Source organism: Labrus bergylta, chromosome 8 (assembly GCF_963930695.1).
Source record: "Labrus bergylta chromosome 8, fLabBer1.1, whole genome shotgun sequence".
Classification (NCBI taxonomy): domain Eukaryota; kingdom Metazoa; phylum Chordata; class Actinopteri; order Labriformes; family Labridae; genus Labrus; species Labrus bergylta.
Genome location: NC_089202.1, coordinates 18508214 through 18652392, shown reverse-complemented (window position 1 = coordinate 18652392; position 144179 = coordinate 18508214). Strand labels below are relative to the sequence as shown.

Below are 144179 nucleotides of genomic sequence, written 5' to 3'. Positions count from 1 at the left end.
ATGAATGCTATTAGGTCAGACATCCTAATGTACGCTGATGATACTATCATTTTTGAACATGCAACAACAAACCAGCAAGCTGCACGTAAGCTAACAGCAGTGATGACTAATGTCACACAGTGGTTTAATAACTCCTGTCAATACTTAAACATAAAGAAAACAATCTGCATGTTTTTCACAAAGAGGTCAACAGATCATTTCACACTCAGTGTTTTCATCACAGGGTTAAAGGTCACAGTTGTATCTGATTATAAATGAATGTAACACTGGACTTTAATCTCCCATTTCAAAAACAAATTAAGATGGTGACAACCATAAGTTTATATTTTCATATTTCCACCAACTGTTTATCCGCTGAGGAAGCAACACTGTACTGTAGACGTAATAGACTTACATTGGTATTAGAGGTGGGAATCACCAGAGGCCCCAAGCTACGATATTATAACGATGCTTGAGTCACGATACGATATTATTGCGATTTTAAACATTTTGCGACAGGCTGAGAATTGTGATATTTTATATTAACTGCATATTATGTACACAAAATTAAACTAAATCAAGAACTGTTTTGTCAAATAAGGAAAAATTCTCAGTCTCACTTCTGTCTGTTCATTTCTACACAATGGGAGTCGAGCCCACAGACTGACCAACACTGTGATAAAAGAAAAAGGCTGCATGCACCTCACAATCTGAACTGATGGTGTTTCAGTCTGATCAAACTTTACTGAACACAAACATGTACGGACGACGAAACAACTGCAGTCATTTTTGACAATGCAACTTGTTCAAAATGAATTGTGCAACCCCCTCAGCAATTAAAAAAACAAAACACACATATTTGCATATTTACAGTGCTACTAGCTGTTTCTGCTGATGTTTAGCAGGGCTTGTTCAGAATAAAGGCATAACTCTCTTCTCTATCCCTCATCACAAATAAACTACTTATTCTAAACAGTCAGACAGTTTGGTGGAAGCAAACTTAACTTAACTTGTGAAATTTTGCTGAGAAAGCTTATATTTTATTCGTCGAGATAAGAAGTTTATTCACTGTTCTCTTTTCACCACAGTGTCAGTCAGTCCCTCTGGTCCAGTGCAAGAAGACAAAAGTGTGACACTGACTTGCAGTGCTAATGCAAACCCAGCTGTAAAGAACTACACCTGGTACAGAGCTGATGGAGGCCAGGAGACTTTCATGGGGTGATACAAAACAGTACTCACACAGAGCAATGATGAACTTTCCCACATCATGGTCTTTCTCTCAAACACAGACTTGCCCCTTCCTACATCACAGATTTACTAATACCCTATGAGCCTAGCTGCTGCTTACGTTCCTTAGGTAGTAGCGTCCTCACATTTCCCACAGCCAACCTTGTCACTAAAGTTGGCAGGGCATTTTCTTCATATTCTTGCTGCTGTTGTCTCTCCCCTCTGTGTGCTTTGTATGTATGTGTATGCTTTGTCTATGACTACTTTTGAACACACTACTCCAGACTAGTTTATGTTTGTGTAGCATGTTCATTAGACAGAGTGCAAAACTGAATTTCCCCTCATGGGATTAATAAAGGATAAATGTATTTAATTTAAATTAATTTAATTTAATTAATTTAATATGATCCATAAGCATTTCACACTAAGGTGTTTAATTTATTAAATTGATGTCATTAAATGATGTCATTAAATGTCAACACTGAAACACATGAAAAGCCTGTACTTCCTTATCATGAAGCAATGAAATAAGCAGACTACTCTATAGAATACATTTCTAATAACACAATTATTAATATCTTATCAATTACCATAAAAACCTGAGGTATAAGACGCACACCCTTTTTCTAGATCCAAAAAGTTGGTTGCATCTATACACTGGTGCAACCAATATACCAGTATAAAATGCTGACACACGCGGTGTCATTACTGCGGTTGCAGCAGCCATCATCACACACTGCGCGCGACCTGACGATTAAAAATACATCCCCATTCTTTCTGTATCCAGATGTGATTGCATGCTGTGCTGGGTGAGAAGGTGACACAAACCACAGCTTTTCTCCCTCACGAGGTCATAATCCTGCATGCACAGAAAACAGTGGTATATTGTTTCATAAATAAACCTTGTTGAGTGCTCTTTTGATTGAAATAATTCTATATTAAAGTCAAAAAGTGACCAGCGGAGTCGTGCAGAGAGCTTGCAATTTCAACTACCGTACTGTAACTAGTAGGAGTGCAAACTCCAAAAAGTGAAAACAGACTGAACTAAAAGAGCGACACAGCTGAACACAAACTGCACGTTGTAGACTTCACTGAACACAATAGAAATGATCAGGCCGGAAAACTTTTTTTCTCTCTCAGAGACCTTCAAAAACATGCCACTTATATTCTGGATTTTATAGTATGACAAAAAGTACTCATTCATTCATTCTTACTCAATGTCAGCAATTTTTTTCACTTTTTGAGTTCACTTTTTCACTTGCTGTATTTGTTGCTTTTGAGCTTTTAGAGATGAAATGATCTGGGAAATACATCAGCTCCTGAAGCTAATTTCAAACATGCCAATTGTAGTGATCGATAGAACTCAACAGTGATCCCTCACTTTTATGGCGGCTCTGGTTCTGAAAGTAAATTTCTCCATTCAAATCGTTGATTGACATTTGAGAAATTCCTTTTGTAAAAAATGTTTTAGTCCTGGAACCAAACCAACTGTTGTTCCACTGTAGGAGGATATCTGTCATACACCACAGGATAATACATCTTATTGTATTGATACCAGGTGACCCAGACATGAGCTTTTGTCTGACATGGTACCACAGCACAGCTCCCCTCCACTGCAGTCACTGTTTTAGGTACAGTGATGTTCCAGCTTCTCACCTGCTGCAGCACAGAGAAGCCTTTGTGTGGGGGAGAGGAGGAAGAGGAAGGGAGGGTGAATGTGTTAGCAAAGTTGACAACAAATGTTTATTGTTCAGTGAAGTAAGGCTGATGACAAAGAAAAGTATGTGTCATGCAACAGGAAATGAACAACAGTGAAAGCTGCTTTTGAAAGCAGAGTTTAATGTACAGCCATTTGTCATACAAAGTAACATTATGAGAGCGGTCACTCACACTCGTTTCCTTTGATGAGGTTATGGTTCAGAATAAAAACATCTAAAAACACTCTTATTATTCGGGACAATGACCAATTCGAAGTCTGGCTAGCAAGCCAGTCTTTCTGTTAAACATACTGTCTGATCATATTAACCGTTTGGTAGCCATAGGTAAAGATGTTGAGAGAAATGTGTGCTAGCTGAAGGTAACTTCATACAGCTTTCTGGTTCATTATTATCTCAGGCAACATTAAAGTGACAGCACATGTGACAGTGTCAACACATGTAATAAGGTAGGCCAGAGGGAATATAAACTTAATGAGAATCAGCAGGAGCAAAACATCAGGTTCATATATTGATATGTTACATATTTTATGATAGAAGATATTTGACAATATTGTCATACTTGATGACTGCATTATGTTCTCTCAGACTCTGCTCTGAGAGCTACTTGCATATTGACTGCCCTTCACATCACCCCTTAGTAGAACATGGTAAGCCCTGTTCTGCAAATTCATCCCATTTATAAAAAGGGACTCAAGGTTGGGAGCACAGGTTTTTCATGTTTCACTGAAGCTTTATCAAAAAGGTAAAACAGAACATAGATATCGACAAGCAATTGTGTTTTTCTTATTGTTTGCACTGCTTCTTTAGAAGGTCTGAATGCTGAAATCTTCTGTAAATTCACAATTTAAAGCTGATATTTAAAAAAAAAAAAGAGTTTGCACCCCTGTCAACAGTCAGGTGACAGAGACATAGAAACAGCAAAATCCCCCAAAAACTCGAACTGAAAAAGTATGACGGAGGATTATGGCCACGTTAAAGAAAATAAAGAATCTCAATTTACGAGAATAATGACGTTATTTCAGTCTATATCAGAAGAGCAGCAGCCTGTTAAAATTACAAACGTTGAGCATCTTGTTATACTTTAGTAAAGGTTTCACTTGTTTCACAGGTTTCAAGGAAATAGGCTACTTCCTTGTGTAGTCAGTAAAAAACAATTAGTTCAAGAGAAGTTTTCACTTCAACTTGCAAGGACTTTATTCATCTGCAAAATGATCAGTGAACAGGACACAAACTGGCTCTGCCCATGAGACACTTTAACAAGGCAGACAAGTGCAGATAACAGACACAAATATAAAATAGTTGTGTTGGGGCTTTACTTATGCAGATATGAAACTACACATGCTTTTGGCACATCATCATTATCACACTGTCATAAAATATCAGGACCCTGAAAAGATACTGAAAGAAACTGTGGCTTTTCTGAAGAAAGAACCACACTGACTTGGAGGAAGTTGTGTCTGCAGAGGAGCAGACTTTAACAGTTCTCCTTTCATCATTTTCACGCAGGCTGGTCTCGAATTCGTAAATTAAGGTTATACTTTCCATCCGCAGAGCACTTTGTTGGACGCAACAGTGGAAACTCGTAAATTTCCTACTTTATTCTTGTAAATTTGGCCCTAATCGTGGCCCTAATCCTCCGTTGTTAAAGAGAAAGTTGTTAGGCTGAACAATTATATGAAGTCTCAAGATCTGTAGTAAATAGGCGACCTCCAAACCCACAACCTTATTTTGTTAAAATGTATTTTCCCATTTGAACTTTTTGTCTTGGTTATTATCTGTTCTTCTGAGGTTAAGTTGAGTGTCTTGCCTTTTTAGCTGTGAGATTTATTTAAAGAATGACTTAATATATATAATATGCACATGGTCTGTAGATGGATGGAAAATGTATAAATATGGTGTATCAACTACCGCTGAATCCCTGTGCAGAGTCTCAGTGAAAAGTAGGAAGCATTTAAGTTGTACCTGCTGCACAAATAGGAAGATATTACAGACTTTTATGATATATTTTAATAGAATTTTGGCTGAGTTTCACACAGAAAGAGCTCATAAAGTGTTGCTGTTTAATTGTGTATCATTTCGTTGTTTCAAACACTGCTTCGTCCTTTCTCCGTTCCCTCCACCCCGTCTGCTCTCATGCAGAGATCAGCTGGTGGCTGTGTGTGACAACAATCAGTAGCTTCACTAGGTAACGTTACAGCCTGCTGTAGTCTGTTGCTGTAAACTGAGCCAAACTATGATAGCGAGTAGGCCTGCGTGACAAGATTAAAAGTATTATCACGATAAAAAATGTCATACAGTCGATATCGATAATTGTCAATCATTATTTCTTTCAAATTTAAAGGCTGATTTTGGCTCCTGAGTTAAAGTTGAAAAAACAAGGTGGTTAATTATGGTTTAATTATTCAGAACATGACAAACTATGATTAAATATTTCACCATTATAAGCACAGTGCATGGTGTTGGTGGTGTAATTACACGATTAAATCTGTCAAACTTTTATCGAACATTTTTCATATTTATTGAGAAAAATTATATCGCAATAATTATCATTTAGTTTTATCGCCCAGGCCCAGTCCGGACTGAACTGTAATCTATGTCTGCATCTCACTCTAGTCTCTAAATTTAACCTGGGCATATTCACATTCAGAGTCCTTTTTCATATTTCTAGGCTTCACTTCGTCATATAGATTTACCATCTCTACTGCATTGCTCACAAAATTCAATCCTCCCTCCAAGCTCTTCTCCTCCAGATAGGAGCGACCTGACTGATTTGTGTCCCCAGAGCTTCCTCCCTCCTTCTTCCCTTTGCTCCTCCAAGTCACACTAGTGTAAATCACATCTTTGCTTTCCTCGTTTTTCTTCTCTGAACTTGTGCTGGCATCTCCCGTGTTGTTTTGGCTTGAGCTTGATAAGTTGGTGCTGATTGGCTCAGAGGTAGTTGCAGGTTGGGTGACACCTGGTTTCTTCAGCTGAGTGGTGTTAGCATAAATGCCCTCATTTGTTTTGTTGGGTTCCTACAATCAAAAGGAAATGTCGGTGGTAAGGTTATTCTGCTTATTTAAGTGACACTAAGCAGAAAACTGTTGGATTCCAGGATAAAGTACCTCATCTCCTTCTCCACTTGGTAGATGTTGGCTCATAGCAACTGTGCTGGCGTTACCTGACCCCTGACTCTTAAGCAGGTTGTGTTGAGTCCTCTGAGCCCTGAAAAAAACAGCATAGTTTTAAACTTACAAGAATATACTGAAAACATCCTTGTTTTTCCCCCTGCTAGTTTAAAGTTGAGAAAAAACTCAGACAACCAAACTGAGTTGTTTTAACATGGCTCACAGCTCTCGAAACACAGGATCACATCGTCTGCTGGAAAAAAGTTGTCTAACTATTGTGCTGAGTGTGGCTAGCATTAGCAGTACTAGCACTGCCAGCCTTTGGTCCTCGTTGCAGGTTTACTTCCACATGCCTGTGCTTTTTACGCATTGCTCTGGTCAAAATACGCCACTTTAACACGAGACAGCCTACATACAACTTTTCCTCCATTTTCTAGATCAAAATACAGTCAAACCTCTTTGTGCTATGACATGCCACTTGTCTGGATGGAGAGTTCCAAGATGGCGGCGCCCTGCTCGGCTACGACTGCAGTGGCTCGTGATAGCAACAGGAATATAATGGCAAATAACCCAGTCAGTTCTGATAATTTCACAGTGAACCTGCAGTGTAGTTACTCTAAAGTAATATACGACTGCCAGGCAATTTTAGTTTTAGGTAAATCAAACAGTTTCAGACTGGTAGATGCGACTACTCTGGACCTTCTACGTAGCCTCGGAATACTACGCCGGCTACATCCAGCGGCCATTGAAGCAGCGGAGCCTCGTACCAGCGGTGTCTGCCAGCAGAGGAGACGGAAGCGGTGTGACCGGAAGCAAAAACGGGGATGCCGAGCGGGGCTAACAACCAAGCTAAAAGCTAACCCGCACAGAACACCGCTTCCTTCCATCCTGATTTCTAATGTCCACTCCCTGGAGAACAAACTGGACTACCTGAAGCTGGATTTAACTGCAAAACGGGAGATGAGAGACTGCTGCGCCATATTTCTCACAGAAACGTGGCTGAAACCATCCGTTCCAGATGAGGCAGTTAACATAGAGGGGCTAACATTATTTCGGTCGGATAGGAGCAGCTCTCTCACTGGTAAATCCCGAGGCGGCGGTGTTTGCATATACACCAACAACAACTGGTGCAACAACGGTGAGATAGTCTCATGTCACTGCTCTCCTGATGTAGAACTATACTGACTATAACATGCAGGCCTTTTAATTTACCCCAGGAATTCACTGTTATGATCTTCACAGCAGTGTACATTCCTCCCAGTGCAAACACCAGAGAATCCCTGAATTTTTTATACTGCTCCATCAGTGAACTGCAATCTACACATCCAGAGGGAGTTTTCATTGTGGCAGGGGACTTTAATCAGGCCAACGTGAAAACTGTGTTTCCTCATTTCCATCAATATGTGGATTTTGCAACCAGGGGTGGGAGCACGCTGGACCTGGCCTACAGCAACATCAAGAAGGCATTCAAGGCTGCACCCCGCCCCCACCTTGGTTCCTCAGACCATCTCTCTGTGATGCTAATTCCAGCATACAAGCCCCTGCTGATCAGGAAAAAACCCACAGTGAAGCAGGTGAGGGCCTGGCCTGAGGGAGCTATGGAAGCATTACAGGACTGCTTTGAATGCACGGACTGGGACATGTTCAAGGCGGCTGCTATGGACAATCATCAGACGTGTGTGGAGGAGTAGGCCGAGTACAGTGCATCAACGACCTCAACAACCTCAACAACTACTTTGCAAAGTTTGAGGCACTCAACACCACATACCGGGACGGGTGCTTAAGGAATGTGCTGACAGGCTGGCTGGGGTTCTCACAGACATCTTCAACACCTCGCTGATCCAGGCTGTGGTACCATCATGTTTAAAGACTGCTACAATTATACCAGTGCTCCTCGCTCAATGATTACCGCCCTGTAGCACTAACCCCCATTATGATGAAGTGCTTTGAGAGGCTGGTGAAGGACCACAATGTCTCCAGACTTCCCCCCACATTTGACCCGTACCAGTTTGCTCCCCTCAGGGCTGCATCCTGAGTCTGCTGCTGTTTACCCTGATGACCCATGACTGCTGCGCCAGGACCACTACTAACCACATTGTGAAGTTTGCAGACAACACAACAGTAGTGGGCCTCATCCGTGATAACAACGATATGGACTACAGAAAGGAGGTGAAACATCTGGTTGACTGGTGCAAAACCAACAACCTGGCCCTGAACGTCGTCAAAACCAAAGAGATCATCGTCGACTTCAGGAGGCGCCAGCCCGGCCACACACCACTCCTCATCAACGGCACAGCAGTGGAGAGAGTTAGCAGCACAAAGTTCCTGGGGGTGCAGATAACAGACGATCTGACCTGGTCCCTTCACACCGGAGCTCTTGTAAAAAGAGCTCTTCTGCGTCGGATGAAGAGAGCAGACCTCCCTCCTCTTATTCTCACCACCTTTTACAGAGGCACTATAGAGAGCATCATAACAAACTGCATCTCTGTCTGGTCCGGAGCCTGCAGTGCCTCCGACTGGAAGTCCCTGCAGAGAGTGGTGAGAACGGCGGAAAAGATCATTAAGACTCCACTTTCTCCCATCCAGGAGATCGCAAAGATCCGCTGTCTGACCAGGGCTCAGAAATTCAGCAGAGACACCTCCCACTCCCACCAAGGACTATTTTCGCTGCTGGACTCTGGAAAGAGGTTCCGCAGCCTCCGAAGCAGAACTTCCAGGTTCTGTAACAGCTTCTTCCCACAGGCCATAAGACTTTTGAACACAAAAAAAGAATCCCTCCATTCCCCCTCAAACCCCCACACAGGACTACCTCACTGGACTGTAAAATATAATATAACATACATCACAAACGTGCAATATATTTATCTGTATAGTAATTTTACTCATAGCTTTTCTTTTTATATCTATTTATATCTGCACCTTATGTTTCTATGTAAATACATGCTGCTGTTTTTTATCCTGCACTACAACGAGCCAAATGCAACAACATTTTGTTCTTATCTGCACTGAAAGTACAAGTTTGAATGACAATAAAGAAAGTCTAAGTCTAAGTCTAAGTCTAAGTCTACTATGCTGGTTTACATCTAGGTAGTAGAGCATTCGTGCCCGCCTATAGCTTTGGCTGGTGGCGGGCAGCATTTCAGCATCAACATTCTTCTGTGTACATGTGCAACGGTCACAGTACAGGACAAACTCTGTCAAGTAGAGGAAATATTCATGATTACTTAATGCCATAACTTTTTTGTTGCAACATACTGGAGCAAAACTCGTAGGTTTTCCACTCGGACTTCGCTACACCTGCCTGCAAACATAGGGCTTATTGAGAAGCTGCAAACTGTATCACAGCACACCAATCAGTAAAGAACAGTAAAACACCACATAATGAACCTCCTGTGGGCATCCTCTCTTCAGAGTAAGGTTATCACGTTTTTTTTTCATAATTTGATACTTTCGACCTGTTTTAAAACAATACTCTTCCAAATCTCCTTTATTCTAATGATCAATAGTACCCAAAAGTACACAAAGCTTTAAATAACTACATATCTTCAGTCATATTTAATCCCAAAGTTGCTTTGAGCAAAAAAGAGAACAAGATCAGTGGTACATCTGAAATTCACGTCAGCAAATACTGATGTTTGTCCAGTCCTTTAGGTAAGCGGTCCCCAACCCCCGGGCTGCGGACCGGTACCGGTCCGTGGGTCATTTGGTACCGGTCCGCAGAGAAAGAATAAATAACTTACATTATTTCTGTTTTATTTATTAAACGATGAACGATGTTTTATTTTGAAAAATGACCGGATTCCCTCTGTTACATCCGTCTATGACGCACTCTTGTCGCTTGTCTTGGTTGCGCGATACGTTGCCGCTCAAATTAAACCCACAAGCTAGCAAAATGAGTAAAAAACAAACGTCTTTGGAAAGTTTCTTTGCGAAGGGGAAAAGGCCCAGTGAGGAGACGGAAGAAGAGCCTACGACTTCCAAGACAAAGAAAGCTGCATTTAACAGACAATACCAGGAGTCCTACTTAAAATATGGATTTATCGCGACAGGTGATTCCCGCGCACCAAGCCCACTCTGCATAATATGCGGCAAACGGCTCTCTGATGAGGCAATGAAGCCTTCAAAACTGCTTCGCCACTTGGAGACCAAGCACCCTGCATTAAAAGACAAGCCTTTGGAGAAAAAAGCATGAACAAGAAGGACAGAAGCAATTACTGAGGGCCACCACATCAACAAATGCGAGTGCACTGAGAGCATCATACTTGGTGGCTAATCGTATTGCTAAGGTTAAGAAGCCATTTACCATTGGTGAAGAATTGATCCTGCCCGCCACTAAAGACATTTGCCGTGAACTTCTAGGAGAGGCTGCGGTTAAAAAGATAGCACAGGTGCCTCTTTCGGCTAGCACCGTCACTCAGCGCATTGAGGAAATAGCAGATGACATTGAGACACAATTGTTGGAGAGGATTAATACATCACCGTGGTACGCACTCCAGGTTGACGAGTCTACAGATATTGACAACAAGGCAATACTACTTGTTTATGTGCGATATCTTTATCAGGAGGATGTGCATGAGGATATGTTATGTGCACTATCGTTGCCAACCAAAACCACAGCCGCAGAACTATTCAAGTCGCTGGATGATTATATATCAGAAAAACTGAAATGGTCCTTTTGTGTCGGCATATGCACAGACGGAGCTGCTGCCATGACCGGACGGCTGTCTGGTTTAACTACTGGGATTAAGGAGGCTGCACCTGAATGTGAGTCTACGCATTGTGTCATTCACAGGGAAATGCTGGCTAGCCGAAAAATACCACCGGAACTTAACAGTGTATTGAATGATGTCATTAAAGTTATTAACCACATCAAAGCACACACCCTTAACTCGCGCCTGTTCGAGCAGCTTTGTGAGGAGATGGACGCGGAGTACAGACACCTTCTCTTACACACAGAAATAAGATGGTTATCCCGAGGGAGATCGCTGGCCAGAGTGTTTGAATTACGAGAGCCGCTGCAGAGATTTCTCTCAGAAAAAAAAGTCACCGCTGGCAGCACATTTCAGTGACGAGGAATGGGTCGCAAAACTCGCTTACTTGTGCGACATATTCAACCTGCTCAATGAACTCAATCGGTCACTTCAGGAGAAAATGACAACTGTCTTCAAGTTGGCAGATAAAGTAGCTGCATTTAAAGCCAAACTGGATTTGTGGGGACGGCGCGTGAACAGAGGTATATTTGACATGTTTCAAACATTCGCGGGGATTTTGGAAGAGACTGAGCCCGCGCCTTCAATCACCCAGCTGGTGCACGATCACCTGTCTTTGCTTTTAAACAAGTTTGAGCGCTACTTCCCAACCACAAAAGACCCACGAACTGCCAAGGAATGGATCCGCGACCCATTTGTCAACAAACCAGGGGAATCCAGCATGTCTATGCAAGAAGAAGATCAACTGCTGGAGATCGCAAATGACGGCGGCCTTAAAAGTATGTTCGAAACAACAACTCTGCCGGTGTTCTGGATTAAAGTCACAGCAGAATACCCTGAGATCGCCACAACAGCACTGAAAACCCTGTTGCCATTTCCGACATCCTATTTGTGTGAAGTGGGATTTTCTGCAGTGACAGCAAACAAAACAAAATTACGGAGTAGACTGGACATAAGCAACACACTTCCGGTGTCATTGTCTCCCATTACTCCTAGATGGGACCGTCTCGTTGCAGAGAAACAAGCTCAGGGCTCCTACTGATTTAGCGATATGGTGAGTTGTATTTTTCATGCACTTTATATTTGTTTTTGTGTTGTGTCTTATTTTGAAGGCATGTTTAAACGTTACCATAGCGACCACAGAGTGTTAGGGGGCAGAGAGGATGTTACTTATGTTATGTTGTTGGCGCGATGTTACGAGGGCGCTGCTAATAAAGTTGTGTAAGAGTACACAGTGGATTCACGTTTATTATTATATTTAGAAAATACCACAGTTTTTATGCTGATTGTATCATTTTATTTTGTGTATTTATCCGCCACACCTTAAAGGCCGGTCCGTGAAAATATTGTCTAACATTAAACTGGTCCGTGGCGCAAAAAAGGTTGGGGACCGCTGCTTTAGGTGTCTCATAAAGCTGCATATTCATGTTTATGTCTCACAAACAGACACAGAGCAGAGGACACTATAAATAACACAAATACATTGGCAACATTTTCGATCCACAACATTTGATTGAAACTGTGGGCCTCATTTGAAAAATATTGATTACCTGGATAAGACTTGGTCTGCTCATAATACCAAAAAATATTAAACATTTCAAAGATTTTAAATTGAAGACCAGAGGAACACCATATAGAATCTGTATCTTCACTCAAGTAAAGAATATAAAATTCCAAGTTGGAGGTTTTTAAATATTTTGCATAGTGGTATTCTGTACGGTTTGGTTTGATTTGCTGTTACCCTACCTGATAACAAAGAGTAGAGCACATACTAGCACCAGGAAGACGACAATGGTGGCGATGAAGATTGGCAAAATCACTGAAAAATACAAAGGACAATATGGGATTATGGTTCAAGCTCTTATTCAGACGAGATTATTATTTGAATAAATTCGGACATAACGTATTAATTATTCATTTTTGTAAATTGTTAAATCAGGACATATTAAAGCTTTCAAGAGGAATATTTCATCACCACTTACCCATTCATAAAGCTTTCTTGTTAATACTTAGTAATTATGAGAACAAATTGTGAAATGTGCCGCTTACCAATAAAAGTTATACTCAGTTCAGAGACAAACCTTGACTTTCTGCAGATGTTGGAAGGCTGTAGAAAATAAATCGCTGAGCAACAGATCCCAGAGAGTTTGAGCTGCGACAAAGCACAGTGAAGTGATCCTTCCATTGGGCTTGACTCATGGTGATGAAGCTCACGCCTGTATCATTTCGATGCTCATAACTGACTGCAAACTCTTCTGAGTGATTGACAGCTAACCCACCCAAACTCCATTGTAAAGTGGGAGGAGGATTTCCCGTAGACTCACAGGAACAGTTGACCTGGTTAGCAGTTTTGGTGCAATCAGATGAGGACATGATCTGTGGAGCATCTGTAATGGATGTAGGGAAGAGAGACAAGTAGAGAGTCAAGTAAAGCCATGCTGTATCAAATTTGCAAAAGTAAAAGATAAGGCTTATGCCTCTAAAAAAAGTTGACCAGCTGTGAGTGTCCAAGTGAATGAGGCAAAGAAAAATTATATTTCCTCCATGTCAATCGGTTTTCATTCTGGGCCTGTGTCCACAGAGGGCGCTTTTAACGCTGGCAGCGCCTATTTTCAATACAAAACCAATGTAGTTCAGTGTTTTCAGCACTCATCGTCATACGTTTCTTGAGGCCGCATACAACAAAGGTAATCCTCTAAAAATGTTCTTATGGATATGAAGTTTCCAATCAAAGGAAATTAAAGATAAACAAAGAGATTTTCATACATTTTGAAAAATGTAACTGATGAATGACACCTACAATGTACATCTATTTGTCTTGTGTATGATTGAAAACTTCCCAGTTTATTTTCAGCCTTGCAGAAAAACGGGCCTCTCTTTCTCGAAGCTTATTAACAAAGATTATTTACATTCCTCATTTGTAAAACGCTGCACAAAAGAAGCCTGACCTACCTGCATTTATGCAAATGTTTCAAACGATACCTACACTGAACATCCATCTGTGTGTTGTTCGATTGTCCACTTCCCTCTTCATTTGCTGCACGGCAGAAAAAAGGTCCTCTCTCCCGAGAAGCTTTGATGTTTAAAACACGTCCAGTCCCCATGAAAGTCTCCTGGCCTCCATCAGCTCTGTACCAGGTGTAGTTCTTTACAGCTGGGTTTGCATTAGCACTGCAAGTCAGTGTCACATTTGTGTCTTCTTGCACTGGACCAGAGGGACTGACTGACACTGTGGTCCCTTTGGGTGAATCTGAAAAGAGAAAAAATAAAGTTGTATTTTTTGAATACGTAGTTTATTTGTGATGAGGGATAGAGAATGTTATGCCTTTATCTTGAACAAGCCCTGCTAAACATCAATAGAAACAGCTAGTAGGACCAATGTTGGGCTGTAACGTATCACTAGTAACGCGTTACAGTAATGATATTACTTTTACAAGTAACGAGAAGTGTAACGAATTACTAATGAAATTCCAGTAATAATATTACAGTTACCCACACAAAAAATAACTTGTTACTACATTACTGTTGTTGTTATTACCCCACTTCAGATTTATGCAACAAACCCCAGATTAATTTTGTTGCGCACCTCAGACAAGCAGGAAGGTAGCGAGCTTCATGGTTGCCAGATATGCGGATTAGGGCTTCTTTTTAGGTGCCGCCGAGGGTAGTTTTTTTTGGCCATTGGGCTTGTTTTGTCATTTGTTGTCACACATACCTGGCAACCCTGGCTAGCTTGAAAGATGGAAGTTTACATTCAGTGGCTGGAAATATTCCCATTACCGTACTTAAGTTTTGTCGACAGGAAAGATTACAAGAACATCATTGTCATATGTAAATTGTGTCCCAGTACCAGGACTCTTTATACTGCAAAAAACAGGACTTCAAAACTCCTTAAGCACTTACAACATCTGACGACAGCACAACAACATGAAGCTCGTGTAAATAAACCCCACCAATGAGCTGTGGAGGACAGCTGTAGCCCTACAATGTCTACAAATCAACCAAGACTGGATTTTAATCGAGCACAGCTAAAAGCGAAAAAGAACAAATGAAAGTTGTGGCTTATTACGAAAAGTAATATAACAAGTAGTGTAACATATTACTGATGGCAGGGAGTAATAAGTAAAGTAATTAAAGTACTTAAAGAGTAATGAGTAATATATTCCTTTTTTTTTAATAACGAGCCCAACACTGAGTAGGACTATAACAGTATGTGTACTCGTGCAGAGCCATCACGGTTTGGTCTTCACCGTTCAGTGCATTCATTTTTATTAATTTTTATCAATAAAATGTAAAGTTATAAAGACAATGCACATTCATAACATTTCTGTAATGCACAAGTTTAGCCATCATAGACAGCAGCAATATGTAAAACAGACTAAAGTGGGACAACAAAATTGTAAATCTAGAAGCATATGAAACACTTAAAAGAGTGATGTGCATTAAAACAGGACAGTAATACTGTTCTCCTGGTAAAACAAACAAGATACCTAAAAGCAGGACATCAAAGCAGGAAACATAGGCCTACATGAGACAGCATACCAATTAGAGGTAGGGGAAAATAGATACAGCATAGAATCACAATATTCTACTGGCGATATGTTTTTATTTGTAATTGCTGAGGGGTTGCACAATTCATTTTGAGCAAATTGCATTGTTAAAAATGGCTGCAGTTGTTTAGTCATCCGTACATGTTTGTATTCAGTAAAGTTTGATCAGACTGAAACACCATCAGTTCAGATTGTGAGGTGCATGCAGGCTTTTTCTTTTATCACAGTGTTGGTCAGTCTGTGGGCTCGACTCCCATTGTGTAGAAATGAACAGACAGAAGTGAGACAAAAAGACTGAGAATTTTTCCTTATTTGACAAAACAGTTCTTGATTTAGTTTAATTTTGTGTATATAATATGCAGTTAAAAAAATGAAATTCAATATATCATATCACAATTCTCAGCTTGTCGTAAAATGTTAAAAATCACAATAATATCGTATCGTGACTCAAGCATCGTTATAATATCGTATCGAAGGACCTCTGGTGATTCCCACCTCTCATTACAGTGTAGACCTACAGTACAGTGTTGCTTCCTCAGCGGATAAACAGTTGGTGGAAATATGTAAATATGAACTTTACTATGTTTGTCACCATCTTAATTTGTTTTTGAAATGGGAGATTAAAGTCCAGTGTTACATTCATTTATAATCAGATACAACTGTGACCTTTAACCCTGTGATGAAAACACTGAGTGTGAAATGATCTGTTGACCTCTTTGTGAAAAACATGCAGATTGTTTTCTTTATGTTTAAGTATTGACAGGAGTTATTAAACCACTGTGTGACATTAGTCATCACTGCTGTTAGCTTACGTGCAGCTTGCTGGTTTGTTGTTGCATGTTCAAAAATGATAGTATCATCAGCGTACATTAGGATGTCTGACCTAATAGCATTCATTTATTAGATCATTTATGTAGAGGCTAAACAACAAACCCTGTTCATACAATGAATACATCTACAATCAAACATCTGAGTGGAGAGAAAAAAAGGTAATCACACATGGCAGTATGCACACCCCAGGTGACGGCCATGCTCGTAACTGTTTGCTAAATGATTACAAAACAACAAACAAAGAAGAAGAAGCATGTATTTTATGTAATCAATTTATCACAAGACACACATACTCACATGTAATGTCAGCTGTTAAACTGGTTTTCACAGATGACTCAGTGCTGCCATCTTGTTTTCTGTAGACAGCAGTACAGGAGATTTCCTGTCTGTGATGGAGGTGTGATGCTTTGAAGTTCAGCACAGAGATCTTGACTTTAGTTTTGTCCTGATTCTCCTGCAGGGTCTCCTGACCTTCACCCAGGCCGGGGCTCCATGTCAGATTTGGAGGAAGAGACAGACAGGGAGCTGGAGCAGAGCAGTTCAAACTCACTGAGGTTCCCTCTTTCACCTTCAGTGTGGGCGGAGTCAGAGTCGGTCTGGGTGGATCATCTGTTCAGAAGATACATAAACATGTATAAGCAGTCATTTCTCTCTACTATCAAAGGTTTGATTTATCTTTATTTTAAAGTAATCAACGATAAGGTCAGAGAACTACTACATGACTGAACTGTTAATAAGTTTAATTTGAAACCTACCTTTGACTGAAATTTTCACGCCATCAAAAAAGTATTTCAGATCATTGTCACATTGCAATCTAAAATTATGCACTTTGTTGTTTTGAGGTTGCATGTCATTCAGGGTTGTGGTGCAGTCTTTTTTTTTCAGGTCACCGATCAATTGTCCCTTTTGTTTGTGTTGTGGATTACTGCTATCAAACACAACAGGTCCCCTATAGTAATCTTTCCATAATGCTTTACAAGTGTTATCTAAGTTTCCATTAAATTGATCCTCTACGTCAAAGGAGCAGGGGATTGTCACACAGGATCCCTTCAGAACCTCTATAGTCTGTGGTATAATGATCTCAAACTGTCCACACAGGGCACCTGAAACACAAGAAACAAATCCTTATTACAATTATACATTTACAATACAATCCTTATTCATGTTGAGTTTATAATGTCTATATTGATAAAATCAGCAATGTTCATTGCATGTGTCTCTGTTAAATAAACAAACAAAAAAATAAAGTCATGATACATTTTATTGTTGGCTCTATTTCTAAAAATCTTATCAGTATGCTTTCAAAGATAAAATAGTCTTCACATAAAACTCAGGATTCATCATTTTCACACAGCTTTTTTACATTAAAATTGTGAATTTGACACCAAATCTCTACATTATGATTTTGTTAAAAGAAAGCAGAACACATTAGTAGCTAATTTCTTTGACAAATATAAGTGAGCATCTCACCTTGCAGCAGACAGCCAATGAGGAGGAGAGTCAGAGCTGCAGCCATCTTTGTGTTTCAGAAGAGGCAGAAAGTCTGGAGAGAATACATGTAGATTTACAGTTTAGTGTATTTCGCTCCAAATAAACTTAGATTTCATTTTGAGGCTGTTGTTGAATGTGATCTTTGCAGAAGTTGCAGATGGAGAAATATCTTGAAATGTTTAAATCTTCATCAATGTGGAAAAGGTTGGATCCAGAGTTTAGTTAACTAAACTGATCCCAATAAAACTAAAAGACTTCAAGGTGTGCAGCTTCTCATTTTAAGGTTTAAATTGAAATCTTTCTGCATTTCAATCAATTCAAGTAAAGTAGCTCATTATTAAAACAGAGATGAAATTATAATAAAATAAAAAAACAGGAAGTTTGACTGCCTGCCTCAAAGAGAAGAAACAAGTGTTTTATGTTTTTTACTTGAGTTCAGTTTGTTTACAACCTCTTTAAGGAAACTATTTAATAATTAATAATCAGTAATAATGCCCAAAAGAAAAACTGCATGAGAGCTTTAAAATGTTCAAAACTTGATCAGAGTGAATGCTTTTTTTCTTTCCCCTGTAACAAAGTTTGTTTGATCAACCTGCAAGTGCAAAAAAGATGCACTTGTTAAAAAGTAGCTTTATGACATCAAACATGTTGATTTGTTTTATTTCCCGAAAAAGGATAAAGTTATTTAAAAGCTACTTAAAAGTTATATAAAAGTTTTATAAACTTACGTTTTTGTCAGGTCTTTTTGAGCAGAGAGGTGAAGGATGTTTAGAGAAGTGAAGTTCCTCATCATTTGGCCACCTTTCCAAACAGCATGCAATAATTGACTTAAAAATGAGGAAGTAAAAAAAACAGCAACATTCATGTTAGCACAGAATGTTCTGTACTTTTTATGAGTTATTTTCAATGCAATAACATCTTATATTTACAACCCATCAGTTTGACTAGAAAGTTACTATTTGAGATCCACATACAGGAGGTGACAACTCAAACTTTTCTGTCAAAGCGTCCTGCCTAATCATGAAGCATGAAATAAGCAGGCGACTCTATAAATTACATTTTTAATCATAACACAATTGTGAAAAAAGCACTTTAATTCTTACTCAAAGTCAGCAATTGTATTTTTTTTCAAGTGAAACTGAAGGACAGTAAATATAAAATGATTTAAAGGTGTTTTCACATTAGGTACAATTGTTTTCTTACATTGTACAAATGTATTTCATAAGTGACATATTCAAATGTGTGGTGTTTATAGGATCAGCATCTTTGTAGCCTTTAGTTGTAGTCAGCAACATTAGGAATATTATTTGTAAGAACAAACAAACAACAATGGCAACTGTGTTCCACATAAACCATGGCAGTAAAAACTGCAAGGTTGCCAAGCCAATCCCCATCTTCTTTTGCTTAAGGTTTCAGAGTCAAGTGCTCTATTCATTGATCGTAACAGTTCGATCAAAGAATGTCTGACTTGTTATTGAGTCTGGATTGATCCACACATAGACTTTAAGGTTGTTGTCTGTTCTTCTTAAAGTTTTAATCTTCAGGGTGCAGCTACCCTCTGTGGCTGCTCCCTTTACTGAGGTGCGTCCTCTGAACTGTTGTTCCACTGTAGGAGGATATCTGTCATACACCACAGGATAATACATCTTACTGTATTGATACCAGGTGACCTGGACATGAGCTTTTGTCTGACATGGTACCACAGCACAGCTCCCCTCCACTGCAGTCACTGTTTTAGGTACAGTGATGTTCCAGCTTCTCACCTGCTGCAGCACAGAGAAGCCTTTGTGTGGGGGATAGGAGGAAGAGGAAGGGAGGGTGAATGGGTTAGCAAAGTTGACAACAAATGTTTATTGTTCAGTGAAGTAAGGCTGATGACAAAGAAAAGTGTGTGTCATGCAACAGGAAATGAACAACAGTGAAAGCTGCTTTTGAAAGCAGAGTTTACTGTACAGCCATTTGTCATACAAAGCAACATTATGAGAGCTGTCACTCACACTCGTTTCCTTTGGTGAGGTTATGTTTCAGAATAAAAACATCTTTAAAAAACCCTTTTATTATTAGGGATGATGACCAATCGAAAACATTCTGAAGTATTTGTAGCTTTTCTGATATTGATTATATAAACTTCTTGTAGTGCAGCACCTGTGTGTCCAATAGGCTTAAAGTTGTTCGTTTGAACTAACTGATGTTGTTTCCTAGTTCTAGATCTTTTATGGCTGTATGATTTATTCACAGAATGAGTTAAGAGAGATATATATATATATATATATACTGTATAATATATATATATGTGCACGTGATCTGCAGATAGATGGAAAATGCATGAATATGGTGTAACAACTACCGCTAAGTCTCAGTGAAAAGAAGGCAGCATTTAAAGCCTGGCTCACACTGCAGGAGTTTTAAACTCCTTCCCAATTTTGAATTCGGGCAGCATCAGACAGAGAATCCTAACAGATATTCTTCTCCATAATCTCAAATATGCTCATACTACAAGATATGAAATCTTTTCACATCACAATCTTCAGGATTTTATTAGGATTATCGTGCCCGACGGAGGAACGCACCACCTCACCTGGCCTCACGGTAACAATGGAGCCGCGATTATAATGATTTACACAGAGAGCAAAATACAAAAAAATGGTTTTTAAAGTTTTGGTAGAAGAAATTTCTTGGGAAACGCGGAAAACATGGATTGCTTAATCTTCAGTGAGAGCTGGAGGTCAGATTGTACCTGTCAGATGCATACAGGTGTCCTGTGCGGGTTCCCTCCTGCCGCTGGTCACTACTACTACACATATTACTGTCCTCCCTCGTCTCTGTAGTCACACACGACTTCTGCCAGACCCTTTCAATATCAAACATGTTTGAAATAAATCGGGGAGTCCCCGACGATCACCGAGCAGATTGGGGACGTTAAGATTGGATCTTTATTACAACTCACACTACAAGATAATGTCGGTAGATAATCGGTTCCGAGCAGTCTTGAGTCGGGAGCGATCCCACGATTATCGGAAAGGAGAAATCAGGCCGATTTGAGATCCGATTATCCTGCAGTGTGAGCCAGGCTTAAGTCGTACCTGCTATACAAATAGGAGGACATTACAAACTTTTTTTGCTGACTTTCATACAGAAAGAGCTCGTAAAGTGTTGCTGTTTAATTGGGTATCGTTTCTTTGTTTCAAACACTGCTTCTGAAGATGTAGTTCCTTAACCCTTTTATATTTCAGTCTGATGTTATCAGATTTTAAAAGTACTTTCAAAATAAAAGGGGAGTTTAGGTTTATCTAATTGTTTGAAGCTGTAGAAAGGCAGAAAGAAAATGGAAAAAAGTCAAACTCCAAGTCTCTTATGACTTGCTGCTTTGACAGAGTCTTGGTATTGAGCAAAGGACTTTTTTTTTAGCAAGGACAAAATACTTATGCGATCTCACGACACAAAACTTCAACAGACACAAGGTTAATAAAAACTGTAAACTCACTGAGGCCACGTCCACACGTATACGGATATTTCTAAAATTTTCCTCCCCCTCCGGTTGCAAAAAAAATCCCGTCCACACCAACAGTTTTAAAAAAATCTCTCAGTCCACATGGCAACGCAAAAACGATGGAAAACGCTCACATAAGCATGCCATAAGCATGCCAGGCCAGTAGGTGGCGATAATAGCTGTGTCTCATTCACATCAAACACTGTAAAAGAACATTGCGAGCATGCGTATTAAGCGTAATTTTGACAGCGGCAATTTGGAAAGATGGTGAAACAAGTCAACAAACACAAAGCCGATTCATTCGTTTGGACGGACGACGAAGTGGAGTTGCTGCTTTGAGTTACACTTGAATAAGTGCCAGGAGAATGTCGACTAACAGCAGCGAACAGATGTAAACAAACTGGTAGCCCGCCATCTTGGTTATGACGCATGCTCAACACGCAAGTCGACATAATTACGTCACTATTACAAAAAGCTCCGTTTTAACTGTTTTAACTGTTCACACGAATACAAGTAAACGTGATTTTTTATTAAATCTCCACCTTGGAATGCGTTTTTCAAAGACTTTGTTTGCAGTGACCAAAAACTCAGTTTTCAATTGTTTTCATGTGGACAGGACGCCAAAAGGGAGAGAAAATACTACGTTTTCAAAAAAATCGTATACGTGTGGATGGGGCCTGACTCACTGACTACATCTCTCCAGTCTCTTGCACAGAAAATTGCGAAATTTTTTAGAATTCTTTGTGGAAAAAACAATTGATATAAAAAAGCTAATTTTACCACCCTCTGTACCACAGCCAGACCCTCGGTCAGCTGTGCAATTCTTTAATCGATTTGATCCATTATCTCTCTCCTCTCTGCAAGAAATAATCCTTCATTTGAAGCCCACATCATGGACATCTGCTTGTATTCTCCGTTGCCTTTTTAAAGAAACATTTTAAATTATTAGCATCCTCTCCTTCATCAACAGCTGCCTCTCCACGAGATGCTTCCAGACCGATTTTAAACATGCAGTGGTTTAGCCTCTTTAAAAAAACCTAACCTAGATCCTAACATTTGATCAAATTTTAACCCATTTCGAAACTCCCATTACTATCCAAAATTCTCGAAAGAGTAATCAATAAACAAATGAATCAATTTTTAAGCAATAATCAAATATTTAAAGCACTCCAATCAGGTTTTAGAAAAAAGCACAGCACTGAACAGCCCTTTTAAAAGTTCTTAATGATTTGTTTTTAGCAGTAGACAATGGGGACTATGCAATTTTAATACTTTTAGAGTGGAGATCTCAGTGCCGCATTTTAGACGGTTGACCACAAAATAATTATCACCAGGCTTAAAGACTGGGTTGGGATCCAGGCTAAATATGTTCAAATCATACTCGGAAAATAGAAGTTTTAAAGTATGCCTAGGATACAGCTTTTCTCCCTCTGCTGCCCTCACCTGTGGGGTTCCTCAGGGCTCAGTTTTATCACCTTTTTTTTGTTTTTCCCTGTCCATGCTGCCACTGGTCTCCCTAATAAGGAAGCACTTCGATATTGCACTTCCTTCCACTGGTTTGCAGATGACATGTAAATATATACCCCTCTCAAAAGCAATAACCCCCACTCCCTGCAAATACTACTCGAAAGACTGGATGGCACAAAACGTTTTAATACTAAATGAGCAAAAAAATGAGGTAGTTCTGTTTGGCCCCCCTGACTCCAACCAGCTTTATCTGTAAAACACTTGGCCCACTGTCATCTTATGTAAAACCCTCTTCATGTGTGTATATATATTTTATTGTCTTTCTTTGAAGCTGCTGTTGTTTTTACGCCTTGTAAGTAAAGCACATTGGTTAGTTGAGGCTGTTTTTAAACATGCAAACTTGACTTGCCTTTGAATTATCATAATGAAAATTGTAGCAATGTGGATAAAGTGATGAAATATGAGAATATGATATGTTGTTAAGATGCAGAAGATGTATTGTGATTCGTCGGCCATTCTGCAAAACGATCTGTGACAATCTGACCTGTGAAACTTTAAATTCGATACACCCTTAGTTCACAAAAGAGGCTATAAAATATCCATGCTACTTAGTCAAATAGCATAAAAAACTAAGAGCTCTCTCATATAAGACATGCCTTAGGCATCAGTATATGAGTAAATATCAATGCTGAAAAAGTCAGCGAACATGCACATCAGTTATTTAGGTGCTGGGTCGAAAAAGTCTCTAGATATTCCCTGTCAGGCTCAAAACAATTTTATTTCATGTACTTATAGCAAATAAATGAGTATATATTTGGGAGCCATAGTATTGTGAGTCTTTGTGCATCATAAATATCAATGGTCACATATGTTACTGTTTTATTTTTGCGCAGTAAATGCGTATATTGTAAAGTAACAGCCAAAGATAGAAAGAGGAATCTAGAGTGAAAAAGAAGCGATGACTTGCATCAAACAGATCAGACTCGAGTCAAACCTTTGTTACTGGGACATTTATTCATTTATTTACACAAGCTGCTCATTAGTCATTTCCTTAGTAACATCTGTTCTTCCTAAGTTCACACAAAATTAACAACTGAGACCCCGAATTAACTTTCTGTTTTGTTATTATTGGTTAAAAAAAAGTGGAAATTTGAATAATTTTATTCATTAATAAACAAAACCTGTCACTAGCTTAAAGAACATAAACATTAAGGCACTCTAAATTCTAACTTTTTTAACAAGGCTTTGTACCTGGCAGAATGTTAGTTTGCTTTTCTATTTCCTGTTACACTTGTGTTATATGCTATGTGGTAGTTTTGGCAATTTGAAGATAGCTGAAAGATGTTGCTAAGGGGCTTTCAAAAGCTTCACTTGATTTGGTTGACATATAGAGCATTGTGTTGATTCCCTTCCTGAACCTGAAACGAAGAAAAATAGTGACTTCAGTTCTCTTGTGCTGGATAGCTGAATTTTTTTTTTTTTTATAAGTTGTGTCAACGCTGAAGGCATTTCATCCTCAATGAATTTGCAGCAACTACTGCAGACCCATAACCTGCAGGGTGATGAAGAATGACTAGTTGTCCTTGGTCTCAATGCAAAGAATTAACCAAACTGTGAGCACAAAACAGAGGCACATTTTAAATGAAAATCAAGTTAAAGTCGTCAGTCAAGTTCGGTGTGGAAAAAACATCTAAGATTTTATTTGAAGGCCATATCACCCAGCCCTAGTTTCAACTTTTCTTTTGCTTAATTTTTTATTTTATTTTATGGAAAATAAACAAGAAAAAAGAAAATATACATTCAAGAGAGCAAAACAATATCAAAAGTTCTTAAATCAGCAATAGAAATTTAGCGTAGCGTTAGTTCAGGCAGGGAATGGAGTCACGCTCTACTATCATGCCAGAGTTTTGGTAACAGCTGATCTCACACAAGCCTCATCAGCTGATGGCCAGCTGATTTACTTCAAAGCATTCTATTAGCCAAAAGTTCTTATGCCGCTTATTTAAACTGCTCTAGCCTGCCTACTCTTTGCTGCTCCCTCTGCAAGCCACATTTGCAGCCCTCCTCCACCCCAGCTCCTCCTTTTATGCTGCAATGACTTGCATCAATCAATGTCATGCATGTCATTGATGTCTGCTCTGTTTGGCTTTGCTGCTTATCTCTGCCTAAAGCTTTCCTTGTATGCATAGGAAGGGCAGGGATGTGTGCTGCTCCTGCCTTACGCATTCAACTTAAGAACGTGGAAGGTCAGGGAGATCCAAAAACAGAGCCATACCGCCGAATATAAATAATTGCAATAAAGTACATTTTCTTGACAAAGTGGTCCTGACTGAACTGTAAGCTATGTCTGCATCACACTCTTTTCTCTAAATTTAACCCGAGCATATTCACATTCAGAGTCCTTCCTCACATTTCTAGGCTTCACTTCGTCATATAGATTTAACATCTCTACTGCATTGCTCACAAAATGCAATGCTCCCTCTAAGCGCTTCTCCTCCAGATAGGAGCGACCTGACTGATTTGTGTCCCCAGAGCTTCCTCCCTCCTTCTTCCCTTTGCTCCTCCTAGTCACACTAGTGTAAATCACATCTTTGCTTTCCTCGTTTTTCTTCTCTGAACTTGTCCTGGCGTCTTCTGTGTTGTTTCTGCTTGAGCTTGGTAAGTTGGTGCTGATTGGCTCAGAGGTAGTTGCAGGTTGGGTGACACCTGGTTTCTTCAGCTCATAGGTGTTGACATAAATGTCCTCATCTGTTTTGTTGGGTTCCTACAATTGAAAATAAAATGTTGGTTGGTTGTTGTGCTTATGTAAGTCACACTAAGTAGAAAACTGCTGGATTCCAAGATAAAGTACCTCGTTTCCTTCTCCACTTGGTAGATGTTGGCTCATAGCAACTGTGCTGGCGTTACCTGACCCCTGACTCTTAAGCAGGTTGTGTTGAATCCTCTGAGCCCTGAAAAAAACAGCATCGTATAAACCTACAAGAATATACTGTAAACAGTTTTGTTGTTCCCACTGGTAGTTTAAAGTTGAGAAAAAAATTCAGAAAACTAAATTGAGTTGTTTTAAGATGTCTCACAGCTCTCGAAACACAGGATCACAGCGTCTGCAGAAAAAATTATATCATAATGTTGTGCCAAGTGTGGCTAGCATTCACAGTGCTAGCACTACCAGCCTTTGGTCCTCCATGCAGGTTAAAGGGGCTATATGTAACTTTTCAAAAACACTGCGTTAGTAGTGATACCGCATGGCCGTCAGGCAAACTGCACCAGTAACCTGTTGCTCGCTCTCCCTTGCGAGCATCATCATCAGCCACGAAACACTGGATATTTACCAGCATGATGTTTACAGAGGAGGTAAGTGGTCATACACATGTGAAAGTCTGTGAAGGAGTCTGTGTGTCTGTATTCATTCTCCATCCTACAAACAACAGTCTCGGCTGAGAGTAGCGCTGGGCGATATGGCCTAAATTTGATATCACAATATTTTTTTGCCTAATGTCGATATTCGATATGATTCGATAATTAATCGTATTAAAGTTTATAAATGTAGCCTATAAAACTGAATCTCCAATGTATGAAAAAAAATATCACCCGACCATTGTAATCACTGGCCCAGGAACTTTACTTTTGATCGAAGAATAACAGTCACCAATTTACTCTTGAACCATTGTGATGCAAAAGTCAATTACAACTTTTATTTAATTAATTGAGCTCTAATTATAGAAAATATTTTGTATTTTTCTAATATCTATGTACTCATGTTTATTCACCATGCTGGTAACTGTAAGAGTCTACTTAATCTGATATTAATATGAGACTGTGATAGAGCTGGAAGTCTTCTGATCACCTTTCTCTCCTTCTTTCTTCTCTGTGAGAAACTCTTCATCCTTAGATCTTTACTTTCGGAGCTCTCTTAAGAGCTAAGATGCTTTGTGAATAACTTTTATCTTTACCAGGATCTAGTCTTTAACTTTAAGGGGAAATTTAGCTGCAGCGTGATCCAGCTCCTCCAGCTGTCTGTCACTGTGGCTGAAACTTTTCTCCGTTCAGTTTTCGTCATGCCCTGCTGTCACTCAACTTTTCTGGTGATTTTTTTTCTTTGAATGCTGATTTTATCTCGGCTTTTGTTAGGATATGATGATTTTAAAACCGTTTTACCAAACGTGTGTTTTAGTAGAGAAAACCTGCGCTAAAATCTGTGTGCGAGTGTACAATTTGAGTGTAGCTAGCGCGCTCGCTGAAGTGACAGCAGTGAAGCCGCCAGCTGAACGTGCAATCAGCTGGCCCAGACTCTGTCAATCATTCATCCGGGCCAGCGGGCCAGTTCTAATGTCGAGCCCTGCGTTATGTGCCCTTTTTTTCGACGTAATTTGGCCTCGCTCGCATCTTTCTCTTTTTCCTCCGTGTTGGCCGCTTACAAGAGCTAGGCTACTCAGGGGAAGGAGTCTCCTCTGCCCTTTCGTCTCCGCGCAACAAGCGCTGCTGCAGAAATCTCGCGGAGCAACGAAATATCGCGAGAAAACTTTGAAGTAGTTTAAAAAATAAAATCGATGTTCCCTTTTCCATATCAAGCATTAATTAAATATCGATCGAATCGAGCTTCATGATATATCGCCCAGCACTAGCTGAGAGCAGGAGTGTGTGATGAGTTTGTCCGTCTATGAGAGCTCTTAGGGTGGATAGAAGTGTGTGGAAGGCGGCCTCTGGCTGTGCAGGTGAAGACCTGGAGTGTGTGATGAGTTTGTACTGTTGATCTCTGTAAGCGGAGCAGAGTGAGGAGGACGTTGAGAACGTGCATAAAATGTCACTTCCTGGAGTATTCGCGGAAAATGCGACCCGGGGAAACTTTTTATACGGGCAACACAGATAGACAGTGAACATCTACTTTTTCACATCAGTTAACCGTTCACTTATTAATGGGTGATAAAAAACGATTTATACATGTAAAAAGTTACATATAGCCCTTTTAACTTCCACATGCCTGTGCTTTTTACACTTTTGTCAAGATACGCCACTTTAACACAAGATAGCCTACATTTAACTTTTATTCAATTTTCAAAATACAGTCAAACCTCTCTGTGCTATGAGATGCCATTTGTCTACTATGCTGATTTACAGCTAGGTAGTGGAGAATTAGTCTTTAACTGGAGCTCTAGCTCTCGTTGGTGGCAGGCAGCATTTCAGAAACAACATTGTTATGTGTGCATGTACAACAGTCACTGTACAGGACACACAACAATAAAATGAATTCCCGTAACATTTTGAATTGATTGATTATATTCTGAAACATGAAAAGTGTGTTAAAAATCTAACAAAGTATGAAGTCCAACAAAGCATGATGGGATATGTCAGCTGTACTACTAGGCTACTACCCACTACAGGAAGGATCACAGATGAGATGAGGAGGAGTCGCGTGGTGATGGTAAGTTTGTACAAAACACTTCTGGTTAATGGAGTTAATACACACTTACTATGTCATTCCCTTGTTCAACATAATTCTTATATAACTGTACCCATTTGTTGCTCATGCTTATATAACAGACATTTGTAAATACATTGAGGAGCTAATAATTAGCCAGCTATTGGCTGTGTACTGTCCCTCTGCTGCAGCTGAACAAATGGGAAGTTAAGGGGAATCACTGCTATATAACAGCTGCAGCTCAGGAGAAAGCAGAGTTGTGGTGGTTTGACACTAAAGTGTGTTGAATTATCTCGCAAGCTACGTTAGTCCGTTTATTTTAATGCAAGGCTACTCCCAATAAAGGGAGAGAAAAATCAGTAACTTGTGGGTACTTGACTGAACCCAGCGTCTTTTTCAGAGTGTTTAGTGTTTATTCAGCAGCTCTGGGTTCTAACACAGACCAGCTCAGCAGCAGCCTGTGCAGTTCAGCAAGGTGTTGATATGAGCAGTCAATCATATACTAGATTTTTCGGGATTTTTCCAGGTAACAAAAGAATGAGGCTTGTCAGCTGATGATTATAGAGAAAGGGAATTTGTAGACACAGATGGCCTGGATGTTGCAGCTGAGTGTTTGATAGTGGGAAAAAAAGATTATTTTTCTTCAATATTACTCATGATATTCTTATCTCTTTTCTATTGTATGATTCCACTTAAGTTGAACTTGTATAAGTAAAGAAAATTACAATAATTAATATCATAGAATCACAACATTTTGTTGTAATTCTCACATGTTTTTGTTTAAAGATATAAGGTAGAATGTGGTTGCTAATGTTCACATTAAAATATGTATATGAATTAAATATTGACTAAACCCATGTTTTATATATTTTATTGTTGAGTAATTGCATTATGTCTAATATTTTCAACAGTTATCAAAGCCAGAGAAATACGTAATTTTATTGTTTTTTATGTTTTTATTTTTCAGGTTGCTGAGGGTGGAAGAAGTAAGGTGCAGGACTACTTCACAAAGGAAAGGAGCATGTTTTATTTGATACTTTCAACTTAAATTTGATATTTAGTTTTATATAGTTTCTTATTTTTATATTTTTTAACTTCCAAGTAAAAAAAAAATGATTGTCTTCATTATATATCTTTTCCAAAAGTGTTTGAAAGCTGTGTTTGAAGGATCCACGCAAAAAAAGTGTGTATATCTATGTATCTTTAAAGATCAAAGATAGATTGGCCGATATATATCGGTATCAGATTTCTTTTCTCCCTTATATCGGTATTGGATCCAAAAATCCCATATCAGTCGGGCCCTAGATAGTACCTAAAAGTACCAAAAGCTTTAAATACCTACAGACCTTCTGTAAGCGTCATTTTTGCATTAATAAATTTGATTATTATTGTTTGGATTATGATTTGCTTGAGCATAGTAGACGATAGGTTGGTGTTTATTTTGGGAATATTTACTGAGATTATTCCTATTTTATTTTGAAGGTTTGTTGTGATTCTGTAAGACTTCAGTAGTCATGTGATCAGGAGACAGGAAGTAAAATGTATTGTTCTGTGTTACGCTGTCTAAGTAAAATAAACGAGTGACGGCGGAGCAACACGGTAGTTTTACCGTGGACACATGGGAAAATGTGTGAAGCCAACTCAACGCGTAAAACAGTGTAATGTCGTCACTATAGAGTGGTTAAGAAAGAACTCAGTTTAAGAACATAAGATTTACTAAGAAGACCGAAGAAACCACTATACCTTCAATCATATTTAATCCCAAAGTTGCCGTGAGCAAAATAGAAAAAGAGATCAGTGGTACATCGTTAAATCACAGGTCGGACATTTCTCCAGTCCTTTTGGCGTATCATAAAGCTGCATATTCATGTTTATGTCTCACAAACAGACACAGAGCAGAGGACACTATAAATAACACAAATACATTGGCAACATTTTCGATCCACAACATTTGACTGAAATTGTGGGCCTCAATTGAAAAATAAAAATATCCTGGATAAGACTTGGTCTGCTCATAATCCAAAAAAATACTTAAAATGTTAAAGATTTTAAATTGAAGACCAGAGGAACACCATATAGAATCTGTATCTTCACTCAAATAAAGAAAATAAAAATCCCAGTAGGAGGTTTTTAAATATTTTGCATAGTGGTATTCTGTACGGTTTGGTTTGATTTGCTGTTACCCTACCTGATAACAAAGAGTAGAGCACATACTAGCACCAGGAAGACGACAATGGTGGCGATGAAGACTGGCAAAATCACTGAAACATACAAAGGACAATAAGGGATTATGGTTCAAGCTCCACTTCAAACGAGATTATTATTTTAGTAAATTGAGACATAATGTAATAATAATTAATTTTTCACATATTTAAGCTCTCCAGAGGACGTTTTCTTCACCACTTACCCATTCATAAAGTTTTCTTGTTAATACTCAGTAATTATGAGAACAAATTGTGAAATGTGCCGCTTACTAATAAAAGTTATACTCAGTTCAGAGACAAACCTTGACTTTCTGCAGATGTTGGAAGGCTGTAGAAAATAAATCGCTGAGCAACAGATCCCAGAGAGTTTGAGCTGCGACAAAGCACAGTGAAGTGATCCTTCCTTTGGGCTTGACTCATGGTGATGAAGCTCACGCCTGTACGATTTCGATGCTCATAACTGACTGCAAACTCTTCTGAGTGATTGACAGCTAACCCATCCAAACTCCATTGTAAAGTGGGAGGAGGATTTCCCGTAGACTCACAGGAACAGTTGACCTGGTTAGCAGTTTTGGTGCAATCAGATGAGGACATGATCTGTGGAGCATCTGTAATGGATGTAGGGAAGAGAGACAAGTAGAGAGTCAAGTAAAGCCATGCTGTATCAAATTTGCAAAAGTAAAAGAGAAGGCTTATGGCTATAAAAATAAAAAAATAAAAGTTGACCAGCTGTGCGTGTGAATGAAGTGAATGAGGCAAAGAAAAATTCTAGTTCCTCCATGTCAATTAGTTTTCATTCTGGGCCTGTGTCCACAGAGGGCGCTTTTAACGCTGGCAGCGCCTATTTTCAATACAAAACCAATGTAGTTCAGTGTTTTCAGCTCTCAGCTTCATACGTTTCTTGAGGCCGCATTCACTCAGCTCTCAGTTGAAAACAATTCCACTTATGGAACAGCACTACGCTCTTCTATGTCACATCTCCATCACCAACCTATGGCGTTTTATCCCAGCCAATAAAATTGCGTGCGCACGAGATCCATGCGCGAATTTAAAGGAGCTGTGCGTGCAACTCAAACAGCCACGCACGCATATTATTTTTGCAAGCGTTTGCACAGCATTCGCTCGCAGAATTTATCTGCTCGCGCGAGCAATATTGTATCCTGCAAGGAGAAAACCATGCTTTGAGCACGAGCAAAATCTCACCCTGAGCACGTAACTACAGTGCTCTCTCCTGCTCGCTCGCGAGGGGATTTTTCTTTTCACGCTCAAAGCATGGTTTTGTCCTCTCAGGATACAATATTGCTTGCGCAAGCAATTTCATTTGAATGATTGTAATTTTACTTGATATGCACATTCTTACTAAGCAGACCTTTTTGGGGGTAAAGTTAACATTTGCTCGTCTCTAATTTAATTATAGAACCTCATATATAACACAGTGTTTCCCCTACCATTCAGGTCGTTCAGGGTGGATTACCCAAAGTGATCTCCCACCACCCTAAAAGAAAGGCACTAAATACTTTATCTATGTAAATTATCCATCCATCCATTATCTATAACTCTTTTCTCCCTTTATTTAGAACAAAGTTAATCCTCTACAAAAGAAAGATTTTATGGATTTGAAGTTTCCAATCAAAGCAAATTAAAGATAAACAAAGAGACTTTCATACATTTTGAAAAATGTAACTGATGAATGACACCTACAATGTACATCTATTTGTCTTGTGTTTGATTGAAAACTTCCCAGTTTATTTTCAGCCTTGCAGAAAAACGAGCCTCTCTTTCTCGAAGCTTATTAACAAAGATTATTTACATTCCTCATTTGTAAAACGCTGCACAAAAGAAGCCTGACCTACCTGCATTTATGCAAATTTTTCAAACAATACCTACACTGAACATCCATCTGTGTGTTGCTTGATCTTCCACTTCCCTCTTCATTTGCTGCACGGCAGAAAAAAGGTCCTCTCTCCCTAGAAGCTTTGATGTTTAAAACACGTCCAGTCCCCATGAAAGTCTCCTGGCCTCCATCAGCTCTGTACCAGGTGTAGTTCTTTACAGCTGGGTTTGCATTAGCACTGCAAGTCAGTGTCACATTTGTGTCTTCTTGCACTGGACCAGAGGGACTGACTGACACTGTGGTCCCTTTGGGTGAATCTGAAAAGAGAAAAAATAAAGTTGTATTTTTTGAATATGTAGTTTATTTGTGATGAGGGATAGAGAATGTTATGCCTTTATCCTGAACAAGCCCTGCTAAACATCAATAGAAACAGCTAGTAGGACCAATGTTGGGCTGTAACGTATCACTAGTAACGCGTTACAGTAATAATATTACTTTTACAAGTAACGAGAAGTGTAACGAATTACTAATGAAATTCCAGTAATAATATTACAGTTACCCACACAAAAAATAACTCGTGACTATCTTACTGTTGTTGTTATTACCCCACTTCAGATTTATGAAACAAACCCCAGATTAATTTTGTTGCGCATCTCAGACAAGCAGGAAAGTAATGAGCTTCATGGTTGCCAGATATGCGGATTTGGGCTTTTTTTTAGGTGCCGCCGAGGGTAGTTTTTTTTGTGCCATTGGGCTTGTTTTGTCATTTGTTGTCACACATACCTGGCAACGCTGGCTAGCTTGAAAGATGGAAGTTTACATTTAGTGGCTGGAAAGATTCCCATTACTTAAGTTTTGTCGACAAGAAAGATAACAAGAACATCATTGTAATATGTAAATTGTGTCCCAGTACCAGGACTCTTTATACTGCAAAAAACAGGACTTCAAAACTCCTTAAGCACTTACAACATCTGACGACAGCACAACAACATGAAGCTCGTGTAAATAAACCCCACCAATGAGCTGTGGAGGACAGCTGTAGCCCTACAATGTCTACAAATCAACCAAGACTGGATTTTAATCGAGCACAGCTAAAAGCGAAAAAGAACTAATGAAAGTTGTGGCTTATTACGAAAAGTAATATAACAAGTAATGTAACATATTACTGATGGCAGGGAGTAATAAGTAAAGTAATTAAAGTACTTAAAGGGTAATGAGTAATATATTCCTTTTTTTCAATAACGAGCCCAACACTGAGTAGGACTATAACAGTATGTGTACTCATGCAGAGCCATCACGGTTTGGTCTTCACCGTTCAGTGCATTCATTTTTATTCATTTTTATTAATAAAATGTAAAGTTATAAAAACAATGCACATTCATAACATTTCTGTAATGCACAAGTTTAGCCATCATAGACAGCAGCAATATGTAAAACAGACTAAAGTGGGACAACAAAATTGTAAATCTAGAAGCATATGAAACACTTAAAAGAGAGATGTGCATTAAAACAGGACAGTAATACTGTTCTCCTGGTAAAACAAACAAGATACCTAAAAGCAGGACATCAAAGCAGGAGACGTAGGCTTACATGAGACAGCATACCAATTAGAGGTGGGGGAAAATAGATACAGCATAAAATCACAATATTCTGCTAGCGATATGTTTTTATTTTTAATTGCTGAGGGGTTGCACAATTCATTTTGAGCAAGTTGCATTGTTAAAAATGGCTGCAGTTGTTCAGTCATCCGTACATGTTTGTGTTCAGTAAAGTTTGATCAGACTGAAACACCATCAGTTCAGATTGTTAGGTGCTTGCAGCCTTTTACTTTTATCACAGTGTTGGTCAGTCTGTGGGCTCGTCTGTGGGCTCGACTCGAACAGACAGAAGTGAGACGAAAAGACTGACATTTTTTTCTTATTTGACAAAACACTTCTTGATTTAGTTTAATTTTGTGTACATAATATGCAGTTAAAAAATGAAATTCAATATATTATATCACAATTCTCAGCCTGTCGCAAAATGTTTAAAATCGCAATAATATCGTATCGTGACTCAAGCATCGTTATAATATCGTATCGAAGGGCCTCTGGTGATTCCCACCTCTAATAACAATGTAGACCTACAGTACAGTGTTGCTTCCTCAGCGGATAAACAGTTGGTGGAAATATGTAAATATAAACTTTACTATGTTTGTTATCATCTTAATTTGTTTTTGAAATGGGAGATTAAAGTCCAGTGTTACGTTCATTTATAATCAGATACAACTGTGACCTTTAACCCTGTGATGAAAACACTGAGTGTGAAATGATCTGTTGACCTCTTTGTGAAAAACATGCAGCTTGTTTTCTTTATGTTTAAGTATTGACAGGAGTTATTAAACCACTGTGTGACATTAGTCATCACTGCTGTTAGTTTACGTGCAGCTTGCTGGTTTGTTGTTGCATGTTCAAAAATGATAGTATCATTAGCGTACATTAGGATGTCTGACCTAATAGCATTCATTTATTAGATCATTTATGTAGAGGCTAAACAACAAACCCTGTTCATACAATGAATACATCTACAATCAAACATCTGAGTGGAGAGAAAAAAAGGTAATCACACATGGCAGTATGCACACCCCAGGTGACGGCCATGCTCGTAACTGTTTGCAAAATGATTACAAAACAACAAACAACGAAGAAGAAGCATGTATTTTATGTAATCAATTTAATCACAAGACACACATACTCACATGTAATGTCAGCTGTTAAACTGGTGTTCACAGATGACTCAGTGCTGCCATCTTGTTTTCTGTAGACAGCAGTACAGGAGATTTCCTGTCTGTGATGGAGGTGTGATGCGTTGAAGTTCAGCACAGAGATCTTGACTTTAGTTTTGTCCTGATTCTCCTGCAGGGTCTCCTGACCTTCACCCAGGCCGGGGCTCCATGTCAGATTTGGAGGAAGAGACAGACAGGGAGCTGGAGCAGAGCAGTTCAAACTCACTGAGGTTCCCTCTTTCACCTTCAGTGTGGGCGGAGTCAGAGTCGGTCTGGGTGGATCATCTGTTCAGAAGATACATAAACATGTATAAGCAGTCATTTCTCTCTACTATCAAAGGTTTGATTTATCTTTATTTTAAAGTAATCAACGATAAGGTCAGAGAACTACTACATGACTGAACTGTAAATAAGTTTAATTTGAAACCTACCTGTGACTGAAATTTTCACGCCAGCAAAAAAGTATTTCAGATCATTGTCACATTGCAATCTAAAATTATGCACTTTGTTGTTTTGAGGTTGCATGTCATTCAGGGTTGTGGTGCAGTCTTTTTTTGTTAGGTCACCGATCAATTGTCCCTTTTGTTTGTGTTGTGGATTACTGCTATCAAACACAACAGGTCCCCCATAATAATCTTTCCATAATGCTTTACAAGTGTTATCTAAGTTCACATTATATTGATCCTGTACGTCAAAGGAGCAGGGGATTGTCACACAGGATCCCTTCAGAACCTCTATAGTCTGTGGTATAATGATCTCAAACTGTCCACACAGGGCACCTGAAACACAAGAAACAAATCCTTATTACAATTATACATTTACAATACAATCCTTATTCATGTTGAGTTTATAATGTCTATATTGCTAAAATCAGCAATGTTCATTGCATGTGTCTCTGTTAAATAAACAAACAAATAAATAAATAAAGTTATGATACATTTTATTGTTGGCTCTGTTTCTAAAAATCTTATCAGTATGCTTTCAAAGATAAAATAGTCTTCACATAAAACTCAGGATTCATCATTTTCACACAGCTTTTTTACACTAAAGTTGTAAATTTAACACCAAATCTCTACATCGTTAAAAGAAAGCAGAACACATTTGTAGCTAATTTCTTTGGCAAATATAAGTCAGCATCTCACCTTGCAGCAGACAGCAAATGAGGAGGAGAGTCAGAGCTGCAGCCATCTTTGTGTTTCAGAAGAGGCAGAAAGTCTGGAGAGAATACATGTAGATTTACAGTTTAGTGTATTTCACTCCAAATAAACTTAGATTTCATTTTGTGGCTGTTGTTGAATGTGATCTTTGCAGAAGTTGCAGATGGAGAAATATCTTGAAATGTTTAAATCTTCATCAATGTGGAAAAGGTTGGATCCAGAGTTTAGTTAACTAAATTGATCCCAACAAAACTAAAAGACTTCAAGGTGTGCAGCTTCTCATTTTAAGGTTTAAATTGAAATATTTCTGCATTTCATTCAATTCATGTAAAGATGCTCATTATTAAAACATAGAAGATGAAATGATAATAAAATAAAAAACAGGAAGTTTGACTGCCTGCCTCAAAGAAAAGAGACAAATGTTGTGTTTTTTATTTTGTTTCTTTCTTTGTTTACAACCTCTTAAAGGAAACTATTTGATCAGTAATAATGCCCAGAAGAAAAACTGCATGAGAGCTTTAAAATGTTCAAAACTTGATCAGAGTGAATGTTTTTTTCTTTCCCCTGTAACAAAGTTTGTTTGATCAACTTCAGAAAAATGCACTTGTTAAAAAGTAACCTTTATGATATTAAACATGTTGATTTGTTATATCTTCTGAAAAAGTATAAAGTTGTTTAAAAGTGATATAAAAGTGATATAAACTTACATTTTTGTCAGGTCTTTTTGAGCAGAGAGGTGAAGGATGTTTAGAGAAGTGAAGTTCCTCATCATTTGGCCACCTTCATAAACAGCATTCAAAATTTGTCTTGAAAATGAGGAAGTCAAAAAAAGGTGAACATTCATGTTCACATGAAATGTTCAGTACATTTCATGTGAATAGTTTTCATACAGTGTAACATCTTTACTTACCTTCCATTTACTATTGATAAAAAACATCTCTCTGTACAAATTATTTGTATCTTTAGACCTTAAAAAACATGTCTGACACTGAGCCTGTACTTCCTGATCATGAAGCAATGAAATAAGCAGGCTACTCTATAGAATACATTTCTAATAACACAATTATCAATCTCTTATCAATTACCATAAAAACCTGAGGTATAAGACGCACACCCTTTTTTTAGATCCAAAAAGTTGGCTGCATCTATACACTGGTGCAACCAATATACCAGTATAAAATGCTGACACACGCAGTGTCATTACTGACGATTAAAAATACATCCCCATTCTTTCTGTATCCAGATGTGATTGCATGCTGTGCTGGGTGAGAAGGTGACACAAACCACAGCTTTTCTCCCTCACGAGGTCATAATCCTGCATGCACAGAAAACAGTAGTATATTGTTTCATAAATAAACCTTGTTGAGTGCTCTTTTGATTGAAATAATTCTGTATTAAAGTCAAAAAGTGACCAGCAGAGTCGTGCAGAGAGCTTGCAAGCTAGGAGTCTGTGCCTCACAACTTTCACTGCAGCCTGAGAGCTCAACTACCGTACTGTAACTAGTAGGAGTGCAAACTCCAAAAAGTGAAAACAGACTGAACTAAAAGAGCGACACAGCTGAACACAAACTGCACGTTGTAGACTTCACTGAACACAATAGAAATGATCAGGCCGGAAAACTTTTTTTCTCTCTCAGAGACCTTCAAAAACATGCCACTTATATTCTGGATTTTATAGTATGACAAAAAGTATTTTCATTCTTACTCAAAGTCAGCAATTTTTTTCACTTTTTGAGTTCACTTTTTCACTTGCTGTATTTGTTGCTTTTGAGCTTTTAGAGATGAAATGATCTGGGAAATACATCAGCTCCTGAAGCTAATTTCAAACATGCCAATTGTAGTGATCGATAGAACTCAACAGTGATCGCCCACTTTTATGGCGGCTCTGGTTCTGAAAGTAAATTTCTCCCTTCAAATCGTCGATTGACATTTGAGAAATTCCTTTTGTAAAAAATGTTTTAGTCCTGGAACCAAACCAACTGTTGTTCCACTGTAGGAGGATATCTGTCATACACCACAGGATAATACATCTTATTGTATTGATACCAGGTGACCTGGACATGAGCTTTTGTCTGACATGGTACCACAGCACAGCTCCCCTCCACTGCAGTCACTGTTTTAGGTACAGTGATGTTCCAGCTTCTCACCTGCTGCAGCACAGAGAAGCCTTTGTGTGGGGGAGAGGAGGAAGAGGAAGGAAGGGTGAATGTGTTAGCAAAGTTGGCAACAAATGTTAGTGGTTCAGTGAAGAAAAGCTGATGAGAAAGAAAAGTATGTGTCATGCAACAGGAAATGAACAACAGTGAAAGCTGCTTTTGAAAGCAGAGTTTAATGTACAGCCATTTGTCATACAAAGTAACATTATGAGAGCTGTCACTCACACTCGTTTCTTTGGTGAGGTTATGTTTCAGAATAAAAACATCTAAAAACACTCTTATTATTCGGGACAATGACCAATTCGAAGTCTGGCTAACAAGCCAGTCTTTCTGTTAAACATACTGTCTGATCATTAACCGTTTGGTAGCCATAGGTAAAGATGTTGAGAGAAATGTGTGCTAGCTGAAGGTAACTTCATACTTTCTGGTTCATTATTATCTCAGGCAACATTAAAGTGACAGCACATGTGACAGTGTCAACACATGTAATAAGGTAGGCCAGAGGGAATATAAACTTAATGAGAATCAGCAGGAGCAAAACATCAGGTTCATATATTGATATGTTACATATTTTATGATAGAAGATATTTGACAATATTGTCATACTTGATGACTGCATTATGTTCTCTCAGACTCTGCTCTGAGAGCTACTTGCATATTGACTGCCCTTCACATCACCCCTTAGTAGAACATGGTAAGCCCTGTTCTGCAAATTCATCCCATTTATAAAAAGGGACTGAAGGTTGGGAACACAGGTTTTTCATGTTTCACTGAAGCTTTATCAAAAAGGTAAAACAGAACATAGATATCGACAAGCAATTGTGTTTTTCTTATTGTTTGCACTGCTTCTTTAGTAGGTCTGAATGCTGAAATCTTCTGTAAATTCACAATTTAAAGCTGATATATATATTTTTTAAATCTTCCCGGGGGGGCATGCCCCCGGACCCCCCTAGGAGGTTTGGATCCATGTCACCTTTTTCATCCCTGATGAGTTTGCACCCCTGTCAACAGTCAGATGGCAGAAACATAGAAACAGCAAAATCCCCCTAAACTCAAACTGAAAAAGTATGACGGAGGATTATGGCCACGTTAAAGAAAATAAAGAATCTCAATTTACGAGAATAATGACGTTATTTCAGTCTATATCAGAAGAGCAGCAGCCTGTTAAAATTACAAACGTTGAGCATCTTGTTATACTTTAGTAAAGGTTTCACTTGTTTCACAGGTTTCAAGGAAATAGGCTACTTCCTTGTGTAGTCAGTAAAAAACAGTTAGTTCAAGAGAAGTTTTCACTTCAACTTGCAAGGACTTTATTCATCTGCAAAATGATCAGTGAACAGGACACAAACTGGCTCTGCCCATGAGACACTTTAACAAGGCAGACAAGTGCAGATAACAAACACAAATATAAAATAGTTGTGTTGGGGCTTTACTTATGCAGATATGAAACTACACATGCTTTTGGCACATCATCATTATCACGTTGTCATAAAATATCAGGACCCTGAAAAGATACTGAAAGAAACTGTGGCTTTTCTGAAGAAAGAACCACACTGACTTGGAGGAAGTTGCGTCTGCAGAGGAGCAGACTTTAACAGTTCTCCTTTCATCATTTTCACACAGGCTGGTCTCAAACTCGTAACTCAAGTTCCTGTTATACTTTCCATCCACAGAGCACTTTGTTGGATGCAACAGTGGAAACTCGTAAATTTCCGACTTAATTCTTGTAAAGTTGGCCCTAATCCGTAAAGAGAAAGAGAAACTTGTTAGGCTGAACATTTTCCCATGTATTTTCCCATTTGAACTGTTTGTCTTGGTTATTATCTGTTCTTATGAGGTTAAGTTGAGTGTCTTGCCTTTTTAGCTGTGAGATTTATTTAAAGAATGACTTAATATATATAATATGCACATGGTCTGTAGATGGATGGAAAATGTATAAATATGGTGTATCAACTACCGCTGAATCCCTGTGCAGAGTCTCAGTGAAAAGTAGGAAGCATTTAAGTTGTACCTGCTGTACAAATAGGAAGATATTACAGACTTTTATGGTATATTTTAATATAATTTTTGCTGAGTTTCACACAGAAAGAGCTCATAAAGTGTTGTTGTTTAATTGTGTATCTTTCGTTGTTTCAAACACTGCTTCGTCCTTTCTCCGTTCCCTACACCCCGTCTGCTCTCATGCAGGGATCAGCTGGTGGCTGTGTGTGACAACAATCAGTAGCTTCACTAGGTAACGTTACAGCCTGCTGTAGTCTGTTGCTGTAAACTGAGCCAAACTATGATAGCGAGTAGGCCTGCGTGACATGACTAAAAGTGTTATCATGATAAAAAATGTCATATCACTCGATATCGATAATTGTTAATCATTATTTTTTTCAAATTTAAAGGCTGATTTTGGCTCCTGAGTTAAAGTTGAAAAAACAAGGTGGTTAATTATGGCTTAATTATTCAGAACATGAGAAACTATAATTAAATATTTCACCATTATAAGCACAGTGCACGTAGCGCTCAAGGAACATTAGCGCTCCCCACTTCCCAGTGGTTGGTGGTGTAATTACACGATGAAATCTATCAAACTTTTATCGAACATTTTTCATATTTATTGACACAAATTATATTGCAATAATTATCATTTAGTTTTATCGCCCAGGTCCAGTTCGGACTGAACTGTAATCTATGTCTGCATCTCATAATCTAGTCTCAAAATTTAACCTGGGCATATTCACATTCAGAGTCCTTTTTCATATTTCTAGGCTTCACTTCGTCATATAGATTTAACATCTCTACTGCATTGCTCACAAAATTCAATCCTCCCTCCAAGCGCTTCTCCTCCAGATAGGAGCGACCTGACTGATTTGTGTCCTCAGAGCTTCCTCCCTCCTTCTCGCCTTTGCTCCTCCAAGTCACACTAGTGTAAATCACATCTTTGCTTTCCTCGTTTTTCTTCTCTGAACTTGTACTGGCGTCTTCTGTGTTGTTTTGGCTTGAGCTTGGTAAGATGGTGCTGATTGGCTCAGAGGTAGTTGCAGGTTGGGTGACACCTGGTTTCTTCAGCTCAGTGGTGTTAGCATAAATGCCCTCATTTGTTTTGTTGGGTTCCTACAAATCAAAAGGAAATGTTGGTTGTAAGGTTATTCTGCTTATTTAAGTGACACTAAGTAGAAAACTGCTGGATTCCAAGATAAAGTACCTCATCTCCTTTTCCACTTGGTAGATGTTGGCTCATGGCAACTGTGCTGGCGTTACCTGACCCCTGACTCTTAAGCAGGTTGTGTTGAGTCCTCTGAGCCCTGAAAAAAACAGCATAGTTTTAAACTTACAAGAATATACTGAAAACATCCTTGTTTTTCCCCCTGCTAGTTTAAAGTTGAGAAAAAACTCAGAAAACCAAATTGAGTTGTTTAAACATGGCTCACAGCTTTCGAAATACAGGATCACAGCGTCTGCTGGAAAAAAATTGTCTAACTATTGTGCTGAGTGTGGCGAGCATTAGCAGTACTAGCATTAGCAGTACTAGCACTGCCAGCCTTTGGTCCTCCTTGCAGGTTTACTTCCACATGTCTGTGCTTTTTACGCTTTGCTCTGGTCAAGATACACCACTTTAACACGAGACAGCCTACATCCAACTTTTACTCCATTTTCTAGATCAAAATACAGTCAAACCTCTTTGCGCTATGACATGCCACTTGTCTACTATGCTGGTTTACATCTAGGTAGTAGAGCATTCGTGCCCGCCTATAGCTTTGGCTGGTGGCGGGCAGCATTTCAGCATCAACATTTTTATGTGTGCATGTGCAAAGGTCACAGTACAGGACATACTCTGTCAAGTAGAGGAAATATTCATGATTACTTCATGCCATAACTTTTTTGTTGCAACATACTGGAGCAAAACTAGCAGGTTTTCCACTCGGACTTTGCTACAGCCGCCTGCAAACATGGGGCTTATTGAGAAGCTGCAAACTGTATCACAGCACACCAATCAGTAAAGAACAGTAAAACACCACATAATGAACCACCTGTGGGCATCCTCTCTTCAGAGTAAGGTTATCAACATTTTTTTTCATAATTTGATACTTTCGACCTGTTTTAAAACAATACTCTTCCAAATCTCCTTTATTCTAATGATTGATAGTACCCAAAAGTACACAAAGCTTTAAATAACTACATATCTTCCCAAAGTTGCTTTGAGCAAAAAAGAGAGTAAAAGATCAGCGGTACATCTGAAATTCACAGATCAGCAAATACTGATGTTTCTCCAGTCCTTTAGGTGTCTCATAAAGCTAAATATTCATGTTTATGTCTCACAAACAGACACAGAGCAGAGGACACTATAAATAACACAAATACATTGGCAACATTTTCGATCCACAACATTTGATTGAAATTGTGGGCCTCAATTGAAAAATATTAATTACCTGGATAAGACTTGGTCTGCTCATAATACCAAAAAATATTAAACATTTCAAAGATTTTAAATTGAAGACCAGAGGAACACCATATAGAATCTGTATCTTCACTCAAATAAAGAATATAAAATTCCAAGTTGGAGGTTTTTAAATATTTTGCATAGTGGTATTCTGTACGGTTTGGCTTGATTTGCTGTTACCCTACCTGATAACAAAGAGTAGAGCACATACTAGCACCAGGAAGAAGACAATGGTGGCGATGAAGACTGGCAAAATCACTGAAAAATACAAAGGACAATACGGGATTATGGTTCAAGCTCTTATTCAGACGAGATTATTATTTGAATAAGTTCGAACATCACGTATTAATTATTCATTTTTGTAAATTGTTAAATCAGGACATATTAAAGCTGAGGAAAGAGGAAAGAGGAATATTTCTTCACGACTTACCTATTCATAAAGCTTTCTTGTTAATACTTAGTAATTATGAGAACAAATTGTGTATGACCACTTACCTCCTCTGTAAACATTATCCAGTGTTTCGTGGCCGATGATGATGCTCCTTTGTGTACGTACAAGCACGCGAGGGAGAGCAAGTAACAGGTTACTGGTGCGATTCGCCTCACGGCCATGTACCGGCCACGGTATCGCTGCTAACGCAGTATTTTTGAAAAGTTACATATAGCCCCTTTTACCTGCATGGAGGACCAAAGGCTGGTAGTGTTAGCACTGCGAATGCTAGCCACACGTGGCACAACATTTTGACATCATTTTTCCTGCAGACGCTGTGATCCTGTGTTTCGAAAGCTGTGAGACATCTTAAAACAACTCAATTTAGTTTTCTGAATTTTTTCTCAACTTTAAACTACCAGTGGGAACAACAAAACTGTTTACAGTGTATTCTTGTAAGTACATGAAATAAAATTGTTTTGAGCCTGACAGGGAAAATCTAGAGACTTTTTCGACCCAGCACCTAAATAACTGATGTGGTTTGTTTACATCTGTTCTCTGCTGTTAGTCGACATTCTCCTGGCACTTATTCAAGTGTAACTCAAAGCAGCAACTCCACTTCGTCGTCCGTCCAAACGAATGAATCGGCTTTGTGTTTGTTGACTTGTTTCACCATCTTTCCAAATTGCCGCTGTCAAAATTACGCTTAATACGCATGCTCGCAATGTTCTTTTACAGTGTTTGATGTGAATGAGACACAGCTATTATCGCCACCTACTGGCCTGGCATGCTTATGGCATGCTTATGTGAGCGTTTTCCATCGTTTTTGCGTTGCCATGTGGACTGAGAGATTTTTTAAAAACTGTTGGTGTTGACAGGATTTTTTTTGCAACCGGAGGGGGGGGAAACAGGTTTTTAGAAATATCCGTATGCGTGTGGACGTGGCCTCAGTGAGTTTACAGTTTTTATTAACCTTGGGTCTGTTAAAGTTTTGTGTTGTGAGATCGCATAAGTATTTTGTCCTTGCTAAAAAAAGTGCTGTCACACACAGCCACCATCTGATCCCTGCGTGAGAGCAGACGGGGTGGAGGGAACGGAGAAAAGACGAAGCAGTGTTTGAAACAAAGAAACGATACCCAATTAAACAGCAACATTTTACGAGCTCTTTCTGTATGAAAGTCAGCAAAAAAAGTCTGTAATGTCCTCCTATTTGTACAGCAGGTACGACTTAAGCCTGGCTCACACTGCAGGATAATCGGATCTCAAATCGGCCTGATTTCTCCTTTCCGATAATCGCGGGGTCGCTCCCGACTCAAGACTGATCGGAACCGATTATCTACCGACATTATCTTGTAGTGTGAGTTGTAATAAAGATCCAATCTTAACGTCCCCAATCTGCTCTTCTCTGTGCAAATCATTATAATCGCAAATTTAACCGCGGCTCCATTGTTAACGTGAGGCCAGGTGAGGTGGTGCGTTCCTCCGTCGGGCACGATAATCCTAATAAAATCCTGAAGATTGTGATGTGAAAAGATTTCATATCTTGTAGTATGAGCATATTTGAGATTATGGAGAAGAATATCTGTTAGGATTCTCTGTCTGATGCTGCCCGAATTCAAAATTGGGAAGGAGTTTAAAACTCCTGCAGTGTGAGCCAGGCTTTAAATGCTGCCTTCTTTTCACTGAGACTTAGCGGTAGTTGTTACACCATATTTATGCATTTTCCATCTATCTGCAGATCACGTGCACATATATATATTATACAGTATATATATCTTAACTCATTCTGTGAATAAATCATACAGCCATAAAAGATCTAGAACTAGGAAACAACGTCAGAAAGTTCAAACGAACAACTTTAAGCCTATTGGACACACAGGTGCTGCACTACAAGAAGTTTATATAATCAATATCAGAAAAGCTACAAATACTTCAGAATGTTTTTGATTGGTCATCATCCCTAATAGATGTTTTTGTTCTGAAACATAACCTCACCAAAGGAAACGAGTGTGAGTGACAGCTCTCATAATGTTACTTTGTATGACAAATGGCTGTACAGTAAACTCTGCTTTGAAAAGCAGCTTTCACTGTTGTTCATTTCCTGTTGCATGACACACACTTTTCTTTGTCATCAGCCTTACTTCACTGAACAATAAACATTTATTGTCAACTTTGCTAACCCATTCACCCTCCCTTCCTCTTCCTCCTCTCCCCCACACAAAGGCTTCTCTGTGCTGCAGCAGGTGAGAAGCTGGAACATCACTGTACCTAAAACAGTGACTGCAGTGGAGGGGAGCTGTGCTGTGGTACCATGTCAGACAAAAGCTCATGTCCAGGTCACCTGGTATCAATACAATAAGATGTATTATCCTGTGGTGTATGACAGATATCCTCCTACAGTGGAACAACAGTTCAGAGGACGCATCTCAGTAAAGGGAGCAGCCACAGAGGGTAGCTGCACCCTGAAGATTAAAACTTTAGGAAGAACAGACAACAACCTTAAAGTCTATGTGTGGATCAATCCAGACTCAATAACAAGTCAGACATTCTTTAATCGAACTGTTACGATCAATGAATAGAGCACTTGACTCTGAAACCTTAAGCAAAAGAAGATGGGGATTGGCTTGGCAACCTTGCAGTATTTACTGCCATGGTTTATGTGGAACACAGTTGCCAATGTTGTTTGTTTGTTCTTACAAATAATATTCCTAATGTTGCTGACTACAACTAAAGGCTACAAAGATGCTGATCCTATAAACACCACAAATTTGAATATGTCCCTTATGAAATACATTTGTACACTGTAAGAAAACAATTGTACCTAATGTGAAAACACCTTTAAATAATTTTATATTTACTGTCCTTCAGTTTCACTTGAAAAAAAAAATACAATTGCTGACTTTGAGTAAGAATTAAAGTGCTTTTTTCACAATTGTGTTATGATTAAAAATGTAATATATAGAGTCGCCTGCTTATTTCATGCTTCATGATTAGGCAGGACACTTTGACAGAAAAGTTTGAGTTGTCACCGCCTGTATGTGGATCTCAAATAGTAACTTTCTAGTCAAACTGATGGGTTGTAAATATTAAATTACATCAAGATGTTATTGCATTGAAAATAACTCATAAAAAGTACAGAACATTCTGTGCTAACATGAATGTTGCTGTTTTTTTTACTTCCTCATTTTTAAGTCAATTATTGCACGCTGTTTATGAAGGTGGCCAAATGATGAGGAACTTCACTTCTCTAAACATCTTTCACCTCTCTGCTCAAAAAGACCTGACAAAAAAACGTAAGTTTATAAAACTTTTATATAACTTTTAAGTAGCTTTTAAATAACTTCATCCTTTTTCGGGAAATAAAACAAATCAACATGTTTGATGTCATAAAGCTACTTTTTAACAAGTGCATCTTTTTTGCACTTGCTGGTTGATCAAACAAACTTTGTTACAGGGGAAAGAAAAAAAGCATTCACTCTGATCAAGTTTTGAACATTTTAAAGCACTAATGCAGTTTTTCTTTTGGGCATTATTACTGATTATTAATTATTGAATAGTTTCCTTAAAGAGGTTGTAAACAAACTGAACTCAAGTAAAAAACATTCAGTCTCTTTTCTCAAGAAACACTTGTCTCTTTTCTTTGAGGCAGGCAGTCAAACTTCCTGTTTTTTTATTTTATAATAATTTCATCTCTGTTTTAATAATGAGCTACTTTACTTGAATTGATTGAAATGCAGAAAGATTTCAATTTAAACCTTAAAATGAGAGGCTGCACACCTTGAAGTCTTTTAGTTTTATTGGGATCAATTTAGTTAACTAAACTCTGGATCCAACCTTTTCCACATTGATGAAGATTCAAACATTTCAAGATATTTCTCCATCTGCAACTTCTGCAAAGATCACATTCAACAACAGCCTCAAAATGAAATCTAAGTTTATTTGGAGCGAAATACACTAAACTGTAAATCTACATGTATTCTCTCCAGACTTTCTGCCTCTTCTGAAACACAAAGATGGCTGCAGCTCTGACTCTCCTCCTCATTGGCTGTCTGCTGCAAGGTGAGATGCTCACTTATGTTTGTCAAAGAAATTAGTTACTAATGTGTTCTGCTTTCTTTTAACAATATCATAATGTAGAGATTTGGTGTTAAATTTACAACTTTAATGTAAAAAAGCTGTGTGAAAATGATGAATCCTCTGAGTTTTACATGAAGACTATTTTATCTTTGAAAGCATACTGATAATTTTTTTAGAAACAGACCCATCAATAAAATGTATCATAACTTTATTTATTTATTTGTTTATTTATTTAACAGAGACACGTGCAATGAACATTGCTTCATGTAAATACAAAGTAGATAACATGCAGTCAGGTTTCTAGCCACGGCTCATTTGAAACCTCTATCCCTGTCAATGATTTTAGTAATATAGACATTATAAACTCAATATGAATAAGGATTGTATTGTAAATGTATAATTGTAATAAGGATTTGTTTTTTGTGTTTCAGGTGCCCTGTGTGGACAGTTTGAGATCATTATACCACAGACTATAGAGGTTCTGAAGGGATCCTGTGTGACAATCCCCTGCTCCTTTGACGTAGAGGATCAATTTAATGGAAACTTAGATAACACTTGTAAAGCATTATGGAGAAAAGGAAAAAGGAACACTGGCCCTGTTGTGTTTGATAGCAGTAATCCACAACAGAAAGGACAATTGATCGGTGACCTAACAAAAAAAGACTGCACCACAACCCTGAATGACATGCAACTTCAAAACAACAAAGAGTATTGGTTTAGATTGGATTGTTCAGGTGTGAAATACAATTTTGATGGCGTGAAAATTTCAGTCAAAGGTAGGTTTCAAATTAAACTCATTTACAGTTCAGTCATGTAGTACTTCTCTGACCTTATCATTGATTACTTCAAAATAAAGATAAATCAAACCTTTGATAGTAGAGAGAAATGACTGCTTATACATGTTTATGTATCTTCTGAACAGATGATCCACCCAGACCGACTCTGACTCCGCCCACACTGAAGGTGAAAGAGGGAACCTCAGTGAGTTTGAACTGCTCTGCTCCAGCTCCCTGTCTGTCTCTTCCTCCAAATCTGACATGGAGCCCCGGCCTGGGTGAAGGTCAGGAGACCCTGCAGGAGAATCAGGACAAAACTAAAGTCAAGATCTCTGTGCTGAACTTCAACGCAACACACCTCCATCACAGACAGGAAATCTCCTGTACTGCTGTCTACAGAAAACAAGATGGCAGCACTGAGTCATCTGTGAACACCAGTTTAACAGCTGACATTACATGTGAGTATGTGTGTCTTGTGATTAAATTGATTACATAAAATACATGCTTCTTCTTCGTTGTTTGTTGTTTTGTAATCATTTAGCAAACAGTTACGAGCATGGCCGTCACCTGGGGTGTGCATACTGCCATGTGTGATTACCTTTTTTTCTCTCCACTCAGATGTTTGATTGTAGATGTATTCATTGTATGAACAGGGTTTGTTGTTTAGCCTCTACATAAATGATCTAATAAATGAATGCTATTAGGTCAGACATCCTAATGTACGCTGATGATACTATCATTTTTGAACATGCAACAACAAACCAGCAAGCTGCACGTAAACTAACAGCAGTGATGACTAATGTCACACAGTGGTTTAATGACTCCTGTCAATACTTAAACATAAAGAAAACAATCTGCATGTTTTTCACAAAGAGGTCAACAGATCATTTCACACTCAGTGTTTTCATCACAGGGTTAAAGGTCACAGTTGTATCTGATTATAAATGAATGTAACACTGGACTTTAATATCCAATTTAAAAAACAAATTAAGAATGCAGTGAGGTTCACAAATGACAAACAGTTTGTAAATGCAGACCAAAGTTTTGACTTTATATTCAAAATGCCACACAAACACAAAACTACAATTGTGTTACAGGATTCAGATAAATGCCTGACATTAAAAACCGCAGTTTGCACACAAGGGTAGGGCTATGTCATCAACCCATGTTGCTCGACTTTTATTTGTCTGATTGACACCGACTAAAATTATTACAAAAGTGAAATTGACGGAAATACGTTGTAGCGACGGAGAACTTTAATCCCTGTAATAATTTTTCAGATTCACCCAAAAGGACCACAGTGTCAGTCAGTCCCTCTGGTCCAGTGCAAGTGTTTTAAACATCAAAGCTTCTAGAAAGAGAGGCTCGTTTTTCTGCAAGGCTGAAAATGAACTGGGAAGTTTTCAATCAAACACAAGACAAATAGATGTACATTGTAGGTGTCATTCATCAGTTACATTTTAAAAAATGTATGAAAATCTCTTTGTTTAACTTTAATTTCCTTTGATTGGAAACTTCAAATCCATAAAATCTTTCTTTTGTAGAGGATTAACTTTGTTCTAAATAAAGGGAGAAAAGAGTTATAGATAATGGATGGATGGATAATTTACATAGATAAAGTATTTAGTGCCTTTCTTTTAGGGTGGTGGGAGATCACTTTGGGTAATCCACCCTGAACGACCTGAATGGTAGGGGAAACACTGTGTTATATATGAGGTTCTATAATTAAATTAGAGACGAGCAAATGTTAACTTTACCCCCAAAAAGGTCTGCTTAGTAAGAATGTTTATATCAAGTAAAATTACAATTACTGAAATGAAATTGCGTGCGTGAGCAATATTGTATCCTGAGAGGACAAAACCATGCTTTGAGCGCAAAAAGAAAAATCCCCTCGTGAGCGAGCAGGAGAGAGCACTGTAGTTACGCGCTCAGGGTGAGATTTCGCTCGTGCTCAAAGCATGGTTTTCTCCTTGCAGGATACAATATTGCTCGATCGAGCAGATAAATTCTGCGTGAGAATGCTGTGCAAACGCTTGCAAAAATAATATGCGTGTGGTTTTATTGGCTGGGATGAAACGCCATAGGTTGGTGATGGAGATGTGACATAGAAGAGCATAGTGCTGTTCCATAAGTGGAATTGTTTTCAACTGAGAGCTGAGTGAATGCGGCCTCAAGAAACGTATGACGCTGAGTGCTGAAAACACTGAACTACATTGGTTTTGTATTGAAAATAGGCGCTGCCAGCGTTAAAAGCGCCCTCTGTGGACACAGGCCCAGAATGAAAACTAATTGACATGGAGGAACTAGAATTTTTCTTTGCCTCATTCACTTCATTCACACGCACAGCTGGTCAACTTTTATTTTTTTATTTTTATAGCCATAAGCCTTCTCTTTTACTTTTGCAAATTTGATACAGCATGGCTTTACTTGACTCTCTGCTTGTCTCTCTTCCCTACATCCATTACAGATGCTCCACAGATCATGTCCTCATCTGATTGCACCAAAACTGCTAACCAGGTCAACTGTTCCTGTGAGTCTACGGGAAATCCTCCTCCCACTTTACAATGGAGTTTGGATGGGTTAGCTGTCAATCACTCAGAAGAGTTTGCAGTCAGTTATGAGCATCGAAATGGTACAGGCGTGAGCTTCATCACCATGAGTCAAGCCCAATGGAAGGATCACTTCATTGTGCTTTGTCGCAGCTCAAACTCTCTGGGATCTGTTGCTCAGCGATTTATTTTCTACAGCCTTCCAACATCTGCAGAAAGTCAAGGTTTGTCTCTGAACTGAGTATAACTTTTATTGGTAAGCGGCACATTTCACAATTTGTTCTCATAATTACTAAGTATTGCCAATAAAACTTTATAAATGGGTAAGTAATGAAGAAAACGTCCTCTGGACAGCTTAAATATGTGAAAAATGAATTATTATTACATTATGTCTGAATTTACCAAAATAATAATCTCGTCTGAATAAGAGCTTCAACCATAATCCCATATTGTCCTTTGTATGTTTCAGTGATTTTGCCAGTCTTCATCGCCACCATTGTCGTCTTCCTGGTGCTAGTATGTGCTCTACTCTTTGTTATCAGGTAGGGTAACAGCCAATCAAACCAAACCGTACAGAATACCACTATGCAAAATATTTAAAAACCTCCTACTGGGATTTTTATTTTCTTTATTTGAGTGAAGATACAGATTCTATATGGTGTTCCTCTGGTCTTCAATTTAAAATCTTTAACATTTTAAGTATTTTTTTGGATTATGAGCAGACCAAGTCTTATCCAGGATATTTTTATTTTTCAATTGAGGCCCACAATTTCAGTCAAATGTTGTGGATCGAAAATGTTGCCAATGTATTTGTGTTATTTATAGTGTCTGTTTGTGAGACATAAACATGACTCTATGTAGCTTTATGATACGCCAAAAGGACTGGAGAAATGTCCGCCCTGTGATTTAACGATGTACCACTGATCTCTTTTTCTATTTTGCTCACTGCAACTTTGGGATTAAATATGAATGAAGGTCTGTAGGTATTTAAAGCTTTTGGTACTTTTAGGTACTATCTAGGGCCCGACTGATATGGGATTTTTGGATCCAATACCGATATAAGGGAGAAAAGAAATCTGATACCGATATATATCGGCCAATCTATCTTTGATCTTTAAAGATACATAGATATACACACATTTTTTGCGTGGATCCTTCAAACACAGCTTTCAAACACTTTTGGAAAAGATATATAATGAAGACAATCATTTTTTTATGTTGAACAAAAGCCTTTATTGGCCAGAATAACAACAGTGCACTGAAACACTACACTTTACTTGGAAGTTAAAAAATATAAAAATAAGAAACTATATAAAACTAAATATCAAATTTAAGTTGAAAGTATCAAATAAAACATGCTCCTTTCCTTTGTGAAGTAGTCCTGCACCTTACTTCTTCCACCCTCAGTAATCTGAAAAATAAAAACATAAAAAACGATAAAATTACGTATTTCTCTGGCTTTGATAACTGTTGTAAATATTAGACATAATGCAATTACTCAACAATAAAATATATAAAACATGGGTTTAGTCAATATTTAATTCATATACATATTTTAATGTGAACATTAGCAACCACATTCTACCTTATATCTTTAAACAAAAACATGTGAGAATTACAACAAAATGTTGTGATTCTTTGATATTAATTATTGTAATTTTCTTTACTTATACAAGTTCAACTTAAGTGGAATCATACAATAGAAAAGAGATAAGAATATCATGAGTAATATTTAAGAAAAATAATATACATCAAGTCAGTCAGTCTTTGATTTGAATGCAATTCATCTTTTTTTTCCACTATCAAACACTCAGCTGCAACATCCAGGCCATTTGTGTCTACAAATTCCCTTTCTCTATAATCATCAGCTGACAAGCCTCATTCTTTTGTTACCTGGAAAAATCCCGAAAAATCTAATATATGATTGACTGCTCATATCAACACCTTGCTGAACTGCACAGGCTGCTGCTGAGCTGGTCTGTGTTAGAACAAAGAGCTGCTGAATAAACACTAAACACTATGAAAAAGACGCTGGGTTCAGTCAAGTACCCACAAGTTACTGAGTTTTCTCTCCCTTTATTGGGAGTAGCCTTGCATTAAGATAAACGGACTAACGTAGTATGCGAGATAATTCAACACACTTTAGTGTCAAACCACCACAACTCTGCTTTCTCCTGAGCTGCAGCTGTTATATAGCAGTGATTCCCCTTAACTTCCCATTCGTTCAGCTGCAGCAGAGGGACAGTACACAGCCAATAGCTGGCTAATTATTAGCTCCTCAATGTATTTACAAAGGTCTGTTATATAAGCATGAGCAACAAATGGGTACAGTTATATAAGAATTATGTTGAACAAGGGAATGACATAGTAAGTGTGTATTAACTCCATTAACCAGAAATGTTTTGTACAAACTTACCATCACCACGCGACTCCTCCGCTCTGCTCATCTCATCTGTGATCCTTCCTGTAGTGGGTAGTAGCCTAGTAGTACAGCTGACATATCCCATCATGCTTTGTTGGACTTCATACTTTGTTAGATTTTTAACACACTTTTCATGTTTCAGAATATAATCAATCAATTCAAAATGTTACTGGAATTCATTTTATTGTTGTGTGTCCTGTACAGTGACTGTTGTACATGCACACATAACAATGTTGTTTCTGAAATGCTGCCTGCCACCAACGAGAGCTAGAGCTCCAGTTAAAGACTAATTCTCCACTACCTAGATGTAAATCAGCATAGTAGACAAATGGCATCTCATAGCACAGAGAGGTTTGACTGTATTTTGAAAATTGAATAAAAGTTGTATGTAGGCTATCTTGTGTTAAAGTGGCGTATCTTGACAAAAGTGTAAAAAAGCACAGGCATGTGGAAGTTAAAAAGGCTATATGTAACTTTTTACATGTATAAATCGTTTTTTATCGCCCATTAATAAGTTAACTGATGTGAAAAAGTAGATGTTCACTGTCTGTCTGTGTTGTCTGCATAAAAAGTTTCCCCGGGTCGTATTTTCCGCGAAAACTCCAGGAAGTGACATTTTATGCACGTTCTCAACGTCCTCCTCACTCTGCTCCGCTTACAGAGATCAACAGTACAAACTCATCACACACTCCCGGTCTTCACCTGCACAGCCAGAGGCCGCCTTCCACACACTTCTATCCACCCTAAGAGCTCTCATAGACGGATAAACTCATCACACACTCCTGCTCTCAGCTAGTGCTGGGCGATATATCATGAAGCTCGATTCGATCGATATTTAATTTCAATAATGCTTGATATGGAAAAGGGAACATCAATTTTATTTTTTAAACTACTTCAAAGTTTTCTCGCGATATTTCGTTGCTCCACGAGATTTCTGCAGCAGCGCTTGTTGCGCGGAGACGAAAGGGCGGAGGAGACTCCTTCCCCTGAGTAGCCTAGCTCTTGTAAGCGGCCAACACGGAGGAGAAAGAGAAAGATGCGAACGAGGCCAAATTACTTCCAAAAAAAGGGCACATAACGCAGGGCTCAACATTAGAACTGGCCCGCTGGCCCGGATGAATGATTGACAGAGTCTGGGCCAGCTGATTGCACGTTCAGCTGGCGGCTTCACTGCTGTCACTTCCGCGAGCGCGCTAGCTACACTCAAATTGTACACTCGCACACAGATTTTAGCGCAGGTTTTCTCTACTAAAACACACGTTTGGTAAAACGGTTTTAAAATCATCATATCCCGACAAAAGCCGAGCTAAAATCAGCATTCAAAGAAAAAAAATCACCAGAAAAGTTGAGTGACAGCAGGGCATGACGAAAACTGAACGGAGAAAAGTTTCAGCCACAGTGGCAGACAGCTGGAGGAGCTGGAACACACTGCAGCTAAATTTCCCCTTAAAGTTAAAGACTAGATCCTGGTAAAGATAAAAGTTATTCACAAAGCATCTTAGCTCTTAAGAGAGCTCCGAAAGTAAAGATCTAAGGAGGAAGAGTTTCTCACAGAGTTTCTCTCCTTCAAAGAAAGAAGGAGAGAAAGGTGATCAGAAGACTTCCAGCTCTATCACAGTCTCATATTAATATCAGATTAAGTAGACTCTTACAGTTACCAGCATGGGAATAAACATGAGTACATAGATATTAGAAAAATACAAAATATTTTTATTTTCTATAATTAGAGCTCAATTAATTAAATAAAAGTCGTAATTGACTTTTGCATCACAATGGTTCAAGAGTAAATTGGTGACTGTTATTCTTCGAATCAAAAGTAAAGTTCCTGGGCCAGTGATTACAATGGTCGGGTGATATTTTTTTTTATACAGTGGAGATTCAGTTTTATAGGCTACATTTATAAACTTTAATATGAAAAATATTGAGACATATCGAATATTGACATTGTAAAAAAATATTTAAAATATTGTGATATCAAATTTAGGCCATATCGCCCAGCACTACTCTCAGCCGAGACTGTTGTTTGTAGGATGGAGAATGAATACAGACACACAGACTCCTTCACAGACTTTCACATGTGTATGACCACTTACCTCCTCTGTAAACATCATGCTGGTAAATATCCAGTGTTTCGTGGCTGATGATGATGCTCGCAAGGGAGAGCGAGCAACAGGTTACTGGTGCAGTTCGCCTCACGGCCATGCGGTGTCACTACTAACGCGGTGTTTTTGAAAAGTTACATATAGCCCCTTTAACCTGCATGGAGGACCAAAGGCTGGTAGTGCTAGCACTGTGAATGCTAGCCACACTTGGCACAACATTATGACATCATTTTTCCTGCAGACGCTGTGTTCCTGTGTTTCGAGAGCTGTGAGACATCTTAAAACAACTCAATTTAGTTTTCTGAATTTTTTCTCAACTTTAAACTACCAGTGGGAACAACAAAACTGTTTACAGTATATTCATGTAGGTTTATACTATGCTGTTTTTTTCAGGGCTCAGAGGACTCAACACAACCTGCTTAAGAGTCAGGGGTCAGGTAACACCAGCACAGTTGCCATGAGCCAACATCTACCAAGTGGAGAAGGAAATGAGGTACTTTATCTTGGAATCCAGCAGTTTTCTACTTAATGTGACTTACATAAGCACAATAACCAACCAACATTTTATTTTGAATTGTAGGAACCCAACAATACAGATGAGGACATTTATGTCAACACCTATGAGCTGAAGAAACCAGGTGTCACCCAACCTGCAACTACCTCTGAGCCAATCAGCACCAACTTACCAAGCTCAAGCAGAAACAACACAGAAGACGCCAGGACAAGTTCAGAGAAGAAAAACGAGGAAAGCAAAGATGTGATTTACACTAGTGTGACTTGGAGGAGCAAAGGGAAGAAGGAGGGAGGAAGCTCTGAGGACACAAATCAGTCAGGTCGCTCCTATCTGGAGGAGAAGCGCTTAGAGGGAGCATTGAATTTTGTGAGCAATGCAGTAGAGATGTTAAATCTATATGACGAAGTGAAGCCTAGAAATGTGAGGAAGGACTCTGAATGTGAATATGCTCGGGTTAAATTTAGAGAAAAGAGTGTGATGCAGACATAGCTTACAGTTCAGTCAGGACCACTTTGTCAAGAAAATGTACTTCATTGCAATTATTTATATTCGGCGGTATGGCTCTGTTTTGGGATCTCCCTGACCTTCTACGTTCTTAAGTTGAATGCGTAAGGCAGGAGCAGCACACATCCCTGCCCTTCCTGTGCATACAAGGAAAGCTTTAGGCAGAAATAAGCAGCAAAGCCAAACAGAGCAGACATCAATGACATGCATGACATTGATTGATGCAAGTCATTGCAGCATAAAAGGAGGAGCTGGGGTGGAGGAGGGCTGCAAATGTGGCTCGCAGAGGGAGCAGCAAAGAGTAGGCAGGCTAGAGCAGTTTAAATAAGCGGCATAAGAACTTTTGGCTAATAGAATGCTTTGAAGTAAATCAGCTGGCCATCAGCTGATGAGGCTTGTGTGAGATCAGCTGTTACCGAAACTCTGGCATGATAGTAGAGCGTGACTCCATTCCCTGCCTGAACCTGAAACGAAGAAACATAGTGACTTCAGTTCTCTTATGCTGGCTAGCTGCAGTTATTTTTTACAAGTTGTGTCAACGCTGAAGGCATTTCATCCTCAATGAATTTGCAGCAACTACTGCAGACCCATAACCTGCAGGGTGATGAAGAATGACTAGTTGTCCTTGGTCTCAATCAGGCGTGGAGCCTATGGCTCATTGCAGAGGGGGAGGGGACCAATAGTGGGCCCTTAAACTGTCTATAGGCCATATAGCATATGCTGTAGCCTATATAGTAATATAGTATAGCATTTATGGTATAGTATCGGCTGTATGGAGATACAAGACGGGGCAGGACGAAGAGAAATGCCGCTGCAGATTACAAAGGGTGCTATTACAGTGACAGGGACTTATCAGTGAGTGATCTGCTGATGTTTAAGCAGAACAAGTGCTGATATATCTGTGCGCATATTCCATCGATTAAACAAGTAAAGCAGACTTAATTATCCGGACGGGAAACCAAAGATAGAAGGCAACTACAGTTTGACATTCAGTGAAGATGGACGCTCATCCAGCCACACAGACAATACAATAAAACCACACATTATCAACCCACACATGACTACAAACTTTGTAAACAGTGTGACAGCAATGGCCTGCCGTTCATACAATATGATAACCAAGCAGACACAGGGCGGTCTACAACACATGCACCCACAAACAAAAGATGAAATAATGATGAAACAAATTACCAATTAAGTTTTCATCAATCTCAGACTGTAAATATTACAGTTTTACAGGTTTTCATCAGCACTGTTGCTTTCCTGCAGCTAGCTGGGTGCTCCTCCTAACATGTTTATTTGCTTGGCTAGTTTCGTTTACGTTAGTGGAGCGAGCAACGGGAGGAGACTTGTCAGGTTGAGTTGTTGAAGGTTGAGTTGTCAATGAGAAAACATTTTTTATTCAGTTTTTTACACTTTTAATGTTACGAAAAACTGCGAGGTAAACAGAAATAAAGCAGACAGACGACTAGGTTTTTAAAACTCCAGACAGCAGCGGGGGCCCAGCAAAGGGGGTGCTAAGAGGTGGACAATGACATTACAAACAGGCCACAGCACCCCGCTGGTGCTGTTTGCTGCCGAAGTTGAGAACCCCCTTGGCAGTGGAGGGGGGGCCCTTCTCTGCTCTACAAAATACATTGTGTGTCTTGATTGCGGCAAAAGAAAAGAGAGACTCAGACCTAGTCAAACTAACTTTATTAGAAAATTCAACTAAATAACAAAAATGCATGTTAAATTTGGCTCAAAGTGGGCCCCTTAAGACAACAGTGGGCCCGGGGCAGCCGCACCTTCTGCCCCCACACTCGCTCCGCTACTGGTCTCAATGCAAAGAATTAACCAAACTGTGAGCACAAAACAGAGGCACATTTTCAATGAAAATCAAGTTAAAATCGTCAATCAAGTTCGGTGTGGAAAAAACATTTTACAAGATGTTATTTGAAGGCCATATCACCCAGCCCTAGTTTCAACTTTTCTTTTGTTTAAGTTTTTTTTTTTTTTTAATGGAAAATAAACAATAAAAAAGAAAATATACATTCAAGAGAGCAAAACAATATCAAAAGTTCTTAAATCAGCAATAGAAATTCAGCGTAGTGTTAGTTCAGGAAGGGAATCAACACAATGCTCTATATGTCAACCAAATCAAGTGAAGCTTTTGAAAGCCCCTTAGCAACATCTTTCAGCTATCTTCAAATTGCCAAAACTACCACATAGCATATAACACAAGTGTAACAGGAAATAGAAAAGCAAACCAACATTCTGCCAGGTACAAAGCCTTGTTAAAAAAGTTAGAATTTAGAGTGCCTTAATGTTCATGTTCTTTAAGCTAGTGACAGGTTTTGTTTATTAATGAATAAAATTATTCAAATTTCCACTTTTTTTAACCAATAATAACAAAACAAAAAGTTAATTCGGGGTCTCAGTTGTTAATTTTGTGTGAACTTAGAATAGATGTTACTAAGGAAATGACTAATGAGGAGCTTGTGTAAATAAATAAATAAATGTCCCAGTAACAAAAGTTTGACTCGAGTCTGATCTGTTTGATGCAAGTCATCGCTTCTTTTTCACTCTAGATTCCTCTTTCTATCTTTGGTTGTTACTTTACAATATACGCATTTACTGCGCAAAAATAAAAAATTAAAGAGTAACGTATGTGACCATTGATATTTATGATGCACAAAGACTCACAATACTATGGCTCCCAAATATATACTCATTTATTTGCTATAAGTACATGAAATAAAATTGTTTTGAGCCTGACAGGGAATATCTAGAGACTTTTTCGACCCAGCACCTAAATAACTGATGTGCATGTTCGCTGACTTTTTCAGTATTGATATTTACTCATATACTGATGCCTAAGGCATGTCTTATATGAGAGAGCTCTTAGTTTTTTATGCTATTTGACTAAGTAGCATGGATATTTTATTGCCTTTTTTGTGAGCCTCAACTAACCATGTGCTTTACTTACAAGGCGTAAAAACAACAGCAGCTTCAAAGAAAGACAATAAAATATATATACACACATGAAGAGGGTTTTACATAAGATGACAGTGGGCCAAGTGTTTTACAGATAAAGCTGGTTGGAGTCAGGGGGACCAAACAGAACTACCTCATTTTTTTACTCATTTAGTATTAAAACGTTTTGTGCCATCCAGTCTTTCGAGTAGTATTTGCAGGGAGTGGGGGTTATTGCTTTTGAGAGGGATATATATTTACATGTCATCTGCAAACCAGTGGAAGGATAAGCCGTGCTTCCTTATTAGGAAGACCAGTGGCAGCATGGACAGGGAAAAACAAAAAAGAGGTGATAAAACTGAGCCCTGAGGAACCCCACAGGTGAGGGCAGCAGAGGGAGAAAAGCTGTATCCTAGGCATACTTTAAAACTTCTGTTTTCCGAGTATGATTTGAGCATATTTAGCCTGGATCCCAACCCAGTCTTTAAGCCTGGTGATAATTATTTTGTGGTCAACCGTCTAAAATGCAGCGCTGAGATCTCCACGCTAAAAGTATTAAAACTGCATAGTCCCCATTGTCTCCTGCTAAAAACAAAAACGGATTTTGAATAGTAATGGGAGTTTCGAAATGGGTTAAAATTTGATCAAATGTTAGGATCTAGGTTAGGTTTTTTTAAAGAGGCTAAACCACTGCATGTTTAAAATCGGTCTGGAAGCATCCCATGGAGAGGCAGCTGTTGATGAAGGGGAGGATGCTAATAATTTAAAATGTTTCTTTAAAAAGGCAACGGAGAATACAAGCAGATGTCCATGATGTGGGCTTCAAATGAAGGATTATTTCTTGCAGAGAGGAGAGAGATAATGGATCAAATCGATTAAAGAATTGCACAGCTGACCGAGGGTCTGGCTGTGGTGCAGAGGGTGGTAAAATTAGCTTTTTTATATCAATTGTTTTTTCCACAAAGAATTCTAAAAAACTCAAAATTTTCTGTGCAAGAGACTGGAGAGGTGTAGTCAGTGAGTCAGGCCCCATCCACACGTATACGATTTTTTTGAAAACGTAATATTTTCTCTCCCTTTTGGCGTCCCGTCCACATGAAAACAATTGAAAACTGAGTTTTTGGTCACTGCAAACAAAGTCTTTGAAAAACGCATTCCAAGGTGGTGATTTTAAAAAAATCACGTTTACTTGTATTCGTGTGAACAGTTAAAACAGTTAAAACGGAGCTTTTTGTAATAGTGACGTAATTACGTCGACTTGCGTGTTGAGCATGCGTCATAACCAAGATGGCGGGCTACCGGTTTGTTTACATCTGTCCGCAGCAACTCCACTTCGTCGTCTGTCCAAACGAATGAATCAGCTTTGTGTTTGTTGACTTGTTTCGCCATCTTTCCAAAACGCCGCTGTCAAAAGGACGGTTAATACGCATGCTCGCAATGTTCTTTTACAGTGTTTGATGTGAATGAGACACAGCTATTATCGCCACCTACTGGCCTGGCATGCTTATAGCATGCTTATGTGAGCGTTTTCCATCGTTTTAGCGTTGCCATGTGGACTGAGGGATTTTTTAAGATTCAAACTATGAACGAAACCAGAGTCAATCCCCAGGAGTGCGGCTCCTCCTTCGCTGAGTAGTCTTGGCTGCCATCGCAAGTCAAAAGTGAAACTTACTTGTTACGTGACGTAATGCCTGGAGGTCAGTTATCCAACATTTATCACGTGCATTTGTGAGCGCAGTAACGTTGTCAAAGTGGAACATTTGTAGCTTTAATCATCTCTAAATAAACAGTATGTGTTATTTTTGTTGAGAGATAATTGAATGCGTGCCTCTAAAACATTTTAAAATAATTAAAAGTTAAAAAAAATTAAAAAACGGTTTTTGCTTACTGATTTTTCCTAAACGGTTAGGATTTACTAACCGATTACACGTGTACACGTGCACACCCCTAATATATATATATAAACATACATATATATATATATGTATGTTTATATATATATATATATATATATATATATATATATATCTTAACTCATTCTGTGAATAAATCATACAGCCATAAAAGATCTAGAACTAGGAAACAACGTCAGTAAGTTCAAACGAACAACTTTAAGCCTATTGGACACACAGGTGCTGCACTACAAGAAGTTTATATAATCAATATCAGAAAAGCTGCAAATACTTCAGAATGTTTTTGATTGGTCATCATCCCTAATAGATGATTTTGTTCTGAAACATAACCTCACCAAAGGAAACGAGTGTGAGTGACAGCTCTCATAATGTTACTTTGTATGACAAATGGCTGTACAGTAAACTCTGCTTTCAAAAGCAGCTTTCACTGTTGTTCATTTCCTGTTGCATGACACATACTTTTCTTTGACATCAGCCTTACTTCACTGAACAATAAACATTTGTTGTCAACTTTGCTGACCTTTTCACCCTCCCTTCCTCTTCCTCCTCTCCCCCACACAAAGGCTTCTCTGTGCTGCAGCAGGTGAGAAGCTGGAACATCACTGTACCTAAAACAGTGACTGCAGTGGAGGGGAGCTGTGCTGTGGTACCATGTCAGACAAAAGCTCATGTCCAGGTCACCTGGTATCAATACAGTAAGATGTATTATCCTGTGGTGTATGACAGATATCCTCCTACAGTGGAACAACAGTTCAGAGGACGCACCTCAGTAAAGGGAGCAGCCACAGAGGGTAGCTGCACCCTGAAGATTAAAACTTTAAGAAGAACAGACAACAACCTTAAAGACTATGTGTGGATCAATCCAGACTCAATAACAAGTCAGACATTCTTTGATCGAACTGTTACGATCAATGAATAGAGCACTTGACTCTGAAACCTTAAGCAAAAGAAGATGGGGATTGGCTTGGCAACCTTGCAGTATTTACTGCCATGGTTTATGTGGAACACATTTGCCATTGTTGTTTGTTTATTCTTGCAAATAATATTCCTAATGTTGCTGACTACAACTAAAGGCTACAAAGATGCTGATCCTATAAACACCACAAATTTGAATATGTCCCTTATGAAATACATTTGTACAATGTAAGAAAACAATTGTACCTAATGTGAAAACACCTTTAAATAATTTTATATTTACTGTCCTTCAGTTTCACTTGGAAAAAAAATACAATTGCTGACTTTGAGTAAGAATTAAAGTGCTTTTTTCACAATTGTGTTATGATTAAAAATGTAATTTATAGAGTCGCCTGCTTATTTCATGCTTCATGATTGGGCAGGACGCTTTGACAGAAAAGTTTGAGTTGTCACCTCCTGTATGTGGATCTCAAATAGTAACTTTCTAGTCAAACTGATGGGTTGTAAATATTAAATTACATCAAGATGTTATTGCATTGAAAAGAACTCATAAATAGTACAGAACATTCTGTGCTAACATGAATGTTGCTGTTTTTTTTACTTCCTCATTTTTAAGTCAATTATTGCATGCTGTTTGGAAAGGTGGCCAAATGATGAGGAACTTCACTTCTCTAAACATCCTTCACCTCTCTGCTCAAAAAGACCTGACAAAAACGTAAGTTTAAAAAACTTTTATATAACTTTTAAGTAGCTTTTAAATAACTTTATCCTTTTTCGGGAAATAAAACAAATCAACATATTTGATGTCATAAAGCTACTTTTTAACAAGTGCATCTTTTTTGCACTTGCAGGTTGATCAAACAAACTTTGTTACAGGGGAAAGAAAAAAAGCATTCACTCTGATCAAGTTTTGAACATTTTAAAGCTCTCATGCAGTTTTTCCTTTGGGCGTTATTACTGATTATTAATTATTGAATAGTTTCCTTAAAGAGGTTGTAAACAAACTAAACTCAAGTAAAAAACATAAAACACTTGTCTCTTTTCTTTGAGGCAGGCAGTCAAACTTCCTGTTTTTTTTATTTTATAATAATTTCATCTCTGTTTTAATAATGAGCTACTTTACTTGAATTGATTGAAATGCAGAAAGATTTCAATTTAAACCTTAAAATGAGAAGCTGCACACCTTGAAGTCTTTTAGTTTTGTTGGGATCAATTTAGTTAACTAAACTCTGGATCCAACCTTTTCCACATTGATGAAGATTCAAATATTTCAAGATATTTCTCCATCTGCAACTTCTGCAAAGATCACATTCAACAACAGCCTCAAAATGAAATCTAAGTTTACTTGGAGCGAAATACACTAAACTGTAAATCTACATGTATTCTCTCCAGACTTTCTGCCTCTTCTGAAACACAAAGATGGCTGCAGCTCTGACTCTCCTCCTCATTGTCTGTCTGCTGCAAGGTGAGATGCTCACTTATATTTGTCAAAGAAATTAGCGACTAATGTGTTCTGCTTTCTTTTAAAGAAATCATAATGTAGAGATTTGGTGTTAAATTTACAACTTTAATGTAAAAAATAACTGTGAAAATGATGAATCCTGAGTTTTATGTGAAGACTATTTTATCTTTGAAAGCATACTGATAAGAGTTTTAGAAACAGAGCCATCAATAAAATGTATCATGACTTTATTTTTTTGTTTGTTTATTTAACAGAGACACGTGCAATGAACATTGTTGATTTTATCAATATAGAAATTATAAACTCAACATGAATAAGGATTGTATTGTTAATGTATAATTGTAATAAGGATTTGTTTCTTGTGTTTCAGGTGCCCTGTGTGGACAGTTTGAGAGCATTATACCACAGACTATAGAGGTTCTGAAGGGATCCTGTGTGACAATCCCCTGCTCCTTTGACGTAGATGATCAACATAATGTAAACTTAGATAACACATGTAAAGCATTATGGAGAGTTTATTATAGGGGACCTGTTGTGTTTGATAGCAGTAATCCACAACAGAGTACAATCAACGGACAATTGATCGGTGACTTAACAAAAAAAGACTGCACCACAACCCTGAATGACATGCAACCTCAAAACAACAAAGTGTATTATTTTAGATTGGAATGTGACAATGATCTGAAATACTTTTTTGATAACGTGAAAATTTCAGTTAAAGGTAGGTTTTAAATTCAATGTATTAACAGTTCATTCATGTAGTAGTTCTCTGACCTTATCATTGATTACTTTAAAATAAAGATAAATCAAACCTTTGATAGTAGAGAGAAATGACTGCTTATACATGTTTATGTATCTTCTGAACAGATGATCCACCCAGACCGACTCTGACTCCGCCCACACTGAAGGTGAAAGAGGGAACCTCAGTGAGTTTGAACTGCTCTGCTCCAGCTCCCTGTCTGTCTCTTCCTCCAAATCTGACATGGAGCCCCGGCCTGGGTGAAGGTCAGGAGACCCTGCAGGAGAATCAGGACAAAACTAAAGTCAAGATCTCTGTGCTGAACTTCAAAGCATCACACCTCCATCACAGACAGGAAATCTCCTGTACTGCTGTCTACAGAAAACAAGATGGCAGCACTGAGTCATCTGTGAAAACCAGTTTAACAGCTGACATTACATGTGAGTATGTGTGTCTTGTGATTAAATTGATTACATAAAATACATGCTTCTTCTTCTTTGTTTGTTGTTTTGTAATCATTTAGCAAACAGTTACGAGCATGGCCGTCACCTGGGGTGTGCATACTGCCATGTGTGATTACCTTTTTTTCTCTCCACTCAGATGTTTGATTGTAGATGTATTCATTGTATGAACAGGGTTTGTTGTTTAGCCTCTACATAAATGATCTAATAAATGAATGCTATTAGGTCAGACATCCTAATGTACGCTGATGATACTATCATTTTTGAACATGCAACAACAAACCAGCAAGCTGCACGTAAGCTAACAGCAGTGATGACTAATGTCACACAGTGGTTTAATAACTCCTGTCAATACTTAAACATAAAGAAAACAATCTGCATGTTTTTCACAAAGAGGTCAACAGATCATTTCACACTCAGTGTTTTCATCACAGGGTTAAAGGTCACAGTTGTATCTGATTATAAATAAATGTAACACTGGACTTTAATATCCAATTTAAAAAACAAATTAAGAATGCAGTGAGGTTCACAAATGACAAACAGTTTGTAAATGCAGACCAAAGTTTTGACTTTATATTCAAAATGCCACACAAACACAAAACTACAATTGTGTTACAGGATTCAGATAAATGCCTGACATTAAAAACCGCAGTTTGCACACAAGGGTAGGGCTATGTCATCAACCCATGTTGCTCGACTTTTATTTGTCTGATTGACACCGACTAAAATTATTACAAAAGTGAAATTGACGGAAATACGTTGTAGCGACGGAGAACTTTAATCCCTGTAATAATTTTTCAGATTCACCCAAAAGGACCACAGTGTCAGTCAGTCCCTCTGGTCCAGTGCAAGTGTTTTAAACATCAAAGCTTCTAGAAAGAGAGGCTCGTTTTTCTGCAAGGCTGAAAATGAACTGGGAAGTTTTCAATCAAACACAAGACAAATAGATGTACATTGTAGGTGTCATTCATCAGTTACATTTTAAAAAATGTATGAAAATCTCTTTGTTTAACTTTAATTTCCTTTGATTGGAAACTTCAAATCCATAAAATCTTTCTTTTGTAGAGGATTAACTTTGTTCTAAATAAAGGGAGAAAAGAGTTATAGATAATGGATGGATGGATAATTTACATAGATAAAGTATTTAGTGCCTTTCTTTTAGGGTGGTGGGAGATCACTTTGGGTAATCCACCCTGAACGACCTGAATGGTAGGGGAAACACTGTGTTATATATGAGGTTCTATAATTAAATTAGAGACGAGCAAATGTTAACTTTACCCCCCAAAAGGTCTGCTTAGTAAGAATGTTTATATCAAGTAAAATTACAATTACTGAAATGAAATTGCGTGCGTGAGCAATATTGTATCCTGAGAGGACAAAACCATGCTTTGAGCGCAAAAAGAAAAATCTGAGAGAGCACTGTAGTTACACGTTCAGGGTGAGATTTTGCTCGTGCTCAAAGCATGGTTTTCTCCTTGCAGGATACAATATTGCTCGATCGAGCAGATAAATTCTGCGTGAGAATGCTGTGCAAACGCTTGCAAAAATAATATGCGTGTGGTTTTATTGGCTGGGATGAAACGCCATAGGTTGGTGATGGAGATGTGACATAGAAGAGCGTAGTGCTGTTCCATAAGTGGAATTGTTTTCAACTGAGAGCTGAGTGAATGCGGCCTCAAGAAACGTATGACGCTGAGTGCTGAAAACACTGAACTACATTGGTTTTGTATTGAAAAAAGGCGCTGCCAGCGTTAAAAGCGCCCTCTGTGGACACAGGCCCAGAATGAAAACCAATTGACATGGAGGAAACTGAATTTTTCTTTGCCTCATTCACTTGGACACTCACAGCTGGTCAACTTTTATTTTTTTATTTTTATAGCCATAAGCCTTATCTTTTACTTTTGCAAATTTGATACAGCATGGCTTTACTTGACTCTCTACTTGTCTCTCTTCCCTACATCCATTACAGATGCTCCACAGATCATGTCCTCATCTGATTGCACCAAAACTGCTAACCAGGTCAACTGTTCCTGTGAGTCTACGGGAAATCCTCCTCCCACTTTACAATGGAGTTTGGATGGGTTAGCTGTCAATCACTCAGAAGAGTTTGCAGTCAGTTATGAGCATCGAAATGGTACAGTCGTGAGCTTCATCACCATGAGTCAAGCCCAATGGAAGGATCACTTCATTGTGCTTTGTCGCAGCTCAAACTCTCTGGGATCTGTTGCTCAGCGATTTATTTTCTACAACCTTCCAACATCTGCAGAAAGTCAAGGTTTGTCTCTGAACTGAGTATAACTTTTATTGGTAAGCGGCACATTTCACAATTTGTTCTCATAATTACTAAGTATTGCCAATAAAACTTTATAAATGGGTAAGTAATGAAGAAAACGTCCTCTGGACAGCTTAAATATGTGAAAAATGAATTATTATTACATTATGTCTGAATTTACTAAAATAATAATCTCGTTTGAAGTGGAGCTTCAACCATAATCCCATATTGTCCTTTGTATGTTTCAGTGATTTTGCCAGTCTTCATCGCCACCATTGTCGTCTTCCTGGTGCTAGTATGTGCTCTACTCTTTGTTATCAGGTAGGGTAACAGCAAATCAAACCAAACCGTACAGAATACCACTATGCAAAATATTTAAAAACCTCCTACTGGGATTTTTATTTTCTTTATTTGAGTGAAGATACAGATTCTATATGGTGCTCCTCTGGTCTTCAATTTAAAATCTTTAACATTTTAAGTATTTTTTTGGATTATGAGCAGACCAAGTCTTATCCAGGATATTTTTATTTTTCAATTGAGGCCCACAATTTCAGTCAAATGTTGTGGATCGAAAATGTTGCCAATGTATTTGTGTTATTTATAGTGTCTGTTTGTGAGACATAAACATGACTCTATGTAGCTTTATGATACGCCAAAAGGACTGGAGAAATGTCCGACCTGTGATTTAACGATGTACCACTGATCTCTTTTTCTATTTTGCTCACTGCAACTTTGGGATTAAATATGAATGAAGGTCTGTAGGTATTTAAAGCTTTTGGTACTTTTAGGTACTATCTAGGGCCCGACTGATATGGGATTTTTGGATCCAATACCGATATAAGGGAGAAAAGAAATCTGATACCGATATATATCGGCCAATCTATCTTTGATCTTTAAAGATACATAGATATACACACATTTTTTGCGTGGATCCTTCAAACACAGCTTTCAAACACTTTTGGAAAAGATATATAATGAAGACAATCATTTTTTTATGTTGAACAAAAGCCTTTATTGGCCAGAATAACAACAGTGCACTGAAACACTACACTTGGAAGTTAAAAAATATAAAAATAAGAAACTATATAAAACTAAATATCAAATTTAAGTTGAAAGTATCAAATAAAACATGCTCCTTTCCTTTGTGAAGTAGTCCTGCACCTTACTTCTTCCACCCTCAGCAACCTGAAAAATAAAAACATAAAAAACAATAAAATTACGTATTTCTCTGGTTTTGATAACTGTTGGAAATATTAGACATAATGCAATTACTCAACAATAAAATATATAAAACATGGGTTTAGTCATTATTTAATTCATATACATATTTTAATGTGAACATTAGCAACCACATTCTACCTTATATCTTTAAACAAAAACATGTGAGAATTACAACAAAATGTTGTGATTCTATGATATTAATTATTGTAATTTTCTTTACTTATACAAGTTCAACTTAAGTGGAATCATACAATAGAAAAGAGATAAGAATATCATGAGTAATATTTAAGAAAAATAATATACATCAAGTCAGTCAGTCTTTGATTTGAATGCAATTCATCTTTTTTTCCCACTATCAAACACTCAGCTGCAACATCCAGGCCATTTGTGTCTACAAATTCCCTTTCTCTATAATCATCAGCTGACAAGCCTCATTCCTTTGTTACCTGGAAAAATCCCGAAAAATCTAATATATGATTGACTGCTCATATCAACACCTTGCTGAACTGCACAGGCTGCTGCTGAGCTGGTCTGTGTTAGAACCCAGAGCTGCTGAATAAACACTAAACACTATGAAAAAGACGCTGGGTTCAGTCAAGTACCCACAAGTTACTGATTTTTCTCTCCCTTTATTGGGAGTAGCCTTGCATTAAGATAAACGGACTAACGTAGTATGCGAGATAATTCAACACACTTTAGTGTCAAACCACCACAACTCTGCTTTCTCCTGAGCTGCAGCTGTTATATAGCAGTGATTCCCCTTAACTTCCCATTCGTTCAGCTGCAGCAGAGGGACAGTACACAGCCAATAGCTGGCTAATTATTAGCTCCTCAAAGTATTTACAAAGGTCTGTTATATAAGCATGAGAAACAAATGGGTACAGTTATATAAGAATTATGTTGAACAAGGGAATGACATAGTAAGTGTGTATTAACTCCATTAACCAGAAATGTTTTGTACAAACTTACCATCACCACGCGACTCCTCCTCATCTCATCTGTGATCCTTCCTGTAGTGGGTAGTAGCCTAGTAGTACAGCTGACATATCCCATCATGCTTTGTTGGACTTCATACTTTGTTAGATTTTTAACACACTTTTCATGTTTCAGAATATAATCAATCAATTCAAAATGTTACGGGAATTCATTTTATTGTTGTGTGTCCTGTACAGTGACTGTTGTACATGCACACATAACAATGTTGTTTCTGAAATGCTGCCTGCCACCAACGAGAGCTAGAGCTCCAGTTAAAGACTAATTCTCCACTACCTAGCTGTAAATCAGCATAGTAGACAAATGGCATCTCATAGCACAGAGAGGTTTGACTGTATTTTGAAAATTGAATAAAAGTTGTATGTAGGCTATCTTGTGTTAAAGTGGCGTATCTTGACAAAAGTGTAAAAAGCACAGGCATGTGGAAGTTAAAAGGGCTATATGTAACTTTTTACATGTATAAATCGTTTTTTATCGCCCATTAATAAGTGAACGGTTAACTGATGTGAAAAAGTAGATGTTCACTGTCTATCTGTGTTGCCCGTATAAAAAGTTTCCCCGGGTTGTATTTTCCGCGAAAACTCCAGGAAGTGACATTTTATGCACGTTCTCAACGTCCTCCTCACTCTGCTCCGCTTACAGAGATCAACAGTACAAACTCATCACACACTCCAGGTCTTCACCTGCACAGCCAGAGGCCGCCTTCCACACACTTCTATCCACCCTAAGAGCTCTCATAGACGGACAAACTCATCACATACTCCTACTCTCAGCTAGTGCTGGGCGATATATCATGAAGCTCGATTCGATCGATATTTAATTAATGCTTGATATGGAAAAGGGAACATCAATTTTATTTTTTAAACTACTTCGAAGTTTTCTCGCGATATTTCGTTGCTCCGCGAGATTTCTGCAGCAGCGCTTGTTGCGCGGAGACGAAAGGGCGGAGGAGACTCCTTCCCCTGAGTAGCCTAGCTCTTGTAAGCGGCCAACACGGAGGAGAAAGAGAAAGATGCGAACGAGGCCAAATTACTTCCAAAAAAAGGGCACATAACGCAGGGCTCGACATTAGAACTGGCCCGCTGGCCCGGATGAATGATTGACAGAGTCTGGGCCAGCTGATTGCACGTTCAGCTGGCGGCTTCACTGCTGTCACTTCCGCGAGCGCGCTAGCTACACTCAAATTGTACACTCGCACACAGATTTTAGCGCAGGTTTTCTCTACTAAAACACACGTTTGGTAAAACGGTTTTAAAATCATCATATCCCGACAAAAGCCGAGCTAAAATCAGCATTCAAAGAAAAAAAATCACCAGAAAAGTTGAGTGACAGCAGGGCATGACGAAAACTGAACGGAGAAAAGTTTCAGCCACAGTGGCAGACAGCTGGAGGAGCTGGAACACACTGCAGCTAAATTTCCCCTTAAAGTTAAAGACTAGATCCTGGTAAAGATAAAAGTTATTCACAAAGCATCTTAGCTCTTAAGAGAGCTCCGAAAGTAAAGATCTAAGGATGAAGAGTTTCTCACAGAGAAGAAAGAAGGAGAGAAAGGTGATCAGAAGACTTCCAGCTCTATCACAGTCTCATATTAATATCAGATTAAGTCGACTCTTACAGTTACCAGCATGGTGAATAAACAGGAGCACATAGATATTAGAAAAATACAAAATATTTTTATTTTCTATAATTAGAGCTCAATTAATTAAATAAAAGTCGTAATTGACTTTTGCATCACAATGGTTCAAGAGTAAATTGGTGACTGTTATTCTTCGAATCAAAAGTAAAGTTCCTGGGCCAGTGATTACAATGGTCGGGTGATATTTTTTTTTATACAGTGGAGATTCAGTTTTATAGGCTACATTTATAAACTTTAATATGAAAAATATTGAGACATATCGAATATTGACATTGTAAAAAAATATTTAAAATATTGTGATATCAAATTTAGGCCATATCGCCCAGCACTACTCTCAGCCGAGACTGTCGTTTGTAGGATGGAGAATGAATACAGACACACAGACTCCTTCACAGACTTTCACGTGTGTATGACCACTTACCTCCTCTGTAAACATTATCCAGTGTTTCGTGGCCGATGATGATGCTCCTTTGTGTACGTACGAGCACGCGAGGGAGAGCGATCAACAGGTTACTGGTGCGATTCGCCTCACGGCCATGCAGAGTCACTGCTATTGCAGTATTTTTGAAAAGTTACATATAGCCCCTTTAACCTGCATGGAGGACCAAAGGCTGGTAGTGTTAGCACTGCGAATGCTAGCCACACGTGGCACAACATTTTGACATCATTTTTCCTGCAGACGCTGTGATCCTGTGTTTCGAGAGCTGTGAGACATCTTAAAACAACTCAATTTAGTTTTCTGAATTTTTTCTCAACTTTAAACTACCAGTGGGAATAACAAAACTGTTTACAGTATATTCATGTAGGTTTATACTATGCTGTTTTTTTCAGGGCTCAGAGGACTCAACACAACCTGCTTAAGAGTCAGGGGTCAGGTAACGCCAGCACAGTTGCCATGAGCCAACATCTATCAAGTGGAGAAGGAAATGAGGTACTTTATCTTGGAATCCAGCAGTTTTCTACTTAGTGTGACTTACATAAGCACAATAACCAACCAACATTTTATTTTGAATTGTAGGAACCCAACAATACAGATGAGGACATTTATGTCAACACCTATGAGCTGAAGAAACCAGGTGTCACCCAACCTGCAACTACCTCTGAGCCTATCAGCACCAACTTACCAAGCTCAAGCAGAAACAACACAGAAGACGCCACTACAAGTTCAGAGAAGAAAAACGAGGAAAGCAAAGATGTGATTTACACTAGTGTGACTTGGAGGAGCAAAGGGAAGAAGGAGGGAGGAAGCTCTGGGGACACAAATCACTCAGGTCGCTCCTATCTGGAGGAGAAGCGCTTAGAGGGAGCATTGAATTTTGTGAGCAATGCAGTAGAGATGTTAAATCTATATGACGAAGTGAAGCCTAGAAATGTGAGGAAGGACTCTGAATGTGAATATGCTCGGGTTAAATTTAGAGAAAAGAGTGTGATGCAGACATAGCTTACAGTTCAGTCAGGACCACTTTGTCAAGAAAATGTACTTCATTGCAATTATTTATATTCGGCGGTATGGCTCTGTTTTGGGATCTCCCTGACCTTCTACGTTCTTAAGTTGAATGCGTAAGGCAGGAGCAGCACACATACCTGCCCTTCCTGTGCATACAAGGAAAGCTTTAGGCAGAGATAAGCAGCAAAGCCAAACAGAGCAGACATCAATGACATGCATGGCATTGATTGATGCAAGTCATTGCAGCATAAAAGGAGGAGCTGGGGTGGAGGAGAGCTGCAAATGTGGCTCGCAGAGGGAGCAGCAAAGAGTAGGCAGGCTAGAGCAGTTTAAATAAGCGGCATAAGAACTTTTGGCTAATAGAATGCTTTGAAGTAAATCAGCTGGCCATCAGCTGATGAGGCTTGTGTGAGATCAGCTGTTACCAAAACTCTGGCATGATAGTAGAGCGTGACTCCATTCCCTGCCTGAACTAACGCTACGCTGAATTTCTATTGCTGATTTAAGAACTTTTGATATTGTTTTGCTCTCTTGAATGTATATTTTCTTTTTTCCTGTTTATTTTCCATTAAAAAAAAAAAAAAAACTTAAACAAAAGAAAAGTTGAAACTAGGGCTGGGTGATATGGCCTTCAAATAAAATCTTAAATGTTTTTTCCACACCGAACTTGATTGACGATTTTAACTTGATTTTCATTGAAAATGTGCCTCTGTTTTGTGCTCACAGTTTGGTTAATTCTTTGCATTGAGACCAGTAGCGGAGCGAGTGTGGGGGCAGAAGGTGCGGCCGCCCCGGGCCCACTGTTGTCTTAAGGGGCCCACTTTGAGCCAAATTTAACATGCATTTTTGTTATTTAGTTGAATTTTCTAATAAAGTTAGTTTGACTAGGTCTGAGTCTCTCTTTTCTTTTGCCGCAATCAAGACACACAATGTATTTTGTAGAGCAGAGAAGGGCCCCCCCTCCACTGCCAAGGGGGTTCTCAACTTCGGCAGCAAACAGCACCAGCGGGGTGCTGTGGCCTGTTTGTAATGTCATTGTCCACCTCTTAGCACCCCCTTTGCTGGGCCCCCGCTGCTGTCTGGAGTTTTAAAAACCTAGTCGTCTGTCTGCTTTATTTCTGTTTACCTCGCAGTTTTTCGTAACATTAAAAGTGTAAAAAACTAAATAAAAAATGTTTTCTCATTGACAACTCAACCTTCAACAACTCAACCTGACAAGTCTCCTCCCGTTGCTCGCTCCACTAACGTAAACGAAACTAGCCAAGCAAATAAACATGTTAGGAGGAGCACCCAGCTAGCTGCAGGAAAGCAACAGTGCTGATGAAAACCTGTAAAACTGTAATATTTACAGTCTGAGATTGATGAAAACTTAATTGGTAATTTGTTTCATCATTATTTCATCTTTTGTTTGTGGGTGCATGTGTTGTAGACCGCCCTGTGTCTGCTTGGTTATCATATTGTATGAACGGCAGGCCATTGCTGTCACACTGTTTACAAAGTTTGTAGTCATGTGTGGGTTGATAATGTGTGGTTTTATTGTATTGTCTGTGTGGCTGGATGAGCGTCCATCTTCACTGAATGTCAAACTGTAGTTGCCTTCTATCTTTGGTTTCCCGTCCGGATAATTAAGTCTGCTTTACTTGTTTAATCGATGGAATATGCGCACAGATATATCAGCACTTGTTCTGCTTAAACATCAGCAGATCACTCACTGATAAGTCCCTGTCACTGTAATAGCACCCTTTGTAATCTGCAGCGGCATTTCTCTTCGTCCTGCCCCGTCTTGTATCTCCATACAGCCGATACTATACCATAAATGCTATACTATATTACTATATAGGCTACAGCATATGCTATATGGCCTATAGACAGTTTAAGGGCCCACTATTGGTCCCCGCCCCCTCTGCAATGAGCCATAGGCTCCGCGCCTGATTGAGACCAAGGACAACTAGTCATTCTTCATCACCCTGCAGGTTATGGGTCTGCAGTAGTTGCTGCAAATTCATTGAGGATGAAATGCCTTCAGCGTTGACACAACTTGTAAAAAATAACTGCAGCTAGCCAGCATAAGAGAACTGAAGTCACTATGTTTCTTCGTTTCAGGTTCAGGAAGGGAATCAACACAATGCTCTATATGTCAACCAAATCAAGTGAAGCTTTTGAAAGCCCCTTAGCAACATCTTTCAGCTATCTTCAAATTGTGTTTCTTTATACCATTGCCAAAACTACCACATAGCATATAACACAAGTGTAACAGGAAATAGAAAAGCAAACTAACATTCTGTCAGGTACAAAGCCTTGTTAAAAAAGTTTGAATTTAGAGTGCCTTAATGTTCATGTTCTTTAAGCTAGTGACAGGTTTTGTTTATTAATGAATAAAATTATTCAAATTTCCACTTTTTTTAACCAATAATAACAAACAAAAAGTTAATTCGGGGTCTCAGTTGTTAATTTTGTGTGAACTTAGAATAGATGTTACTAAGGAAATGACTAATGAGGAGCTTGTGTAAATAAATGAATAAATGTCCCAGTAACAAAGGTTTGACTCGAGTCTGATCTGTTTGATGCAAGTCATCGCTTCTTTTTCACTCTAGATTCCTCTTTCTATCTTTGGCTGTTACTTTACAATATACGCATTTACTGCGCAAAAATAAAAAATAAAAGAGTAACGTATGTGACCATTGATATTTATGATGCACAAAGACTCACAATACTATGGCTCCCAAATATATACTCATTTATTTGCTATAAGTACATGAAATAAAATTGTTTTGAGCCTGACAGGGAATATCTAGAGACTTTTTCGACCCAGCACCTAAATAACTGATGTGCATGTTCGCTGACTTTTTCAGTATTGATATTTACTCATATACTGATGCCTAAGGCATGTCTTATATGAGAGAGCTCTTAGTTTTTTATGCTATTTGACTAAGTAGCATGGATATTTTAATGCCTTTTTTGTGAGCCTCAACTAACCAATGTGCTTTACTTACAAGGCGTAAAAACAACAGCAGCTTCAAAGAAAGACAATAAAATATATATACACACATGAAGAGGGTTTTACATAAGATGACAGTGGGCCAAGTGTTTTACAGATAAAGCTGGTTGGAGTCAGGGGGGCCAAACAGAACTACCTCATTTTTTTACTCATTTAGTATTAAAACGTTTTGTGCCATCCAGTCTTTCGAGTAGTATTTGCAGGGAGTGGGGGTTATTGCTTTTGAGAGGGATATATATTTACATGTCATCTGCAAACCAGTGGAAGGATAAGCCGTGCTTCCTTATTAGGAAGACCAGTGGCAGCATGGACAGGGAAAAACAAAAAAGAGGTGATAAAACTGAGCCCTGAGGAACCCCACAGGTGAGGGCAGCAGAGGGAGAAAAGCTGTATCCTAGGCATACTTTAAAACTTCTGTTTTCCGAGTATGATTTGAGCATATTTAGCCTGGATCCCAACCCAGTCTTTAAGCCTGGTGATAATTATTTTGTGGTCAACCGTCTAAAATGCAGCACTGAGAGCTCCACGCTAAAAGTATTAAAACTGCATAGTCCCCATTGTCTCCTGCTAAAAACAAAAACGAATTTTGGATAACAATGGGAGTTTCGAAATGGGTTAAAATTTGATCAAATGTTAGGATCTAGGTTAGGTTTTTTTAAAGAGGCTAAACCACTGCATGTTTAAAATCGGTCTGGAAGCATCCCGTGGAGAGGCAGCTGTTGATGAAGGAGAGGATGCTAATAATTTAAAATGTTTCTTTAAAAAGGCAACGGAGAATACAAGCAGATGTCCATGATGTGGGCTTCAAATGAAGGATTATTTCTTGCAGAGAGGAGAGAGATAATGGATCAAATCGATTAAAGAATTGCACAGCTGACCGAGGGTCTGGCTGTGGTACAGAGGGTGGTAAAATTAGCTTTTTTATATCAATTGTTTTTTCCACAAAGAATTCTAAAAAATCTCGCAATTTTCTGTGCAAAAGACTGGAGAGGTGTAGTCAGTGAGTCAGGCCCCATCCACACGTATACGATTTTTTTGAAAACGTAGTATTTTCTCTCCCTTTTGGCGACCCGTCCACATGAAAACAATTCAAAACTGAGTTTTTTTGGTCACTGCAAACAAAGTCTTTGAAAACGCATTCCAAGGTGGTGATTTTAAAAAAATCACGTTTACTTGTATTCGTGTGAACAGTTAAAACAGTTAAAACGGAGCTTTTTGTAATAGTGACGTAATTATGTCGACTTGCGTGTTGAGCATGCGTCATAACCAAGATGGCGGGCTACCGGTTTGTTTACATCTGTCCGCTGCTGTTAGTCGACATTCTCCTGGCACTTATTCAAGTGTAACTCAAAGCAGCAACTCCACTTCGTCGTCTGTCCAAACGAATGAATCAGCTTTGTGTTTGTTGACTTGTTTCGCCATCTTTCCAAAACGCTGCTGTCAAAAGGACGCTTAATACGCATGCTCGCAATGTTCTTTTACAGTGTTTGATGTGAATGAGACACAGCTATTATCGCCACCTACTGGCCTGGCATGCTTATAGCATGCTTATGTGAGCGTTTTCCATCGTTTTAGCGTTGCCATGTGGACTGAGAGATTTTTTAAGATTCAAACTATGAACGAAAACCAGAGTCAATCCCCAGGAGTGCGGCTCCTCCTTCGCTGAGTAGTCTTGGCTGCCATCGCAAGTCAAAAGTGAAACTTACTTGTTACGTGACGTAATGCCTGGAGGTCAGTTATCCAACATTTATCACGTGCATTTGTGAGCGCAGTAACGTTGTCAAAGTGGAACATTTGTAGCTTTAATCATCTCTAAATAAACAGCATGTGTTATTTTTGATGAGAGATGATTGAATGCGTGCCTGTAAAACATTTTAAAGTAATTAAAAGTAAAAAAAAATTAAAAAACGTTTTTTGCTTACTGATTTTTCCTAAACGGTTAGGATTTACTAACCGATTACACGTGTACACGTGCATACCCCTAATATATATATATAAACATACATATATATATATGTATGTTTATATATATATATATATATATATATATCTTAACTCATTCTGTGAATAAATCATACAGCCATAAAAGATCTAGAACTAGGAAACAACGTCAGAAAGTTCAAACGAACAACTTTAAGCCTATTGGACACACAGGTGCTGCACTACAAGAAGTTTATATAATCAATATCAGAAAAGCTGCAAATACTTCAGAATGTTTTCGATTGGTCATCATCCCTAATAGATGTTTTTGTTCTGAAACATAACCTCACCAAAGGAAACGAGTGTGAGTGACAGCTCTCATAATGTTACTTTGTATGACAAATGGCTGTACAGTAAACTCTGCTTTCAAAAGCAGCTTTCACTGTTGTTCATTTCCTGTTGCATGACACATACTTTTCTTTGTCGTCAGCCTTACTTCACTGAACAATAAACATTTGTTGTCAACTTTGCTGACCTATTCACCCTCCCTTCCTCGTCCTCCTCTCCCCCACACAAAGGCTTCTCTGTGCTGCAGCAGGTGAGAAGCTGGAACATCACTGTACCTAAAACAGTGACTGCAGTGGAGGGGAGCTGTGCTGTGGTACCATGTCAGACAAAAGCTCATGTCCAGGTCACCTGGTGTCAATACAATAAGATGTATTATCCTGTGGTGTATGACAGATATCCTCCTACAGTGGAACAACAGTTCAGAGGACGCACCTCAGTAAAGGGAGCAGCCACAGAGGGTAGCTGCACCCTGAAGATTAAAACTTTAAGAAGAACAGACAACAACCTTAAAGTCTATGTGTGGATCAATCCAGACTCAAAAACAAGTCAGACATTCTTTGATCAAACTGTTACGATCAATGAATAGAGCACTTGACTCTGAAACCTTAAGCAAAAGAAGATGGGGATTGGCCTTGCAGTATTTACTGCCATGGTTTATGTGGAACACAGTTGCCATTGTTGTTTGTTTAGTCTTGCAAATAATATTCCTAATGTTGCTGACTACAACTAAAGGCTACAAAGATGCTGATCCTATAAACACCACACATTTGAATATGTCACTTATGAAATACATTTGTACAATGTAAGAAAACAATTGTACCTAATGTGAAAACACCTTTAAATCATTTTATATTTACTGTCCTTCAGTTTCACTTGGAAAAAAAATACAATTGCTGACTTTGAGTAAGAATTAAAGTGCTTTTTTCACAATTGTGTTATGATTAGAAATGTAATTTATAGAGTCGCCTGCTTATTTCATGCTTCATGATTAGGCAGGACGCTTTGACAGAAAAGCTTGAGTTGTCACCTCCTGTATGTGGATCTCAAATAGTAACTTTCTAGTCAAACTGATGGGTTGTAAATATTAAATTACATCAAGATGTTATTGCATTGAAAATAACTCATAAAAAGTACAGAACATTCCGTGCTAACATGAATGTTGCTGTTTTTTTTACTTCCTCATTTTTAAGTCAATTATTGCATGCTGTTTGGAAAGGTGGCCAAATGATGAGGAACTTCACTTCTCTAAACATCTTTCACCTCTCTGCTCAAAAAGACCTGACAAAAACGTAAGTTTATAAAACTTTTATATAACTTTTAAGTAGCTTTTAAATAACTTTATCCTTTTTCGGGAAATAAAACAAATCAACATATTTGATGTCATAAAGCTACTTTTTAACAAGTGCATCTTTTTTGCACTTGCAGGTTGATCAAACAAACTTTGTTACAGGGGAAAGAAAAAAAGCATTCACTCTGATCAAGTTTTGAACATTTTAAAGCTCTCATGCAGTTTTTCCTTTGGGCGTTATTACTGATTATTAATTATTGAATAGTTTCCTTAAAGAGGTTGTAAACAAACTAAACTCAAGTAAAAAACATAAAACACTTGTCTCTTTTCTTTGAGGCAGGCAGTCAAACTTCCTGTTTTTTTTATTTTATAATAATTTCATCTCTGTTTTAATAATGAGCTACTTTACTTGAATTGATTGAAATGCAGAAATATTTCAATTTAAACCTTAAAATGAGAAGCTGCACACCTTGAAGTCTTTTAGTTTTGTTGGGATCAATTTAGTTAACTAAACTCTGGATCCAACCTTTTCCACATTGATGAAGATTTAAACATTTCAAGATATTTCTCCATCTGCAACTTCTGCAAAGATCACATTCAACAACAGCCTCAAAATGAAATCTAAGTTTACTTGGAGCGAAATACACTAAAGTGTAAATCTACATGTATTCTCTCCAGACTTTCTGCCTCTTCTGAAACACAAAGATGGCTGCAGCTCTGACTCTCCTCCTCATTGGCTGTCTGCTGCAAGGTGAGATGCTCACTTATATTTGTCAAAGAAATTAGCGACTAATGTGTTCTGCTTTCTTTTAAAGAAATCATAATGTAGAGATTTGGTGTTAAATTCTTAATTCTCAAATTTTATGTGAAGACTATTTTATCTTTGAAAGCATACTGATAAGATTTTTAGAAACAGAGCCAACAATAAAATGTATCATGACTTTATTTTTTTTGTTTGTTTATTTAACAGAGACACATGCAATGAACATTGCTGATTTTAGCAATATAGACATTATAAACTCAACATGAATAAGGATTGTATTGTAAATGTATAATTGTAATAAGGATTTGTTTCTTGTGTTTCAGGTGCCCTGTGTGGACAGTTTGAGATCATTATACCACAGACTATAGAGGTTCTGAAGGGATCCTGTGTGACAATCCCCTGCTCCTTTGACGTAAAGGACCAATATAATGTAAACTTAGATAACACTTGTAAAGCATTATGGAAAGATTATTATAAGGGACCTGTTGTGTTTGATAGCAGTAATCCACAACACAAACAAAAGGGACAATTGATCGGTGACCTAACAAAAAAAGACTGCACCACAACCCTGAATGACATGCAACCTCAAAACAACAAAGTGCATAATTTTAGATTGGAATGTGACAATGATCTGAAATACTTTTTTGCTGGCGTGAAAATTTCAGTCACAGGTAGATTTCAAATTCAATGTATTAACAGTTCAGTCATGTAGTAGTTCTCTGACCTTATCGTTGATTACTTTAAAATAAAGATAAATAAAACCTTTGATAGTAGAGAGAAATGACTGCTTATACATGTTTATGTATCTTCTGAACAGATGATCCACCCAGACCGACTCTGACTCCGCCCACACTGAAGGTGAAAGAGGGAACCTCAGTGAGTTTGAACTGCTCTGCTCCAGCTCCCTGTCTGTCTCTTCCTCCAAATCTGACATGGAGCCCCGGCCTGGGTGAAGGTCAGGAGACCCTGCAGGAGAATCAGGACAAAACTAAAGTCAAGATCTCTGTGCTGAACTTCAACGCATCACACCTCCATCACAGACAGGAAATCTCCTGTACTGCTGTCTACAGAAAACAAGATGGCAGCACTGAGTCATCTGTGAAAACCAGTTTAACAGCTGACATTACATGTGAGTACTTTTGTCTTGTATACATGTATAAATCATAATTGACTGTTTACCTCTTAATGATCTTGATTTATTGGGACCAAGAGCCACACAATTAGTCCACTTATGCCTTGTTATATAATTGTAGTTTGAATGCTTTAAGTGATACTGTCAGACTGCTTGTTTATATGACTATATCTAAAGAGTAAAGATGCTTGACATTTTTTAATGAACACCCATTATTCTTTTTAATTTTAGTTGAATATTAGGAATTTAATTGAGCTTAAAAGTTGGCTTTAATGGGGCGCTGGTGGCGCGCGCCCCATGTGTGGAGGCTGTGATCCTCCAGGCGGGCAGCCCGGGTTCGGGTCCCACCTGTGGCTCCTTTCCCGCATGACATTCCCCACTCTCTCACTCCATGATTTCCAACTCTATCCACTCTCCTATCTCTACATTAAAGGCACAAAAAGCACAAAAATAAATTTCACATTGAAACAAATTAATATAGTCCTTAAAGGGGCTATATGTAACTTTTTACATGTATAAATGTTTTTTTATCGCCCATTAAAAAGCAAACAGTTAACTGATGTGAAAAAGTAGATGTTCACTGTCTATCTGTGTTGCCCGTATAAAAAGTTCCCCCGGGTCGTATTTTCCGCAAAAGCTCCAGGAAGTGACATTTTATGCACGTTCTCAACATCCTCCTCACTCTGCTCCGCTTACAGAGATCAACAGTACAAACTCATCACACACTCCTGGTCTTCACCTGCACAGCCAGAGGCCGCCTTCCACACACTTCTATCCACCCTAAGAGCTCTCATAGACGGACAAACTCATCACACACTCCTGCTCTCAGCCAGTGCCTGCCGAGACTGTTGTTTGTAGGATCGAGAATGAATACTGACACACAAACCCATTCACAGACTTTCACATGTGTATGACCACTTACCTCCTCTGTAAACATTATGCCGGTAAATATCCAGTATCCAATATCCAGTATCTCTAGTCCCTCAATTAAACAACTTTTATACGCGAGGGGATGAGTCAGTCGGCCGGCCGTCCCGGCGATGTAAGCAAACTGAAGATAGGACTCGGAAAACTCGGAAAGCATCCCAGACAGCGGGACTCGGGTGTTACACCCATTGTAGACAGTCATTACTCACAGAGTTATTTTCAGAGGATATACTTGATCTCTATTATATTTAAGTCAGAAAAATCACATATAAAGCCTTTAAGACAGATGAGATCGAAGTCCAACAAACCCAACTCATTATTCTTCGGCTAAGACAGCAAAACAATCAGGCTCCAAAATTAACTTTTTGACTCATCGGCCATGGTGGCAGGTAGATGAAAAAAATCACCGGCCAAACATATTTTTTTACCGGCCAAAATAAAAAATGTAGTTTTTGTGTCCTATAAACATATGTTACAGTTCATTTAATTGAGAAGGCGTTGTGTTTTGTTTAATCAATAATAAATTTAAGTCACAGATTCGATCGATTCGATGTCATCAGATCAGGAAATTAAGAAATTGTAAAAAAATATATTTGCTGGCCTTTATTATTTGTATTATTTGCAGGCAGTAGTTCCCAGACTCCCCCCTGCTCCCCTCTGTACCGCCCCTGCATTACAACATTACAGACTAAAAACAAAAATCCATCAGAGAAAAATAAATTATTAATCCTTTAAACAAGTTTTCTCCTGATTTAGCTTTGACAATATTAGACACTTAAAGGGATACTTCACCCGTAGAAACATGAATCTGTACTGACATTGGGTCATGTAGTAGAAATGGGAAATACATTTTGAAGTTGGTGCCTTCTTGGCCGTGATATGGCAGAAAGTGTGTTTTTGGCTCATTTGGATGAAAGACACCAAATCCCAGAATGCACAGCACCACAGGCCACTCCCACTAAGGTCAGGTTTACGGACGTATTTACTTGAACACATAAGGGTGTTTCCTCAACTGATTCCGAGATTTCTTCCAGAAGGAATTGGTATCTTGGAAATTCCTGGCAGAAAACAGACTCTATGTCTGTGTCCATAGGCAAACATTGAGAGCACCGACATTACCAGTCCGCCCCAGCTCGAGCCGCCCCGGCTCCTCGTCCTCACCCCTGCCGGCAGGCAGGCATTATGTCTCGGCTGCTGAGCTGGCAGCGGCCAGCAATATAGCTGCGAGGTTGCTGATTTTGTTTCTCAGCTGCTGCGGCCAGCGGCAGCCCCGGCAGCAGCAGCCAAGACACTTGTTAGCATAGCTTCCAAGCAATATGGCGGACGTTAAGTATCGATTCTGGGAGTGAGTTCCCACCGCAACAGCTTCCAATGACGCAAAATGATGATTTTTGCGTCATCGGAAACTCCTTTTCAGACTTAAAAATATAACGATTTCCCATCTCAGGGGAAAATGAGGGCGGGATGCACGACCATTCAAAAATACTATCAGGTTTCTAATGATACAAAGCTTAATGCAAATGGGTGAAGTATCCCTTTAATATAATCAGCCTGTTCATTATTGGACGTGTGTATATCTCTGACTGCTCCTGCTGCACGTGATGGAAGAGAAGTTCTTTGCCTCATTCACTCACAACCAGTCAACTTGTTGTTTTTTACAGTCATAAACCTTACCTTTTACTTTTGCAAATTTGATACAGCATGGCTTTACTTGACTCTCTACTTGTCTCTCTTCCCTACATCCATTACAGATGCTCCACAGATCATGGCCTCATCTGATTGCACCAAAACTGCTAACCAGGTCAACTGTTCCTGTGAGTGTACGGGAAATCCTCCTCCCACTTTACAATGGAGTTTGGATGGGTTAGCTGTCAATCACTCAGAAGAGTTTGCAATCAGTTATGAGCATCAAAATGGCACAGTTGTGAGCTTCATCACCATGAGTCAAGCCCAAAGGAAGGATCACTTCACTGTGCTTTGTCGCAGCTCAAACTCTCTGGGATCTGTTGCTCAGCGATTTATTTTCTACAGCCTTCCGACATCTGCAGAAAGTCAAGGTTTGTCTCTGAACTGAGTATAACTTCTATTGGTAAGCGGCACATTTCACAATTTGTTCTCATAATTACTAAGTATTGCCAATAAAACTTTATGAATGGGTAAGTGATGAAGAAAACGTCCTCTGGAGAGCTTAAATATGTGAAAAATGAGTTATTATTACATTATGTCCGAATTTATTCAAATAATAATCTCATCTGAAGCAGAGCTTGAACCATAATCCCATATTGTCCTTTGTATGTTTCAGTGATTTTGCCAGTCTTCATCGCCACCATTGTCGCCTTCCTAATGGTAATATGTGCACTACTAGTGCTAGTATGTGCTCTACTCTTTGTGAACAGGTAGGGTAACAGCAAATCAAACCAAACCGTACAGAATACCACTATGCAAAATATTTAAAAACCTCCTACTGGGATTTTTTTTTTGAGTGAAGGTACAGATTCTTTGTGGTGTTCATTTGAGTCTTGAAATAAGTATTTTTTGGCATTATGAGCAGACCAAGTCTTATCCAGGTTACTTTTTTTTCACTTCAACATTAACATCTATTAATAAGGGATGTATGCGATTAGCCATCTAAACAATTCAATTTCATCACCCTTGCTAGTCGGCACAAGAATTTCTAGTCTGTTAAATTAATTATTCATGTTTTTTTTTAATCAATTTAGGCCTGAATAAATTCCACAGAAGAATATACATTACAAAATGGAAAAAAACAAATTGAAACTTGTTATTGTCACAAATAACATTTACACTAAGGCATAAAGTGCGGGAGTTCATAATCACACACTCAGAATCAAAAATCATGGAATCAGCTTGACATTTTAAAAACTGTTTTCCAGTCCTGGGAAGGATAAACATTTTTTAAAAAAGCATATGCCTTTTTCCCCAACAAGAATCTCCACTGTAGACTAGCATTAACTGAAAGTTAGGTCGAAATACACGGTACATAAAAATATTTACAAGGTAGGAAAGGTACCACCACTGCTTCATTTTGAGCCAGGAAAACTCTATATATTCTTGTAAGTTTATACTCTGCTGGTTTCAGGGCTCAGAGGACTCAACACAACCTGCTTAAGAGTCAGGGGTCAGGTAATGCCAGCACAGTTGCTATAAGCCAACTTCTACCAAGTGGAAAAGGAGATGAGGTACTTTATCCTGGAATCCAGCAGTTTTCTACTTAATGTGACTTAAATAAGCACAATAACCTTACAACTAACATTTCCTTTTGATTGTAGGAACCCAACCAAACAGATGAGGACATTTATGTCAACATGATTGAGCTAAAGAAACCAGGTGTCACCCAACCTGCAACTATCTCTGAGCCAATCAGCACCATCTTACCAAGCTCAGGCTGAAACAACACAGAAGATGCCAGTACAAGTTCAGAGAAGAAAAACGAGGAAAGCAAAGATGTGATTTACACTAGTGTGACTTGGAGGAGCAAAGAGAAGGAGGGCGGAAGCTCTGGGGATACAAATCAGTCAGGTCGCTCCTATCTGGAGGAGAAGAGCTTGGAGGGAGGATTTAATTTGTAGTGAAGAACTTTTGATAATGCTGTGCTCTTTCGTTTAGTATATTTTCTTGTTTAATTGTTATTTTTTTGCTTGCTCTTAATCGATACTTGAGTTAAACTGTAGTCCATTACAGTCCATTTTCCACAAAAGAACAAAATGAAGTAAAAATATGTTGAAACTTACATTCTTTGTCTATAGTTTTGTATATTAACTGGATCGTATTGGTTCTCTTCAAAGTTAATTTGGTTATTTTTACCTGGCTGTAGTATGTTTAAGATATCTTTGCAACAGTTATAACCAAAACATTATGTTTGTTTAAAACCTGTACAGTACGATTTGGCTACAGAATACATAACGGCGGATTGAGTACTTACTTAATGTGAAAATCGGCTCATCTTGCCCTGAACTCAGTGAGGTCCATGTAGCATATAAGCTCTCTCTCTCTCACCGTGTTGAAAATTCCTTCACCACAACAGCCTTAAGAACAACAGTCTTTATTATAGCAACTCTGCATCAATGAACAGTAGTTTTTATTGCCCCATTTCAACCAGTGGCTCAGTTGGTAGAGTCGGTTGTCTCTCAACAAGAAGGTTGGGGGTTTGATCCCCAGCTCCTGCAGCAACATGTCTGATTGGTCCATGGGCAAGACCCCTAACCGCCATTTGCTTCCACTGTGTCGTCGGCAGCGTATTTATGCATTTGAATATGATTAATTACTTCTGATTGTCCATTTACCATTTGATTTTGAGAAAAACGGGTTTGCTGTACAGCAAAAAGTTGTTTTCTGGAATGAGCTGGGACGATGTTGAACATGTTCCACACTAGAGATGGGGAAAAAAATGTATGTATGTAAAAATAAAGATCCATCTCTTCTAATCAATTCATAACTTCCAAAAATCATTGGGGTTTTTTTTGGGGGGGGGGGGGGGGGGGGGTAATCAGTCACTCCCTGATTAGTGCTAAGGTTAGCTCTTTAACTCAGTAGAATGCCAAATGCCAACAAGAAATTCAGCCGGTCTCACAGATGACTGGAGTATAGGGTCCGAAGTTAACTTTTTGACTCAATACAATAGGGCCCCATTGTACCAGGTCGCCCTGAAATCCTGGCTGCACTAGTTTCCTGTTAGGGGCTGGTGACAGCATAGGGTCAAGTGAAAAGTCAAATAACTTGCTTTTATGTTGAGATAACAGTCTAAAGAAGATACAAATGACATATTTTAATGTTTGGTGTCCTTAATTAAAAAATGACAGACTTTGATATACATACCTTTTGAATTTTTGTTTCAATTTTCAATTTCCGCCTAAACTACATGTGTGTTTAAGTGTGAAAAATTCAAAAATTTAAAATGGTATTGATAAAAACTTTGCATAATTGTAACTAATAACTATCTGTGAACATCCTGTCCAGATTTGGTGAAATTCTGATTCCGATTCCCAGAGATACATGTGATAAGGCTAGAGCTGTCCCTTTTGGACAAGCCCTAATTTGACCTGTTTTCGTTTTTTGGTAAGATGCATAAAACATCCCAAAAAAGTTATTTTGCAGTAAAATAGTTTTATACAACAATCCGTTTCATAAACTAGACATGTTCAAGTTATGAAAAAATATGGTCGTGCTTTGTTCTACCTCGGGTAGGGGTATCTCGAAGACTAAAGCCTTTTTTGGGGGTTTGTTCCTCTACTAATACTTTACTTAACTTAGGGTATTAATATTATGTTTGTATTTATATCAAATACGTTTTCCCCTCTAAATTATTTAGTTTTTGCAACAAACAACTTTAATCTTCTCATCTTATCAATGCACGCACACAGACACAAACACCAGGAGTCGCCTCAAGTTTTGAAAAGTTCCACTTGATAGTCCATTATCATTAAGTACATTAACATTATTAAAACAAAGCCATGAGAAGCTTCAGTTTTGATTGGACCAAGGCATCTTAGAGGTGCATTTACAGACAGTTGACCTTCTCTAACTCTGAAGCTGATGTGATCCTTCTCTCTTGGTTTTGCCGCGTCTTATCTCTTTGCAGGAGTAGTGAGGGAAACATTTTTTAACAGGAGCTTTGTTATGTTGCACGGAACCGTTTAGGGCTCAGTGAGGACTTCACACTCGGTTATGAGTGGTTATACGGTTATTTTAAGAATAAATAAAAAATAAATAAAAACAGGTCATAAATATACTTGAGCGGCCCTCCGAGGTATGTGTGGGAAACACTGAAGATAACTGAAATTTCAACCCTTCACAACCCTTTTTTGTGTAAAAGTCACACAAAACCCATTTAGAAATAAATAAGAGACAAGACTGAATTGTTTTGTGCAGCAGATCTGTATGGCACACTTCTCACAGTGAAGTACATAAAAACAACTGGTTTTGCATTTTAGCAAGCCTACTTTCAAAAATAGGCAAGAGAGCCTCTGTTTCAGGTTTTCTCATTGTTCAGGCTGACTGCTTTAAATGAGCTCAGCAAGTTTCCTGTTTATGACTGAATAGAGCAAAGGGGGTGTCAGGGGCTTAAGTAGTGGTTAGTGGTAGACTTGAGGACTGTAACAGATCACTGGGCCATCACAGACACATTCAGGCAGCAGCTCATCTGGCAAGGTACTGAAAGTCCTAATGTTTCTGTCACTCAAAGAGAGATATGAATTGATCTAGAGAGTATTTTCCAGATTTTTAAATCTATTTTTCAACAAATATTATGATTAAAAGATCCAGGATAATAGTGTAGACCTAGTGTATATATAATCTTTGTGGACGTTTTTAAACTATACCTGAAAGAACTTGAGGTATTTCACGATCCAAAACTTGTAGTCACTAAGATGTATGAGGCAGCATTAAACATATTCTGATCATTTTTCAACACTGCTTAAGACACAGTACAAATGTAAATTAATTTTAACAAGATATGTTAATCTAACATGGATATGACTGTTGTGTTTCAAACATTTTACAGGACAAAAGGTGACTAGCTGAACGGTGCACAGTGACTACTTTCACCATGGGGACTACTTATCTACTTGGACTCTTAAGCTTGATTACAGGTAATACGGAGCTTTACACTTGAGTGCATCTGGTTCTGTAAATGGTTAAACTTGCATTAAAAACCTTTATGAGTCATTTAAAAAGGATTGCACTAAACTACAGAAGTCAAGGGGGGAAAAAGGAAAAGGCAGGGAAAAACTGCTTTAAATCAGCAATGCTCTCAAGTTCAAACAATATTTATATATTTTAATTATTTATTTGTTGATTACTTTATTGCAATAACCACACAATCATTGAAAGATAACTTATCCTATTTAAATCGTTTCTGATCCAACTTCTATTTTGTATAGTTACAGTTTCAAATGTATCTATTGTATATTTTCTGATTAATTGCGAGCATGTTGTTAGTCCCTGAGGTGCCGAGCTGTCTAGTGTATTATCAGACCTGTTTGGACTACCTTCATTATTATTGACACGATTATAAGAACATTGTAATTTGTTTACTTTGGTGAGGTTATGTTTCAGAACTAAACCATCTAAGAACATGTTTTATCATGGACATCATGACAAATAGCTTTTCTGATATTGAAAGAAGTACTGCCAAATAGGGCTGCCGGGTGAAGGAATTTCCACCACGGGGATCCACCCATTTGGTTTAGGTATCAGTGCAGTTGCCATTGTGTCCGTCTGAGCCTGAGCAGGGTCCGCAATTAATTTTTTGACTCACTGGCCAAGGTGGCAGGTAGATGAACAAATTCACGGGCCAAACATATTTTTTTACCGGCCAAAATAAAAAAAGTTTGTTTGAGTCTGTGTGGAGATGTTCACAGACTTATGATGTTCCTATAGTTTAGTTAGCTGCAGACACTGTGAGAGTGAACGGAGAAAAGTCAAACCGACCGTATGACCGGAACACGTGTGTTCCCGACTCGGTCCGTAGTAGGGGTGTGAACGGTTGTAAACGGCTACACGACGTCATTTTTTTTGTGTACACGGTTAACCGTTTTTTAAAATTTTTATTAATTAATACAAATAAAAATAATAAAAACAGTGAACCGCAATCGCGCTACACAACCAATGGAAGGTGCGGCCGCTTTTCAGAAAGATTCCTCTCCTGACCCTTGGGACTGCGCAATCCCCCCTACCCGGATGAAGCGGAATGGGGCGGAAGGAGGAGAAGGAGAGAGAAAAAGAGACGCGCAGTCGAGTCCGTGTCTGCACATCAGAGAAAAACACAGATCATTACAGCTACTTTACCGACTTTGAAGCTTATTTTAAGTCATTTTAATCAGACACAGCCATAAATAAATAAAAAAAATAAAATAGACGTGCGGCTGGGAAAAGGGAAAGGAGTGTGGCTTAATATCCCACTCCGATGACGGGGGTGAGAGAGGCTCACAGACTTACGTTCAACTGGTTACCGCCGCTGCGAAAGGGTGACATGGAAAGCCAGAACCCGCACAAGCACGAACAAGTGCGGCTCCTCCACGCCGCACTTCGCAAGTCAGAAGTGAAACTTACTTGTTACGTGACGTAATGCCTGGTGGTCAGTTATCCAACATTTATCACGAGCATTTGTGAGCGCAGTAACGTTGTCAAAGTGGAACATTTGTAGTTTTATTCATCTCTAAATAAATAGTATGTGTTATTTTTGATCAGAGATGATTGAATGTGTGTCTCTAAAACATTTTAAAATGATTAAAAAAAAAAAATAGTTATGATTTACTAACCGGTTACACGTGCACACCCCTAGTCCGTAGGCCTACGGATTACGGATCAACTGTTTGCTGAAGCACTAGAAGTAAACAGGTGCACGCGTTGGTGTGTCTCAGCATGCCCCATGATGCTCACGGTCATCACAGCAGAGAGAGGAGCAGGGAAAAGTAGCTGCAGCTAGGCTACATCAAACGTGCTTCATACTCAGCTTAGTTTTTTATGACTTTTTGATCAAACATTTACCCGCCCCGCGACAACCATAATCCCAAACGTTTTTTTGGTATGACATATAGCTGTAAATACTGCAGCAAACTCAGCTTTCGAAATCATCTCTCACTGAAGATTTGCATGAGTATCCTGTTGCATAACACATACTTTTCTTAGTGATCACGGAAAAGCATTAACTTACTGAACAACTAACATTTGTTGTCAACTTTGCTAACCCACTCACCCTCCCTTCCTCTTCCTCCTCTCCCCCACACAAAGGCTTCTCTGTGCTGCAGCAGGTGAGAAGCTGGAACATCACTGTACCTAAAACAGTGACTGCAGTGGAGGGGAGCTGTGCTGTGGTACCATGTCAGACAAAAGCTCATGTCCGGGTCACCTGGTATCAATACAGTAAGATGTATTATCCTGTGGTGTATGACAGATATCCTCCTACAGTGGAACAACAGTTCAGAGGACGCACCTCAGTAAAGGGAGCAGCCACAGAGGGTAACTGCACCCTGACGATTAAAAATATAAGAAGAACAGACAACAACCTTAAAGTCTATGTGTGGATCAATCCAGACTCAATAACAAGTCAGAAATTCTATGATCAAACTGTTACGGTCTATGTTGGTAAGTATTTGTAAACTTCTCATTTATCTGATTTTTTTTTCATTTATGAAAACAGCAGAATAAGCAGCCAGATGGAAAAATTTGGTGAAAGGGAGGTTTAAGAATTCTTTAAAATGTGTCAATATAATAGAGCTCAACAGTGTATTCCTGAGGGAAAATCCCATTCATTTTCTACCTAACAGATTTTATGATTAACCAGAATGTCCTAACCACCCTATAGGCTTCTTGATTTCTAGAAATTATGGAATACATTTAAATTCAAATCTCTATATTTCAAAGTTTTTTTTTACTTGCAACACTTTGTTTTGACTTTCAGAAAGAAAAGCTCCAATAATCTCCATTGAGAAGCAAATAGTGGAGGGGGACGTTTTCCAGGCTAACTGCAGCCTTATCCACTCTTGCCCCTCATCAACTCCATCCCTTAAATGGATACAAAATCAATTTCTCAATAACTCCACTTTAAAGGCTTCCAACGAGAAAGAAAATATGCTATGGTTGTACACAGAGACCGTGTATGGGCTAGCAACATATGAAATGCATAACAGCAAAATGGGTTGCTCTGCAGTGTTCAGCGACTTAACCATAGACGGTCAACCAGTAATTCTCAACATTTTATGTATGGGATAAAGTCTACTACATTAAAATTTTGTACATGACAGAACTAACTTTTCTAAAAGTATGTCCTCCTTTATCCACAGATAAACCAGTTAATGTGACCCTAACAGCAGAAAATGACTCTGTAATAGATGGGGGAAGCGTCATCATGAAGTGTGCCGCCAACTCTAACCCACGTCCACACACATACTCGTGGTTCACAAGACAGATGGGTCAGAACATCAAGTCAAATACAAAACGGGGAAGACTACTCTTCAACAACATCACACGAAAAACGTCTATCTCCTGCATGGCTCTCAATGACATTGGAGCGGGACAGTCTGACTGGTTGGATCTGGATGTTCAACGTAAATAAATGTTTTTCATTCTGTTTCCTTCACTGTAATGGCGGTGAGATTTATTAGCACAATCAAACAGAAAAAACACAGCTTTGACATCAAACAAGAGCAACCATTACTTAACAACTTTACGATAGTAAGCAAAGCCCAAACACAAAAAACAGTAAGTAATATTCACAAGTAGCACCGACTGTAATGCAAAATAATACTATTGGTTTAAAAATTGAAACATGACTTACCAATTAATTTCCACTGGGTTAAGAGGAGTTTTCCATGGTAAACAACAGTCCTCAGCACTTGCAATGCCTGCCAAAGGTTGGTGGTTGCTATGGCGACGCTCCGGCACTACCTCACTAGTAAGTTCCGAGGAAAATGGCCGAAGAGGCGGCATCTCTAATCAGGACGGTCAGGACCAAGGTTGATTGCGTCGACCGGGAAAGTGTTCTGGTTGATTTCCCTCAGTTGTTGCACTCGTCTAAACTCCATGTATGCTAAGAGCCTGGCATTACTAAAACGGGTTAACACAGGATCAGCATCAGGAACATAGACTGCAGGTCAGGAATATGGATGTGAAAGGATAGTCCAATGTCTGAAGCAATTTAGGCGAACAGTGCAGTAACTGCAAATCTTCCGAATGAACTACGTAACACCGCAGGACCGCATAACAACCATGTCACTATATCCTTCCGCTACTGCAGTAGGTTAGTACCACTTTTAGAGTCTATTGTTAGTAGGCCTACCCTGTACACATATATGAGATTTTAAGAATTTCTCATTGTATACCATGTTTTAAAGTATTATGTATTTATCTATTCAACTAGAAGAGGATAAGTGATTGATATAGTGAAATGCTGCTTCAATATCAAATCAAACACATTTGCACTTGTTTTATTGTTAAGAGTTGGATGTTTTTCTAACTGGCCTGATAATGTGCAAATAGGCTATAAAGATTAAGTCACATTTTCCTTCAAACTTTAGCAAAGTTAAGAGGTAGCCATAGACTATAGTTATTAGGAGGTAGCCTACTAAGTTATTTTGAAAATCTAACAGGGTGATAGGGGAAAGTAAGAAAATTAAACATTGACTTCAGCCTGCCCATTAGCCTACAATTTATTATTGCTTATTCTTTAAAATAATATGTAAATGGCTGATTGGGCTCAGTTAATAAAGGAAGGAACTCAGAAGAAACAAAATAAAACAACAACAAAGAACAATCAAAGTTAATTATGCTATAAATGTAATATTATGAAGATAACCAGTAACCTCAAACAAAGCTCTGTCCATTAAGCAAATCCGCCTTCAAATATATAGTTTCATGTAAAAGTAATCGGCCATTTTTGCTCCTAAGGGGTAAACCTTGTATCTACAAAAAAATCAATCATAGCTTAGCTTTACTTTCAAAATTCATACAGGCAATCATGGTACCAGACGGGTTTCATTATTTCTAAATAATGTTTTTTTTTTCCCTTATCTAGATGCCCCAATAATCCTACCTGCGTCCTCCTGCTACCTGACAGGGGAGGCTCTCAAGTGTGTCTGTCAGGCTGAGGCATTCCCTGATGCCTCTATACATTGGACCATTAATGGAAATGACACCTTCTCATCCTCCTTCAGCTTTGTTTTTACAAATGAGAAACATGTCACCTCTGGGCAATTAAGTGGCCCAGCTGAAAGCCAGGTTAATGTAACTTGCACAGCCACTAACTCCCTGGGCAGTGACACCAGACGACTTGATTTACACTTGTCAGAATCATGTAAGTCTGGTCATGCTCGAGATTCTTACCGTTGATTTTCCATGAATGCATCCAAAATCAGTTAAGCATTTTTGTTTTTTGTCTATCACATTGACTTATTCATCCATTCTCCATTAACAGCGTCTTTGTCCATGTGGTTGGTGGCTGTCATGCTCCTTGTTGGTATTGCTTTGTTGTGTGCAGTCGGCATTTACATAAAATATTCTCAACTCAGGTTAGCAGACTTTAGTCCTTGTTAAACATAATGTCTGCTGCTGTGAATGCTTTTTTTATTGTATTTATGTCATCCTCAGATCATCACCTGGCTCTTTGTCCAATGCTTCATTTCTTTTAAGGTATGTTTTGTGTTTTTAACTAGACCTATATTCATTTCAAATGTAGTGAATTCAAATAATAGTAATGCATCTTTCTTTAAGACCGCTGAGTTTACCAGAGACTATCCAAGAGGAACAGAGGTACCAGTGTCCTCAAAGGTAAAGAAAACTGTGTCACTATGAACAAAAAGGAAATCAGATTTTCTTTTTTTTATACCTTTTAGTTGCATTTTTGATTCTTTCTCTCAAACAAGCCAGAAATCGTAGTTCCAGGGATTTGATATGCTTACAAAAACGTTTATTAAACAGCTAATCGGATCTCTCCTTATTTCCCTCTTCTTCTCTCTCTCTCTATTAGAGTGCAAGTTGAGGAAACACAATCAAACACAGGCAGACCAGAGAGCGACCCTGAGGAGGACACACTTTCCTGCGTTTATGACAATTGTGTTGTTGAAGAAATTCGACAATCCAGAGCCAAGAAGCAGGAGAACAACGCTACAGCCCCCAGTGGAGAGGTCACAGAAGAGCCACTAGGAAAGGTGAGAAGTATAAAACTTAAAAAAAACAACTTATTTTAGAAATATAGCCAAGATAAGTAATCATTAAGCATAACAACACATGGAATCACAATATTGTTCTAGAATACCCTTTTGCAACAGTGCCATGTATTTCAAGTCACATAATTCATAAATATTAGAATTATACTTAGACCAATTTCAAATTTCATAATCAAGTATTTCTGATTCTGATTCTAATTCTGATAACTTCCCACAGGATGGGACATGGCTACATGGAGGATTATCTACTGTAAACTGCTGATCAGATGGTAACATGGTAAGCTTATAACAGTAGCCTTTAATTCAGTGCAGCAATCGTTTACTGTTAGGGATGTACAGTTTTCTTTATGCAACAAGTTACAAGTCAGAAGCTATCGTGAACACATCTTTATCATCTTGGGTTATCAAAACAAGTTGAATTACTTTAGAGTACAGGACTCAATGTTTATCTCCAGTTGCAGTGTAGTAGAAAACTAAGTTAATCAGTTGACCAAGAGAAAACAGTGTTAAAGTTTTTCCCAGGGACCAGAAAATAGATCTTCTGTGGATTTAAGATTAATATACTGTATATTGCTGTACTGCCACCTGAAAATCACTGCAACAACATAGAATAAGTGCTACATAGAATATCCATGTGTAAAAAACATTAATCTGAACTGAAGACAATCTTATTGTGTAGGCGTAACTTTGAAGAGAATGCATGCCTGATCCAAACCTGATTATAATGTTTAGAGTGCCTTCCAGCAGAGATCTAGTGGGAGATGGTCTTTTGTTAAACTAATAGAAAAGTCAACATGAGCTTCATTTGCATTTCATTAAATAAAACCAAATGATGTTCTGGCTGGTCACTGAAGAACAGATAGAGCAGTGTGTTTCACAGGGCTTAAATATCCCTCACTGTCTCCGGTTTATTACATTTTATGTCAGGTCATCTTTGAACTCCCAAGTTAGAAACCAGTTAGAAAGGCACGGCAAGGACAACAACAGGCAGCTTTAGTTTCTTTCTAAAGCGTATTTTGAACATCCAAATCCAGGTGAGTAAAACTGTTTACCTTATCATTTCTAACATTTCTGATCATTATGTAAATTGATTTTGACATCTGGTGTGTAGAAGCAGAGCTTGAGAGCAGACTATAGCTTAACTGGTTTGGAATTGTCGTGCAATCTGAGCCATATTCATAATTAACTTGATCATTCTCATGTAAAAGAGAGAAGTGTTGGATTTAAACGTATGTACAAGGTTGCTGAGCAAAAGCTTAAAGATGATACTGGTTGAAAAACACACTGATTATTAAACTAACCAAAAAAAATGTCTGTGAGAGACTGTTTTAGGTATTATCTGTTAAGTATAAGCTTTGGAACTGTCATTAGACTTGGGAGTGATGGCATATACCAAGTGTACTTTTTGCTATGGGGCTATCATGTGGCCAACATCAAGGTAACTAAGGCTGCATTCACACTGGGATGCTTAATGATCAATTCTGATTTTTTGCTTCGATAAGATTTTTTGTTTGTTTGGCTGTTCACATTGCTTTCGAAAATATGGCCTGTGTCAGACTCCTGTGGGTATCCACATATCAAAGCGGCCCAAACCTGATTTGAATAGATCAAATTCCCTGTGCCGTTTAATTTTAACAAAAGAATATCAGATCTGAGTCACCAGTCCAAAACCGAAACATTGTCATTTAAATTTGTGTAACCTTTTCTAGATATTTGGCTTTTTTTGCGCATTAGCATTGTCCTTGGGCAAAGTGAAGATAAAAGTGGCAGCTGATGGGGGCGCTGGTAGCCTAGTGATACGTAAGCGTGCCCCTGTGTACAGAGGCTATGTGACACGAGTGGCCGGTGTGTGTTTGAAACCCTCATTTCCCACATGTCATTCCCAACTCTCTCTCTCCCTGATCATCTATAAGCATCTTTTTTTTTTTTTTTTTTTACGATTTATTTTGGGCTTTTTGTGCCTTTAATGCAGAGAGAGGACAGTGGACAGAGTTGGAAACCAGGGAGAGAGAGCGGGGCATGACATGTGGAAAGGGGCCACAGGTGGAAGCGAACCCGGGCCTACCGCTCGAGACGAGAGCCTCAATACATGGGATGCGCGCCCTAACCATTGCGCCTCCAGCGCGCCCCTATAAGCATCTTTAATTGGCTGCTGGAGTGGACTGTTATCTTTGTTTTGCAGTCGAAGTAGAGCATTGGCAGGGGGAGCTCAGCTCTGAAATAATACAGCACCAGCTACAGAGACAGCATCGAGAATTAGATAAATGCATGCATGTGTGATAGCTGCTAATGATTTGGAGAGCAGAGCATTTTGTGAATCACCATTCTGAGAGCAACTTGATTTAATAATCTTCTGAGGGCAGAGCTCCAGCTTCCTTCCTTTGATTCTCCCTCAGACCACTATAACATAATGTTATTGTTACAATACACAGATTGTCACGTGTCAATCAAAATGTGAGCGTCCCCACCCACACATAATTCGCCTAAACAGCACAATGGTTTGTTTTTACTTTGTGGATGCTTAATTAGACTTTCAATGTTGGTAATACTTGACTTTGTGACTTAAGAATTAACACGATTCCAGCAATATTTGAATGCATTCCCCTCTAACCTCTGCCAATAAGGCATTGAAAACATACAAACGTCACTCATTTATCACCACTTCTACTTGAATGAAAATAAAGTGTAGCTTTCATTTTTTACCATCTGTCCGTGTTCATCCCTTTAAAGTAGGCGTGTGTGTTTTTTCCTTTGGTCAGAATGGAGCCAGTGGTGGACAGCACGGTCATTCTCTCAGTTTACATCATTTCTTTCCTGATCGGCCTCCCAGCAAACCTCCTGGCTCTCTATGCCTTCAGTGTGAAGATCCGCTCCAAGCCTGTTCCCACAGACATCCTGCTCATCAACCTGACCGTCTCTGACCTGCTCTTTTTGATCATCCTTCCTTTCAAGATGCACGAGGCAGCTTCAAAAATGACATGGACTTTGCCTTTATTCATGTGCTCCATCACCTCCTTCACCTTCTTCGCCACTATCTACACCAGTTCTCTGCTGCTGATGGCTGTCAGTGTGGTTCGTTACATTGCAGTAGCTTTCCCTATCACCTACCATAAGTTGCACAAACCTGTGTACGGGATAGTTACCAGTGCTGTTATTTGGCTCATATCAGGGATGCACTGCAGCATTGTTGTCGTTATCGAGCACCACCCAGCCCTGTCCAATGGAAACTCAACCACGTGCTATGACAACTTCACAGAGAAGCAGTTGGAGGTCCTCCTTCCTGTGCGTTTGGAGTTTTTCATTGTGCTCTTCCTTATACCTCTTCTCGTTTGTCTTTACTGCTACCTGAGCTGCATCTTCCTCCTGTACAGCCGTCCGCGGATATCCCAGAAGCAGAAGCAGAAGGCCATCGGCATGGCCCTGGGTACCCTAGCTGTGTTTCTCATTTGTGTGATGCCATACAACATGTCCCATGTACTGGGTTTCTTCCAGGGTAAGAGCCCAAAATGGAGGTACTACACCTTGCTGCTTAGCACCTTCAACACCTGCATTGACCCCATCATCTTCTACTTTTCATCCTCCGCTTTCCACTGCACAAGTGAAAAGTCCATTTTCAGGAAGAGTGTTCCAAAGCTACAGAGACAGGCCACAAGCTCTAGCTGAGTCTTGCATACAATTTCAAAGCAACATCTGTACACACATTAGATTCAATGCTATTAGTGTACTGAATATTATAAATATATTACTGTGTAATGCTGTGAATATTGCTTTTACACCTCTGTTCATTAATAAAACTATTTCTGACATACTTCCCAGTCCAAAAATGTACAAAGTACTCTGATGACAAAACCACAACACATGTTCTATGCATATGCATATTTCAAAATTTTATTATTTTACAGCAAATTATCTTATTTTTGAAGGGGGATTGATATTCTTGATAACCTTTGCATCCTTTTCAAATTCTTTCCTCTTGAATTTAACGAGGGCCTGCCACTCTTCTGCACTCATGCATTCTGTAGGCACACATGTAGAATATTCCTGCAAAACAGAAATGCATTAAAACCTGTTAACAGGACTTCAAAACTATTGCTTTCATAATGACAAGCTATACTTCTATGTATAAGAGTGTTAAGCTGATAAGACTGTATCAACTCGTAAATAGCTGCCACATATATATTGAAAATAAAAGTATATATGACTGAATTGTACTGGTGGTTTTAGAATTATTTTTTAATTTAACAAAGCTGTTGTAAGAATTTGAAATATGAGCTTCTTTCTACAGCTTAGGATAACTGTTTTCTGGTTAATTAAGTATTCAAGCTGATTTATTTTATCAGGAGCACCACATAGTAATACCACTCAACTCTGCTGCAATGCTTTATTTGAACTAACCTGCAAAGAAGGTCATGAGCAGTGCCACCCAGCCTAGTATGTAGGACCACGAGAAGCGCCAGTCACCGAAGCGCTTGCCCAGGAAGTTCACAGTCACCCCGGTGTAAATGGCCATTGCAAGCAGAACAAATAGAGCTGGCATGGTCGATAGAGAAAGACAGGTATTCAAATTAATGATTGTAATATCTATTAACTCTGCTATAATATGACGTCAAAGCAGAGTTTCTATGGCACTTTTTTTTCCTGTGGAGATGTATGACATGCAAATTTGCTTGACAATACTGTACATAGGGCAGATAGGGGGACAAAAGTGCATTATGAGGTAAATGTATCCATGACTTACTTGAAACAAAGAACATGATCCCGGCAGCAAAAGAGCGATTAAACCTCTCAAAGGCTGAGAAGTGGGCGAAGGAGAGGATTCCTGCGATGATGCCAGCAAAGCATGACATGGCAGAGAGGATCATGAAGGCTCGAGTGGCGTTCCAGTAGGCTGAGGGCGAGTAAAAGAAGGGAGAAAACAAAAAAAATACATATAAAAACTATAACAAGACAACTATAACAGAGTTCAAACTGTTACATCATGAGTGGAGGAGTGAGTCATGGTTTTACCAATGATAACAGTTGTACATTAAAGGTCCTGATTTACATGTGCTCCCTTTCATTTCACTGGAACTTCTCTGGGTTTGTTTATAACTGTTTTTCTGGCAGCCGCAGAGACAGTTACAGCTCTATAGTCTCTGCTACAGGGAGTTAGCAGGCTTGTGTCCAACTTCAGACAACCTGGCACTTGTTGCTTTGGAAATGTTCCTCTTTTTAAGACTCTATAATACATTATCTGGACTCTACATTTCTTTGTACCAACATTTCATTTCACACTTACACATGACATATAAAGGAGGAATAAATGGGAGTTGAAATCACAATTATCACTTAAAGCGGACATATTATGAAAAATCCACTTTTATAGTGTTTTTGAACATAAATTTGGGTAACCTGAGTGTCTGCCGACCCACAAAATGTGAAATAAACCCTTCCAGTCCTTTGGTTGTTGTCTGCATAAGTCTAACAACACAGAGAAAAATGCTGCATTTCAAATTTGCTCTCCTTGTGACATCACAGTGGGATTCTGGTTAAAAAAATCCCCTCACCTCCCCTGGTATCTCCACCCATGGACTCCACCCCCAGCCTTGAGCAAAACTTTTGCACAGGACCACCATTTTTATTCTCGCTAACAAAGGAGTGATGTCTACGGGGAAAACTCAGGGGGGGGCTCATTGCATTTAAAGAGACACGCACACCAAAACGGAGCGTTCTGAGAGAACTGGTTTATACAGGGTCACAAACCTTTAGACCACAGGGAACTGTTTGAAAAGGTGGAAAAGGGGTATAATATGTCCTCTTTAAAGTGAAGTTAGGAGGTCACATTTCAATTTTTGTAATATAAATTCCCTAGTTTTTAATTTTTCAGCCACATTTTACAGAACCACGGAGGGCAAATCATCAGTTTGCCATTTTGGTTCAGGCTAAAGTATCTGTGCTTCTTTAGGATGGTTTGCCATTAAATGAAAAACCGTCTTGGGTTGCCATGAAAAATAGTTCATTGTCCATATTTTATATTGTTTTATGTTTCTTTTTTGGAAGTACCCATTTTAGGACTACAGATACAACTTAGCTTTTGTGCTAATTCCGGCATATTTACAACGATGCAATTTGCTGATATGTTGATTAATGCATACTGTCATTATTCAATAAATACATAAATAAATAGTAATAATAATATGCAGCTTAAGGGAAATTAAAAACCTTTGGTGATGGCATGACAGCTGTTTGTGTATGAATGTGTTAGAAAGAATGATTGTGGTCATGTATCGCAGCTTGAGTTGTTGTGAGACTAGAAAAGAACTAGGCTATGTGAGTGCAATCCATTCACCATGGAAGAGACTTTTCTTGTTACATCATCAGGTTCAATTTGTAATTCTTTCATCATTTTGGTTTGCGAAGAATCACCTAAAAAACATAACAGTCTTATTGGTCTTAGCTCTACCTTGTGTTTAATGCTAACAAAGCAAAGTTAACCATGCCCATATGTTTGAGTAAATGTTTTCATTGTCATTGTGAGCATGTTAGCATGCTAACATTAGCATTTCACTTAAAGTTGTCTCTAAATACAGCCACTAAACAGGCAGATTGTTTCGAGTAAAAAAAATTTGAATTAATGTTTCTGATACGCTTGTCTTCCTGTCAGCTCTTTAAAAAGTATCTGGAAAAAAAAATCAATTTATTTGACCTCTAAGATTCTGTTGATTCTGGGTAGAGTTACTGTGCCTCAGGGAAACATGGGACATTTTTTAAGGGTCCAGGGAGATATTTTGCCTACTTACCGATGCTGTCAGTCTGCATGTAGCACTTTCCAGACATGCAGTACCGCCACAGGCCCTGATGAGCAAAGCTGCCAGACAGACGGTACTGCATCCAGTAGTCTGTGGCTGTGGAGACCACCAGCAGGATGTTCCCCACGATGGCACAAAATAGGCCCCCTCCCATGAAGCTGTACATCATGAGTGACACTATGGCAGCGGTTAAGGCTTTATGCACTGTGCGAAAAAAAAAGAAACAAACAAACAAGGAATTGGTTGTGTGAGTAATCCAGTAGTAAAGAAATGGTTTATTTCCACAAGGAGTTTGTAGCTTTAGCTTGATGTGAGTACACAAAAGTAACAGTCTGAAGGAATGAATGTTGAGGTAGGAGAAGACTTACAAATGCATTAAGTCTCCTGTAATTTTGGCTAGCATCATCTTGAGCTTAAAAAAGGGGGGTTATCTCTGAGCTAAAGATAGGGCCGCATGATGTAAGAATATAATAAAGAGACATTCTTTACACTTTCTGGTTTGTTTAACTAAGCAGAGATGAAATCTTCTTACTGGCAGAGAGACCACTTCCCTAAGCATCATTTTTAGGCAACCTTAAACCTAAACTTCCTCAAAGGCAACTCCGTCTTCTAGACTGTTTGTAATGGGGACAAAGAGCCAGAAGTTCCTCTTAAAATAAAGCTGCTGCTTGAAGACACGCGAGGAGGATGCTACAGCTAATGTCTGTATTAATAAACTCATATCACCGTCTATTTGGCTGTAACAACAATAATGCACTGAGTTCAAGATTAGAGCTGCTGCCCTGGTCAAAGCAACCATACCAACCACAAGCTGCTCATATTTATGTTTAAAGTCTGACCACACAGAAACCCCATTTGAAAATAGCCACGCTGACCTCGCAAACAAGTCAAAATGTTGAGAGAGATGATTCTATTTCATACTAAGAACATTAAATTGGATCTTTGTCTTTACATTTGAGATGAACATATGATAAAAGGCTAAACCATGTTTGTGAAAAGACTGTACTCATCCATAATCTACTCAAAGTAGAACATGCAAAACTTCTGTGGCAAGCTGTGTCAACACTGCAGTAAGCCATCATCCATCATACACAGTCTTGGGTGTAGGTTTTGAACAACACAGTTTTCTGTACTATTGAGAGGAAGCAGATAAACCTTGAAGGTAAAATTCAACAGAAAATCTCAAGAAATTATGATATATCTTGTCTTGGTAGAGTCAAAACCATCAATTGGTAATACCGTAATAAGAGAGATTTTGAAAAGTTAACCTCAGATCTACAGGGGCGCCATTTTTCTAAGGAAGAAAAGGGTTAAGATGATTTGAAGGGCCTGTGACTGACAGGGGCCCTAAAAATACAAGAACATTAGTGCATTCTTTGTCATCATTTGATTATATTTATTTCTTCATGGGGCCCAAAATACCTTGCGGCACCCTTTGCAATTTTAACAGATGTTTATTCAACGCAGGCACATTGATACCATTGCAAAGGCCTTCCACATCCACCTGTGAGATTTACTTCGGTTAACGCGCCGTGATATTCATTCCACTTAAGTATTTTACTCCTAACTCCTAATTCCTTTGCTTTAAGGTGCATCAGCAATTAATCAAATATCTAACATCATCTTACCTGAATTCCTCAGGATAGGTCAACCCTCTTAAGTATCAGCCTCTCCTCAGGGAAAGAGTGAGAGAGAGAGCGCAAGCCAGGAGTGAGCGTCAAAGAGGAAGCCCTAGGCTGAATTCCAAAAAGTTATCCCCTCCACTTTTCTGTCGATGGAGGCAAAATCCTTTAAAACAATCAGCACAGAACAAATGCACTTGAGCTGGTGGGCCACATGCCACGTGACTCTTTTACACTGAACTACATGGGAGTATTTTTGGGGGGTCAGGGGATTGGGGAGGGAGGGGTGATGGTGTTGGGGGAAGGGGGACTGTGTGGGACGAGAGGCCGCTGCTCTACAGTCCATGTCTGTTGTTCTATGAGGCGTTCTGGAACTGTGGATGTGCAAAGGCTTGCAGTACTGCAGCGGTCAATGGAACATGCTGAAGCGCACACTTTCTTTCAGTGGGGACGGGGTGTGGTCAGAGGGACACACATACACCCACACACACGCTTAGAACAGAGACATGACCAAAGAGGAGCTTGATAAATTTACACACTGCATGCAGAGCGAGAGCGATACATGTTCAACCTCAATAGGTAACCACATTGCGCAAACATTACCCTGAAAGATTCTATGCCTCAAGCATTAACAATATTTATATTTCCATTGCGAGGTATAAAGTAGACATTAACATGATTTATAAGGGTTGCAAATTTTGTCAGAACATTCATAGTTGCACAAATGGATTAATTCATTGAGGGGGGAAAAATTAGAAATAAAATAACTGCTAATTCTTAAAGAACTCTACCATCTTGACACCTGAACAATAATTACCTTTTTATTGATCAAATTGTCTTAGAATCCTTTCAAGATTATTTTTTTTTTTTTAAAGTAATGCCTCGAAAAGGATGGAAAGCTTTTTGTCTAATACAATTGTTTTTAATTGCAGATAATGCAAAAAGAAACAGCATTTTACCCAGATACTGCTGAAGATTTATTTTTTGTTAAAGTCAAAAGCCTATTTCCATTGAGATGCAGAAAAAAGGGATTTTTGTATTCCTTTTAATTCTATTTTTCAACTTGTACAATTTCCACACTGCCTCTAAACTGTAAACAGCCTTTGAGGTGTTAGGTTTGCATTTCAACTTCCCCATTTGTGTAATAAAGACTTCCCACAATGTAGAGCTCATGAGAAGCACGAACAAGACCTGTTGTTTTTGAGGCTGAATGTGGTGGAGGATGTTTCATCATCTGTTTTTTTTTTTGTTGAGGTACAACGGTCCTCAACACTTGCCTGTTGGTGATCCAAAACATAAAGAAACTGACAAGCATTAGCACTGTCTCTTATCCTAAACTAAAATAAAGTGTTTTAAAAAAGCATTGTGTTTTACTAGAGATGTGTGTGAATATCATTTGGAGAGTTTAGCTCATTATGTTGGCATATGAGTTCCATGATTCTACAAAGTCATATAGCAGTGCTGAAGATAGTTCTCATTGAGCACGGTAATGTCAAAAGACAGAAAGCCGTCATTTATGTTGTTATGACAATTTGTAACTACAACCTTCATATTGCTCTACAGGAAATGGCTGGCAGGCCATTTACATTATCACAAATGGTTCAAAGTGGGGTTTTTTTGGACCAAACTGAGCCAATGTTCTGCACTTAAACATGGAGATAGACATTGAGAAAAAAAAGAAGGTATAAAAATATCCTGATGAGGTTAACATTATTTATCCGCTGGATATTCAACACTTCATCTGTTACTTCACATCTTACAAAAGTAGCTCGAGAGGTTCCTCTTTTCATCACTTCCTCCAAGTGCAGGTTGAACACCCACGATTACATTTGTTCTTTTTCATGGAATGAAAAACAAACTCCTCTTTTACTTTAATGTTCACAGATGATGCACGCAAACCTCTTAAAGAATCAGAAATCACAATTAACTTATTAACATTTACTTGTATTATTATGATCAGTTTACAGTGTATCCAGCCCTGTGACATATAAGCTTTGATACTGGGGCAGCTTTTCATTTGAACAAAGTCATGAAAAATAGGTGCAGATATAACATATACAATATTCTAAAGAGACAAAAGTAAATTTCCATTGTCTCATTCTCTTGTCCAAATCATAATGTGATCAAATGTATGAAGTGCTGCATAATAGCACCATCTGCTGCCCTAAGTTGGCAACATCTGCCTCACTGCTCATGTTGAGTACTTTGGTGCCTGAAACACTTTCCCTGTCAGAGTTTGTGATCTGTTCTTGAAGCCAACATGCTTTAACGATCCTCCTCTGAGATAATTAATGTTAAAGGCATCGCCTACTATCTTCATCTTCATTTTGTTGATTACGATTACCAATTCTGGGCCTCCTCAATGTGAAAAAGGGAAGCGCTTTGCATGTTATTATGTAACAGCTGAGCTTCAGAGTGCTTCTAACTGCCATGCATCACTGGACGAGTTGCTGTTGTTTGTGTATAACATGCTCAGGAAAATATATAAGTGTAAGGAATCATTCAATCATTTCAGTACAGCAATTAAGTATTTCAGGATGTAACTTTACCCTGATGAAGGCCACAAGCCAAAACATGTCAGTCTAATTTGTTCATTTTGACCTCTTCAGGGTAAAACTGTAGCTCAGACAAGCAGCAGACTCACAGAAAAGGACACCATGGTACATATGGCATTCCATTTACTCCACTGGAAAGGCCCCCAATAGGACCCCTTTATGATTATTCTCTTTTTTTAAGGGGACTCCATCATGTTTTCTCCACTGCCCCCTAGAGGTCAAAGTGTGCACTACTTCACTATAAGGCCCAAAAAGACCCAGAGGAACAGTAGGATAACAGATTTAAAGAAGATTTGAGAAACTCTAGAAGACACTTACAGGATTGCTTGAATTTAGATTTATTATTAATAAATATTCTTCAAAAATTATGGCAGTTGTACTTTGTATATCATGAAGGAAAGTAAAACAGTGTCCCATCTCCACAGGATTAAATATGACACCAAAAATGTAAGTAGGCCTAGTTAAAATTGTTGTAAAAATATAGAAACAATCTCATACATTTTAAAATAAAACAGAATATATACAGAATGCTATTCAAACAAAACACTCATCAAATCACATTTTAGACAGTTGTAGCAACTCTGACAGGTGGAGGAGGGACGAAGGAGGGGAGATCCACTGATCTTTCAGAGGGAGCCTGGAAGAAAACACAAAGACGTTTCATTTGCTGTAAATTACTAACAAGTAATCTTCATCTTAGATATGTTTGATGATAAAGACTACCTGTTGAAATCGGTTGTAATCCGGGGGAGCCTTCAGCCCTCCTGTCAGCAGGTTATGAGGAGTTGAATCTGTTTGTGTTGGTATTGCCTGTGAGTGATAAAAAAGAAGCTAAAAAACAACCATCGTCCTGCAGGAGTCATTGTGAAAATTATTAATAGAGGAAAACTGTGTCTTACATGCAATATGAAGAAGATATATATTTTTACACTCCACAGAATATCATTCAAATGTAACTATCTACTAATTTCAGAATCAGCTTTATTGGCCAGGTATGTTTACACAACACATGGAATTTGACTTGGGTGAACTGTGCTCTCAATGTACAAAAGAATAACATTAAATATTGACAAAAAAAATAAACAAAGACTAATATGTACAAGACTAGATCAGAAAATAATGCAGTGATGGGTAGTGCGAAGGATGCTGAAATAGACATGATAATAAAATATATGTCGTTATGTGACAGATGGATAAATATACACGAGGTAGGTTTTCTTTGTTTTTTTATTTACATTTACTTTTGGGCTTTTTGCGCCTTCATTGGAGAGACAGGACAGTGGATAGAGTTGTAAATTAGGGACAGAGAGAGCGGGGAACGATATGCGGGAAAGGAGCCACAGGTCAGATCAGAACCCGGGCTGGCTGCCTCGAGGACCACAGCCTCTCCACATGGGGTGCACGCCCTAACCACTCGGCCAACAGTGCCCCATGAGGTAGGGTTTTTACATTAGGCAGGGTGCATAGATTGACGTGTTTAAATTTAAATAATATGTGCATTCATAGTTCGAGTTTTTAATCTGTAAGAAATGACGCCATCCAGACTAATTTCTAACATTTATTATTCAGGCAGTGAATTGTTTCTTACCTTTTCAACTGCTCTGGAAACAGGGTATCTCGTCTGACGACCTGAAAAACAGAAACGGAAAAGTAAAAATATTTATCAGCGGAAGTAATGGAACTTGAATTTGTCACTACAGATATTGACTAAACAAATTCATCATTCATCTCGAACCATATTGTTTTTTCTTATACAAGTCATATTTCTTTTCTTGTTATGTTCTTTCTTTTTATGACATAGTTTATGTTAGTCTGTATTAGCCCTGTTTTGGGTAGTCTCCCAATCTGACTGTTCGTTTGTCTCCATGCTACTTTCTCAAGTTTGGGCTCTCTTAAATGGTTTGATGTAGACCTGCTCTATATATAAAGAGTCATACTATAAGTGTTCTGAATATTAGAACATTGTTTTAATCAGTACTTACTTCTGTTTTTGTGATAGTGGACACACCGATAGATGAAGAAGGCCAGCAGGAGCAGGAAGAGGAGGCTGCAGGGGATTCCTGCGGCAAGTCCAGCAATGGCCGGGCCGCTCAGCCCTTCACCTGGAGAAACATTGTCAATGATCTGTAACTGCTCCAGCACAATGACTGACCCTGAAGTAAGAAATACAGCAGTCTGATAAACATAATATAACATGAGGTGCCAGTAGCCTAGTGTACAGAGGCTTTAGTCCTCCAAGCAGGCAACCTGTGTTTGAATCCAACCTGTGGCTCCTTTCCTGCAGGTCATTCCCCATTCTCTCTCTATCTCTCCCCCCCCCCCGATTTCTAACTCTATGCACTGTCCTGTCTCTAAATAAAGGCATAAACAGCCCAGCTGCTGAGCTGGAGTGGACTGTGCATTCTCTGGGGGAGCTCAGCTCTGTAATAACACAGAACCAGCCAGAGAGACATTGTTAAGGTTTGAATCCTCTCTCTCTCCCTGTTCTATCTCTAATAAAGGCAATAAAAATCCCCAAAATAAACCTTTTGAAAAATACACAATATAACATGTGGACATACCTGGACCAATCCTGTGGACTTCAGAAGGCTCTCCATCAGTCCTGAGGGCTTTGGGGATAACCTGAAACCTGTAGGTCAACTTTGGATTGAGGTCAAAGACGTCTGCACTCCGAGCAGAGCCGGGTTTCCATTGAATTGTTTGAAATCCGTTTGAGTTGCCTTTACTTTGGGCGTCATAACGATTTTTGCTCTGGAGGTCTGGTCCTTTCATCTGGATGTCAAACCCTTTATCAAATCAAAAAGAACTGGATATCAGGATTTCAATAATCAATGTTGTAGGACTGTCTGATTAAGTGTTTACAGACAGACGGAGGAAACTGAACAGAAACTGACATTTGCATTTCACAGAACTTCTGTCCTTAACTTAGGGTTTACCATAACACGGCCTCGCTCAGTAAGAGGCTTCACACATGTAGCCGTTATCAGCAGCCACGTTTTACAACCTCTCTTCCTGCAGGACTCAGGACTGTGGATTAACATCAACATTAGCTATAGAAGGTGTTATTTAAAAACACCAATTTATTTTCCTACTTTATTAATATGTCTTATTAAGAATGCTGACTGTGACTTTTAAGTTTGTGCCGTAGAGACGACTCTCTGTCGAACTTTCATTTTCACGCACTATTTTTGGAAACATCAATTCTTTCTGGCTCAAGCAAGGTTTTTGAACTTCATTACCCTACACACGACACAATATTTATACCCCTATCTTCCAGGTTGAGTTTCTGTTTTTAACACTGTGTCAGCATTGTTCCCAGAGGAGTGCTGCTGAAACATACAAAATCAAAACCAGGCGGTTGGGTTTGTGTGGTGTTTATAAATATAACTGTGAAAATTCACTCCTTTTTTTTTTTCCCTGGAGCTTGCGGAGCTTCCTTCCATTGGTTAATGTCTGTTTTACCTGTAACAACGGAGTAAGGCGGGACATCCCAAGTCAACGTAAGGATGGTTCCATCTTGATTAGGGAACAAATTGGAATTTGAGATGGACGGTCCTGGAAAGAGAGGGAATGTGAGGGAGGGAGAGATCAAGAAAAAAGGTAGGGGAGGGGGGGATGTGAGCGTAAGACTGGAGAGCTTTGTTTAAAGAGGAAAAGTAGACTCAGGTAGTACTGAACTCCATGTCTGAGGGTCCATTGTTTCCCTTTTACTCTGGTAATGCTAGTAGTGTTCACAATTAGAGGCTGACCGCAACAGAATTGTAACAGTATTTAAAAAGATGACAAAAAAAAAAAATCAGAGGACTGTAATGTTTGGCTGTTGTATACAACATCTTTTGGAGCAATGGAGCCCTCGATTCTTTAAAAAAATTAAGCAAATGTTAAAAGATGCTCATCTTAATGTTCGGAGCTCGAGGTGAAATCTCAGAGTGTTTTGTTGTGTCTGACAAAATCCCCAAAGTCAAAGAATTACAGACGCACTATGAGGGGAAGAACAGCCTCACAGTTAAGAAGACAAAACAAGTGAGTATTTGTGTTTGAATATATTATACATGTTGGAAAGAAAAAAATAAATAAATTAAAATACAGTTTCAATCCTGTTAATACATGTTTCATTAATGTTGTTAATTAAAGCAGCATTTTGATCCTTCAGCCAGTGGGAGTTATCCAAGATAAAATGAGGCTCCTTAACTGATCTTCCTTTTTCTAAAAATGACATCTTGATGTTGAAAGTGAATTGTAACTCCCACTAATCACTATATGTGTTGTCTTTAAAATGTAAAGTAGATCTCCATGGTTTGAGAGAAGAAGTTAGAGAAACCAAAGTAATGCTAGAGGATGCATTTGATAGAGTCCCTCTGCTGCTTAATGTTGTAAGGCAAAATAAATTCAAATGACAGCCGTTTGATACCTCTTAATTGGATTTCCCTCCGCTGGCCGCCCAATGGGTTTTTACATGTACAGGTGTAGTTTTGGAGGAGGAAGTTGCTGACGTTATAGTCACGAATCTGGAGCTGCGTTGTGTCACTGCTGATCTGGTGTGTTGTCCCGTTGGTGACAGCCTCGCTGCCTCTGGACCACAACACCACAGCGCTGGGAGACGCCTCACTGATGCAGTGGATACTGACCACTATTTTGCCTGCAAAGTTGACTGTGGTTTGCACAGTTGGCAGGAACTTCAAGGGACTACCTAGGGAAGAAAATTCTTTTAGGGTTTTTGACCAATCGACGTTAGTAAGTTTTAAATTTAAAATGTATGTTTTTTCACAAAATTCATGAAATAATCTGGAACTTACTTGCAGTAATGTTGCATTTATTCTTTTCAATTGGGTGCTCAGTCAAGCACATGAAAGTTCTCCCGTCAAGGTTTTCTGAAGCATTGACAGTCAGACTTAAGTTTCCTAATCCACTTTTGCTGTTGTCAAGCTCTGGGAAAAAAAGCCGTGCCTGAGGGGTTCCCCCAGACCACTGACAGTGGTACTGCAAGTCGACGTTATTATTCACGGACTGCACAGAGCAAAGCGGGTTCTCTGATGGCCTCTCTGTCCAAACACAAGATTGGTCAGACATAATTAAAGTGAACCACACAGCAGGCACAATTATTCCTATATGGCTCTGTTTTGATATATACTATCCAAACAGGTGAGATCAGAGTCACTTATGTTGCAAAATTTAAACCTTTTCAGGGCTATTCTGGACTGGTCTGATTTTAGTGCTGTACTTTCCTTTAACCCATTTATAGAAAGTTTGCAAAGGTGGTAAAGATTTTATTTATCAATTTAAATTATTGAAAGTAGACCTATTTGTTTTACAGTTGTTAATCTGTATTTTGTTCTTCCTGTTGTAACCAAGTGACTGCTGATAAAAAAAATTAGCTTTACGCTAACTCTGAAACAGTTTATATTTCAAATAATCCCTTTAAAAAAATGCATTAGATAAAACAAGATATATTGTTTTTAGTAGTTTTCTGGCTGATTAACAAACATTTCTATAGAAGTAGAGATCTCATTAAGAACAGCTTGACATAACCTACACGCCTAAAAACAAAATGAAAACTCATTCTTTTCACTTACCGTAAACGTCTAACGTAAAGCTTATTTGGCTCTGATTTTTAGTCAGCTCATTGAGCAACATGCATGTATAGTCGCCTCCTTGACCGGTCTTTACATTTGTAAGATTTAGGATTGCTGAGCGCGAAATGTTCTGACCACCAAAGATCCACTCAATAGATGGCTTAGGGGACCCCTCCCCCAAACAGGAGAGGAGCAGAGAGTCTCCTGATACGTAGAAAGGCTGAGCAGGGCGTGCCTGAATTTTGGGATCTTCTGGTCCATCTATAACAGACAACCAAGAAGAGACAGGAGAGTTTCAGGAGAAGAAAGGGAAACAAACAAAGGTTTTCAATCAAAGTTCAGACTTACACAGCACAGTGACATTCATGTATGTTGTCACACTCCCAAAAGGGTTTGTCAGAAACACAGAGTACTGTCCAGTGTCGCTGCGGGTCGGCCTAAGGATCACAAGACTCTTGTCTTTTGAGTTGTTTGAGTTGGTTTGTATCTCCCTGCCGTTGTAGAACCACGTCTGTTGCTGGACCACTCCTTGGGACATGCTGTACTCCAGCATGAAGCGGTCAGTCCCCTCTATGACCAAATCTGGCTCTGATCTCAGAGTCACATTCTGGATGATTTCTGTGAGAGAGAAAAGGTGAGATGATGGTGGAAGAGGGGGATGAAGAACTGATTTGGTTAAAAGAAAGGCACTTGAATATATCTCTTTCTGGAAAGTTAAAATGAATTGATAGCACACTTTCCTTCCACATTCCTAGATTTGAACATTGGGCAATTCAGTGTAACCAACAAAAAAAAAAAAAAACAGCACTGGCAGTGAATATAATGATATTTTGCTAGTCTTAAATAGCAATGCTCTCTGCTTCTCACTTACTTATGTCACCAATACTTGATACCACATTTAGGCCATGATTGAACTGATACAGGTACACATACAGTAATCAAGCAATTTGCCTTTTCTGGCCACTACACAGTGCCGCAGTGACCACTTATAAGCAGCCCAGGACTGCAGAGGAAAACTTGATCAAGCATAATTCCTACTTTTCTTGATGCTTATGTTCTGAAAACAACACCAACGGCCAAATTTTCCTCCAGTGGATAGAGTATCTATGATCCTGAATAATCTAGAAACCTGTATGTGCTCTGAATAGGAAATGATCCTACTGCTTCCCTAGAATATATCTCACATCATTTACATATTAACTAGTACACCAGAATTTAAGTGAAGTTACTTGAACTGTATTTGCACTACATGTGAGGCTTGCCTCTTGACTTTCTGATCTGCATTTTAAACACTTTTTTGTGACCCTTTAACTTGCTTTTTGCCCAACTACAACTTAACTCCAGCCCAGAGAGGTGTCTTGTCTTCACTAAAACACTTTTCAAACTCACAACTCTGGACCTAGACTTTACAGAGTATGTACGGTCCCAATCGATGCCTAATCCAGTCAATGTTTTCCATTTTGGGGAACAGAAATCTGAACAACGGAGCAAAAGAATATAAAAAATGTGTTTAATGGTGAGATGGAGGCAACATTGACAGGTTAAATGAGCCATTAAATCCAAACCTCAAAACAGCAAACCTCCAAACTAAAAGCTCACTTGTATACTCACCAAATACATTAAGAGTGAAAGTTGTCGAGACTTGTTTAAGTCCAGCCTTTGTGATTTCAAAAGTATAGTTACTGCTAAATTCAAGTGGCACATTTACAAATGTCAGAGATCCATTTGGCTCGAGCCTCAGCACGTTCGTTTTGTTTTCAGCAATTATGGGAGAAGAGCCAAAAGTCCATGTGATGACAGGTACATCCTTCATGAACCAGGCAACTACAGGGTCAGTGGCACCACTGAAGGACACAGCCAGAGTCACATTTCTCCCAACTTCAGCATTCACCACAGTATGACCAGTGGGAGAGAGCACCAGCTCACAGTGAGTACCTGTCAGGGTGGAGACAAAAAGTCTTACTTCTCTAAATCCTTGACAAGCCTGTAGGGAGACAATTTTCTTAACAGTTTATGCAATAAATGGACATAGGAAGATATGGGACAGGCAAATATGATATTCTCACATGTTGCTATCAAAATAAGAACAAACATACAGAATTACCATGCTTCAATGTACATCCATGAAAAGGACAAATTAAATATTATATATTTAATGTTTTACTCAGATGTTTTCTAGGCTATGACGTTATTTGTTTTAATTAGCCTAAATGGTTTGGGATAATAAACGTTTCGCTCATAAATTAAAAACGTAAAGTTAGTTTGTATCTTACCTTGAAAAGTGCAGCTCAATAAAAGGAACAGAAAAACTTCGCTAAATCTCTTGGTTTTATCCACCTTCGTCATTTTAGTGAGACAACGAGCCAGACGTGAAGAATTGAGTTCGCGAGCTCCTGAAAGAGCCTTCTGATTGACTTTATTTCCAGTTAAAAACAACCGAAGAAATGTCCTCTGGCGTCTTCAACAGAAGTGACTGTGTGTGTGTGTGTGTGTGTGTGTGTGTGTGTGTGTGTGTCCACCTATTCGCTCTCGATCTCGAACTGTCAGCAGGGCTCGTGAGTAGCTCACCTGTGCCGACTGAAAGCCTTGATTGTGCGCGTGAGGCCACGCCCCTCCCCTCCCCGCTTTTCAGGTGCAGGTAAAGAGGCAAACATAAAACCGTTTTAAATGTTTTCTATTTTAAATGAAGGAGTTTTTATTTATTTAAATTGAATCACTGATGAATAAAAAAGTTTGACTTGTAAATAACTTAAAAATAAACACGCCATGAGGTGTGTTGAAAGATCCTGGTCAGCTCACCAACAGGGTGTCCTTGTTTTGTCCTTCATGGATTTATTCACCAAGGTAACCTGAAGGGTATCATATTAATAAAACAAAATACTTTGAAACTAATTATATAGTAAATTAGTACAACAGTGTGTGTGGTCTGTAATCTAAAAATAAAATTACGTTTAAAACAAAGTGTATTATTGTACCCTTCTTTTTACAATACGATTGAATTTGGTTGTATCTAGGAGTAATTTAAAAAAAAATCCAAAATCAAACCGTTCGTCTCAATTACTTTAAAAATAGGGCAGATAGATGATAAGTTCTAAACAGCATTAAAGATGCTGTAATTAATCTAAAAAAAGACCTCTACTGAACTAGACGATGAGAAAAGACGCAGGACAAGACAAAACATCTTATAATGATGAGTCAAATTGTCATTAAAGATACTGAATTTCTTTATGCTTATATTGAGGATTGCACACTGTGGGGTGTCATTTTCATAACGGTTGTCTCCTGGTTTGTTTTTGAAAGATGTTGCTCAATCACAAGTTTTTTTCAGTTATATATTTCACAGAGTAAGTGTTAAAACATTCCCTCAGATTAGTGCAAAGCCACTCAGCACAAACTGCAGACCCTGAGTATTGGTGAACAGTTCTATTTAAACTTCTCCAAAACACTTAAGAGAAAAATGACATATACAGGTGTGTTAAGATATGACAAAGACTGGCTGCTTTATTTTAATGTTCTGTACAATCAACAGAGAATGGAGGCGCTTATGGTTACATTTTGATTTCTGATCATCGTCTCTTGATCATCCTGAAGGACACCGTCAAAGCAGTAGTGAAACCCAGTTACACAAACTATACAGATTACCAGTAGATTTAGCACTCATCTTGAAGAACATCATCTCCACATGTTTGGATCTATATTTACACATATCATTTACAAAAAAATGAAATGCATCACACTGGTGGCTTTAAAGTACACTGCAATACAAACAGAAGCATGAATGATAGGACGTTTCTGGGTTTCAGTTGTTGCATAAAGTCTGCTTAAGTTAGATCTATGGCATATTATACAGGTGTACTCGTCAATTAAAAATGTAGATACAAGACAAGATGATCCTTTGTGTTTCTGTGGGGTCTGCTGAAGGACAGTGTGTCTCATTCCTCCCGCACATCCTCAGGAGCCACAGAGTCAAACAGAGGGATTAGACCAGTGCATAAACTAGTCCTCCAGGCGTGCTTATTTAACACAGTCCAGTTATTCATTAGTGAGTCCTGCGAGGAGAGAAAGGAACGTATGATATGTAAAGCAAGACAAGAGCTGCAATTAAAATCTTTAATTAGTTTTGCTTTCATCCACACAAGCAACACAATGCTCTTTGTCAAAGCAATTAATTAGATTTCTTTTTTTTTTTTTGGAATGAAGAGAAAGGGATAAAAAGGATATCATGATATTAATATTCCAGGCAAATCTAGCTATAGCAATTCTATCCGTTATGATAAGAGGGTTACTGTGCTGCATAAAAACAGAAGCCTGAAAAGTATCAAGTCATAAAAAGGAAAATGTGAGACGGTTTAATGTTTACTTTTCAGGAAGGCAGTTTTACCTTACACATTTTCAGGAAGTATTTCACCCCCCATTTCCTAGTGAACCTCGATTCAAAACTCGACATCCAAAAATATATTAATATCACAAACGTTTAATATTAGGGGTGTGACAAAATGTTGATACGGCAATGTACTGACACATTTGCTACAACTAATGAATCGCTAGTGCCAAATAATGATATTTTAATTATTTTTTTTAAATATGACACTCTGATTTCCTTGGCTTTTTTTGGCTCATGTCAGTGGCGATTCTAGAGTCTGTCTGGGCCCTAGGCAAAAATAATTGGGGGGCCCTCCAACCAGCGTTCATCACTATTCTTATATGTCTTCCACAGTCCCGACACTTACTCCTCTTCCTCTATTTTTCCTCTCCTATAGTTGAAATTCATTGACAAAGGGGGAGGTTGCAAAATTTGCACATTTGCACATTTTTGGGCCAAGTTTGTGAGCCCTCGGGGCCCCCTGCTGGTCTGGGGCCTCAAGCGGTTGCCTGTCTTGCCTGTTGATAAGCAGCGCCTCTGCTAATGGTGTCACTACTTCATGACTCCTCGCTTACGACATGAATGAGGGTGATGTGAACTGAAATTAATTGCAAAAGAGAAAGAGTGGAATAATGTCCGACAGTGGTGAAAAGAAAGTAAGAGATGAAGTGTGATTCCAAATTGCAGTGAATAAATATTGTTTCAGACAGTCGGTCAGTTGTCACCCTATATGACATAATGAAGTGGATCTTTACGGATCATAATGCAAACTGATCTGATACTGAATCTGCTCGTTCTGTTCTTAACTCTTAATAATCTAGTTTCAGTCAGTCTGACGGATCCCGAGATACTCACCCTGCTGCTCAGTTCTGCACTCCCCTGCTTATTCTCCTGAAGCTTTATAACCTCCCTGCATCTTTCAGTTTGCTAACCAGGTCGTCCACCGTCTCCACCTTCACCCCCGCCTCTCTCTGTGGGGGCTCGTCCACTCTCAACACCTCCAACCGTGATGTGAGGTCCACCCCTAAGTCTGCAGGCTTCACATTAGCTATCTTCTTCTTCTTAGCTTTCTGAAAGTAGAAAAGGTCACACAAGAGAAGGGTATTACACAGACTCTGTACAACTGTCTGTGTGAATAGCACTGAGCTCTTTAAAACCATAATAAAATACAAATTATGTGTTATAGATGCAACTTTAGGCTTCGCTTAAAGGGTCCGTTGCCTTTTCTTTTCTGGTCACATTACCCTGTTACCTACCATGATGTTGGGCAGGGTGGCATATCTGGGGGTGTTGAGTCGAAGGTCCGCTGTGATCACTGCAGGTGAGCTGATCATTATGGTTTCCAGGCCACCATCTATTTCTCTCACCACTTTAATCTTGTCTCCGTCAAACGCCACTTCTGATGCAAAGGTTCCCTGAAACATAAAGAAAAGAGCACAAATGAATTAATTAAAATCAAAATGAAAAACAAAAACAAAAGACCATCTGAAAAACAGAAAGAATATGCACATGCATCATAACTCATCCCCCTTCTATCCCACTGTGGGGTTATTTACATAGGAAATGACTTGCGCTTGTATAGCGCCATTCTAGTTTTTCACTTGGGGTTATGTGTCATGCTCAAGGACACATCGGACATGTTGCTGCAGGAGCCGGGGATCAAACCCCTGACCTTCCTGGTGAGAGATGACCGACTCTACCACTGAACCACAGCTCAGGTTATGAGACTGTAAAACTGCCCCATCTGCTGGTGTGTTTTTTTGTTGTTGCAACTAATCCAGGCAGAGGGATGTCCTCAGACTATAAACTGAGAAAGGTCATCGAGCTGGTGGTAATAACATGTCAGTAAGAATTATAGAACAGATTTGAACCATTGCCCCCTTTTAGAAATCAGCTGATTTAGATTTGAGCATGTGCTTTACTGCTCAACTTGCAGACTGAGCTGTAACATATTACCAAAGCACTCCATCTATTGGTGAGTCGGAGGAACTTCATTTCTCTTGTCTGAGCCGCCCTTAACCTGCTCTCTCCACTGTGTGCGGGAACACTGCGGCTCGCACTGACCCCAACTAGTCTCTGCTTACTTTGATAAGGCGTCCAGGAAAGGAACACAGCCTGATATCAGCACTATGTCGCTTATTTCTAACAACAAATGGAAAAAGTAGAACCTGATGTATTCCAATTTACAATAACAACCTAGATTTAGACTCTGTTTCTCTTCAGGGACAGGTTTTTTCTCGGCCCTGATAAAAATAAATAGTTAGTACTCACCTGAGGCCAGTCCAATAAGGCGGCTGTCATCTGCCCTGTCTGATTGCAGTCATCATCGATGGCCTAAGAAAGCAACACAACTCACTTAAAGAAGGTCATGTTTGTGTCGACTGACCGTGATAAGAGAGTAGGAAGTTTGAGCTCGTCTGAAATTGTGAGACTGATATGACTCTACCTGTTTTCCCAGGATGACGAGTTGAGCCTCCTCCTTCTTGGCCAAAGCAGCCATGATCTTGGAGACCTGCAGGGGCCCCAGGGTTTCATAGTCCTTCCCACTCACTTCCACATGGATGCCGCGGTCGGCTCCCATGGCGAGGGCAGTACGGATGGTCTCCTAAAAGAGGGAGAGGTACAGGGTCAAACAACTTGTATTAATGGAAAATAAAATAACTTGTTGATGTTCCCCTATTACAGTTTGTTCCCAGAAAATTATAACAGCGATGTGGTTGGACATGGACTACATGTCTGATTTGTTAAATGTATCCCTATTAAAATGACAATGGCTTCCTCCTAAATGTCTATTTTTAAACTAAGTATCTGATCAGACGGGGTACAATGAGTGCGTTTCAATAATGACTCATTTAATCAACATTTCTTCAATTATATTAACACTAATTCAAGAGGGGGGACATCCTTTCCCCGTTCAAACATTTCATATGAAGCTGAAGCCAAGAAGATAAACTATAAAAAAGATTGAAACCCCTGGAAAGAACTCTTCAAAAAGAAGGCTTCCTGCCAAACCGTACTGTATTTCAGGAGGGACACTGATTAAAAAGGCAGGGCTGCCAAGTCTGACCCCGCCCCGTCTCACCCACCTGTGCTTGCTGTGGGCCACAGCTGACAGCCACAACCTCCTTAATGAGCTTCTTCTCCTTCAGCTTGACCGCCTCCTCCACAGCGATCTCACAGAAGGGGTTCATCGAGTGCTTCACGCCATCCGTCACCACGCTGCTGTTGTCCGGCTTCACGCGGATCTGAGGAGGAAGATGACCACAGGGCAGAGTCACTGCAGGGGTGCTTGAAAACAAGCTATCTATATCAATTCTCTGGCAAACTATCTGACACAAGTACTTATTCAACATGTTAGTGATACTGATTACCAATTTGCATTTACAGTGAAAATGTCAATCTTTCTGTGAACATTCAGAATTTAAAATATTACAAACTTCAACACAAGACTTTGTTTGATTGCTCAACCAGAGACTCTCCTCCATCCTAAGAGCCCAATCACACAGAGACACATTGAGCTAGGCGTCTGGGAAAGTAGAGCTCTCCACGATGCTTTGCTGATAGACTAGGAGCAGAATTTTTTGATTCAAAAGCAGAGGTAAAGCCTCCTACTTGGTTGTGGCATTGACGAGCGCTGCGACTCCACGTCTTGAGATGAAAAGTGGAAAAGATGTTCACTGTGCGCGCCCAAAAATGCATCAGCAGCAGCAGAGACGAGTGCCTGGCAAGCGCTGTACGTTTCTGTGTGATCAGGCCCTCAGTCTGCTCTTGTCTCTGTGTATGTCAGTGGCACCCGGTCTTCAGTGTTGACTGGCTATTACTTGCGTGACGTCGAGCAAATCAGAAAGTTTTGAAGGCAGGACAATGGGTGAGACAGAGAGGTGAGTTAAAAAAGACCCAGAAGGGAAAGACACAACTGCAGCGGAGCCAAAGTACCACACAAAAATATTTTTAAAAAAATTGGCCGACATAAAACAAAACTCTAATATCTGGCCCCAATAATCGATCAGGGAGATAATCAGTCAACCCCTACAGAAAAACGTCCAAATCATATAATAGCATTTAGTAATGAATGTAAAACAGAGCCCTGTAGCTGGCTGATTGTATGTTGACTTTTTGCAGATTCTACCCTCACCTGTTATTGCGAAGCATTCCTTTATACTACAAAATTATAGCGGAGAGCTTCCCCTCAGGGTGTGAAATTAGTCATCTGGAAAATAAAGAAGTTCAGCTGTTCAGCCTCAAATGTTATGAGAAGGCTTTCCTTGAGATTTTGGAACTCTGGCTGATGAGCTTAAGAGATCTGAACTTGTTCGGTAGTGAGAGCAATAGTCCCGGCTGGTACTTGTGCTAATTTTAGGTGATAAGGCCTGGCTCTCACCCCACGTCAAAATGTTAAATTCATATGAAGAGGTGACTGTCATAACAATGTGCCAGTTGTACCAATTAAGTTCTTCTACTTCAGACTCAGAGAATATTTCTTGATCATGGGGGGGAAATACCTTGTCAAAACAGACAAATCCCTCATGATTTTTGCCACAAGTTGGTGTTTTATAATTAGTTGGGTTTTTTTTGACAGTATAACTTTATGATTATCATTTAAACAAAAAGGTCAGACAATATGAACAAGAGGGTCCACAAATACTTTCCGGCCACTACGTCTATTCACTTGTATCAAATTACTGTACAAGTTTAAGTTTAAGACGTTTATTATGGCAACGACTGAATCGCTTAAAGAAAAAGAAAAAAATCCTCTGCTATTAAACAATTGACCCAACATCACACATGTCATACTGATTTAAGAAGACTCAGTCACACATTAAAGTTGACATAAAATAACAGTTTACCTCTGTACAGCATAAAAAGCAATAAAAACAAAAAGGGTACATCCTGACCCATCCTCATATTTAAATCTAAGATGACTGTCAGTCTGGTCGACTGTCTGAGGAGAGTAAATAATGTGTCAGCACTGAAACTGTACAGATCCTGCTACAGGCAGCTGCAGCAGGACTGTTCCTGCTGTGACATGAAACAGCTGCAAAAGTATGTGTATTAAGGTGTTGTGCTTTTCACCTCAAGGAGACGTAAAAAAAAGTGAATGCACCATTTCCCTACAAGCTCCTTATTAAAGATGCCGATTAATTATTCTTAACAGGAGTTGCACAATTGTTCAGCCAGACATGAGGTTACAAAACACTGCCTGACACTAACTCAGGTACCATGGAGGAAATTATACACTGCACTGTTGCTTACTGTTTGTTTTTTTGTTTGTTTTTTTAAATAGTGCGTCATGCTGCATGCTGAAATAGGTGTTTTGCTTCAGGCTGTACACATACTTCTCGAATATGTGTACAGTAAAGTAGTTGCGCTCCTTAGCTAGTGGGACACTGCCAGCTGGCAGGCTAACGACAGCTAGCAGAACTCAGAAAGTCAAGTGAAGAAGAACAGACGGGAATGTATTTTAACGTGGAAAATGTCAAGAAGTCGAATATTACCTTAACAGCGTAGTCAATGACACGTTTAACTCCAACGAGAACGCGGCCAGACATGGTAGCTGAAACGATTGATAGCTACTAACGCGAAAAGAGTCACCGCAATGAACCTTCACCCAAGGAGGAGAGGTCGGACTTATTTTACGGTGACACCAAGGGGGAGTAACGCGACGGGGACCCGCCTACCGCTGCAGCCAATGACAAGCTAACGGGAATGAGCGATCTCGTCACTGATTGGCTATAGCGTCTTTAATCGTTTCTAAATTCATCAGACACTCAGTCGGTGTCGTTGATTTCGTGGTCCAAAGGCGATAAACTTATAAAGTATTTTGCGGAAGAAGAAGGTAGACGGTAGAACAAATTTAATGGCTTCTATCTATTATTAATTACTATTAAATCCGTGTGTATTAGGACGATTCACCTGTGTTTATTCTGGTGCTTATCAGAAAATGAGACGGAAACAAACCCCGAAAAAGAAAGGTTCCGCTTTGAGTGGGGGAAAGTTCACTGCAAACGGTGATAGCTGTAAAGTCTTCAAATGACACCTGTCAAATAACTTATCGACGACCTTTATGATTTAAAAATCACGACAGGCTATGCCCTTTTGAATGTGAGCGAAATATTAAGAAATTAAGAAATAATAAAAAAGAAGAAGTCACAATATTTTTGAATAGCTTTTTTTTTTCAACAAAAGCATTTTTGTTTTGACAAAAATATTAAAATTTTTGTCTTTACATTATTTGCTCAGTCTTGTGCCTTTTTTCTTCTCCTTTCATTCCATTCTCTTTAATTGTTTTGTGTATCTTTATGTAAATCAAAAGACAGAGAGGTTGATTACATAATAGAGATCAAAGAACAAGAATCAATGTTTTTCACCGCCCATATGGCCACTTCAAAATGACAATGTCATTGTTAATATCTTAAATTACAATAATGTAACATTTAAAGCCTCAACATAATGTGAAAACATAATATTAGTAGAACAAAAGGCCCACCAAAGTAGTTAAAAACGGATGCAATACTTTCTACAATAAATCCTCTATTCATCAGACTTTTTAATTCAAATGTCTATGACAATTGTTTCCAAAATGGGGGTCGGGAGCCACCAAGAGGGGGGTCTATCATATTAGATCACTTAGATAGGCTATTCCATCATCATGGTGTGCTGTTGAGTTCTATTTGCATTACGCTGGGAAGAGTCTTTCAATATCTCCCCTCTCTGCTTTTCATAAGGTGAATAAAATACTTTCAATGTTGTAAAACAGACCACCCAAACTCACCACTGATCTCTTTGCCATTTTTATGTAGTCTAATGATGGGAGAGATAACTTTGCTGAATAAATGATAAACTTAATAGCATTTCAAACAGAGGCGTTGCTTTTCAAAAGGCAAGGCAGGCAACTGCTTCGGGTCCCAGGCCAATAGTGGGCCCCCCAAGGGCTGACAAACCTTAAATCACAGCAGCGCCTCAAATTGTGCACATTTTGCTATGACAGTAGAAAACCTCCCTAAAGGAGCCCGATCTGATAGTACTAACGCTCTATTCCCTGCTAGGTGTCCCGTTCTGTGTAAACCAAAGTTTGTCAGTGAAAGTTACCGAAGGAAAATTAAGAGGAATTATCCTTAATGGAGTGGAAAAAGAAAGATGGTGGTTGAAGGGGCCCCACATTTAATATTTGTGCATACTCTAGAATCAAATCAAATCAAATCAACTTTATTTATATAACACTTTAAACACAACATTGATTGATCCAAAGTGCTGAACATTGCAGAAACAAAGCATTAAAAAGTAACAGACAAGAATAACAACAATTTAAAAAAAACAAAACAAAAAAACAGGTTACTGAACATTAAAAGCAATTGAGTAAAAATATGTTTTATGGCGAGTTTTAAAAACACCACTAATCGCCACTAATTTCAAAATACCATTATCAAGTGATTCAAAATTATGTTAAAAAAAAGCAATATAAAGAAATAAGAAATGACCCCAACAAATAAAACCAAAACAATCAGAAACTTAATAGTGTTTGGAGAGGGATGTAAACAGAAATTGTATTTTACAAGTCTTCTATCTCTGGGGATAAATAACAATAATGTGTCATGGCCTATAAACGTTTTTATATTGTTCCCCTTGTTATTTTTTTGTATTATATCTTTGCTTTAATACAGTGTATAACTTCTGTACGGTTTATTTTTAATTCACTTAGCTGTTAATACAACTTATTTATTTTTTTACTTTTTTGTAATCCTTTTTTTTTTTTCTTACAATGCTTTTCAATTTTATATATAATCTTAACTTTTTTTTTTTTGTAGAAGGCAAGAATTCCACTGTACCTGTCCTGCACCTGTGCAAATGGCAATAAACACCTATTCTAGTCTATATAATACTTGTCTGACCATTATAAGCCTAATTTTATAAAGAAACTGAACACCGATGTAACCCAGAGGACACATAACAGCTGATTTACATTTTAATGTTCCGTTTTTTGTTCTTCTTATATTCTCCTCAGATGACCGATATCGTGATTATAACTTGCTGCTGGTAATGATCTTCGGGTTTGTCGTCTCACATAAGGGATAAAGACAGTCCGGTGCGGTGTGATCCTGATGACCCCGGTGGTCTCCGGTGAGCTGCGGCACCGTCGTCATCATCATCATCATCACCGGCCTCCATTTTAACTCCGACACCGAGCCGCACCTCACGTGTCCTGGGCTGTCTCTCTCACATGACCCGAGTGTTTGTTCCCGTGATCAGCACTTCCATCTCCGCCCGTGACACCGAACATCACTTTTTATTCTCACACTGATGGATATGCTTGAACCGAGTCTGGACAACGCAAGGTAACGGGAGTCGGTCAAAAATGGCTAACTGGGACAAGCTAGCAACAACATGCTAACACAGACGGCTAGTTTACGACGCTTAAACAAGGCCTGACCCCCTCCCCCCCAAAAAAGAAACATGTTATTCAAAACGCGAATTCAAAAACACAGTGGTTAAGTTGGCAACAGGGGTGGACGACTTTGCACCTGTAGAGTATTCAAAAGCCACAATAACAATGTCCAGTTGTTCAAAACATGATAATAATTAGCTAATGACAGTACATCAGCTAAGTTAGCTTAAGCTAGCTTTTTAAAAACAAACAACTGTGTTGTCAGCAACTGCAGGTAATCCGAGGACATATTGTTATTGTACTGTCTTCTACTTGTGTAAGTTTGCCATCTGCTGAAACACGTTTAATTGTCATTAATTTGAGTAATGTTGGAAGCGTTCGCGTAGTTTGTTTTTATTTTTATCTCTTGTGTGTTTTGTTTTGCAGTCAAGAAAAGCCAGGAGAAGAAGTTGTCCACACATCTGAAGGTAATTTATTCCATTTGTGCATTTCCCATCTTCACAGCAGTGATGTGCAGCCAAAAGCAAAAGGGTTTCAGCTTTAATCTGTAGGGTGAATGACACAACAATGCTTTTGCAAATTAAACTTGTATACTTGACTCGTTGCTGTATTTTTTTATTTATTTATTGTTATTTGTGTTGTTTCAATAGTCACAACTTTCTTATCTTGCCTCTTTCCCCCCCCCACCAAGACGGAACAGGAGAGGAGCACACAGCTGTCACCATCGCCAGCGTGCAGCAGGCTGCTGCGTTTGGAGACCACAACATACAGTACCAGTTCCGCACTGAGGGCGGTCAGGTGTGTAACCAGTGGACTGAATTGTCATTGTGTTTTCCCAAGTAGCATATTGTATACAGTTCTAGGGCAGGACTGGTGGAAAGATAGTTCACTTTATCAACGTCTTGACAGGAAATACTAGCATCATAGCAGTCGGAATCATTAAGTGTGTGATGACAACATTTACAACCATGCAGGACAGGTACAACATCTGATTGCATCATCATTACCATAGAAAACACAAACAGCCGGAGGTTCTTCAAATGTCCCTTTGAGCAAAAAAACAACAGGCGTTCTTGCTGATCCGTATTCGGATAGCATTTAATTTTATATATTGATTTATCTGGTTTTAAAGGATTTGTTCCCATGCTCTGTGAATTGCAAAACATAGAGATTATGATTGTTCTTAACCATTGCATGTATTCATTAGTCAGAATTGTTTAATTAGTAGGTTGTTAATGTTGTCACCTGGCAGTAAGACAACACTCTCATGAACAATCTATCTGGTGTAAATTGACACTCTCTGGGAATGTTATCGTGTTTGTTTTTCACCGACCGCTTTGGTTCCCTCCCTCTTTTCTCAAGACAAGTCAGGAGGATGGCAGGCTCTTAATTGCCTGAAGGTATGAATGTGTGTTTTTCTTTTTCTAGTCCCATGATTGGATGGAGATCTTTGTCAAAAGTGTCTCCTCGCCATCCACTAATCGAGTTAATTCAGTTTAAGATCCGGGGGTCAGCAGTGGACAATGGGACACGGAGGCAAATAAATTCATTAGAAAGACGTTGTTCAAATTAGTTTCTCCGTGTTTGGATGATTTACTCTGGAGGGAATTAAGCCAGTGATCCATGTGGCTCATTTGGCTGTAAACACGACTAGCGTGAGCGATCATGTGGTCACAGTCTGGTCTTGGATTGGCGCGGGGCTGCCGTCACATGTCAGTCAGGGGGAGAGTCACATGATGGAGGAATACAAATACTGATTCTTGGAACACACAGGCTCATTTTCTCAACTTGTTTTTAAAATTGAATCAAGCACATTCTGAGACACGAGTGTGTAACAGCCAGCAACAAATGCTTACGCCTCCGAATGTGTCTCAAGTGAGATCAATACGCCACTGAGATTAGGACTACGTCTTCAGAAACTAGAGGCTTGCTGGACTGAAGCAATAGATATGATAAACAAATCTACAAGTCAGGTAAGGTTTTGTTATGTTTAAGGTATATTTGTCACAGGGTCTTTTTTTTTCCACAAAAAAGAAAAACAGTTTGCTCGGCTTTTCCCCCCCCCATTTCATTCTGTCTTTTACCTGTGCTTCTCTCTCTCACCTTGCAGGTGACATATCGTGTTGTTCAGGTGACTGACCAGCAGCTCGAAACAAGAGATGATGGAGGAGGAGCAGTGAGCGTTGTCTCTACAGCCGCCTTCACTGGGGCTCCTCAGGCTGTCGCTCAGGTACCAAAATCTCCCTCTTTTATTACGTTGTTAGCGAGCGCTTTTATGGCTTGTTTGAAAACGTCATGCTTTATCTGTAAAGTAATTACACAGTCTTAAGAATCAAATCTGCAATTGTTCAGCTTTTTGTATTCCAACTGTCTCCCTTAAAAAAAATTAACAGTGAACCCATTTTACTTAATAGTACTGTCTCTGTATACACAGTTTGATTTCTATAGCCAATGCCACAGAAGTCTAATGCCGTCCAAAAACAATGACAAACATGTGAATGAGTCATACCATTTCACTTAGTGACATATTACTCAGTTGTGATTACAGCTGCAAGTTATTCTGACAAACCAAACTAGCAAAGCAGCATAAACAGTGAAGCATGTGTCCGAGCCTGACGTCTACCCCTCAGAGAAAAACATACAGCTGCAGTTTTGTTTTGGCAAAAAAATCCAATAATAATGTTCATATCCAAATTCAGAGGGTTTTTTTTCCTTCCAGGAGAACGAGAACAGACCAAATTAGTTTTAATTTACAGAACACTGATGGACTGACCTTGCTGTTATATTTGCTAACACGATCACGATCCTTTTTATCCCTCCTTTTTTATCATTGTTGTCAAACTGCACTTTGTCTTGCTTGGGGGTCCATGGGGGGGGGGGGGGGGGGGGGGGGGACCAGTATTGAGTCTGACAGAGACTGAGGTGTGCGTTTACCTGCTGTGACCGCTCCATTGCTACCTGTTCAAGCCTTGCCTCCGTCTCTCTTTCTGTCTCTTATCCGTCACAGGCAGTGATCCAAAACCCTTTCAGTAATGGAGGAAGCCCAGCAGGAGAGGCGGTGGGAGGGGAGACCCGTTTTGCTTACTTCCCCGCAACCGCGGTGAGCGACGGGACTGTGTCTGTGCAGGCCGCCGCGGACCCCACACTCACACAGGCAGGGGGTGAGTCAGTTCTCACACTTAATTTGGGCTGAAACCTGCAACAGTGCTGTGCGGCTAATTTAGGTTTTATTATCAATGACAAGCAGGAGTGTGTGCAGACTCAGAGTTCTGTAATGAGAGAGAAAAATGTCCCATTTCAGCTATCACAAATGAACCACGATCCCTGCAGCTTTGGCTGATGTTAAAAAGAAAGTAGGATCATATGAAGCACTGGATTATAGAAATAATGTTCCTTGGCTGGACTCTGTGATTGAAATATGATTTGTGATACAGGTGCACTTACAATTTCTCCCAGCAGTGCCTCCACACTTTTGAAAAATGAGTGTTGTAGGACATTCCTATTCTGCACAATACCTTCGGTGTTGCTCACTTTTTAATAATGAGAGATGTCAAAAAAAGTCCAACTTTTTTTTTTCACATTTGTCTATCTGGTCATTTTTAATGGTTAAATATTCTTCCTCTAAAAGGTTTGGAAATGACACGAGTCATATACCATCAGCTGCCCATTATGAAAATAGTCATGCTGATCATATTTACTGGTCGCTTTTTGTCACATGTCCTCCCACTCGGCGTCTCTTCCTCTTTACGGCCGTATGTCCTCGCGCTAACTGTCCTTGTGGTATCATGCTGGTGATCCAGAGGAGACTCGTGAACTCTGTGGGCCTGTTGTGGTTAGAGATTGGTTGACCTAGAGAGAAGGAAGTGGCTGTGCTATAGACAACCAGCATCTGCCTGTTCAGGCAAACGGTTGTCTGAAAAACTGGTTTCCAGTTTAAGGAGTGCATCTGTATTATCTGACAGGAAGGAAAGTGTTGCGCCTGGATAGTGGTGCTGGTGTTGGGGTACTTATTTTTCTTCCAGTCTGAAGTAATCTGATATTTTGTAATCCATTTTTAAAAGAGAGGTACTTGTAGCCATAAATCTATATTATGTACAATATATGAGGCCTGGTCTCAGGGAAGGATATCAGCACGTGCCACGTGCCAAATTCAAGGTACCTTTTTTGCTTTGGCAGGGAAGTGCCAGCACGAACAATATGTAATAATTTTTTAAAGAAGCAATTCTATAAGAATAGACTTAACTTAGATATCAGAATAGCTTAGTATAAAGTTATTGGTAAGTAGAAATACTCTGTGACATGCTGGATGGCCAGATGAGGAAAAACACACTTAAACCCAGCCACTGCTGGGGCTGCAATAAGTCTTCATTTGATATGAAACAAATGCAGTTAATTGTTTTCAGCATTCAGCATGTAGCTCAACATGTCAGTCTCCCTCACAGAGACCAATCATACTAATGAAGGAATACGGCAGGGCCAATGAGATGCCTTCTGAAACTGAGGTTACGAGGCGCTGCCACCCCCTCAAAAAAACACTGTTATTGGACGCAGGCCTTTAAGAACTTTGTCAGAGCAGACATGATATCTTTGATTCTCATGTTTTGTCCAACCCAGAGTTGAGAAGCAAAAAACATTGAATCTGTTGTCATATGTGAAACGTAAAGAACAGAAGGACCTAACTTAAGAAGCTGAGGTTGAGATTATTTGGCCTTTTTGCTTTAGAAATTTCAAAACAGGAATTTTTCCAGATAGTTTGCCCATGAGTCGAGTCATCGATTGGATTAGATTGCTGCGGCTCTCCAGGCAAGCAGGTCTGGCTACAAAACAAATGTAGCTTACAATAGCTTTTAACGATGTTTCTCCGATGTTTGAGGCTGTAACACTACACAAATTTCATTCTGCACAAGTACCAGCACATGGCACTACAGCAGTTCATAGCAATATACCATCTGCCCTGCCCTTTAGGTGAACGCTCACACGTTTCAGCAAGAAGAATCTGGCTCATAAACCCAGAGCATCTTTCCCAGCTGAACGTTTTGATGAACAGTTCATACAAGGTCATCGTCTTCCTTCAGTAAGGAAGGTCCTTTTTAGGTTTTTGAAAAGATCCACTTTAGCATTTACTTTAATGTGTAGCATTTATTACTAACGCTTAGCTTGTCAGGCTAATGCAGCACATCCTCACACTCTGCATGTCCCTTCCTCTCTCACTGAGCATTGTGTGTTATTCTGGCATCACATGATACACATGCACACACACACACACACACACACACACACACACACACACACACACACACACACACACACACACACACACACACACACACACACACACACACACACACACACACACACACACACACACACACACACACACACACACACACACACACACACACACAAAAACTCACATAAGACAGAAATCCTTAAGGACATTGAATAGTGTTTGACATACCTCCCTCATAAATTGTACAGGTAGAAAACCACAGAAAAAGCTGTGTATTTCTGGCTCTTGTTGTTTTTTCTTTTGAGTGGCTGCCTGTTGATGCCACAGAAAGGAAAGAGGACCATGAGGTTTCTTTACTGTGGGTCACAGCTAGAGTCAGGGCCTTGGAGGAGGAAGAGAGCTGCTTTCTCTCTCCTCTGTTTAAGCAGCCATGACATACTGGCTGAGGAGTGCACTGTAGGGTGTAGGTGGTGGAGAGTGCTTTACAAGCTGTCATCTCCTATGAGCTGAAGGATAGTACAGGATAGAGCCCTGGGCTCTGGCAGGACTGGATCCAGCACGGCTGGTGAGTAAGTGCCGTCCATGTGCAATGATCATGTTCTGGGTTTGTCTTATTGTTGCAAAGGGGATTCTTCCACAGTTTGAGTTTACAGAGGGAGGCAACCCAATTAGAGAAGATTCCAATAGGATTGAATGCCTATATGAATCCTTTAATGTTTGGGTGTATTTGCAACAAAATAAACTCGGTGTTAGCTTAAAGTGTCGTAAGAAATTGAAAAGGAAAAAGCAAGCAAAGCTGCTGATTTGACACGGGAACCCCTCATTATGACTTTGTTTTTGAAGGGGATAAACAAAAAGCCGCTAGGACTAAAAATGATCCTAATTATTCTTTCACTGAGATTTTGGGATGATGCGTTTAATCATATTGTTCGGAATTCAGAGCGAGGAAGAGAAATTACTCGCTTATTTTTTGAGGAACTTAAACTAATGAGCCCCATTACTATGATGGAACTCTGTGAAGGATATGCATGTAAACTTCAGCAGGACCTTCATTTTTAGGGTTTTCATTATTTTAAAATGGCAGAAAGCAACTTGTGTTGGTGAGTTTCTGTGTGTGCTGTGGAAAGTTTGGCCTTCTTTGACCCGCAGGAACAAGATGGGTTGTTTTTGTTTCACAGGCCTTGCTGCTCTAAAAGAAACAGCTCCTGCTTGCCTTGCAGTGGAGTTTTTTTTCTCACAAAAATGTTGATTTTAGTTTTTGTGGTGAATGTCTCCGGAGGTTGGAGAGGGAGTCTTGTTAGGTTTTCTGTCTACGTGTTGGTTGTACATGTGCGGGCTTCCTGCAGTGCAAACACTGTGTTTTGTCTGTGCTCATGTGGATTTGAGGTTTTGACGAGGTTCTTTTTGACACTCTTGTTTTTGTCAGATATTTCATCGCAGCAGCGGAGCAGGTCTTTCATGATTTGTTGCCCTGCTTCATTTTTTTAGTTTGAATGCTCACTGATTAACTCCAATGTCTTCTGCAGGTCAGTTTTATGTGATGATGACCCCCCCGGATGTCATTCAGACTGGCACACAGCGGACCATTGCCCCACGCACACAGCCCTACCCTGCGTGAGTATCAGATCTGTCAGTTACTGTTTGGGATATTACAGCAGGAGACACAGCTCTGATTGAAAACAAAGTCACTGCTGCTCAGTTCTTGCAGAACGCTACAGTTAAAGAGATGCCTCTTAAATTAAATATTTTGGAAGACAAGTTGCAAATTCCTTAAAGTTTGAAGGTTCATTTTTGCTAAGAGTCTGAAGTGAACCTCTTAATGTCCAGAGCAATTCACAGCCGTTAATTAATTCTGAGTCATTTTAATCAGGCCAGGTTCATTAAGACTCTTTTAGTAGCACAATAACCAAAAACGGAGTCTGGCAGTGTGGTTCTGCTCCGGTAACACTCCAGAACAAATGTGCACCAGCTTGACGAAGACTACACTCAGTTTAAGAACCCCACCTGGGAAACCTGGAGATACACGACACTTACATGAACATCAACAAATATGCAGTGAACAAAGCTTTAGAATTCGCCTAAATCTAAATGCTAATGCAGGAGGAGGCTGAGGAAGAGGTACAACTGTGAGGAAAGGGCAAGGATTTGATGTTTAGAAGACTGGTGTTGTCAAGAGATTACAGTTGTCACAAAACTAGAGTTTCAAACTTTGATACGATACTAGTTAAAAACAACAAATATCAACACCTGTGTCCATACCACAGCCAACAAAAATACAAGTCTGAGGCTCCCAGAATTGTGTAATTTCTTGTTTTTAATTAACAGACATTGCATGCAGACTCCTGCAGACTGTCTTAATTGCACAAATCAGTGAAACATTGCCAGTGTGTTTGAGCAATTTAGACAGTTTCTTCAGTTGTCCCTGAATAGTTGGTAGAGACGCATTAAAATATAATTCATGATCTAGTTAAAGCGAACTGTGAATTTCAATGGACCACCGGTGCTCTCTCTTTTTTGCCTGGGGAAGCTTTGGATAAAAAAAAAAATAAGCCCTGACTTGTGTTTTTTTTTTTTTTTTTTTTTAAAGCTTTGGACCTTTTTAAATCCTTTTGATCATAAAACACCAGATATTGTATAGTTTTAAAACATGTGATTTAAAAAAAAAATAATAATTGAATGTTGTGATCACGTTATGAGAGATAAAAGACCAAAACCAGTTGAACCAGCACTTAGATTTCACCAGTGCATAAATAATTGGATGTTACATAGACTTGTGACTATTCCAACAGCTGTCATCCTTATTCAAATCTACCATGAGGCTGGGTTTACCTAACATGAAGCTCTACTGTAGTTGTTGTTTTCTTAAACTTGACCTTTTTATGCACACTCTGAGTCCGTCCAGGGACTCTTCTTCATCCTTTTCCTCAGTTTGCTACGGAATATTATTATTTTTATACCGAGGTTTTCTCCTTCTCCTCCAAAATCTTCAGTTACTCATCTCTAAAACTAGCAGCAAGCCTCCTTATAATCATGCTTCACAAGGGATCCGTCTCAGACTCTCCCTCCAACTGTTAGCCGCACGCTGGTGATTGAGGTTATTAAGATAATCAGCGGGTTCACCTGAGCAAAAACCCACTGAGTTGGCTCTTTTAATGTCGTGACAGCAGCCCGGCTCTGGTTTAGCACAGACACTTAATCAGAAGAGGGAATTCCAGCCAGCTTTGTTTTGGATGCTGAGCTCATTTAGAGCCACAACACACACGTCTATATGCTTCCAAATGCATTTTCTTTAAGGTCATGTTCACTGTGTTTTTTCACATGTTTGGTAAAAGACAAGCACAGCCATTTGTCTGTTAGGTCACCCAAAACGAACACATATGACCCATTAATTCAATTGAGTTAGCACTGAACTCAGTGAATACTCCTTCTATTTCCCAGCAGACGTATACTTAACCTTTCACTCGTGAAACTGACTGCATTATCGTTGTTCAGCTGGAAGCGTTTGGTTAATGGAGTCACTGCGAACACAACTTACTAACACAGGTTGATGAAGGCAGAATACGAGCTCCTGTTTTAAAAAAAGTGATTCATATAAACAGAACACAAACAGTAGACAGACACTTGTAATTATCTCCGCCTTTGATTTTATCGAGTGTCTGCCTCAGTCCAAATACTGCGAGTAACAACGAGGATGTTGACTGTGCTTTTCAATAACATTGTCAAAGATTTCAGACTCCTTTGTTGTGGGCAGCAGCGTTATAGGCAAGTTTTGGATCTGCATCAAATTTTAGCTGCAGCTCTGATGTCGCTTTATATTCACAGCATATCAACAGACTGCTTCCCAGTCGAGGATAAAAAACGAGCTTTGTTGAAGAGTACATCTGCATTACCATGTGTTGAAATACAAAGTGATTTTTTTTTTTCTCTCCTTTCATCTCTCAGAATGTCTATCTGCAATATGTTTGTTTCTATTTATTCTCTCTGACATGAATAATTTATGATGTTTGACTCGAGTCTGAGAGTTATATTTAAGTTGTGAGCTAATGAACAGTGATATTGTGGTTGACATGTGAGTGATATGAATGAAAACTTGCCACCCTATCTGCCGTTCGCAGAGATGAAAACGAGCTGCTGCAGCAGGAAGGTTTAAACTGGTGAGGAAAGTTTCCACATTTGTCCCACACACACACACACACACACACACACACACTTCCACAGCAAATGAACTAATCAAATGAGATCACAAGAAGAGAGGCACACAAACCTTCTCTCTCTCTCTGCCCTCCCTACTTCTCCACCCCCCCCCCCCCCCCACCCCCCCATTATTCCCTGGTGATTCTCCCCGCTCTTGATGTGTGAGACACAGATGTAGCGTCTCTTCAGTGCTGACCCTGATCCATTGTTGGTAGTCGTGCTTGTGGCAGCCTGCGTTTCTCGATTAGGACTTAGAAATTAGGTCATTGTTCTCCATCTGGAAAGGAATGGCTCGCTCCACACTTTTATTTTAGTGTAATTCTCAGAGTGTCCTCGGTCGAATCTGTTTGAGTTTTATACTCATTTAGCCTAGTTTTGAGGGAGTTAGTTTGAAAATATTTTGAGCAGTCTGAACTTCTAGATCTTGGTATTAATATTGAGACAAAGAAAACCAATGTGGAGTCCTTTAATTTGTAATCAGTGTATCTGTTTAATATAATTATCTGCACATGAGAAAGTAATGATCTTTAAAAATCTTTCTTCAATTAATCCACTGAAAGAGATTGTGGATAAATGTAAACTTAGGCTCTATAAAGGCTGGCTTTGGTTTCATACTAAAGTCCAGTGATAGGGGAGGCAGAAGAAAGAGGATCAGTACAAGACTATTCAAACTTTGTCCATTTCTTTCCTCCATTCAAGAAACGATGTTGCATCCTGCTAATTTTCTAGACCTCTCTGCCAAATAAAAAGTCTCAGTCTCGACTTGGATGAGGTGTGCCGTGCCTTTTACAAGTTGTTGTGGAGGGGGCGGGGTTTGGGGAAGACATTCCTTCAGGCCTGAATATTTAGTCATTCATACAGTCATCCCCACTTTTTTTTCCACACTCTGCCTAAGAGTACTGTTAGGCTGAATCCATTATGAAGCTGAAATCCCATTAAGATGCGTTGAGATACAAGTGAGACTGCAGTTTGGCTTGGCTGACTATCTCAAACAGAGATATCAGAGGCTGAGTTGTGTTGATGGGTCTCAAATTGGCTGTCGTAGAATGAAGTTGTGTCAAGAAAAGGGACAGACGAGCAACAAGAATGACCTTACAGGGTGATTTTATGTTCTAAAAAGTGCACGGAGAGCATTTTCTTTTAGAGAGTGAGACATTTGTCTGAAATGTTCTGTTCTTTTGCAGGGTTTATTAGTCCTTTTTAATAGTTTGAGTGAGGTTTTAATTATCTTTTCCATTAGTGGCACTGAAACATGGTCGAGATATTGAATAGGCCACCTTCATAATAATTATATGCTGGTGTGTTATTGGCCTGTTCATGCCGAGGTGGGCGGCTGGATAAGTCTCCCTGTCACGTCTCAGGGACTTAATTAACAGAATACCTAAGGGGAGACAAGAGACAGTCGTGTCATTAGCCGTGCGTCCAGACTCCAACAGACAGCATCTGGGATTCTACAGTGTAGTCATTTTACAGCATAATAAAGCAGAGAGTTCCCTTAGGGCCGCACACCTGAGAAGAGGACAGCCAACAAGAATAAAAAAAGATGAGACGGGTCTCAGAATTCCAGTCGAGGGCGCCCAGCTTCAGGCCAGTGAGCGTGTCTGCACTGCTGCATAAGCAGCTTCAGTATTTCCACCAAAAGGCACTACACAGCTTTAGAGACCCCTTTAAAAAAAAGTAGTGCTCACCGGTAATGGCGAGTGCCTATTAAAGCCTTGAGCTAGAAGATAAAAGTGATGAATAGTTTGTAATAGCTCCAGGATTAGGTGAATTTGCTGGTTTGGATTCGTGCCTGATTGTAGGGTGGTCAGAGATGTGAGATATTGTCTATTGTATGAAAGTGTTTTTATTTCCTGTCTGTCTGCAGGAAAATGGATGGACCGCGAACGCCAAGAGATGAAAGGAGGAGAGCGCAGCATAATGAAGGTGGGTAATTAGCTGTGATTGTGGCTTTTGATTTCCCGACACACACAGTACAACACAATGCATTGTGGTGCCAGAATGGAGCAATTTTATTTGAGTAAAAACACTAAAGCCCTTTGAAAATATTTTATAAAGAACACACATGTTCAGACTGACCACTAGAGGCTGCTGTTGAGCCATCAAAGTAGGGCAGTAGTTGGTACCTACAGTGCATCCACTGACATGACAAGAACTAGGGAATGAAAACCTGATTCTTCAGACCAAATAACCACTGATCAGTCAATTTAAAAATACAAGTAAATAAGGAAATGCTGCTTGTATTTTAAACACTCGCTTTTTAAACCTTCCAGTTGAAAGGAGGCGAAGAGACAAAATCAATAACTGGATTGTCACGCTTTCCAAGATCATCCCAGACTGCAATATTGACAGCACCAAGACCGGAGCTGTAAGAAGTTTCACTTGACTCCCATTCTTCAGCTTAATTTTGTCCCAAGTTTCTCTTTTTAAAAAAATGGTCACCGTTTATCTCCTCTTAGAGCAAAGGAGGCATCCTGTCTAAAGCTTGTGACTACATCCGCGAGCTGAGGCAAAGCAACCAGCGACTGCAGGAGAGTCTGAAGGAAGTGGAGAGGATACAAGTGGACAACGAGCTGTGCAGGCAGCAGGTATGAATGTCAATCTGTGCTGTTCTTCAAATATCTACATAAAGCGTGACGTTTCAAGGACTTGAGTAATGTGTAAAGAAGGTCTATTAAATGATAATGTTAAAATTGTCCTTTGAGGTGTTAAGTCACATCGTTTGCATAATCATAGTTTGCTCCAGATGTGTCTCTGAAGATTGTCGCTGCGTTGAATAGTTTTCTTTCGAGTTTTCCGCAACTTCCTTTCACTGAAGTCTCAGAAGCATGAAGTTCACTCAGCTCCGCATGCATCTTCTTTTCTCCAAAACAAACCCCCCGACACATCAGCCTCTATAGCTGATCATCACAGCCTGACAAAGAGGATCAGAGAGTTTGCTCTCATATAATGGGAAGTGTTACCTGAATGCAGCGCTTTGAGAAACTGTGGGAATAAAATACACAGGGGTTATGTGAGAGCTAACTGCATGCTAATGCACTCAAAGTATTGTGAAATCTTGCAGCTCTGAGGCTGCCACATCTCCCCATTGAATCCCAGGCCTGCAAGGCATTCAGCAATATATTCCTATTCTGATGCTCAAAGCTCAATATCCTGTCCTCCCCAGCCCCTCAGCGGGGAGGAAGGGAATTGGGAGTGCACCCAGGGGAAAAAGTAGTGGAGATGACACACCTCAAGATTTGATAATCCAGTTGGTTGTGGACAGGGCTGTCTTTGAAAAGGGCTGCACATACCACTCTTTAATCCCAGGGATTGAATAGCTCTGTGTGTACATTACACACACAGCCAGCACTCTGAGTCTTCAAACGGGAAAAGTTTGGTCTGTAAACTCGGCGCTATATTAAGCTGTCACAGGGATGAAGTTGTTGATAATGAGATTTTTTTTTTTCTTTTCTTTTTGCTCTTTGTTCTTTAAGATTGAAGAGCTGAAGAATGAGAACGCTTTGCTGCGAGCGCAACTCCAGCAGCACGGCATCGAGATGGTTGGGGAGACGCCGCCGCAGTGAATCAGAGACAAACATAAAGAACAGGGAGGGGCACAGCCGCTCAGAGATAGGAGTGACGGTGGTGGAAAAGAAGGCGAGATGATGGAGAAAGAAGGACACAGACTTTCTTTGTAGTGAACGCATCCTTCCCAGAGTTCCCAGGTCACGGCTCCTTAACTAGCCCGGTGTGGCTGTACTTGACTGTTCCAACCCTTTTGAGATTACCACCTTCAGCAGAAATATGCCGACTCACCTCCATCGGAGAGTGCTGCTTCACTAGCACAAGCTATGAAAAAAAAGAGCCTCTGCTGAACTGTGTTTTGTATTTATGTAGCCTCACTCATGGACTATGATGTTTGTCATTTAATTTGATCCCCGTCTGTTCTCTTTCCCTCAGAGTTATTCATTTTGACTTAGTTTTTGCTTTTATTCTGTTTGTTTCTGATGTTTTGGGGTTTCTGTATTATGTTGTTTTTAGATGCTTTAATTTATTAGTCCGCTTGCTGACAGAAGCCTCAATGGAGACCAGTTACATTGCAGCTCATTCACCCAAGAGAAGCCGGTTGAGTTTTTAAGCGAGAAATCATCAGAATTATGCAAAACATAATGATTCTGCAGACAGAAATAATGTGACACACACATCTGGACCAGAGGACGAACAAGCCACGGCTCTGTGCTGATTTATGTAAATATGACGTCTCATGTTCTAATACAGATGTTACAGAGTATTAGAGCAGATTATCTCTGGGAGCAAACAATCAATAACTCATTAACTTCATGCAGGCCCTCTGTTATAATAATGATGTGTGCAATCTTTAAGCTTGAGATGAAAAAAAAAATGAGTGGTGTACTTGAATTGTTGGGCATCAGTGTCAACAGAATCACTTATAAAAGATCCAACTCTTTGCATTACTGTTTAAAATGTGCAAGTTTGGAGCATGCAGGTAATTGATTACCCAGCATGCCTAGAGAGGAAGGCGTTGTAAATTCCAACTCTTGCACAAACTTCATCCATGTGTTGCGGTTTTGCCTCCATCTTTTGTTCACGTGTGAATTACCGGCATCTCAGTACGTATATGAACAATCCCTACATGTTCCTTTTCAAGCTGTTTGCTCTATTTTGGTATTGCAACACTTCAAATGGAGCTCAACGCACAAGAGGATGGGATGGGGGGGGGAGGCACCCTGGAGAGTGGTACTCAAAGACTCTGCTCGCTGTGGAAAAGGAGTACACACAAATTCTGTCGCACTTCTTAGCCGAGCACGACTCGCTCTCCGGGTACGAGAGGAAATAGTTTGAAAGCAGGAAAAACTCGCATACTTCTCCACCCACTCAGGCGAACAATAAGTAAACTGTAATTGGTTGTACAAACAGCGGAAGCCAATATTAATATTGTTGATGATTTTGTGAATGAATATACATGATGTGTTTTTGTTCCGCTCCAGGCGATGAGAGTGAAATTGGATGAGAGAGAGATCTCAAGATTCAGAGCCACTTATCGGAGCACCGTTTCTTCTTTCTGTGTCAACAGCTCAGGATCCAGCAAAGCAAAACCAACTCTCAGACCCCTGGCAAAATTTAGATGATCTCATTTGAATATCTCAGACAGTGCAAGTTAACAGCTTGTGCTTTAGAAGTGCTGTTCTGCTAGTACTGCTGGACTCAAACCTGTTAGGAAAAGTTTAAGTGTCTGATCCATCAAACGCGGCTCTCAGCCAAAGTTGAATGATAGATGTTTTGCTGGAGACATTTTTTAACACCTCGGTGAGAGGAGAGCAGAGCAGAGAAATGTGAAGGCATGAATAATGCTTGGGAAGATGGATGTTCACAAATGAAAGGTCACTTGTGGCTAATTCTTTTTTTTTTTTTCTTTCGTTTCTTTTTTTGAAATGGCAGAAGGAAGAAAAAAAGACTCCCTTTTCTCTCTGTAGCAGCTGCAATGTTCTCAGGTTAGATTGTAAGACATCTTTTATAAGTAAAAAAAAAAAAAAGGTGGAAAATAAAACTTTCACTTGCTAATAACCTTTATGGACTCTGTCTGTGGCTCAGTGTGCTTCTTCAGACCTTAAACATATAGGGAAAAAAAACTTCATGTCTGTTTACAGAACCTTGTGTATTACTGTCTGTTATCTCGCAGGATGTCTTCTAAGCCGTGATGGATTTGTGTGAAATATGGCTCATAAGCCTTCATTTACAGTTTAGCTCATTAGTGCTGAATTTTGGTGTTTAGAAACAAGTATTATTGCAAGTAGTGTTTCTCTTTCTAATACAACTTTTTAGCATCAGCAGGGTTCATGTTTTCAGTAACGTAAGAGATTGGGAAAGACTATTATGATGTCGTCTAATCCTGATGAACAAACAGAATAGACGTTGGCTATCTGAGATTAGCCCCCATATTGGTTCTTGACCAAGTTTAGACGACCCTCTTTAAAAAAAAAATAAAAAAAAAAGATCTATATGTACATACATGTCCTGACAGGAGAGGTCATTGGTTTGACCAGTTTGTGCACAATTTCCACTCGGGCTTGTGCAATTTAACGGTTTACTGATTTTGCAGAAGTCAAATTTTAGGGCATCTTCTATTCAAAAAAGCAACTCACTTGGAGGATTATGTGACCTTGGAGAACTCTTTAGTTCAATCGATTGATCAACCCAACTGGTTAAATTGAAACCAGTAAGTAGTTAGAACACACAGAGGGCACCTTGGGGTGAAGAAGATCAATGATGATAAAAGGCGTATCTAAGCCCTCAGTGAGATTGGTTTTGACTCTGCAGGCCGAGGCTTTTAAGCATCATTCTGCTGTTCCTTAAGAGGAAGCAGCCATGATTTAGATAATCTTCAAAATGCTCACTGGAATACGAAATCTATTTAAAGACTTGTATTCAACCAGTATTCGTTTGAATGACGCTATGTGCTGGATTTGCCTCTTTTTTTGTCTTGTCACTCCCTCAGTGTCTCCAGTCTTGTCAGCTGCCATTCAAACAAACACACACACACACACACACACACACACACACACACGCGCGCGCACGCCCACGCACGCACGCCCACACACACTCAAAGGTAGCCAGGCAGGCGTCTGTTTGTCCCTGGCTCTGTTTGAGGTGGCTGATCTCTGATCCCACAAACGTCCCTGATTGGGACATACGTACTCTGCCTGTCTGTCTGTCACTGTGTGCCTGTAAGATCTCTCCAAAGAAAGGCATGCAGAGTTAACAGTTAACGGAAATCAGTTTGTAAAAGAAGTCTAAAAAATAACAGACGTGGGATACTGAAGAGTGTTCAGGTTTTTTATCTTTTTTCCTCTTAAGTGCAGATAATTTCCTCAAAATTAAAGCCCCGGAGAGGAGTTTTTAACCGGCCATGAAACACTGGTAAACTGGTGCCTCTATGTGATCAACAAACGCTAACAAGACCACAAAGGAAAAGACTGATTATTTCTATGAAAAGATTTTTAATTCCTGAAACCGCTTTTGAGGGTAAATGTCAGATGAAGTTACAGCATGCTTCAGAAAAAGGCCTTTATTTACATTTTCCACAGCACAGATTCACAGCGAGTGATACGTTTGACCGTTCAAAGGAAGCAGGAAGAGTTTCTGTGTTGAATAAATCACTACATGTACAGGACAACATCAGCATAAAGATAAAAAAAAAAAAGGTTCAGGGGTCGCCAAAATCAACTCAAACACAAACGTCCTCACAGGGGCTTTAATTGATGAATTAAACGGAAAAGGTAAAAGTCTCCTGCTTTGAGCAAAGAACTGTTAAAGCTAGAATTTATATACCAAATGGATTTGAAAAAGCGTTTCATTTCTGGCCAGTTCTTAGCAAAAAAATGTCAGGTTCCACTTTTGCCTGGAGGGCAGGACAAAGCCCCCTGCTGTAAAACCCTTTATGTAAGGGTGGAAACCCCCTTTTTTAATTTGTGTTTAGGCACTTCTACCAAAGAACACGGCTGACTGATTTTACCTGAACTCATGCTGGCCAACACATGCTGCTGGAAAGCCTCACTTTAATGTCCTGCAGGCTCCTCTTACCTTTGTGCTTTTGGAGCTGTCAGGAGCAGGTATTGTCTGCTGTCTCTGCCTTTTACACATCCATCCCCCCTTCTCTCTCTCTCTCTCTCTCTCTCTCTCTCTCTCTCTCTCTCTCTCCCTCTCTCTCTCTCTCTCTGTCTTCCAAGTTGTTATTTGTTGAAAGCGCCTGACAGAAAGAGTCTTATTCCATCTGACATACAATGCCTTGTATACCACTCCGTCTCTCGTCTTCCTTGGGCCTACATTAATAACTACACAGCTCCTGTCTCACTCATAATGGCGGTATCGGCACAAAGGGATGTATTCTGCTGCTGTCAAGAGACAGGGGATTGGAATGAGCTCAGAGAGTTTTATTTTGCTTTTCTCCAGCAGCCATAGGATTTGGATTATACGGTATTTTGATCAAACTGACAGACAAATTCTGTTTGCATACATTGAACGACAAGTTCGACTCCACCTTAGAGCGATTTTTGTTGTTGTTGTTGTATCTAAACTTTATACTGCACAAGCTTCAGATTCAACTATAGGAAGAAGCAGTGGATGGGGAAGTTTCTGATTAGTCTTCAATCTTAATTGAATAGAATTGTCAAAAGAAGATCTAAAATTCCTGTTTGTATCATCCATAACTTCTTAAATACTTTCATTAAGGTCTGTTTGGTTCATAAAAATGGTTGCTGCACTAAACGACAACCTGATAACACTTAACAGTGGTTGAAAAATGGCTGTGCCAATACACAACCGTTTTAACAACTTTCCCAGGCTGTTAAAACCTCATCTGCAGCAGCTGGAAGCGAATGGAAAAAATCCATTAGGATCCAATGACTCAGATTCACTGAACAAACTGACACAAAAACAACCACAAAACAAAAACTCCCAGAAACCATTCCTTATATTAGGCTTTCATGTAACATGTTAGGGGTCTGCTCACTATACAATATCCCGCTTATTACACTTTCTTTATTGATTTAAAAATGATTAATTTCTTCCACTAAATATACCGTTGGAAACTACAGTTATTCCTGCTTCCATAGCAATAGTAACCTTTGTAGCCTTCCTTAAAAGTTGTTATCACTCATATTAAACTTAGACATTTCCTCTCATCCCGAAGTGAGACGAGGTGAAGGGAGATCATGAATCAGTGCAGCGACTGACTGAGCTTTTCTGCCCCGTCATTTCAGAGTGTGTTGACATTTTTTGAAACATTCAACCAGGGCTTCCTCTCAACTCTTTTGCATTGAACGTGAGAATCACACAATTGACGCAAATACCACTCCCCTTTGCCACACATGCCTTTTTTCCGAACGCTAACTTGTTTTTTCCCCAAGTCAGTCTATGGAGAGTACAGCTAAACAGAATACCTGTGAGTCAGTCATCATCATCTGTTAGAACAGTACAGTCGATGGGGTGAACTTTCAACCGAACACGTGCATCAACAAATCATTGGGAGCAGCCAATCACAACGATTTTATGGATAATCACCCAGAAAAAGACTGAGGTTTACGAATAAGAAGATGGATAAGAAAGATTGAGGTTCATTCATAGAAGAACAACTACTCCTTCAAACCCCACCCTGAGAAAATCTCTCTTCAAAAGGAAATCAAAAGTTGGCTTCCTGTGTTTAGCGGTCTTTAAAAACACAGCCGTATCTCACAACACCTTCTGTTCTGTGTTTACTTCATGTGTCATCTTAGGTTTTGTAGAATGCCGGTACGATTGTGTAGATCCTCTTTTCCTTTCTCACGGTAAACAGACCGACGTCAAACTGACCGGACTTCTTTCAGATTGATATGGATTAGAGTTCATCCTCCAGAGTCTGTGAGAAGAGCTGAGTCCCAACTGTCTGCTTTTCTTAGTAAAGGTTTGTTCTTCTTCACAAGAGTGATCTATCGATGGAAAGATGACAGTTCCGATGATTAATCGACCAATCAGAACCAAGTATATAATAATACAGAGAATTCTCGCCCTTGAAGATCATTTTTATTTTGTTTCAGCTCCAGGCACACTTGATAGATTCATTTTAGCTGCACTTATTTTCCCCAGTGTGGTCTGGTCTGCATTTGTTAAAGCCAGATATATCAACCTGACTAACCAATGCTCAAACTGGTTTTAATTTTTTTTTTTTGGTTTAACAGCTTCTAGGTAATAAAGCAATGCAGTGGTGCAAAAATCCCAATAATAAAAAAAAAAAAAAAAAAAACACTCCACTAGAAGACTGAGGTTTCAATTATTCATAAAAACATTAACAAGCAAATCCTCTCAGTTGAATGCAGACAAACCCAGGTGTGCTTTTATTCCGACAAGATGTATCCACTGCATTATCATACTTCAAATTGTGCACTCGACTCATATTTCTGCTTTGGATCAAACATGAAGAGAATGAGCAAAACAGCCGTCTCTGCACTCTTCCATAAAGCTGCAAGCTGTCACAATAGCTGCTTTCTGTTTTATGCCATCTCTGATTTGTTTTTCATACACTGTTTGCTGTTTGTTTGGTTTTTTTTTACAAAAAAGTTTACTGTTCATAAGTCATGCTGTATAAGACCTCTAAACAAAACCAAAAAACAGAGAATTTAAGAAACATTTTGAAACTAAGCCCATCTTTTCATTGAAGGTTCTGTCGCTTTAAACTGTATTTTGCCTTGTCATGTTTTTATTGTTTTTCTCAACTCTCTTTACTATAAAGGAGTTCAAGCAGCATTAACATTTAAAGCATCAATGTAATAATGGTTTAATCTTTTCACTATCCATTTTGAGGGAACTGGGGCTCATTCATGAATAGCACAGTTCAAAAATAATTCAGAAGTTCCAGTAATACATTACCACATGCCTCTAATCCCTGACTAACTGGGAAATTCCCCCATTCTGAAAGTGTGACACCCATTAACCAGAGCTCAACACTGCCCCTTGAGGCTTAAAACTGACATTACACCTACTAAACAGGAGCAGAACATGAACAGAGGTCATGACTATTAAATGTTCCCATGTTTATTTACAAGTTGATGCCTTTATGCTTTCCCAACGCGGGTTCTACCCTGCCCTAGTTTTGAGTTGAGACTAGTAAATAGTTGAGGCGTCTGTCTGGCTGTGTTTTGGGGGATCAGGTGTGTTGTGTTTGGCGTGCTTTGTAGGAGACATACTGACTGATGATGAGTTGAATTTGGGGATAGTCTTGCAGCTCCATATAAAGCAGGCATGGACCAAGAGAAGGGGGGACAGAGGGGGATGATGCAACAGGGACAGACGGGTGCAATGCCCTGAGAAAAGGTAGAGTGGCGCCTGTCGAGGTGAATCTGTCCGCCGGGCTGGTGCCTAGTTTGTTTGGCTAGAAGATCCCCGCTGATAGTTGTGAGTAAACACGCATGCTCTGTGGACACAGGCCTGGAAAACCCAAATGTGTGCGTTGTTTTTTCTCTTTTTAGAATGTTTTCTCACCTGTACTTGTCAGTTTCTTCTCCCTGACATTATCAGACATTCACTGAGAACCTCGTCGAATATTATTATCCTGGTGCAGTCAACACGAGTCCTATTCTGATTTCTCACGAGCTGAGTCATGGCGAGTGAAACATGAAAACAAAATGTGTTTATCATGAGTGGACTCCATGTACTTGTTCAAATAGTGGACTGGAAACCCCTTTTCTGTCCCTCAGTCACAGCGGAACACAAAAGCACATGCACATTAAGTGAAGAAAATGTGATGCACTCCTTCATATTAGAACACTTTGGGTACATTCCAACAATTGTGGAGCCATTCATGATTGTATTTGTTGACTTTGACATTGTGGTCACCCAAAGTAAGCACGCGGGCCGGCAGGGTTATCAGAGAAGGAGACAGACTGACGCAGGACTCCCTCTACATGTTGTTTTCTCTAATTGAGTCAGCACGAGCAATTTACACTCACTTTGAAGGT

The 144179-nt window shown here is 39.2% G+C and overlaps 6 protein-coding genes and 3 long non-coding RNA genes across 15 annotated transcripts; 5 read left to right on the top strand and 4 right to left on the bottom strand.

Moving 5' to 3' along the window:
- Positions 1–23563: 23563 nt before the first annotated feature.
- LOC136179854 (uncharacterized) lies at positions 23564–74032 on the bottom strand. The gene is made up of 2 exons (XR_010666787.1): positions 72394–74032; positions 23564–23987 (listed from the first exon to the last, which is right to left on the bottom strand). It is a non-coding gene; the product is annotated as an uncharacterized lncRNA (long non-coding RNA).
- LOC114918938 (uncharacterized) lies at positions 54480–66908 on the top strand. The gene is made up of 5 exons (XR_010666785.1): positions 54480–55381; positions 55469–62404; positions 63082–63154; positions 63522–64330; positions 66321–66908. It is a non-coding gene; the product is annotated as an uncharacterized lncRNA (long non-coding RNA).
- LOC136179853 (uncharacterized) lies at positions 67057–72809 on the top strand. Its single transcript, XR_010666786.1, has 2 exons — positions 67057–71404; positions 71492–72809. It is a non-coding gene; the product is annotated as an uncharacterized lncRNA (long non-coding RNA).
- Positions 74033–79947: 5915 nt separating the features above from the next.
- Positions 79948–85047, top strand: LOC136179884 (uncharacterized). Of its 2 annotated transcripts, none has more exons than XM_065958188.1 (5): positions 79948–80366; positions 81068–83353; positions 83599–83692; positions 84397–84496; positions 84587–85047. In XM_065958188.1, the coding sequence occupies exons 2-5, from the start codon at positions 83062–83064 to the stop codon at positions 84704–84706; spliced, it is 606 nt and encodes a 201-aa protein (XP_065814260.1). In that variant the 5' UTR covers positions 79948–80366; positions 81068–83061; the 3' UTR covers positions 84707–85047. The 2 variants fall into 2 exon arrangements, with proteins under 2 accessions (XP_065814260.1, XP_065814259.1); XM_065958187.1 differs by having other exon boundaries at positions 79949–80366; positions 83048–83353.
- Positions 85048–85807: 760 nt separating this feature from the next.
- si:ch211-231m23.4 (free fatty acid receptor 2) lies at positions 85808–98185 on the top strand. Of its 4 annotated transcripts, none has more exons than XM_065958185.1 (11): positions 85808–87904; positions 90048–90401; positions 90718–91017; positions 91100–91363; positions 92830–93108; positions 93229–93322; positions 93402–93443; positions 93525–93581; positions 93781–93961; positions 94197–94256; positions 96739–96878. In XM_065958185.1, exons 1-10 carry the CDS (start codon positions 87862–87864, stop codon positions 94239–94241), a joined length of 1659 nt encoding a protein of 552 aa, XP_065814257.1. In that variant the 5' UTR covers positions 85808–87861; the 3' UTR covers positions 94242–94256; positions 96739–96878. The 4 variants fall into 4 exon arrangements, with proteins under 4 accessions (XP_065814257.1, XP_020489160.3, XP_065814258.1 ...); XM_020633504.3 differs by lacking the exon at positions 96739–96878 and adding an exon at positions 95952–96726; XM_065958186.1 differs by lacking the exons at positions 85808–87904; positions 90048–90401; positions 90718–91017; ... (3 more) ...; positions 93402–93443; positions 93525–93581 and having other exon boundaries at positions 93881–93961; positions 96739–98185.
- On the bottom strand, positions 97841–102555 carry lim2.5 (lens intrinsic membrane protein 2.5). Its single transcript, XM_020633507.3, has 5 exons — positions 102396–102555; positions 100759–100971; positions 98718–98867; positions 98375–98509; positions 97841–98020 (listed from the first exon to the last, which is right to left on the bottom strand). The coding sequence occupies exons 2-5, from the start codon at positions 100934–100936 to the stop codon at positions 97959–97961; spliced, it is 525 nt and encodes a 174-aa protein (XP_020489163.1). The 5' UTR covers positions 100937–100971; positions 102396–102555; the 3' UTR covers positions 97841–97958.
- A 2710-nt stretch (positions 102556–105265) lies between these two features.
- Positions 105266–113852, bottom strand: vsig10l (V-set and immunoglobulin domain containing 10 like). Its single transcript, XM_020633499.3, has 12 exons — positions 112791–113852; positions 112129–112452; positions 110866–111135; positions 110518–110778; positions 109741–109986; positions 109356–109634; positions 108407–108499; positions 107506–107730; positions 106927–107046; positions 106533–106573; positions 105668–105754; positions 105266–105581 (listed from the first exon to the last, which is right to left on the bottom strand). Exons 1-12 carry the CDS (start codon positions 112861–112863, stop codon positions 105507–105509), a joined length of 2094 nt encoding a protein of 697 aa, XP_020489155.3. The 5' UTR covers positions 112864–113852; the 3' UTR covers positions 105266–105506.
- A 140-nt stretch (positions 113853–113992) lies between these two features.
- On the bottom strand, positions 113993–120536 carry etfb (electron transfer flavoprotein subunit beta). Its single transcript, XM_020633564.3, has 7 exons — positions 120376–120536; positions 117967–118125; positions 117327–117485; positions 117152–117214; positions 116137–116295; positions 115736–115950; positions 113993–114566 (listed from the first exon to the last, which is right to left on the bottom strand). The coding sequence occupies exons 1-6, from the start codon at positions 120427–120429 to the stop codon at positions 115780–115782; spliced, it is 765 nt and encodes a 254-aa protein (XP_020489220.1). The 5' UTR covers positions 120430–120536; the 3' UTR covers positions 113993–114566; positions 115736–115779.
- Positions 120537–122881: 2345 nt separating this feature from the next.
- Positions 122882–138255, top strand: LOC109983708 (upstream stimulatory factor 2). Of its 3 annotated transcripts, XM_065957991.1 has the most exons (11): positions 122885–123213; positions 123690–123730; positions 123955–124061; positions 125374–125493; positions 126271–126424; positions 130020–130107; positions 132609–132647; positions 134555–134613; positions 134961–135055; positions 135147–135275; positions 136164–138255. In XM_065957991.1, the coding sequence occupies exons 1-11, from the start codon at positions 123179–123181 to the stop codon at positions 136251–136253; spliced, it is 957 nt and encodes a 318-aa protein (XP_065814063.1). In that variant the 5' UTR covers positions 122885–123178; the 3' UTR covers positions 136254–138255. The 3 variants fall into 3 exon arrangements, with proteins under 3 accessions (XP_065814064.1, XP_065814063.1, XP_065814065.1); XM_065957992.1 differs by lacking the exon at positions 132609–132647 and having other exon boundaries at positions 122882–123213; XM_065957993.1 differs by lacking the exons at positions 122885–123213; positions 123690–123730; positions 123955–124061 and adding an exon at positions 125007–125236.
- Positions 138256–144179: the final 5924 nt, after the last annotated feature.

Bases quoted from the DNA above. Each gene is read 5' to 3' on its own strand.
- LOC136179884 (XM_065958188.1), top strand. From the start codon at position 83,062: ATGGCCTCATCTGATTGCACCAAAACTGCTAACCAGGTCAACTGTTCC. The intron at 83,354-83,598 runs GTTTGTCTCTGA...TGTATGTTTCAG, and splicing joins GACATCTGCAGAAAGTCAAG to TGATTTTGCCAGTCTTCATC. The intron at 83,693-84,396 runs GTAGGGTAACAG...TGCTGGTTTCAG, and splicing joins GCTCTACTCTTTGTGAACAG to GGCTCAGAGGACTCAACACA.
- si:ch211-231m23.4 (XM_065958185.1), top strand. From the start codon at position 87,862: ATGGGGACTACTTATCTACTTGGACTCTTAAGCTTGATTACAG. The intron at 87,905-90,047 runs GTAATACGGAGC...CCCCACACAAAG, and splicing joins ACTCTTAAGCTTGATTACAG to GCTTCTCTGTGCTGCAGCAG. The intron at 91,018-91,099 runs GTATGGGATAAA...CTTTATCCACAG, and splicing joins AGTAATTCTCAACATTTTAT to ATAAACCAGTTAATGTGACC.
- lim2.5 (XM_020633507.3), bottom strand. From the start codon at position 100,936: ATGATGTACAGCTTCATGGGAGGGGGCCTATTTTGTGCCATCGTGGGG. The intron at 98,868-100,758 runs GTAAGTAGGCAA...ACTCGCCCTCAG, and splicing joins CATGCAGACTGACAGCATCG to CCTACTGGAACGCCACTCGA. The intron at 98,510-98,717 runs GTAAGTCATGGA...CGACCATGCCAG, and splicing joins GATCATGTTCTTTGTTTCAA to CTCTATTTGTTCTGCTTGCA.
- vsig10l (XM_020633499.3), bottom strand. From the start codon at position 112,863: ATGACGAAGGTGGATAAAACCAAGAGATTTAGCGAAGTTTTTCTGTTC. The intron at 111,136-112,128 runs GTGAGTATACAA...TCTCTCTCACAG, and splicing joins TTTCACTCTTAATGTATTTG to AAATCATCCAGAATGTGACT. The intron at 105,755-106,532 runs GTAAGAAACAAT...TATCACTCACAG, and splicing joins TTTCCAGAGCAGTTGAAAAG to GCAATACCAACACAAACAGA.
- etfb (XM_020633564.3), bottom strand. From the start codon at position 120,429: ATGTCTGGCCGCGTTCTCGTTGGAGTTAAACGTGTCATTGACTACGCT. The intron at 118,126-120,375 runs GTAATATTCGAC...CTTCCTCCTCAG, and splicing joins TCATTGACTACGCTGTTAAG to ATCCGCGTGAAGCCGGACAA. The intron at 115,951-116,136 runs GTAGGTAACAGG...TTCTACTTTCAG, and splicing joins CCACCCTGCCCAACATCATG to AAAGCTAAGAAGAAGAAGAT.
- LOC109983708 (XM_065957991.1), top strand. From the start codon at position 123,179: ATGGATATGCTTGAACCGAGTCTGGACAACGCAAG. The intron at 126,425-130,019 runs GTGAGTCAGTTC...TGTCTTCTGCAG, and splicing joins CACACTCACACAGGCAGGGG to GTCAGTTTTATGTGATGATG. The intron at 135,276-136,163 runs GTATGAATGTCA...TTGTTCTTTAAG, and splicing joins ACGAGCTGTGCAGGCAGCAG to ATTGAAGAGCTGAAGAATGA.